The 144179-nt window shown below is 41.9% G+C and overlaps 3 protein-coding genes and 2 long non-coding RNA genes across 14 annotated transcripts; 2 read left to right on the top strand and 3 right to left on the bottom strand.

Moving 5' to 3' along the window:
* The first annotated feature begins 27376 nt into the window (after positions 1-27376).
* On the top strand, positions 27377-36574 carry LOC146760586 (uncharacterized). 4 transcript variants are annotated; one of them, XR_014947826.1, is made up of 4 exons: positions 27377-27640; positions 30182-30397; positions 31714-32733; positions 34305-36574. It is a non-coding gene; the product is annotated as an uncharacterized LOC146760586 (long non-coding RNA). The 4 variants fall into 4 exon arrangements; XR_014947827.1 differs by lacking the exon at positions 27377-27640 and having other exon boundaries at positions 27649-30397; positions 32600-32733; XR_014947825.1 differs by lacking the exon at positions 27377-27640 and having other exon boundaries at positions 27649-30397; positions 32106-32733.
* An 8941-nt stretch (positions 36575-45515) lies between these two features.
* Positions 45516-53378, bottom strand: LOC107319410 (uncharacterized). The gene is made up of 11 exons (XM_085551886.1): positions 53098-53378; positions 51924-52058; positions 51557-51681; positions 51197-51265; positions 50526-50639; positions 50155-50270; positions 49531-49586; positions 48067-48119; positions 47327-47454; positions 46975-47131; positions 45516-45978 (listed from the first exon to the last, which is right to left on the bottom strand). The coding sequence occupies exons 1-11, from the start codon at positions 53299-53301 to the stop codon at positions 45876-45878; spliced, it is 1260 nt and encodes a 419-aa protein (XP_085408012.1). The 5' UTR covers positions 53302-53378; the 3' UTR covers positions 45516-45875.
* A 3030-nt stretch (positions 53379-56408) lies between these two features.
* On the top strand, positions 56409-74100 carry ZDHHC7 (zDHHC palmitoyltransferase 7). 3 transcript variants are annotated; one of them, XM_015874150.2, is made up of 9 exons: positions 56409-56547; positions 59795-59845; positions 60996-61081; positions 62738-63060; positions 64188-64312; positions 68609-68705; positions 69137-69218; positions 69484-69614; positions 70616-71909. In XM_015874150.2, the coding sequence occupies exons 4-9, from the start codon at positions 62755-62757 to the stop codon at positions 70790-70792; spliced, it is 918 nt and encodes a 305-aa protein (XP_015729636.1). In that variant the 5' UTR covers positions 56409-56547; positions 59795-59845; positions 60996-61081; positions 62738-62754; the 3' UTR covers positions 70793-71909. The 3 variants fall into 3 exon arrangements, with proteins under 3 accessions (XP_015729636.1, XP_015729635.1, XP_085408011.1); XM_015874149.2 differs by lacking the exon at positions 59795-59845 and having other exon boundaries at positions 70616-74100; XM_085551885.1 differs by lacking the exon at positions 59795-59845 and having other exon boundaries at positions 62738-62884.
* A 526-nt stretch (positions 74101-74626) lies between these two features.
* On the bottom strand, positions 74627-119202 carry LOC107319395 (hepatocyte nuclear factor 4-beta-like). 5 transcript variants are annotated; one of them, XM_085551882.1, is made up of 23 exons: positions 119159-119202; positions 117320-117412; positions 116688-116725; positions 114630-114855; positions 111114-111230; positions 108350-108426; positions 106154-106197; positions 105729-105853; positions 104760-104875; positions 102760-102871; positions 96623-96847; positions 95688-95825; positions 95083-95243; positions 94588-94715; positions 88488-88692; positions 86586-86680; positions 81159-81265; positions 80254-80409; positions 79818-79905; positions 79107-79259; positions 77158-77394; positions 76796-76909; positions 74627-76180 (listed from the first exon to the last, which is right to left on the bottom strand). In XM_085551882.1, the coding sequence occupies exons 14-23, from the start codon at positions 94700-94702 to the stop codon at positions 76044-76046; spliced, it is 1407 nt and encodes a 468-aa protein (XP_085408008.1). In that variant the 5' UTR covers positions 94703-94715; positions 95083-95243; positions 95688-95825; positions 96623-96847; positions 102760-102871; positions 104760-104875; positions 105729-105853; positions 106154-106197; positions 108350-108426; positions 111114-111230; positions 114630-114855; positions 116688-116725; positions 117320-117412; positions 119159-119202; the 3' UTR covers positions 74627-76043. The 5 variants fall into 5 exon arrangements, with proteins under 5 accessions (XP_085408008.1, XP_085408010.1, XP_032302933.2 ...); XM_085551884.1 differs by lacking the exons at positions 104760-104875; positions 105729-105853; positions 106154-106197; ... (4 more) ...; positions 117320-117412; positions 119159-119202 and adding exons at positions 99336-99411; positions 99745-99973 and having other exon boundaries at positions 74627-75969; positions 96699-96847; positions 102760-102866; XM_032447042.2 differs by lacking the exons at positions 95083-95243; positions 96623-96847; positions 102760-102871; ... (7 more) ...; positions 117320-117412; positions 119159-119202 and having other exon boundaries at positions 95688-95706.
* A 709-nt stretch (positions 119203-119911) lies between these two features.
* LOC107319396 (uncharacterized) lies at positions 119912-126578 on the bottom strand. Its single transcript, XR_001557802.3, has 2 exons — positions 126063-126578; positions 119912-124015 (listed from the first exon to the last, which is right to left on the bottom strand). It is a non-coding gene; the product is annotated as an uncharacterized LOC107319396 (long non-coding RNA).
* Positions 126579-144179: the final 17601 nt, after the last annotated feature.

Below are 144179 nucleotides of genomic sequence, written 5' to 3'. Positions count from 1 at the left end.
TAACTTCTGTGCTCTCCCACCACAGGAAGCCACAACAGCTCTAATGTCAACAACCGCCTTTCTTTTTCTCCTTCCCAAGGTGCTTTCAACTTTTCTCAATGTCTTCAACATCTCGTTGCCATCAGAGGTGAAAAAGGTCTTTAACTGCTTCCTCTGCTGTAGTAACATGATTGAAGGATGCTCCATTCGAAGTGGCATTGCCAATCATGCCTCTTGGGGAGATGATTGACATCGGTATTGTCATCTCCCAGCTGGCCCCAGATGGACAAGCACCTGAATTCACCTGTGATTGAGGAACATTCATTACTGCTTGACAGCCTAAGGCCCATTAGCGGAGGAAGGGTCATTAAAGAAGCGAACTGCTGGTTTGTTCTTGCCATGACCATGTTCTATACGGTCCAACTAAAACAAATGTCCGAATAAACATTCCAAGCATAATAAAGAGGTTTCCATATCCGTTGCATTTTCATTGCACAACACCCTTCAATAGAAGTGTTCAGCTAATGGAAACCCAAAATCGCCCAGCACACACAAAAAAAAGGAAAAAAGGAAAAAAAAAAAAGGGAAAAAAATTGTCCCCTTTTTCAACATCCTCTTTGCTTTCAGATGAGAAAGGAAAGGGGGATGTTGAGAAGAATGCAAAGAGCAAACATCTTAAAATGCTAGCAAGAGCCTTTTGGAAGCTGATTAGAACCATTTGTGTGTGGTCAACAAAAAAATTGGAGCTTGCAGAAAATGGAAGGGAGACAACCTCTGCTCTGTTCTGAGCCACAGAACAGATGCCAGCATTTCTTCTGACTTTACAACTTTTTCTTGGCCTATCTGGGTGAAAGACTGATTAAAAATGGGGGCTGAGAATGCCTGTTGAAAAACCTCCCAGATTGTAACCCTAGTGCAAGGGCAAAGGCTGACTCACAGTAAATCATTTCTCACTGTCCGGACCACTTATCGAATACAGAGAGCAAAGACACCCAGCCACGGCCGTAGGAAATCACACGTCTGATGGTCTTCTCCTTTGCCTTATATTCTGTGTGGGAAGCAGAGGGCAGAAAACAGACTACCCAACATTAAAGCCAAAGGCCAAAAAAAAAAAAAAAAAGAGGGAGAGAAAGAAAGAACAAGATTTTCTGTAAAAAAGCCATAGACATGGATGGAAAGAGATTTATCTCCTCCAAAACCATTTTTTCCTTCAGTGGTGTCCTAGGTAAAACAAAATAAACCAAGAGGATTGAATTTCACTGGGAGAATGACTGTGAGGTCTGCTGCGCAAGCCAGATTTTCCAACCATACATTTAAAAGCGGTTACTCAAGTTTGGGTAAAAAAACACTTACCCAATTTCCGAGCAGTCTGTGAATTGTGAGGTTCAGTCTAAGATACAGAGAAACAGAATGCTTGTTTACCACATGCACAGAGATCTTTCCAAAGGACGATAGAGTCGGGGCTTTTTCACTGCCCTCCTGACTTTCTAGGGGGGTTGTGTCATGCTGTGCTTTATTTTTCACCATCAGGGGCTTTAGAGAACATAAAATTCCTTTCCCTATGAATGCTCCCAAGAAAAATGGGCAGCCAACATGAGCTGCCAAAGATCTGCTAGGTGCAACAGCCACGAGCGTCTTGAATTACCTGTGTGCCAGTTAATCAAAGGTGGCTCAAACTGGAAATATCATGCTCATGGTAAATTTAGCATCCATTATATCCACTAGCAAAACCAACAGCAGCTGAAAACACTGGAGAGGGAAACTTAAACCCAAGAAACTGAGGAATCCCTTTTAAGAAGCATGTTCTCTATCAAAAAAATAGGGCTGAAATACTGAAGGGGTAAAACCAAGAGCTCAAGGAGCAATGATTTATCAGTTGAGATCCACCAAGAAGTGGAGGAGGAAGAGGCTTTTCTTTTGGTTGATTTTTACAGGAGGCAATTCATTTGCTACCATTTCCACTAAAGAGAGAGAGAGAGAGTTTTCCATTAACAGTTGTTAGTATTTCAAGCACACTGCCTCTGTATTGAACCAAAATATAGCAGGTTTTGCTTTTTTTCTCCATTTTTTTGTTGTTTATTTTTGCAAAACACAACAGTTTTGCAATAGACGGTGGTTTCAATCTTTGAGGCCTTGTTAACCTCCATAAACTGGCTTCTACTATGATGTAGCATGCCAGTTTTCCTTCTAGCACCTGTGTCTCCATATGAACCAGACAACTGATTGCATTCATTTTTCTGGTCGAACGTTTCTCTTCCTTGTTTCTATATTTAACCTGACTTTCAACAGCATCATCGTAGATTTTGTTTTTGTACTGAACATTTATAACTTTTTTTGGCATATCATGTTCTCTTGGCATGCCCTAACGCTTCTAAATGCCGCTCATATAAATCACTGCTTAGCCTTTTTCATATGATGTGTTTTATGACTTGATCTGAAACAACACAGTTGCTCCAACTACCCAGAGGTGTTGTAATGGCACAAAGCAGAGAAAGAATCCAAAACTTGAGAAGACAAAACTCTTCTGCTCTTCTATTTCGCTTTGCAAATAATAGAGATGGATTCTGTAGCGGTGAGAAACCAGCAAAACCAGAATGCTCTGAAACAGAGAGCAAAGCGGGCCATGTTTCAGCTTTTACAGAAGGATGAAAGTAAAGGTGTTATCTTCCAGATTCCTGAGCTTGCAAACACCTCCATTGTTGGAGAGGTTTTACCAAAATATGGAATTAATTACATCAGGTACTCACCTACCTTGTAAGACCCATCATATGTCTAAACTCATCTGAAATTTTAGTTGGCAGTGGGTCTTGATTTTTCTTTGTAGGCCCCTTTCAAGTGAACCACCCTATTCTGCACTTCAGAACGATCATAAAATGTGAAGTTCACATGCTATGAGCAGGAATCCAACAATAGCAAGGTCTCAGCTTAGTAAAATCTACTCTAACATCTTGATGCTTATACCAAACACTAAAGCATTGGAGCACTGGATCTGCTCATTAGTCCTTCTCATTTCACAACTGTTTCACAGGTTTATTCAACCATTCTCCTATTTTTTTCCCCCCCACTGACTGCCATTGGAAGACAAGTACACACCAACAACTCTCAAACACAACTCTGTTTTTTAACCGGATGCATGGACATAGCCTTTTATTTATGCAAGGGCCCATTCGTTCCTGGCAATGCATTAAGTGGGAAGAAGGGAAGGGGAGGACTGCCCATCACCCCAGCACACCCCACCTGTAAGACCACACAGCTGCTCCAATGGCACACCCACACAAACCACAGATACCAATTTATTTCCCGTAAGAGCAAGAGCTTGGCATCAGTATGTATTACTGATAGAGCAGGTGGGGTAGGTTTGCAAATAATTGCTCCTTGCAGATAGCTGTGTTAAAGGGGAAGTGGAGGGGTTGCGGTCATTTTAGTTGGTGTTGCTCCAAGGTTGGTGTTAGGTATGCTCTCCAGGCTTTGTTGCGAACCAGCTTGCAGGAATCAGGTAGTATGCCTTATCTTTTTTTTTCCCCCTTCATTCCAATAGAAAAAAAATCACCTATTCTATTTCTGGTTTCTGAGCAAATAGCTTCACTTTTTACAAGCCTAATGGATAAAACTGAAGTGCTATGAATTCGATTTTTTTTTCAGGCTTTCTTTTTATGGGGATCTTCTTTCTGGTACTGCTAACTTTAAGGAAGCTGCTGTGACATCCTAACAAACAAATGCCTTGTTTAAAAAGATATGTGTTCTGTTTCAGAGAGGAACTAATTCATCTCTTTATCTTCACAGGACAGAAAGAAACAAGACAGTTCTATTGCAATCCCTATCACATTCTGAGTCTTAAACGTGTGCTATTGGAGGAAAATTTTGGTTCTCCTTTAACTAGAAGTTAAAGGAAAAGTATTCTGAGATCAAACTGGACATTCTCTGTTAGGAGCAAACCCAAGGGTGCAGCAGGGATCACCTCAAGCAAGTTTCTGCTCTACTTCTGTGCAGAGCAAAGAAAGTATTCTAGTTCCATGCTTTCTTCCTTCCCATTTAAAATGAATTTTGCTATCTTGCTTCCTAATTCACCAAGAGTGCAAAGTGCTGCCTCTCAGAAAATAAAACTAGTGAAAACACGAACTTCCTTGGAAATACTGCTGATGGGCTCACCTTTTGTGGTGAACCCTGGAGCAACATCCTGTTCTCTTATTTTTTTGTTAACATTTTTTACTACTTGGCTACAAAATTTGGCTTGTATCAAATGGAAGCGTAGGATGCTTACAGCAATATAAGAAAGGCTTTTTCTATTTTACCCCCTCTATCTTAATTTTACAAGTAAAAACCCTCTATGCTTAAATCTTAAATAGCCTTGATATTTAGAAGGCATGCATTAAGACTGTAGCATTTGTTTTGCTGGCTGGTTCAGAAATGCCCTAGTCTATAGCATGCACCACCAGACAGCAGAATGCACCCTATACACCAACAACTTGTTCTCCTGTGGATAAATATCTTTCTTACTGTCCTCTCTTGAAGAGAAAAAATATTTTGCTAGGAGGTGTTAAGCCAAGGCTCTGCTTTTTGCTCATTTGCTGAGAATGCAAGAATAAAACTGAGGGAGGAATCAGTGATACAGGCTGCAGAACTATGCAGGTTGAGTAGTGATGGATTGAGGTTTCCAAATGTGACTCCTGTTGAGGACTCTGCAGAATACTTCTCATTCTTCATATCAGGTATTTTGTAGGTAAGGTAAGCAAAGATGTGGAAGGAAAGGTAAAATCCTACTTAGAAATAAAATATGTTTGTGCCCAAAGAATGCTAGTGTTTCTATCTATGGGAGATAAATGTATTTCATGTAAGCTCTCCTTTTTTATTGAATCCTATACTATACTGTAGAGATGGAGAATTTTGGAATGTTGTAAAGGATGCTTTTTCAGTGATGAATTGTTGGTGCTCAGAACCTGATCCTACGCATCTCATCTGATGGTCTGGAGGCTATACCAACCAAAGTACCCATAGTAGTAATTGAGGATACTGGGGAAAAAGTTTTTCTCCCTAAGAGTGGTCAGCCACTGGTACTGCCCAAGGAGGTGTTATGAAAAGGATAGTTGTTGCATTGAGTGGTTGATCTTTGGACTAGATGATCATTAGTGGTCTTCCCAATCTTAATGACTCTGTGATTCAGAGGTGCGGAGGTCTATCCTCTGTGCCATGCCAGGATCCTGCTCTGTGACACAGTTATCTTGTGAGCAATGGAGCCATATTTTTCCCCCACCTCCATTGACTCCTCAGGTCTCAGCTTTCCATCTCTGCCAGCAACTGGTACTAACATCAGTTTTTTGCACTGAGAAATACTTGAGCTGCTACAAATGGTGATGCTTTGTCAATAAATTTGTCAGTAGAAGCACTTGCTATGCAGCAAAACCCACCTCTGCTATGTGAATGCAAATGAAGCTCTTAAAACTGAGTCAGCTTCCACCGTACTGCAGTTTCTCTAGCAGTGACAATGCTTTCCTAGGAGAAGTTCAGAAAATGAGGTCTGACTTCGGTGTTCGCTCAGTTTGTAATGGCAGTCAGGGGAGCATGCCAGCACTTCTGTGTTTATAAGCCACCTGATGTAATGGTAATAAGATGCTAACATGAGAGTCCACCTCTGATCTGCCAGCTGCTGGCTGCTCCAGCCCTTCTTGGTTCAGGAGTTTTAACAAGATGTTTCTGGTCTGTAATCAATGTAAACTTCCCATGCAAAACCTGATGGAACATCCTGAGTCCTGGATAAAACACTCAGTGCCTCACTTTGATTGTAATTTTGCCTTGCTTTAGCCAAGGCTCTGGAACTAAAAGCAGCTTCTAATCGTTTTGTCATCTAACACTTTAGAAAGGGATGAAGCTGGTAGATGGGATATCAAATGGAGACTAGCCAGTATGCTGAAATCATAATGCACTTCAGCCTTACAAACACTGGCAGCATCTCAGCCCATGTCTTATAGATATACAGCAGCTTTAAAAGTGTATTTTCTTTCTGTTTCATTCCATCCCAAGCATGCTAGCAATGTGATAAGTGCTATATTTAATGAAAAGTCCTTTTTTTGCTTGCAGGATTGTAAAGGTGAGACATGAGGAAGGCATCCTGGAAAACAAAGATCAGCATTTCAGTAGTGTCTTGGAAAGGAAACTAAGGATGTTGGGAATGCCAGGTTGACATGAAACACAAATCTATGTTTTACACTTGATTATTGTAGGCTTTGTTCTGAGGATGGGTTATAACAGCCAGAGAAGCTGGCTGCCCACACTGGCCTCTCCTGGTACTCTGTGTTGGTTACAAATCCTGCAAAACCTCCAAAAATGAGCAAGTTAATGTCATGCCCTGTGTTTTTGTTGTCTCATTGCAGTGGACAAAGTGATTTCCCCTCAGGCAGGTTCTGCTTTTGTTCCATCTCTTGCTTGGAGCTGTAACTTCTTCTAAGGATGGGGTATAAATAGAGACATCTGAGGGTCCCCACTCTGGGGATGCTGTCCCGGGATGTGCTATCACAAAACAGCTGTTTTTCCCTGAATCTCGAGCGAAGCAACTTGCCTTTGTGATATTGTCCCCTCTCTTGACTTGAACACAGGCCTCCCAGCTGCAAATTCAATACCAAGTGCCTGCTTTCTATTGAAAGCTGCTTAATTGGCTGCTATTCTTGCTCCTCCAGCTGAATTTGCATTAAAGAAAGACCTGCGATCTTTGGCATTCCCCATATGAAGCTCCGTATTTAGCGTATGGAGCTGGCAGTTCTCTTAACGCCCACATCTGTCTCTGCTTGCCACAGCTGATTTATGTCTAATATCTTGAAGGCATGTGGTGCCAGTCCCATGTTGAGCTCTGGATTGTGGTGGTCCGTCTGTATTTGTTGAAATTGGGCCCAAAGAAGCTGGCTTGGAGCAGAGACTGCGAGGAATGCGAGCCAGTGGCCGTCCAGACAGCTCTGTCAGCAAGCTCAGGAAACTGGCTGAAAAATACTGGGAAGAGGCCCAGATTTTAAACAACCTGTGGAGCTCTCATGAGAACACTGTTTTAAAACAGAAAGTTGAGTGATACTCTTAATTACAGATTTTAAAAAATGAAGGTTAATGATGTCCTTGCCCTTGCAGAATGCAAGGCATGTTCCTCAAATTGTGGTCATCCAACGAGCAGCTTCTTCTTCTTGCATGAAGAGCACGTTTTCGTGTGCTGTTTAATCCATTTTCTTCCCAGGCAGAGATAAAGATCAGGAGGCTCTTGGGGTCCCACAGCCAGGGGTTGACCTGTAACTCTGCAGCAACATTGGCCATATAAAGAAATCTTTGGTGTAAGGCTTTGACATTCATGTGCCTCAGCAGGCAATGGTGGGTTTTACATGTTAAAACTGTGATTCCACAAAATGAAAAGCTATCAGCACCAGGCTGGCTTCATCTCCAGAATTAAGGAGCTCTGGGGTCTTATATCAGGGATGGAATACCTTGAAGGCAGATAGGATTTGACAAGCCACTTGATTTAGGGCTTAATATTGGAGGGACAGGGAAATGCAAGAGCTTGGGTTCTTTGCCAGGTGGTCCAATGGTCCCATTTGGTCTTCGGTTTAATGCCTTTAGGCTGTGATGGAGTCTGTCATATTGTGTTGGTAAGAGTAGGGGAGAACGATCTACAAATTTCAATCACAAAGAGGCAGCTTGTATCCACTCTGCTCTCTTAAAGCTGTTATTAGATGCTTTTGTTCCTGAGAAATTTGCATTGGGTTCTTTATTTATTGGTCTTGTGATTGGATCTGTGTGTCTGAAGCTTGGGAACTGCACAGACTTAATATTGGGCTGCCATTCATTTTATCTGAGTGCTGGTCTTTCTATGCTGGGACAGCGTTTCAAGTCAGGAAGTGATTATCCAGTATCTTGATTTGAATGGGGCTTACAAATAAACCCATGTTCCTGAGAGACTGAGTTCCCTCAATTCTTTATATATATATATATATATATATATATAATATATATATTTTAATCTCAGTTAAGAAGTACATGAAGAGCAAATTTTAAAGGACTAAAATGGGCTGCTCACAAAACAGGAACTTGGAAAAACCAAGAGCAAACTTAGGAGCAAATCATTTTATTTAATTTGAAAGTATTTCATATGAATGGAAAGAGGTTCCATCCATTTAAAAACTGATCTTCCTATTATCCCACATGCCAATGCTCTACAAGCTTCTTTGGATGTTAGTGAAGACACTGGGAAGGAGTAAACTGAAAACACATTAAAAGTAAACTTTTGATAGTGACTTGGGGTTAAATGGGGTAAAGCTTTCCTCTCAATATTTGTTAGAGGCTGAAATTACGTGGCTCTTTAAAACTGACTATTGCTGTGTTTTACAAAGATTATCTGTTAAATACACGCTTCTTCTGGTCAGCAGCTTGGACTCAATGATTTATGCCAACTGGCTTAGAAACCGTGAACATTAATTTATGGCTCATTCCCAGTTCCTTGTTAATATGTCTGTTTGAAAAAGTAGGGCTGGGAGGGAAGGAGGAGACTTCAGCATTGAAGTGAAATGGAAAGCCAGAGTTACAGACTCCTTAATGGCTATATTTAGTACCTCCTGATCCCTGATGGCTGTTACATGGGCAAATATTAAATGCTGGCCTTGATTGAGAGCAATGGAAGAAAATCTGCACAATTTAATAAGCTCTGGACAAAGCCTCCAAATACTGGTCCAGAAATAAGGAACGGCAAAGAATTTCTGGGGTCCATTTCCTCTTTTAAATTACTTTACTCCACTATTTCTGCAGGAAGTTTGTTCCAGAGCCTCTCACTGCCAATGGAAGTGACTTGATCTCAAAAGACCACCGCATTCAAAGAACTAGGTGCTCTTTGATCGTTTTTGTTTATTCTCTACCCATGAATGCTGTCCTGGTCAGCAAGTGTCATGTATGTCAATGGTTTTGGTTATTACTTTTCCTACCAGGAATATTCTGCTTCCTTACCACTGTTTCCCTGGATGTAGTCTCAGGGAACAGTTGTCTTTGCTCCATCTCTGCCTTGCCAAGCTGAAGAAGATGAAATCGCATTTCATTATTCCTTCATATTGCATTCATTTAGATTCAGATCAAAGTATGCTGAACCTTAGGAGAGGACCAGCATCTCTTCTGTAGTGATGAGGTCTCCAGGCTTAAACTTGTTTGTGTCTAATTTTGTTTGGACTTTGATATTACAGCTGTTGGAACAACACATGAAATTAGTCTTTATGATTGGTCTTTTGGGAACTATCTGAAACTTCCCATCATTCAACTGTTTCAGATAGTGTGATCAGTTCACATTTAGCATATCTCTTACTGAGCTGCAATCAACTGGTGCCATCTCTTTGGCTAACAAAGGGCTTCCTCTGTTAGAGAATGGAAAAAGTATGAGGGAAAGATGCCATGTTAGAGCTGCTTCAGGTAAACTCACTTTTTTTTTTTCTTTTTCTCTTTAGTTTGATGTCTGTAATCACAAAATTTTCCTAAAGCTTTCCAGATTTCTGAGGACAGCCACAAGCATCTGTAATTACTCAGGTCATGCCAGTTGAATACATTTATTTCTATGCTGGCTACTGGATCATGCAAGCTTTTCCACTCTTCTGGGTGATATTTTTCCCTCTGTACACTGATTTCAGCATATTGAGTCCCCTGAGTTTTCTTCCCACCTCAGATGTGGTAATTTCCAGTTCTTCCTATGAGCCATGCAGCCTTTACCCCATATTCTATACGCTCTTCCTTACTGAAAGCACGTACAATGTATTCATTTAATTTTGGGAGTTATACTTGGTTTCTTTTAATCTCAGTGCCATGCTTACTGCACAGCAAACCGTGTCTTTTCTTGTTCTCCTTTGTTCTTCTGGTTAAAGAACTTTGTTTATTTAAATATCCTTTGCAAGGTCTAACTCAGCTTGACTTTTGGCAATTCTCATTTTACCCCTATGCTCGCTGACCTCTGAAATGCAGCTTCCTTTGCTGATATTTTTTTTCTCGCTCTCTATTCTTTTCCCCGACAAACACTCTGAAGTGATTCAGTCTGCTCAGGACCTTTCAAGTTTTTCTTCTACTACTTGCAATGCAAATTCCACATCAGATTTCTGCTTCTGATGCACAGGATTTCCAAATGTTCTGCAAATACAAGTCAGCAGAATCTCTGTTGGAGCTGATTGCCCTAATCAGAGCCTTTTTTAACATTCAAAGATCATGCTTGGAATTAAGTGTGCAAGCAGATCCAGTAACTACAGACTTGGTGATTTATTCCACCCTTGTCTCAGAGCAGCTTTTATTTGGAGTCTCTTCTGCTGGAAGATCATCTCTAAGAGCCAAGAAAGGTGAAAATGAATTTCACTGTTGCTGTTATCTGGTGAAGGTATCTGCTGGCAATGATATCCACAGCCTCCATGTCTTGCCCTCACTGGTAGTTTGTTGTTGTGTATCTGGCGGTTATAGGCTCACATGCTGAAACAATTCCTAGTGACAATATGTTTCCTAACATCTCAAACAATTTCTTTTGGTGTTATATTTCTAATAATGTTTTGGATCTTTGTTAAGATCCTGGAATGTGAATGTTTTTTCTGACAGAAGATATATCACTGGTCTGAGCTTGGCACACAATAGATAACATGGCAGACCTTACTCAGCAGACCAAGGTATTATAAAATATTTCTGGCTTGAGAGCTGAAAATTCTAACAATATCAGCACTGAACCTGGGAAGATTCTTCATATAATATAGTTGCTTATGCGCACCAGCAATTTGTGCTTGAGTTGCCTGAAAATATTCCTCCAGATGGTTACTTAACCAAAATTAAGGCTTTAATTCAGTGAGTTTCTCCAATATGTGCCTGTTTTGGTTGCCTTCATTTTTTAATTAAAACCTTGCTAACTTTCAGCGTTTATTTCCAATGAAAACTGAGCTATGTGGGTTTTCTTACTAATTTCTTTTTCAGTTTTTGTGTTTACAGTAGGATTTTGATTTTTTTTGTGGTTAAAAAACTTGTGAATGCATGAGTAATTTTCAGGAAAACAACCTTTTTCCCTTTACTTTTCATTCTTTTAATAAACATGTCCTTGGGATAACAATGTACCAATGCCCATACTCAGTACTGAAAAGAGCTTCACTTTTCCTTCCTGGTGAAGGTAGCTCAATGTTTCATGAGTCTTTGAGGACCACACAGCCCCTGTCCCACAGAAGTGCCAAATTGCAGAGGAAGCTGAATAGCTGTATCTCCCATTGAGATACATGGGAGCTGAACTTGCACAATCATGACTTACTCTTGGGTTATTTTATGCTTGCAACATCTGAATGAATATCCAAGAGACTGTATTTATTTAGCATCTCTGCCACAGTATCGTGGGGTCCAAAAGAATGCATTTGGGAAGGGATTAGACAAATTAATGGTGAGTTCCATGGTAGCTACTGAACACGAGAGTTTGGATGCAATGTTTGTTTGGCTTGGTTTGTTCCTAAACTGTTGGGAGCTGTAAGGATGATCATTTTGTTTTTGGCCTTGTTTTCAACCTTTTATTTTCTCCATTAATGAGTAATTCCTCTTAATGAGCAATTCTTTGCTGATAATAGAGCCAGGATATTGATTTCCCTCAAAAATCAGATTAAAATACTTACATGATTCTCAGATAGTTTGAGACACCCATTTCCTGGGTTGTATCCTTGTACAATAATCTCCCTTAGCACCTACTGTCCAGCTGCCTGAACTGCAACATGAATGCAAGACCAAATATCTGCAGAACACGTTCCTATCATGTAGATATCTCTATTTACCTTATGTTAAAACTAAATGAATTCTTCCGATAGGTGTGCCACTGATTATTACACTGGGGTCCTTCCAAAGATGTGAAGTTTCACTTGCAGCGTATAGGCACCACATCTCCGGTATGTGAATTTTTATCTTCTTAAATCCTGAGTATGTCTTGTCTTCTATTGTTATTCCAAAAGATCCATGTTTAATTTGTAACTAAAAAGAATGGTATCCTGCTGCATCTTCAGAGTTATCTGTGTTTTCTCATGTCTTCTGAAGCTCTCTAGTCTTCAGACCAAGAAATGTTTGACTTCTTCAGCCAAACATAGTTTTATCAGGGGAAAAAATTTCACCACAGCACACTAAGAATCTTAATAATCCAGTCTGACTTGAGAATATGTCCTTCTGTATCTACATTAGAATTAATTCACACTCATCCATACTCAAGTATGGATCTGTTTAGACAGCAGACCTTCCTGATTTTGATATTACCCAAACACTGGTAGGTATCCACTCATCTGGTGGTTTGACTCTTTAATCTGGATTAGTTAAAAGAAGAAATAAACAAAAACGGCTGTTTTCAGCCAATCCCCAAGATTCTGTATCTTACTGTACATAACCCACTTTCATACTCACTCCTAGAAGATATATAAATGTTTGCAGTTCTTTAACAGAGATTAGTACAACTGCTTTCAGAATGTGTAATGAGTACGTTGGTTTCTGGTTTACCAAATAAAAACAGAGAAGGGAAAAACTCCTCTTTTCTTAAACCTAGCCAGATAAAGCTGAATTGGAAGCCACAAAATACCATTATAATCAAATCTGATGTAAACAAAGATTTGCTAGACATCACTGGTAATTGTATGCCCACCACCAGATAAAAATTAACATTAAATACCTGAGACTTCTTGAAATGTGCTCTTGTGTTAGCTCGTGGAATATCTGTTTTCAAGTCCCTTGAATCTGTTCTCCTATTTTGTTCCATAGCAATCCATGTGGGTATTTTATTCCAATGGACCCTGAATGTGTTTAGAAATATGGAAATTAGAGCTTTATAGCTCACTTTGGACAGACCGCATAGTATTTTTTCACTGAAAAAGTATATGAAGGTTATTTGAACATGTAAATTTAAGGTTTGGCTCCTATAATAACTTGCCAATTGCTTTCCACAAATGTTTTCCTAACATATTTCAATTCTTATAGTCCCTTATTAAGCAAAGTGCCTACAGATTTATTTAGATGCAAAAGTGTTTTGATGAAAAAGAGAGGGAGGTAAGAACATGCATAAAGTTAAGTACATAAGTAAATACTTTGAATAAGGCCAAATGATTACAAAGTGGGATTTTTATTTTTTTTTATATTTTCCTTAAATTCAAATGAATACTCAGGGAAATATTTTGCATTAATTTCCCACACGGTATTTGGACAAGCAAGGAGGGAGGTAGCACAGACTCCCAAAGCCACAAGTAAATTCTGCCAAGGTTTCATGCTCTGGATCCATGCTTTGCATTTGTATATACTGCATGGGGGATAGGAAGTCCATGTTCTGGCAATAGGGAGCAGTAGTAGGCCCAAGGAAGCTAATTACGCAGCAATCAGTGGTAAATGAAAATTAGTATGATCTAAAAACTCACATCGCTAACTCTATTCAGGATGCAACTTGATGGCCATAGGCCAACCTAGAATCATTAAGATTAGAAAAGACCACTAACATCGTCCAACCAACAACCCATTGCCACCATGTTTGCTAGACCATGCCTCTGAGTAACATATCAAGATGATTCTTGACCGCTTCCAGCCTGTGCCAATATCCAGCCACTCTTTTGGAGAAGTTGTTTTTCCTGATATCCAGCCTGATATGCTAGTGAGCTTTCTGTTGGTGCCTATGAACCTTAGTAAAGTAACACTTAGGAATCTTAGGATAAGACCCAGGGCTGTTTCTTGAGCTCACAGCAAGTCCTTTTGGATGAATGTGTCATACATCCTAAACCCCATCATTTTGATTTGTAGCTCCTTGGTGGGTAGAGAACAGGAGGAAGGATTTCTTTCCAGAAAATGAAGTATTCCTCTAATCCTTTACAGTTTGTGCCTGAAGCTTGGCAGTTCTTGCTCCTACTGCTGGGCAATGGGCATTCACTGCTTTCCTTTATTAAACTGGAGACCTTGGTGGGCTCCTGGAAAAAAGCTTGGGAAGGGGGTGCTGGAGAGAGAGGTGAGTGTGAGAGAACCACATGTTAAAGCAGCCCTGTGCATGAACAGCAAGCTTTCTGGCTTAACATTTATTGAAAAAATAGATCTTACGCTGTATCCACCCAACACCTGTTGAGAAACACTGACCCCATTACAGAGGTTGGATTTACACTGGCTCTTTATAACACTCTATAAAGGAGGCCACTGGTGCAAAAGATTAAAGAATGCTGTTAAGTAAGTTGTTTTATTTCTTTTGAGACTGAAAGAAAGCTGCAAAGTGAGAGAAAGCTTTCCTCGGTTATTTACTCTTCATTACTGGGGATCTTGAAGGGCCTTGTATAAACTGCTCTAGTCGGGTCACGACAACACTTTATAAGGTGCAAATGTTGAGGTGGAGCCAGTGTTGTACTGTAGGGGAAGCAGATGGAACAGTCCCTCCCGACTAAATGGAAAGTTAGTGCTAATAAAAGCTCATGGCTTTGGCATGGCTTCCTGGGCACAAGGGGCCCATGAACACGGGTTTGCACCGGTCCTGCTGCTGTGCATAAAGCAAGTGCCCCTGGCTGGCATGCAGCTGAATGCAGTGAGCACTGCAGTTGGTGAAATTGCTCCATGTGAACTTTGTAAAGTCCACATTGGAGCTCAGAATAGTACATTTAAGGGCTGGGGGGGAAAAAAAAATCCCTTCTTTTTTACTAGCTGCTGTATAATGAATAGCCCATTTCAAGGAATGTGTGAGTTCCTATTAGGGCCGAGTGAAAGTTGCAAAACACTTTCAGGCAACGTGTGTCCCAGTTTTCAAACAAATGGCTTTCTGTGCACTCACTCCCTTCTGCTCCTGCCTTCCTGTCATCTGGAGGATCTGGTTCTACCTGGACATGAGCTGGTGGGGACAGCCTGCATCCTTCCACCAGCTGTGGGCTGGGGTTGTGCTCCTCACCTCATTTCTTTCAGTGAAATAATGCTCATGATGAAAACCTCTGGTGTTTGGGGGTTGAGTGGATTGCCTGGGAGGTGAAGCAAGCATTGAAAGGGGTAATGGACACAGAGCAACGTCCATGCAAGGCAGAGAGGGATTGAGCTTGACCCATCTGTAGGAAACCAGAGCTTAATTGTATTGCCCTGGGACATTCATATCTGAGACACCTGACAGATTTGATACAGAGCCTGTGGAAGTTCGTATCCTTTGTGAGTAACTGTTGGAGCCAGGGACCTCTGCAGACATCTCAAACAACATTAAGCGCCTGCTCGTGAGTTGCTAGCTGGAGCCCTTCTTCATCTGCTGGATGAAGGCTGGGAGCATGGAGGCTCAGAAAATGCTCAGCCAAGAAAGATAAAAGAGATGTGCCCACTGTTCAAACCAGGAAATCACAAAACTGGGAAATACTTTGGTGGGGTGAAGATCTCTGGTAGGAGACTGCTTCACTCAATGTTCAGCACAAACCTCCAGCTCTTCTGCATTGCCTTAGGATAAGCACCTTCCTTTGTAGAATTAATGGTGCAAAACCTGCATTCTTCCTTTTATTTATCCCATGTGTCCAAAAATAAAAAATAATAATAATAAAATAAAATGAGCACAGTTCCAACAAGCTCTGAAGTGGGCAAAGCAGCTCCAAGTCACAGGAGGTTCCCTGCTGACTTTGAGACATCTCATGTCCAAGCTGCAGCATGTTCCACCAAAAGGGCCATTTCAGGCAATGAGTTCCTGTCCCCCAAGGTGCTCCCATCATCATGTGCTCTCTGGCTGTGGCTGGAGGTGGACAGACTAGGCAGCAGATGTTAGGCTGTGAGAAAGTGCCTTTATTCAGCTGGCCTCTGAGGCAAGCTTCTGTCTCACCCCATCCTTTCCACTGCTCTGCTTGGATGCAAACACAATTTCTGTGTAGGAAGAATTCCTTCACATCCAGGAAATGTGCACTCTATGAGACTGTCTTTAAATAATATATATATATATATATACATACACACACACATGCATATATTTTCTTGTTCTACCTATTTTAGTCCCCCAGGACTGGAACTAGTCCCTTATTTTCCATATGGAGATGTAAGGGTGGCATGTGTACATTTGCAATGGTCAGAGCAGCTGTGTGAAGCTCCTGGAGTCAGGCTTCTTGTGTGTTAGAACCAAACCCTGCAGGTTCAATTCATAGACTCTGGAAATGAACCAACAGCTGACGATCCCCAGGCTTGTTTTAAATGGAGGAAGGTGGCTGTCAGGGAAGAATTTGACCTGCTAAGGTCTGGATACAGCTGGGACATGCAGAGAGGCTGAAAAGCTGTAAGTCTGGGACCTACACTGTGATGGCTGCAGAGCCAAAATGTCCCATTGCTGGGGTCATAAGCAAACAGGGACTGTCTGTGCGGGTGGATGGTAAAATCTATTTGCTTCCCAAGTCACAAGCCCTGGAATTTTCTTCTGATGTCTATAAGAAGAAAGATGAACAGAAAATAGATTTGCAAAGTGGGGAAAAAGGTGGGATTTATATATATATATTTAAAAAATCCAACAGTTTTCTTCAAACACGTAAGTGCCCATTAAGTTTAAAAAAAAACTTTCCATTACTAATTTCAGTTAATTACCGTCTTAAATAAATACAAATGTTGGTTACCACGATCAAAGGCTGGGCCTTCAAACTAAGGCAAATTCTCTTGAAGTCACAGATTTGGAAAAGGGCCTAAACACACAGCGTGGAGCTGGTGATGCAAAAGGGCTGGGAAGGTGAGCATCACAAGAGCTGACACAGGAGGCAGACCTGGCCCCACACCTACACCTGGAACGTGGGCACACTCCCATGTTGTTTCCACCATCCAGATCCAGAAGAAATCACAGGGCTACCTGCCGGCTTCTGTTCATTTGGGTGCCTATGTTCCCATCTGGACTGTTAATTCTCTTCGTTTTGGCTCCTGCAAAGCCCAAGGTCAGAGTTAAATGCATGTGGCTGCTGCTGATCGATGACTAATTGGGGGTGAAAAGTCCTGCATCATGAGTTTTCCACACAAGAACCTAAATTCTCCACTCTGGCTTTAATTCTCTTTGAAGAAAGCCATTCAAAAAAACAGATTTCAGGGAGAATTGGTTGAGCAAAGGGAAACTAGAAAGCTGGCTGAATATTTATTTGTTGTATCTGTAGCAAGCAGTAAAAGGAGGGTGGAGGAGAGGAGGGGGGAACAGGAACACTCTGGGATGACTGGGAAATGCACAAGCCTTTATTTATCGACTTTGTTTACTTTAAAATGCATCCAACTGGAAGGGTAGGTGCAGACATAAAAACTAAAATAGAAAACATCCTGGGCCAGGCTCTTGGAGGATGTAAATTGGCAAGGGAGTTCCCATGGCTTCCAGCAAAACCTGCCACATTTACACCACCTGCATTCAGTTTCTCCCAGTTTAAAAAGAAAAAAGAATAAGGAAAAAAGCCTGCTCTACCTCTGCAGTTCGTTTTGCAAGGAGATGGAGGAAGGGACAAAGAGAAGAGGTCTCTGAGGTACCTGTGAGGAAAACCATTCGGGGCACAGCGAGTCTGAATGAGAGCAGAAATGAAGGGGAAGTCAGTGCAGGTCAAGGAGCGCAGGTGGGATCCAGATACAAGCAGTGCTGTGAGGCACTGAGCTGTGCTCAGCTTGCTGCTGTTCCTGGGTGGTCCGAAGGTGTAGTCCCATTGAGGGCTGGTTGCTGTAAACCAAGCCTTTGCCTCATGGACCTGCCATGGAGTTGAGGGAAGCAAGTTCAAGTGGGGTCACCAGGAAGAATACGTCCATTGAGTGGTAACAATGCATAAAAATTAGCAACAGACCATGAAATTCAGCCTCAGTCTGCTTAAAATGCTGGAAATGTGGGGGAAAAAATAAAAGATAAAGAACAGTTTTACGTCAGGTACCCAAAATCTGATATTGATACTTTTTTGAATGCTATTTATTAATAGAGTTAAGCCCATTTTTCCTTAATTAACCCCATGCCTAAGCATCAGGATATCTGGATCAGACAGTGATAGAGTTCAGAGGGGCAGCCAAAATGCACCCAAATCCCTGGCAGCAAGATTGGAGTGACCACAAACGTTCAGCTCTGCAGTGGCAAATACATTTTCCCTCATCTCAAGTGGTCTCTGGGCAGACTGGAGGTGAAGAAAAGCTGTTTTCTGCTGGAGCCTGGATTGCAAATCATGGTTGGGTCCTATCTGAGCATTTCCATTGGTTATAAACACTTTGCTTTTCTCCTAGCTAGAATTTTTCAGTTGCTCGGGGTTTCTGCAGAGATTTGCATAGGGGACAAGTTGTTCTTTTTGGATTAAGCCATCTTCCATATATGTTACTGGCTGTGGAGTATTTTGATTTAGACACCCAAATAGCCCTTTCCCAAATGAAGCCTCTCTAGTTTATCAGTAGGGAAATCAAAGCTGAAACACTTCAAGCTGAACAGAAGATGCAAAGAATAGAATATTTATTTTGCAGAGAAAGCTCAGGCAGAATTAAGCTCAGTGCACATTTGATTAATTTTGCCTGCTTAATGCACCTTCATGAGCTGGAGATAAGAGCCAGCCGACAGCGCTTGCAATAATACAGTCACAGAAAAATACCCCAGTGAACTCTCTCTGAGATAACATCTTCAATAATCTTTCCGGTGTAAAATAAACAGCCAGAAAGGAAAACAGGAATGGATCCAAATATTCGTGTCTCCCTGGCAGTTGTGTTTCTGGGAGTGGAATGGTTCTGGATGGAGGATCCTACATATGGCTTAGTTAATGGGTCGTGATAGGAGTGAAAACCTTCCTAAAGAGGAATTTAAAAACGAGGGCTCAAAGAAGAGCCTTTCTTGTCATAATTTATGGGCTGAATGCTTGCTTAAGGAGTGCAAATAATCCTTAGCAGACACGACAGCCATTGACATCTATGAGAGCAGGCATTGCAACAAGAGCTGGGTTTGATCTGCCAAAAGATACTAGAGGAAGGTGGCTGCATGTGGTACTGCCTCTAAGGAAACTATTAGCTGAGAAAGCAAGTCACATTTCTCTAATTGTATTAGTATTGGCCAAATCTGGGAGTTCTCACCTAGACTTTATTTGGCCACATTTTTTCTTGAAGTCGGTTGGAATTTGCTTGAGGTAGGGGTTCTGTGATGGCTGAAAAGTGTCTTCAGGACCAAAACCCACTGTCCATTCTTTCATCAGAAGTCCTGATTAAGTGTCAAGAGGCCTCTGCCAGAGAATTTATGGACGTGTGTAGTACATGGGATTGTGAAGACACAGAACCAATGTAGCTGACAGTGAACAATATTTCCTCTTGTATCTGAGCACTATTAGATGAAGAAAAGAAAACAGAACCATACCTGGAAACCTGAAACAGAAGCAAAAATGATATGCAGGCATTTCTGAGTCTGTGATATTCTCAGCACCCTCAACAATTCCCTATAAACTGGACCTGAGATAAGACTATATTCATTCCTGGTGGAGTAAAATGGTTGAAGCAGTTTCAACTCCTTTGAGCCATGCTACTTACACCGTTTCTATGCTTGACCTAAACAGCTGCTTGATGTCTTATATTTAGTATTTATACATACTCTTCTTTCATCTTTTTTTTTTTCATTTTCCCACTGATTTTTATTATAAAGTCATGTATATTTACACATAAGCATATGTATTTTGATATAGAAAGCTAAAACGCTGTTTTAGATTCATTATTTTAAATGATTGAAGCTTGTTCAAGTAAACTGAGCTTTTCTTTTTTTGTCTATGGAAAACCATAAGAAATTAAGAAAATATCCTTACCTTTAAGTTTACGTACATTAAGATTTGAATGTTGGTTGTGTTGAGTCAGGGCCTGAACTTCTGATTGAACACCTCTTTTTTAGTGCCTCTTTACCATGCCGGTCTTTTTGTCATCACACCTTTGTTGCAAGGCCTTTTCTACTGTATGGATCTGCTCAATTGCTACAAGTGTGTAGGAACATATATACAATGCATGTGTGTTTGCGCATGTGTATGTGTGTGAGAATGAAGAATAGCCTTGAGCAGACTGGGAATTTCCCAGCAGTAGGAGAGATAGACCATTTTTCTTAAGATTTTTTTTATTGGGATCCTTTTTGGGGCTAAGGTGTGAAAATTGGCAGCTCGTTGTGTTTTCTGACAGACTGTTGAGGATTGGGTAATTAGAAATCAGCTCTGATTCCAAGTCAAACAAGCTGAGGCCATGAAGTCTTCATAGGATGTTTGTCTGAAACATTTCAGTGAGCACTAATATGTTCAGAAAGAACAATATTGTTAACCCGTGTTCACAGGTCCGATACAGCACTTGTTATAAAGCAAAACTGGTATAAAATTTGTTTTATGTGAGTGATCAGTCTTCACGATCCTTCCAGCCAGGAAATAGAGACCAAATCTTATGGTCTGTTTGTTATTTGTGTAAGTGCTCACACCGATTTAAGTGCAAGAGTTAGCTTTTTAGCTACCTTCTGATGGTTTATTCAGCTTCCCAGCTGGGGTGTTTAAGGTCAAAGGATTTCCCAAAGGTCACAGCATTCAGTGATGCATCAGTCCCCATAGAAGCCCCCCCACTCTCCATCTCTTGTCACTCAACTGGCTCCTCTGTTCTCTAACAAGCTCCACACCGGTGAGGCTGAGGACAGAATTTTGGACTCATTTTCCTCAGCCTTATTAATTTCAAAGCACTCTTCTGTTAAACACACACTTCAGGCTTCATGAGTCCACATTCTGGCTTGAGGGATGTGGTAGACCTGAAATAAGTTTCCCTAAAGACACAGTAGAAGCTTCATAACTCAAATTGTTCAGAATTGGGTCTGACAAAGCACCGACGAATATGTCGGTGTGAACAGAGTTCTTTTGGCAGAAGATGTCAGATCACAGGACTTAATGTGCAACATGCTCTCACGTATGTGTACTCAACATGCAAACCACTGCAAATGTCTGTGAGGCATCAGCACACGAGCTGTGATATGGTAGCAATTTCCTTGTTGTGTTTTTCTGTTGTTGTTGCCTTTTTTTCAAGCACATTTGGAAAATATAAGTGAGAAAATGCAAGCACAAAGTACTTAAATTTTACACTGATTTTTATCAGTGCAACACAAAGTGGTCCTTGGATTGTATGTTATGCAAAGGTCGGATTGATTGTGAGTGTAGGTTGAAAGATGCTGAAAAGCACTGTAGGAGAGGATGGAAATGAAAGCTAGGTTGAGAGAAGCCTTCTTCTCAGGTTCTGCACTGGGAGCAATGTCAAAATAATCAGTTGGTTGGGCTAGTGTCAGTTCTGGTTTGTGTCTTACTGAGATGCTGGGAATAATACTACATCTTTGGGATCCAAGAGCTGTGCTTTCTTCCCACCACAGTTGCTTTGACATCTTTGTCACTTACGTGGCTTCTTGTGTCTATGCCATTCTAAAACCAGGAACGTTAACATGGTTCTCATTGTTCTTCTGTTTTGAAGGCTGTCTAAGATGTGTAAGTTGTTGGCAAATGCTGTCCTGCTGGGAGGCCTCTTCCAATCATACTGCCTAAACAGCTGCTGCATCACAGTCCTTAGGTATTATGAAGGGTATTGGCTGTGAAGTTTGAAATGGAAGTCTGAATTTGGTGCATAATGTCTACTATGGAAAGTAGGATTACTGTGTAAAAGAGCATTGATAATTCTGTACCATTATGGAGCTTTTCTACAAAGGACAGAATAACAATATCATGGGTTGTGGGGTCTATTTGGATTCATAGTGGCAAGATAGAGGGGATTATTCTGAATTGTTTTAAGGATGAGACAAGAATTTGAGGGGGGAAAAAGCAAAGAGGGTAATTCTTTGTCTCTGAAATCAGTTGTTTTTATTCACTCCATGGGGAGATTTAACCGACAGAAAGAGAAATACCCATTTTTTCCAGTGTGAACAGTTCACCAGAATAATGCCAAAAGAGTGGGATCATCCCCCATCTTCTCACATAGAAGCGTTGGATTCCTTAGCCTTTGTACATTCTAATGATATTAAAGTGTCTGTGACTTCATGGCCACCACAGAGTCAAGCTGAGGTGGCCTTGGAGGTGCTCTGTGTTCCTGAGATGTGTGGTCCATACCACGCAGGCTTAAGAATGCTCTTCATGCTGCAAATGTTAGCCTTAAAGCCTGTTTTATTTATTCTGACTGTTTAAACCACTATCTGTTTTTGAACATGGCCATTTTTTATAGATTGTAGAGATCATTATTTGCACAGTTATCTGTTCTCTCGTTCATTTTCAACTGTTTTTGTTATATACATATGAAGTACTTTGGATCCAGCAGAGTTCATAGAGTACAAAGACTTGTGCTGGAAAAAAATATTTGCATTTCGCTAGCATTCAAGAGAAAGGTCAATAAAATAAAGCAAGATGAGAAATCATGGGGTGAAATGCTGGCCCCACCATAGTCAATGGGAGTTTTGCCATTGTCTTTGGTGGGGGCCAGACTTTCACTTGTGTTGCCTCAGATATAGAGAATGACTCCTTTTAGTCCACATATTGCAAGCCTTAGGAGGCAAATGGAATAGAAATAAATCAATATCCCATCAGAAATGCAGATTTCACCTTATCCTCTATGTTTCTGAATCCATAAAACATAAATTCCGGACAAACTTTGAACTCTGTGTTTGACTTAGATTTTTTTTGTTGTTGTTGTTATTCCTTTGGATATCCAGAGGGCTGACTGTTACAGAGGTTGCCAGGATGGGCTCTATAGGTGAAATAACCTGAACGACAGACATACAGAACATTCTTATTAGATGAAAGCGTTCCTCTTATAGATCCAGGACCGGACAGGCTGTCTGCTCCACGCAGTAACAAAGACTGAAACCATATTGGCATAGTGCCTGATACAACACTAAATGCTTCCCTGTGGCTTTATACTCCCAGGGAGAAAGAGCAAGGAAATCAGCAGGGAAACCAATGGAAGTCATGGTTTGACAACATCAAAGAACAGCTTGGACCCTATCCTTATAGAGAGAAAAAGGTTGCCAGGATCCCATGAGTTGGCTGACTAATAAGTGAAATGCTGCCAATGCTCCTATTCAGGACAGCTTGGGGTGACCCAGTGAGTGATGGCCATTGCTGGTGGAAGAAGTTAACAGAAAAAAAAGCAGGGAGATAAAGAAAAATAACCAAGCAAATACAGGAATTGGGAACTCATAGGAGCACAGAGGGAGTTGCCTCTTGAATCAGAAACGTCTGCATTAGTAGTAAGGTCAACAGTGACTTCTGAGAAGCATTTGCAACATTCGTTACCGCTTCTGTCCTCTGACATAGACACATCAGCGTGTGGTGTTATTTGTCTTGTCCACACCGATCAGAATAATGGACAACGTGGCAGGGAAAGGCAGAAAATACATCATTTAAGAAGCAGGACAGCCAGATGTATGTGAACACTGGGGTTTCACATAACGCATATGGGTCAGCCCCTTCCAGTTATTATGAACAGCCTTGTGCTCTTTTATGAAGACCAGATCCTCAGTGAGGTCTGAGTGACCTGATTTGCTCATCAGTGCAAGAGTGGTTAGAGCAAGCCGTGGTGCTGCAGGGCAAGGGACAATCAACTGCCCTTGGGTAAGAAGGGCTGATGGTAGGACTGGATGATCTTAGTGGTCTTTTCCAACCTTTATGATTCTAAGAAGGAGTTTTTCAACATATACTGGGTGAAGGACTGCTTAGGCTGTGCAGAAAATGCTTCCTAGTTCTCCTAAAGTGAAAAAATCCACTAAATCAGCCTAAATGAATTGGATGACAGCTACTACAGCCTTAAGATACGCTGAAATGGGATGTTAAAGTGAGCAGGGTTCTTAGTTTGCTGTAAGTCCTTCCTGAGTGCACCAATATGCTCTGTCCCTGCACCCCCTGGATTTCAGCTCACATTGAAGAGCACTGCAGGACCTGGATTCCCCTGGATGGGATACCAGTGCAGCACTAAAGCCAACAAAAGTGAGAAGAATGATACTACTGGAGAATCTCTGACCACAGATGTGCACACTGCTGGCTTGTGGGTCTTATTTTACCTAGATCATGGGATAACCAATGCTATAGGGCTGCAGATCTGTTCACACCTTTATTTTTTAGAAAAATCACTTCCCTGTATTTTCATATTTCTGTTTTTTGCCTTTTTCTGGTTAAATTCTCAGCTCCTCAGTGAAGTTTGCACAGCATCTATTGCAACAGAATTGCAATCTCTTCTGAGGCCTCTGAACACCATGGTAATATAAATAATAAGAAAGCATTTATCAAAGCATACAAAGGAAACTCTTTGTGCTTTGATTTAAAGCTTGTAAAATGAGTCTTAGAAAACATTCCTCCAGAGGAGTAGAGGATTAATTAACGCTTGCCCAGCCTGCTGTGATCACAAGCAGTGCTAGGAGCCCTGCACAACTGTGTTACCTGCAGGAGCATGGGCAGGCACAAGATCCTGCAGGACATCTCCTTGCTTTAACTGGCTTTGCTTTTAGCACCCAATGGAAACCGAAGGTGCACACATGAAACTATGTCCTACCTAAAGAAACTGGGAAGGAGTAGTTTAACACCATTGACTGTTCGCATACCTATTGCTAAGCTTCAATATGTTGCTGCCTATTTGATTACCAACCTCTCTCAAGAACTGCAACCCAGAAATTCCCTCCAAGATGACATAGGGGCACCTTACAGCTGCAGAGAGCCATGTTCCCATGTGCCATCTAGTCAAGGCTCATCAGTCTTCCTTGCTGAAAGACTTGAGAGTTAAAGTTTATCATCTCAGCTGGTTCGAATTGCAGAGCATTAGAAAGAGGAGTGGTTCTCCAGCTTTTAAGGCAGGATAATTTGTTTGCTTCTTTTCTTTTTTTAATTGCAAAATTGTTTTAAATCCATCAAGTCGCTCTTCGTAGTTTTAGAGGTGCAATAAATCCTAATTTGTTTGGATTCGATTTCCGATTAATTTTTTTTGCCAAGCACCATTGTAAAATGGATTAATTTAAAACTATGTGGAGGAAATATATATATAGAATTTTACAGCAGCCATTATTTTTAGCTCAATTAAAAAAAGAAAATGTTGCATGCATGTTTGAATCATTATAATAGCAATAAAAAGAGCAGGCAATTATATTGCCTGTAAAGAGTCATTAGGAATGGAAATTTATAAAACCCCGCAATTAGTGTTACTACATGAGTACATGCACAAATGTACTTGAAAAAAAAATATGAATACAGGGGATAAATATGGGATATGGAAAGAAAAGGAGGCTGTTCTAGAGTCATTGCAAGGAGCAATGTGGGATATCTTGGAGTGAAGGAAGAGTGTGTTACTGGAATGCAAGGAACATCCCACTCTTGGGTGGGAGCCCCCATGTCCCCAGGCTTTGAGAGCTGGACACAGGGGCTAAAACAAGGAGAGATCAGTCAAACTCATGCAACCTGCCTTCATTTCTCAACTGATCTTTGTATAAAACTGTGAATGCCAGGGCTCAACATTTGTTGTCTGCAGACCTGATCACTGTCTTGAATCAGGGACAGCAAATAAACAGTTGTGGCCTGAAAGACTTGGTTGTTTGTAGAGAGATGAGTGTTTCTACATGGGAATATTTATGAATGTGCCGTGATGAGGAGACAGTGATCAACACAAGGCTAGAAGGCAGAAAGACACATTTTTGGTGACCTGGGAGCTAACCCAGCCTGATGCAGGGTTTTTATCATGTGTGCTGACAAACAGAAAGCAGAACTGGTGTCATCTCTGCTCCACCTCTCCAGGGAAACATGATCAGGAAAAAACTGGATATATATTGCAAAAAGAGAAACTGTGGAGAGCAATGGGTTCCCATCACCTGAGAGCAAACAGGAGACCTCTGGCTTTTCCTGCATGTAGGTGGTCTGCACCAGTTTAAATGAATGCATTGGAAATGCAAAGAAAAAGGCCAGGGGAGAAAAGCATCCCTCTCTCACTCAGGCATCACAGCACAAGAGGATTATTCATGAACTTGTACTTTAAAAGCATTGTCAGACCTTGAGGCCAGTTGTTGTATTATAAAAGGAGAAGATCAAAAGCTGAATGTGTAGGTTCATTTAAATGCTCAATTTGAAGAGAATTTCTGCCCCTCAAAAAAGTCAAACTTCAAGAAAAATAATCTCAAGTAAGATATTGTTACCAAATTCATTCAAAGGACTTTTTTTGCCTCCTATCAGCCGCTCCTGCATCCAAGGACAACGTTATTTTCCCATTTTTGGAAGAGCTTTAGATGGGCGTTTGTTTATAATATCTTATTAGAATTTGCTAAAATATTTTCAGCATAAGACCCATGGCGTCAACTCATCTTTCTTCACCAAACCAATAAGCATGTATTAAGGCCCAACGCGTTGGGCTTCCTGTTTGCATCTGCAGATGGCAAATTAATGCTTGCTCACTCCTCTTCATTAATCTCTCCTTGTTCCAGATGGAAAGAATTAGCTCAAAATCTCTCATACCCCCTCTCTACTTCCCCCCCTCCCCACACACACACACAAATAAATGCTGGAAGAGCAGTTCTAGTAACACTGATTACACTGCAGAGTTGTTCTGTAATTCTCTGAGTCTTGATGTATATTGCTGCCTCCCAGTTTCCATATGGGATGTACTACTACGTTATAGATGATATATGTGTTACACATTATGGATTATGTATTATGGTTTGTATGCTACTTCTCTGCTTACAGGACATGGAATATTAAATAGAAAGCCTTGAAAATATGAAAAGCAAGCTGATAGAAACTAATAGGAACTAATCTGAAAGCTGCGAACCCAGAGAATAGGCTCCCAAGCAACAGACACGAGGTTGAACTTCTCAAAGTCCTTCAAAACTTGTCTCAGTGCAGGTTGTAGACACTTACATTGTTTATGTGTTTCTAACACTGGTCTCAGGTATAGAAATATGTTCTGTATTTAGTTTTCAAGGCAAAAACTTGTCATGAGATGTCTGTGGTTCCTTCTGCTGATTGCTTCTTGGAAAGCTTTGAATAACATGAGCATGTTCCTGAAGCAAGTGGGCTGGGAAGGGCCATGTCCAACACCCTTCCAGCCTTGCTCAAAGGAGATCAGTGCCAGCAGTGATTTCTTCTATCTAACTTTGATACTGAATCTTTTATGTCTGTGAGGATACTCTGTCATATTAACAGTATTCACTTTACCCAATTCAGAGTTCCTCTTGGTGCACTGTCCCACCTCTTGTTCCACTTAGTCCTCTTCAGCTCCAGAGATGTTCATGGATGGGAACATCACATAGCATTCATTTCTAGCTTTGATGGTTGGTTGGACTAGATGATCTCAGCAGTCTTTTCCAACCTCAACGGTTCTGTGATGGTGTTCTATTTTATGCAACTGCAATGATGTCATGGACAATTCCTGATCATTCTGAGTCAGTGCTTACCTAAAGGCATTCCAAACACAAATTCATCAAAGGGAATTAAAGAACTCACTCAGCCGCACGTTCGCCTCCTTCTAGTAAAAACAAAACCACAGATGAAGTATTTTAATCTGTAATTATTAAACCACTTTAAGGAGCGACACGATTCCAGCACGCGTGCTGCTGCCTGCCCTGAGCTGCCCATGAACCCAGTGAACACAGCAGCGCTGAGTGCTGGAGCTGGAATCCCACAAGGCAGAAATTGCTCTGCAGAGAGGACAGCTTTGAAACCAGGGGTTGAGCTGATGGGAATATGAGGCAAGAAGTCGCCTCCTTTGGGCCCTAGGCCACCATAAGCACCTTGAGGTAGGGCATCTTCCTGCATTGTTTATACAGGAGTTATGGCTGTAGTGAGAAATGACATTTTCTTTAACAGCTGATGAATAAAAGCTGAAAGATTGGAGTTGTCAGGAAAATTGCAACACTTGCAACAGCTTCTTAAAAAAAATGAGTGGTTTTTAAGGGTTCTTTGGATTTTTAGTTTTATTTCATGAGCATTGTAATAGTCAGAAGTGTTGCTGTGGAGTTTGAATGTGACATACAAAGAGCGAGGAAAATACTTGAATTGTGTTCACTGAGCATCAAAGCAGGATCCACTGGAAAGCTTTCATTATTTTTCATTAGTTTTCATCTGCAAACCTTGAAAAAGGAAAGGGGAAGGAAGAGAAAAAGGGGGAAGAGTAACAAGGCAAAAAGAAAAAGAGCTGTTCAACTGAAGGCTGAGTTGTTAATTGTTGAAGGAAACAGTTTCCTCCAAGGCTGATAAATACCATGGGGTATTTCAAACAACTGAGTAGTAAATCAAAGGGAAGTGCTGTTATATTATACAATGAAATCAAAGTGATTTGCAGAACCCTAAATGTTTCTTCGTTATCCTTAATCCTATACCATTAAAGTAATGAGGAGCTCTGATAAGGTTTTCAGCCAGTGACAAGGAAACAGGAAAATTATGGGCGTTTTTATTTAAAGCATTTCTCTCGGTGCTTTAGCTTTTAAATACAATGAAATATTGTAAATAGTTCTATGGGGTTCTAAGACAAGAGGCTGTTAATGAATGTTAAGCTGAAAGCTTTGTCAAAAGTCAGGTCCGGGATAGAGTTACGCTGCTATCCCTCTATCCTGGATTAAAAAATAATAGTAATATTTTGTATTATAGTAGGCTTTTTACATGGCAACAAATGAAGAATATTGTGGAAACTAAAAGTTATTTTTTCAGCAGCACAAAGTGGGTTATTCAAGAAAGAGGTGAGTGAAAATGATTGTTTTTTTGTAAGCAGTGTGTAATATTATGAGTTAGATTCCTCCAAATATAGATGCTGAGTGCTTCCAGTACAACGCATAATAGGCACATTACACTCTGCCACGCACTGATGTGCACATTGCAGCTTATAACAATACATTAGAGCTGACACATGCAGTGTGTGTGCTAGGATGGAGGTCACACCTTCTTTTGTACAATCTGGTTGTATGGTGAGGAATGTGCATTACGCTTTCTTTGTGCTGCAGCCACACCAATAGTGTCTACACTGATTTATTTTTCATCAATATGACCACATGTATTTGCAAAAAGATGTGGAAAGTGACTTATCTCTGCATTTTAGCATAAAAAGTTCCTTTTTTCCCCATTCATTGTTGCCTGTACAGCTCTATGTGCGTCCAGAGTGGTGGTGATTGCAGGGCACTTATTTCCAACCAAGCTCTCAGATGAGATGGTGCACAAATCCCAATCGCTGTTACCCAAACCTGAATCATTTAATCAACCCCATGCTCCCAAACCAAGAGAACACTGCTTTAATTCTTCTGAGCTGGATTAAAGGGAACACATGCCAATGGCCCTGCACGGCAGTGACAGAGCGGCCATAACTCACTGCTACCAGCGAGCTCCGACTATTTATTTATCAAGTTCAGCCAACAGACTTCTAAGTGATTTAGATGTTCCCCAAGATAAAAACAGTGGAGTAGTCAGGGGCTTTGCAAATCTAGCGTTGCATCAGCAGCTGAAAGGGAACAAGAAGGAGGGTGGGGAGAGGGAAGCAGCTTGTGTAAATGAGCACGTTTTAGTTTTCTTGCTGACTGGTATTAGCAAAGACAGTGAGCTGTGTTGTTCTTTAGGCACGTCCCTTATTTGTTTTCAGTACAGAGAAGGGGTCATGTATAGGGAGGATAGGATGGAGCAGCGCATGAGATGCCAAATCAAGAGACAAGTTAAAAATGGCAAGGATTAAAACAAGGGAGGCCTTGGGGAGAGGGGAAAAAAATTATCAGTTCCTAAAGGGAATAAAAACGTCACCTTCATAGGATGACAGGAATTCCTCGTGTAAGGGATTTAGCAGTGAGTGATAGATTTTCCCCCCCACCTCCCACCCCTTTTTTATTATTATTATTACTTAAAGGCAAAATATATGTTAAGCCTGACAGGCATTTTTGAACTTTGAACTCTCTGACCTTTGAAGCCTCTGAAATGAACCTGGGCTGACTCTGAAGGAATGGCAACAAATGGCAGAGTCTGTCCCTCTGTTGGCTTCACCTCTCCTTTACAATCCCTACAAGGAAGGATTTGTTTTGCCCCAGTTTACACCTTGCCTCCCTCTTTCCTCCTTATCCCCACTGCTGCCCGTGGCACGTGAGGCAAATCCTCTGTGATTTATGGATATTTTCTGAGTTTAGAGATATTGAATAATAAACATGTATATCTCATAGGAATGGGAGTTTATTGTCCTGTCCTGATAACAGTAAATGCCAGACTTCACCCTTAAACCTGTAAGTCTGCAACAAACACAGTGCAAGAAGAGTGAAGGGAGAATACATGGAGCAAAACCTCTCACCTTGTCTGCACCGGGATTGCAGGAACATTTCTGCGTTGAGAAAGAGGAGAAACGATGTTCGCATCCCCTCCCGAGCTTTGCTGCCTCCCTACCTGTTCTATGTCCACATTAAGCGTAAAATAGCACCATCTACTGACGCTCCATTTCAGAGCTCTCTCCAAAAGGCTCCAACAAGCTCCGGGCACTCAGTAAACCTCAAAAGCTGAATGTTGGTTGATGATGACACCGAAATCACAAGGTAAGAATGAGCTTAGCCCCAAAGGTAAAAATCTACCACCTTGCTCATAACTGCCATCACCCAAAACCAACCACAAGAGCAACCCAATTTTGCATGTGCTCACCCAATACCAGAGGGGGGTTGGGGGGGAGGTTGTTTTTAAATACATGCATAACTTGAGTTTTTAAAGTATATAAAGTGTATGGAAGCTGTGCATTCATCTCAGGACAGCCTCAATTTTGGAATGGCTTGCACCATCTATTGTGTTACTTCCCAGAAGGCATTTTCCCATTTCCCAGCAGATTTACCCCCCAAAGAATCCTTTGCTGTAACTCCTATATGGGTGTGAGGTACATGCAGCCCTCCCAGGCTGGCTCCTGCAATCTGCTCAGCTCTCCAATCCCTCCTCCATCCTCCCACCCATCACAGTGCAGCACGATTTGGCTCCTTGGCCAGAAGTCCTGACGTGACAAATGTATCTGTGTAACTTTCCATTTACCAGCCTCCTCAAAGAGGATATGCAAGCGTGTGATTACGGCCTGTTATCAGATACCAGCACTGGGATTTTTCCCTCTCCTGTTGTTTTTATGATGACGATGAGTTGTTACACTCTTTATTTTATAAGACAGCACTCATTGGCTGGGCCGTCGGAGCAGGGTCACTGATTGCTGTGACATCCCTGCAGGTATAAAGACCGGTGATTTATGGCAGGGGAAATTCATATTAACCATAAATATCTGAATAGCTAGCTGTGAGGGGGAGAGAGAGCAGGCTGTGCATCCAGCTCAGACTAATTGCTGTTTAATGGGCAGTGTCTAAAACTCTCTGAAACAATGCTCCTGGCAGAGGGTGTTGCTGAGGTTATAGAAAGGGCTTTTAATCTGTGAGAGGAAACAAGGCACTGCGGTGTGACTGCTGCCCTGGGCTCAGCCCTGCAAGCCTGTATCCCATGGGAGTTGGTTATCTCATGGCACACAGATGCTGTCTCCTGTCCTTGGTCAGTGACTGGATCCATAACACCCGTCTCCATGTGTCCTCCCAGCTACCGTGTGCCAAAAAGGTGCTTCAAATCTCCTATACATCAGTCTAGAAACTCAGGCTCTGGCTAATTTTGAAATGATTCAGTGCTTTTCATCCAGGAAGCCTCACAAGTAGCTTGAGACTGAGTTGGAAGAGAAAGGTGGATGCTGAGATGCTGTGGTTTGCCATGCTGGCTTCCATCACAGTAAGGTGGGAGGTCTGGAGAAAACTCTCCCCTTTATGACCACCCTATGGGTCCCTTGTCCAAAAAGAACTGCTCACCAGCTCACCCCATTGGTTTTGTGTTCTTATTGCAGAAAAGACAGCTCTCTGGAGCAGTGCCTTCCCCCCGATCTCTACCTCCTTGTGCTTCTCTTAGCTCAGACTTCAAAGGAACCCAACCCTTGTGGCACTTTCGCTGAAGGGGAGATAAATGAGTCTGAGGATTGTTCTCATTTTTTTTACTTAAATCCCATTGCTTTTGGTTGCCAGGATCTCTTTCAACCCATAGGGAGGTTTCATCTGTATCGTGTCTAAGCCAAAGGATCTCCTCAGGGTTTACCCCCCTTATTAAGGTATTAATGAAAATAAAAGGACTGTGATGTGACCCACGGTTCTGCCTAGATGTAGGATCATTTACGCTTTGCTTTGAGATCAGCTGGCAGGAAGCGCTGCTCGTATATTAAATGTCTCCTGCCTTTCTATCCAGGATCATGGCTGGAGTTCCACACAGAAGTGAGTGATGAGGACCTGCAGAAATAGTTCAAAGGTCTGCCTGTTCCCCTGGTCAGCCATGCTACATGATGGAGCACTGCTGAAAATGTTATTAATGTACCTGCTGTTTCAGCAAAGCTCTTCAAAGTTCCCTGCTCTAAGAGTAGAACTGCTTACCACCAATGTTAGAATCAAAGTTGTTTGAGTTGGAAGGGATCTTTAAAGCTCCTCTAGTCCAACCCCACTGCAACAGGGACGCCTACAGCTCCATCAGGATGTCCCTGTTCATTCCCATTTCTCACTTTGAATGAATTTAAATATGAGCTGTGAAATGAATGTTATCAGTTTATTTGGACTTTGAAAAGTTCTAGAATTACTCCACAAAAAGCATCACATGGATCAGAACAAGATGTCCCCAAAGAGCAGAGGGACAAACAAAACACTTGACAAAGGAGATAAACGCTCCATTATGTTGTATTTATTTCCTAGCCTGCATTTAGGCTGTGTGAACTGCTCACAGCTCTCATTAGGCCAGGCAGGCTCCCTCCCTCAAACAAGCCATAAATGTGGACTGCAGATGCCGGTTTATGGGACAATTGAACACACCCAACAGATCCTCCCTGGTAAGTACAGAAAGCATGGAGATGTTGCTCCTCCTTCTCTGTGTCTCTATTTTTTCTTGCTGCTTGTCGCTCTGTTTTCACTCATCACTTCCCATTTAAGCATCAGTATCTACACACCAGCATTCTGGCTGCAGATAACTGTAGTTGTTAAGGTGTTCCAATCACCTCGTAGTCTCCTCAGTATCACCCAGAAGAGTTTAACAAATCAGAACCTGATAGGTAAACTGCAGCCTTCATCACCACAGCTTGCAAGATCAACCTCTTCCCTAACCACCTGGAAATTACCTTTTTCTTTTTTACTTTTTTTTTTTACCAGCCAATTACCTGCATGAGTAATCTTCTTTTTAAGGTCATTTATTGGAAAGGAGCACATCACTTCCATGCCCTTATTTGAGTGATCAAAACAGACAGTTCCAGTGCAGAACGCTGAGATAACAAATGCATGATCACTCTGTAAAATGTGGAATAGAGGTGGAAGTAAAATCTGTGGAGGGAGGAAATGGGTTTTATAGGACTGACCGAGGAGAGGTGAGCTCCAGGCATGCAGACTCCATCTAGAGATGGACTAAGCTCTGCCACTGCTGAGCTTTCCCAGTTTGTTCCAGAAAAGCACTGACTTTTCTCATCTCCAATGTGGTTTTGTGGTGTGGGAGCTGATGCTTAATCCAGGCTATCAGAAAGCTGAGCCATCATTTTTGCCAATCAAGATGAAGATTGAAGAGTGGAGGTACACCAAACTGATGTCATTAGATACTCTCCTAGGTACAGAGGTCTGGAGGCTTCCCTTAAGCACAATGCCAGCACAGCCCAGTCATTTCTACCAGCTTTTCCTCTACTCTGTGATACCACAGTAACCCCACAAAGCATTGCCATGCCTACATGAGGTGTGATAACCTTCACTGGAAACCCATTCTGCATTGCAAGTGAGCAGCTCCACAGCCCACACCTTACTTTTGTTCTTGGTAATAAATCTGACTTGAAAAATTGCTCCGATAAATGAACGAGCAGATTCATGGCGTGGAGGGCAATCCTCAAGGGGAATGGAAAGAATACAGTTTGGCAGTAAAACGCTGGGTAGTTGGTACATAAATTTCTCACAAGCATGAAGACAACTGGCAGGCAATGTCAAAGGCATTAACACCTACCATTGAGTGTAATTATTTCAGTCTGTTACCAGTCTCAGGGTTAATATGCATTTCAAAAACTCTGCTAGAAATCAAAGTCTGGGAGGTCTGCGCAAGCCATTTCAGGAGGCTGTAAATTTCATTTTAAAAGGAAGAATTCAGGATTGCATAAACAGCGAACATTTTTCTACTGAAGAGAAGAGCGTTTTACAGCGTTGGCCTTAGCCAGCAATCAGGTTGACTTTTGCATTAAAAGTCTTTAAATTCAAAACTACATGCATGTTTCAGGGGGAAATAGCTCTGGTAAGACTAAAGGGCTCAGCAAAACGTCTCCTCCCACATACATGCTTTTCCCATTAAACACAGTGTGTGTATTGTGATAAGAGCCATTTATAGATGATTTACTCGTGCTGATTGCTCCTATTCTCCCCCAAATGTTATCCCCAGATACAGCCATCTCAGCTACCTATGACCACCACAGACCTCGAGAGAAGCCAGCTCGTGAAAATGTCTTCATCCAAACAACAGCAACTATAATACTTTAACAGCAGATGCAACAGGAAAAGCACAATTGATGGCTGCATGGAGGATTATCTACACTGGATATCCATCCTGCATGGAAAAGATATTTTGCTGTCAGTGTTTTATAATACTCTTCTGAAATGCGGGGTACATATTCTGGTGTTCAGATAGCAACTGATTCAAAACTGACACAGTTACTACAACATGGTCATATCCAAGGGACTTCGGCTACTCAAGAGGACTTGAGCTTCCACCTCTTGGAAGGCTGAAAAATGCCTCATGGAAATCCCATTCCCTACAGCAACTTTTTTCTCCTCACACTGGTTTTATTGTTGTCTTGATTGTTTTAATTACTTGGGAAAATTTTCTGCCAGATTATAAGTAATCCTGTACAAGCATTCTGCCATTGTAATGTATTGCTTTTCAAGAGATGGTGCCGTTTCATTTTAGCACTGAATGTTCAGTTGAAGATTTGGATGGGCTATTTATCAGGACTTTAAGCCACTTTGTCACAGTAGTGATTATGTGGCACTGCATGCTGAAAGCCTTTCCTGCCATGGCATAAGGAGCAAGAAGAAATTCATCTCCTTATAAGTTATTCATCATTCATTGTCAGCAGAGTCAGTGACTGGGCTAGCCTTCAGGTGCTGGTCACCTGTGAGATAGGTTCAATCTCTGAAGAGTGAGGCTGAGAAAGGTAACAAAGCACTCTGAAAATTATCTTCCACCACTGCCTACAGCTCTCACCACCATCTGTTTGTGCACAGGAGGATGTAATCCCTTGTTTTCCTGTGTACAGATTCACCAAGATTAAACACCATGAGCTAAATCCTCATCTGAAGGAAGCCAAATTCTATGGGATAATGTTGATTTACACCAGTTCAGCAGCTAATCCTTTGAATCCTTGAGTAAAATAAAACTAAACAGCAGCAATTCATTGGGAAAAAAATAAAAATAAAAAATACTATAAATAGATAAATTAAATGATGCCCAGAAGGAGAAAGAACTCCCCTACCCAATATCAAAGCTTGGAGCAATAGCCAAAAAGCAATGGTATCGTTCAGGGGCAGATGAAAGAACATGTAAGTTCAGCATGATGTCATGGCTGTTTGTGCAGTTAAATCGCTCTTTATCATACACCAGACACATAATGACTTTCTAAGGCTCCCACTGGACGGATGGTCCGTCTCTGTAATAAATGTTGACAAGTTTTATATAAAACTGTATATCATTTTCAATTCCCAGCGTAGCCATTTGAACCTGTGATTAATAACCTCACAAATCTTATCTGTTTGAAAATAAGAGGAGCTGGGTTTGTTTCCTTCAGATTAGGGTTCAGGGCTTAACAACAGGAAAATAGCCTGCTGAGATCACTCTGGTTTTCATGGCACATAAAAAAGTAAAAATTAAGAAAATAGAATTTGAAAATATGTTAAACACTCATATCACAAAGCAAATAAGATACTTCATGAGCGGCGATAACATTGATTCATGAAGTCTGTGACCAAATGATTGTTTTATATCTGGCAGAATAACTGTGAACGGAGAGATAGGCACTTGTACGTTTAAATTAAAACACTAATTGGCCGATAAGATGTACCACAAAAAAATAATCTCCAGACTCAAACATCTTGGTGGTTTGTCAAAGTGAAATGAGAAAGCTTTGGGCAAAGATAGAGGGCAAAATGGGAAAAGAATCTGGGATCACAGATCCAAGTCTGGCCTGGCTGTGGTTGGTATCCAGAAATGGGATGAAAGTGAGAATCTTTGTGGATCAGAGTCCCTGCGATGCTGCTGTATCAAAGACAACAGGCAGTGGTAAAGCTGGTAAAAGATGGGCAACTGCTTTGACCTCATCCAAGCAGGAGGACTTCCCATCCTCAACCACTGCTCCTGCTCAAACCAGTGCGGTTGTAAATGTGTTTTGTTTCAGGCTTAAAATTCAGTATTTAAAGCATTCCTACCATGCCGTCTGAAAAGAACTATCTCTGAACCTCAACAACTCTATCCTCTTTTTCCAAACTCCCCCACTACCATTTTGAACCAACAACCAAAGCCACCAGTCACCAATGGCTGATGAAAAATGCTGATGAGTCCATTTTCCTGCAGAAAACTAGCAGAAAAGGATGAAAAGGAATGCATCCAATCTGTGTTTTTCCCCTGGTGTGTATCAAAATATATTCATCTGAAATATATCTTCTATTTTGGTTTTACATAGCATTTTTTTTTCCTGAGAAATCAGGCACTCTGTGCCAAGTTTTTAATTTATTTGGAAATGCAGCTTTCCGCCCATAATTGTCAGCAGATTTTCTCTTAAAAGTGCTTAGAGTTATTGCAATATTAAAAAGAAAAATTACCTTGCCTTTGACTTCCACACAGTGAGCTGTTCACGGAGCCTGGAGATAAGCACTGAGAACTGAGTGAACTCCTTAATTGTATCTCCTTGATATAAAACTTATTGCCTGCCTTTGGTTTTATGGCACTTCCATGCAAAGTCAAGGCAGGGATGAAAAGAGCCATTTTTCCTCTTTATTTTGTTCAAGGAGAACTTTGAGCATCACCAACAATTCACATCAATGAGGGAAGCATGGAACCAACAGATAAATTAGGTGGTTTGTGGAAAATATGAAAAAGATTTGGAAAAAAAAATACAGCTTATTCCTGCATCATCAGATGGATGAAGACATAAAGATCTGGGGACAAGAGTTGTCCCTTCCAGGGCCCAGATCTGATCAGGTTAACACATTTTAGGGGTGGGAAATCACTGATTTGTCTATTTTTTGAGCGTTGTTTTTCAAGCATTGAACACCTCCTCCTGTCAGACTGACAAGTGTCCATCAGGCCCCAGGTTTCCATTAACCAGATGGAAATTTTCTGCTCTGTGACAATGAAAAGACAGTCTCACTGAAAAATGAGGGAAAAGACTCAACAGAATCAGTCCATATTGATAGGTTTTTAGGATGAGAATAGCACATTCCAAATAGTTTCTGTGCAATAATGAATGGAGTGGGAATACAACCTAGTCCTGCTGTTTTTCTCTATCCTCCTATAGCATCCATACTGTCTAAAAACAATAAAAAATATAAAGGAAAAAGTACACAGAAATTCTTAAACTCATTTTGGTCAAATGCAATAAGATGGCTACATAAGCCTGAATGATTTCATTGCTCACCAGCTTCAGAATATGAAGATAATTATGCAGAAACAGAAATATTGCAAAACATGGTAACACGAAAACCTGTGGAAGTTGTCATTTGATTGGTCAGCAACACAGAACCAGGACCAGCCTTCATGGATCACCACCAACAGAAAAGTGGTTGAAAGTCTTGGAAATTAGTGCATCCTCTCATTGATGTAGACACTCAGCAAGGAGGAAAAAAGTGCGTTTGTCCACGAGAGGTCTCCAGAGCCCTGTGTAATCACAGGGTACTCCCATGAATTCCTCTTCAGAGTTGAAATGAGAGGGGTGTTGGAGATGGGTGCAGCTCTGCCCACCAATGCACCTTTGGAGGGGGAAGAGCAAGAAGCATTAGAGATCTCCACAGCTCCCCACACGTGGTGATGGGTTAACCATGAATGAATCCTTCTCTCTTTATGTGTCCACAGTGTAGCACTGAGACAGGAATGTGCTGAAACCATCATGTTCAGATCCCCACAGTCTGATGCAGAGAGAGCAGTAAGATGAGGACCTCTGCCCACTGCTTTTCCAGGGGGCTCTGGATGCTCATCTCCCCTCATCAGCTCATGGGATATTTGCCAAAGATGCTGTCTTAGCTGATGAGTGGCAATTTGTCTGCTGAAATAGTGGGAGCTCCCTAAAAGCTGTTGACCTTTCAAGCTTGTCAACATTTTGAATTGTTTGCACAATTTTATCATTGGAGCATTCATATTGGCTTCCCTACAAACATTTGTCCTTCGTGCACCTTGCAGGATAGTCACACAAAATATATTATGATTCAGAACATCCAGAAATCAAATTAAGCTTTGTTTGTATAATTGACAATCACATCTGTTCTAATCAGTTACTGACCAGGAAGCCTCTTGCTCTTCCCCCTCCAAAGGTGGGTGATACCCCACAATCTACAACTCCATGCTGCAGAACATCATTCTTTCTACCAACCTTTCTAACATTCTGAGGACAAAGAGGAAAACAGAAGAAATGAAGTAAACAGCTCATTTGAAAGACAGCAGAAGATCGTTTTTCTGCATTCAATTTTCTCTCAGCTAGTCGCTATGATTGGAATTCACAGAGCTTGTGGAGGAGCACAGAAGCTCTAATGGGCTGAATTAGCAGTGCTTACACCAAGCACAGATGCTTTCTTAAAAGCCACGTAAGCATAGGAAGAGTATGGATAATGATAACCACTATGAGTTGGAGCTATGGTGTGAAACATGAACTGCCTGCAAAGCGTGGAAAGGGGCTCAGCTTTCTCTCACCACAGGCCATAGACCAAGACAAAGCACTCTGAAAGTTCCAGCAATCACTTACGCCCTTTTTAATTGTTAAGATTCATCAGACAATGCCGTGCGGACAGTAGAATTCAGCACTACAACTTCTAAAGAAGAACAAAATAAACCTTTACCTCCTCCAACACGTATTCCACCAAATCCCTGTTGGCTGTCATAAGTAGGGCATAAATCTCCATAGCTAATACCTTTGCATATTCTTCCTTGGAACTCTTTTCTCTTGCTTCCTTTACCAAAAATGGAAGCAAATCCCTCAAGACAAACACTGTGCGCTGAGAACAGGGGTTCAGCACACCCGCTCAGCACCAGCTTCCTCCCATCATGACCCCATACAGCCTTCACAAAGGCAGAGGCCCCCAGAAGATCTGGGCTTTGAACAATGAATGCCTTAAGTGTGGTTTTCAACTTTTCTTTTCCTTTTTTTTTTTTTTTTTTTCCTGATTTGTGGACCATTAAAAACGATCCAGCAGGGATACAGGATACCCTTTAAAATATGGAGATTTCTGCATAGCATATGTGAACTCTTCTTTCTTTCCACCCTTTCATGGAGCCCCAGGGAGCTGCTGAAAACGCCAGCCCTGGGAGATCAAACAAGACCAGGCTCTGTGAATCAGACGGGAAACAAATTCAAGAGAAAAGACCCCAGCGGAAACACCCTCCGGAGTGGTTCAAAAAGACAAATTGGAAGTGCAGGTCCCAGCAGACAGCAAAACCATCCCGAGCTCATGAAAGAAGAAGGCAGCAACCTGAGGTGATGCTTTTCTGTGGGACTGAATCGTTGATGGGAGCAGAGCTTCCCACCAGTCAGTGTCTGTGCTGTGGCAACATGAAAGGCAGTGAGCACATCTGGGTGCTCTCCTGCTCCTGCACAAATTCATCCATCCATGCACAAAAATTGTCAAAGACTTTTGCTCTTCAGTTGGTATGAGATCTGGGATGTACTAAGTTTATATTGCAAAGTCTTGTGTATTTATGAGAGCAAAATGAGTGTTGCAAGAATTCAACCCAGCCTGGTCCTTGTGAAGGACACTCAGCACAATGAAGAACCCAGTGTTTCAATCTGATGAAGTCTTTGACACTAATTAGCATCCACTTGCCCTGTCACAGCAGAAACACTTGCTGCTCTGGTTATGTCAGGGCTGGATTCTATAAGGTTTGAAAGAAGAGATGATAAATCTGAATGCAGATCTAAGGTCTGCCTCTGAACATCACCACAAGCCCTCTTGTAGAGCTGGACCTCTTCTTTACCCTTTGCCCCTATGTCCTGTTAGTGACAATGAATAAATGTCATAATGGTGTTACTGTCAAGTTGTAGTCCCTTGAAAAATACTTTAATAATTGTTGGTACTACTTTGTACACCACCTTTGTAGAGTAGCATACAGCATTCATTATCCTATTGGGGTATGAGATGAATATTTTCACTCTGAGACAAATGAAACAACATGGAAACAATGTATAAGGAACATCTTATCCACAGTTCATTAAGATGAGAGATAATTGATCTAATCATCACTTGTTTTATTGCTTCCTTATTCTTTCCAGAATACCAGATTTTCCAGGAACAAAATGCTGCACTAGATATCCAGATAATGCTAACTGCAACTTGAACTGATCCAACCACCACCACAAAACCCAAAGACAGCAGTGTTTTGAAAGAAAAACCTTGGTAATACCCCCATGGTGTATTCAAAACGTACATTCAGAACAGAGGACTCTTCATAGCCATTGGGCTCTCCACAGAGCAAGGGGACAGCTTCCCCACCCACGACATGCAACACAACCTCTGCAAAAATATTGGATCATGACACATGTCCCACCCTGAAATGTGTGAAGGCTGCTGTAGGTCTGTGAGTGCCCACAGGGAAGCTGAGACAAACGGGAAGTAAACTCCAGGGTTAACTTGTAAAGAATGCTGCTATAGAATTGGCTAGACGGCTCCTTCTCTAGAGTTTTCCCATGGGTAAAACACAGACCATAGCTCTTCCTTCCCATGAAAGGCACTTTGATCTCCCTTGATGAAATGCTTTATGTATTTTGGGAGTTAGCGTAATTGGTTGTGATGGCTCAAGGCTCTTCCTCATCCCCAAAACTCCTTTGTGTTGGTATTTGCTCTGAAAGCCTCACACAACACATGGCTGCTCTAAGTGTACTCCAGATCAAGAGGAGTGTATTTATGGCTTTGGGAAAGTCTCATTACAGATCATTTAAAATATTCCATCTTCATTATGAAACAGGCTTTGTGTGGCTGTTTTGTCTTCATGCGAGCCAAACCCCATGTAGTCACAAGGCTGCCTGACACATACAATTAGCCCACCTCTGCATGAATGCTGGAGTAATTTGTCATGCAAATGGATTTTGTCTGTAGTTATTAGGCAGTTTCCCCCTAAGGAGCACACCATCAGGAGAGCTGAACATTTCTCATCAGGACTGGGATGCACACATGTATCTCACATCTGCCTTTGTGCCAAGCAACTCTGATTTCCTTACCTCTCCCTGCGTTAACACCATCTATTCACAGCTGTTGTTTTGGTGTGGAGAGAGTGGTAAACAGGGCTGTATCTGAAAAGTCACTCCTTTTGTTAATCTAACAGAGGAAGGAAAACATTCCTGGCATTATGGTTTTATCAGCTTATAAACATGTGGTAGAAGCCTACATGCCTTAGAATAACAGCAGAAACAAGACTGGGAAAGGAAACATTGAGATCTGGATGCTTTGGTAAAGACAACCAGCAGCACAGTACATCACATAACCTCAGGGCTTTTCCTACCCCTCATCTCTGCAAAACAGGATTAAACATTCCTACAATTTCAGGGCCCCTAATTAGTTTTTATTTTAATTCCTTATCGACATATTATCCACTTGGAGGAATTTCTCATGCTTCATCCCAAAGGAAGGTTTAGAAAATTAATCAAAGCATGTCAAGTGTTTGTAATTGGGGCCATTTTGCAGAAGGAAAAGTTATGTTTCCCAAGGAAAACGTTTCACAGAACTAGCAGCAAAGGCCTAATGTCCAATTCTTTGAATGCAGTAGATCTTAAATGAAAAGAACTGTCAATGCACTTCACGACATCCGTGTTAAGCAAACAAAACCAACAAGGACAAACCCTAAGTATGTCAATATACACTGAGTGCAGAAAATAAAAATACATTATCTCCTTGCTTCAGCATTAGTAGAGTCCTATCTGGATGTGTTGTGTCTTCAAAGCGCAAGCAGGATGAGATCAAAGGCTTCCATCCTTCGTGCATAATTAAACATTATAATTTTGTTAATTTACTAACATTTCTTAGATTATGGCTTGGATGGCTGAGTTTACATCAGCCTTTTCATAAGAGACAGTGTGAAGACTTTGAATTTGAAAGACTCCAACTTTAAAGTCGAGTGGCACCGCCTCAAAATGAATTGAAATATACAATGTCAATGTTTTCTCCTCATGTGGGTGGTATTTCACCAGTGCTTTGACAGAGGCTGCCTAAGATCCTTTTTCAGGCATGTTTTGAGGAGACAGCTCTACAGGGATATGGGCAGAAATTTACTTGCAATTGAAAACTTCCAATTCACATTTAAAAGCCAGTTTTATGGATAGAGATCCCTACGTGCTACATAGAGTTCCTCCATAGTCATGAAACCACGAAGGCTATAAATTTACAACTTATTTAGAAAAAGAAAAGACAAACAGATGACAATAAAGGAAAAAGGGAAAAAGAAAAAAAAAAAAAGAAAAGAAAAGAAAATGAAGTTTTCAGGCCAAAGGGCTGAAGGGAAAAACTGAGGTCAGATCCCAAGCAGAAGGGAAAATGAGGACGTAGAGTTAGCCAAGGTGATGGAACGTGGAAATGCCAGATATGCCCCATAATGTAGAAAACTAAGTCACTCGGTCACATGCAGAAGAAGTCTGCACCTTGTTGGGGTCAGCACTGCTGTCTCACAGGCAATACAAGAGGACGTTCCAGATGAGAGTGGCACTCCCACTTTCCACTCTATATCTTTCCTGGAAAACATTATAAATATGTGAGGGAAGCTGCTGGGACATGTCAGATAAGCATCTCCACCCCTCGCTGCAGATTAAGGGAAAAAAAAAAAGGCCATTCACTGCTCAGCATATTTGGAAAGTCTGGTACACAGAGCAGACACCTCCAGACGTTTCCTTTGGTGACGTTATTTATAAGTGGACCAAACAGCTTGTTAGGCTAATTGCTCCTGGAGGGATTTAACTCTATTGAGGAGGTTTGAACAGGGCTGAACTGTTCCAGAGTATTAGCTGCCACTCCTCTCTTTGATTTACATCCCTCGTAAAATTTTATGACCAGATTAGAATGAACTTCACTTGCACTGTGTTTTTGGTGAGGTTTTTGTGCTGAATAAAAGCAAAAATCAATGCTGCAACTAATTACAACCTCAACCAGGAAAGGAAAACAGCTCCAAATGCTGGTGGAGACCCCAAAAGCCCCCAAGGAGGGACCTCTCAGAGGCCCTGCTTCAAACACCTGAGCTCTTAGTATAAGAATGTTAGGAGAGCAACAGCAATATAAAAGTCCACAGTTTAGGGAAGAGCAATTTTGGATGGAATAAGACTAATGTGGCTTTTTATGGTAAACTAGAGGGAGCAGGAGGCAGTTGGGTTCCAGTAAATAGGAGAAGGGAGTGGGTGGTTATCAGCCACTTCGTCTGGAATGTCTTTGAGTCACTTGGCTCATTTTCATGGAGGGAAAAGTCTACTTTTGAAATAATTGGTTGCTTTGCGTAGATAATGCAGCCATAGCGTGCATTTTTTTGGATAGATTGTGGAACTCCCTGGGCTTTAGTTAATCAGTCACTTTTGCTTCAATAACTGTAAAGCTAAGCCATAAATCCAAACAGAAAAAAAGGCTTTTTTTTTTTTTCCTTTTTTTTTTTCTTTCTTTTTGTCATTGAAATACAGTGTCACAGCAAATGGCCTTTATATATACGCATACATGAAAGACTTAAGAAAGGAAGGGGAATAAATAAGCCTACTAAAATATTTACTGTTGTAGACATCAGTAGCCAAGGCCAGATTGATGGGAAATACTTATTTTAGGGGCTGACAGCCTCTAAATGACCTCGTTACCAATGCCTGAATCTTGAAATTTAACATGCACGTGAGCTCCATTGGGACTCGCAAGCATTCTGTACAAGCATTTTGCCGTGTCAGGCACTGGCCCATTGACAGCAGCAGGAATTACAGGTGCTTGGTTCCTCCCAGATGTGCAAAGCAGGGATGCTGGAGAGCAACTCATCATGCCCAGGCTCCAGCTGCCCCAGTTTGTGCCGGACGAGAGCAGATTGTATGCTACATTTCACTTCTGGCCAGGATTTTCTTCCATTTACTGCTTTTTTTAACTCAAAATTAATGCTTTTGGGCTGCAGAAGCGTTTCCCAAGGTGGATTTTTCCACTGAGAAAGGAGTCGCAAGAGAAGGACCACTTCATATGGTCAAATCTCGGGGCTTGGTAGATTTATTTTAAATTAAATAAGCTCTTCCATGTGTCCTGGACACAAGCTTACTATAAACTAATTTAAAATCCATGGAGAAAACCCCCAAGAGTCATTTTTTCAGTCCTTCAAGCTGAAATACCTTACCAGTAGTTCATCACCTGGCAAATAAACCTGCCAACTCCAAACTTTATTAATCATTTTCTGTACCCTACTTGAACTTTTCTAAACTGAACTCAGGAGTACTCTAATTCTCCATCCACTGGAACCAAAAGAAACAAGTAAAACATGTGGAAGGAAAGGAAGGAAGGCTACATCAACCTTCTCTATCTCCTCACTGTAGGAACACAGAACTTCAAATATGATGTTTTGGGGGACATAGCTGCCATTTGCCCCACAGCATTCATAGGTATAGATGTAGCCCAGTTATGGGATGGATTTTTAGCTCTCAATTTGGTCAGGGAGGTTTTTTTTATGGAAATGTCTTCAATTATCAATCTGGAGTAACAATTAACAGTGTTTCTAATTGCCTACATTCTCTGGCTCGAGTGTGTGCCTCAGAGGTCTTTGCTTGCTTACATACCTGTATTTCTTCTTCTAAATTTTAATATTTAAATCTTGAAAAAAAAGGAAAGGAAAGAGAGAGGGTACAAAAACTCCACAGTAAGAAATAGCAGATATTCCTGAGATAATAGCAAAAACAATCCACATGGTAGGAACAGATTGTGATGTATAACACTGATGTTTTTTTTAACCTTCATAAAATTACTGATTTCTTATTTGTAAAAAGAGGCATAAAGCCTTTGCTTCTGTCAAAGCACCATTGTCTCGAATAACTTAGAAGCTCCCTGTTTCAGTGCATTGAGACTTTCAGAGCACAGGCAGATTTAAGACACCTTTAAGTTTGTGCAAGACTCTCGAGAATGTATTTCCTAATACCACTGTAACTAGAGATGTATTTATAATAGAAGAGCCAAGAGATATTCACATTATCACTAAAACTGAACTACCAGACTCTGGATTCCCTACACACAATCGAAAAATGTGTTTGTGTCACATATTTAATTACCCTCTGCTGTTCCTAGAGGACACCTCATTCAGATGTGTTTCTTCCTATTCCTTCCAGTTTGACTTCTGATCTGGTTAAAGACTATCAAGCAGTGTAGTTTCCCGTAGTAGTGTATGCCCACACTTTAATGACTACACCAACCAAAGTTCAGGCAGATAGAGCTTTTATTTCAAAAACAAAGCTGAATGGGCAGAGGAACTGCTAGTGTGTCAGAGATCCACGTAGACCTGTGCCCTGCTGTTCAAATTGGAGAGCAAATGACAGGTCAGGAAAAAATACCAAAAGCCTGAGCTTTTCAATCAGCCGTGCAGAGATTTCCTCTCAATTGCCTCCAGGCACCAAGGTTAGCAACACTAAAAATGTTCCTCATTTCTCTGCAAATCCTTTTATACCACTGACCTCCAGAACATCTTGTGACAACGTGTCTCACCCGCAGAATTTTGCTGGAAATAACATTTCTGGAAAGCTGCTGCCTGCTCACACCACTGGGACAAGCCTGCAGGTGCTCACAGAAGAGAGCCATTGCTCACAAGGTGCAGGGAGGAAAGGTCTGGGCCTTCAGTGTTGGGACCAAGCTGCAAATTGGGAACCCTCTGGGCGGCTTCATCCCTGTAAGAAAAGTAAGGATGCAGAGTGGTGAGGGGGAAGAACCAGATTGCTTCCTTTTAATTTCTGACATGGATTTCACTTGGAAGAGGATATGAAAGAGGTGTCTATGTGGATTTTGTCAGCGTTGCCATATGTAGACTACCTAAAAATCTCCCAGATGGTTCATGGATGGAGTGGAGCAGCTACTTGACAGCTTACAAGTTCAAGCAGTGTGCCTTTTGGGGGTGTAGTGCTCTATTTTATGTGTGTTAGAAGCGTCTGGTTATTAGGAGAAGCTGAACATTCAATTTTCTGAAAGTCATCTATGGCATCTCCTCTGACAGCCAAGAATCGGTGTTTATTTTAAAAAGCAATCTAAGTGAAAACAAGCAAACTTGTCTTTTATGAGAAAAAAAGATTCAAAAGGGAAAAGGCTGCAGTAAAAGACTGTGGTAATCATTCGGCAGTAGCAACAGCAATTCACTGAGAAACACAGATTTTGTTGATATAATCTTTTCCCCTATAAAAAGCATTGCTATATTGATTTTCTGAACATTTATCTGCTCTGTGCTCTATTCCAACAGATTTTTGTGTCAACAAATTTTGCCTTGTAAATGGTCAGCCTGCTCTTTGGGGTAGAGGTTTCATTCTATTTATGATGTGCCTGATTGCCTAAAGATGCTCTTCGTAATGCAACCAGGGACCTATAAACCTATATGGAGACCTATATAAAAACCTATGTAAAGCTATAAAGCAAGCAACTGAACAACTGTCTATGGTTTGTTTGCATGCTTGTACAGTTGTTCTTTTTCAAATAACACATAACTGTAAAATTAATAAACACATCAAGCATTAAACAAAGAACATTTCCTTATGCCAAACAAAAAACGTGTGTATATACATGTGTATAGTATATACACAACCATTATCTGTGGCTACATGGGTCAATATGGGAAAAGTTGAATTCTTTACCTCTTCCTGCTTGCAAAATAAAATAGAAATCTGTAATTATTTTACCTGTAATAAAATTCAGCCAAGCCCCAGCCTTGTGTTAACCCATTCAGTTGGAAATCTGCAATGCACTCATGGAAAACGCCTCTTCCAGTCAGGCCGTTGTACACCACAGGGCAAGCTTGCTTGTCCAGCCTTGCAGAAACATCAAAGTACTTGCCACCTTTCATAAATGCAAAAAGGGAAGAATGTTTCCAGACTTCAATTGTGTTTAATCTCAAAAATTCACAAGATCTACTATTTTTGCATATAGATTTTTTTCTTATGCTTTTCCAAAGAGATGTAGTCTTCCTCTTTGCTTTGTGAATTGAGAAAGAACTTTGATCAAGGTGTATTTTCAAATATATGTGTAGCTTACCAGCAGTAAAACTGACTCTGTATTCGTCCTTGATTACCCCATCATCAGCCATCTCAGCCAAGGATGCATTGGACCACTCAATCCCAGCTTTCTTTCCATCAGGGAAAAAGACATAACCTACAGTGAGGCTGAAGGGGAAAGAAATGGAGCAGAACAAAAGTTCAGCTAAAGCTCAAATGAATCAACATGTTGTCCTTCCAGGGGAGCTCAGCATTGAGTATGGCCTCCATTCCTGGCCAGCAGCATAAAAATGGTTATATTGTGGGATCTTGGAAATGTTGGACAGGGGAGGCCAAGAAGGAAAGAAGACGAGGAGTGCAGGAAGGAGAGGCAGATAATTTGGTCACACTTGGTCACAGAGCTGAAGGGGTCGGGAATGCAGGGACTTAAACTCCCCACCACTCAGGAGCATAACATTAGGCTCAAAAATAGATGCAAGTGCTCGATTTCTACCTCTAAGTCATCTAGTCAGTGAGAAAGACAGCCAAGATGCCACTATTTGGCATCAGCCAAATAGTAATTGAAAGGAAAGGAAGTAATTGGAGGTAAAAGCTGTCCTTACAACTAATTGCAGCTGGAAAATTGGGCAGAGGGAGTGGAGAGCATGAGAAAGAGGGTGTGGATGGAAATCTGGCTAGGTGGGTTCAAAGCAAGAATGTGCATACAGCTGTCTTGCTGAGCAACTTCTGTCACCTTAGAGATGTGTGTTTTCATCAGGGCAAACTTCCTGGGTTACTTACTTCGTTGTGGTAGCAGGCATGTTTATAACTGTTAAATGTGCTGCAGTCCCATCCTGAAAGACAAGGATAAAGGAAAAGCAGTCTGATTTGTATGGGTCATATTCTGACTTGACCAAGAAGACACTGGATTCAACTCAGATTATGCAGCATACTATTACTTTATACTTTTAAATCTTCCCACTAACTTTTCTGTGAAAGAGTGTCTGCAAATGAAAGTCCAGGAATATAATCTAGGTGCACTGGGGACAAATTAAGGACATTAAGGACAACTGAAAGTCCACAGAAAGCAGATACAAGAGAAGGAGAGAAACAATAACTGCAGAAACCTCAGCTAGCTGTGTTTAGAACTGCAAGACATCTTGGATAAGACATCTCTTCTAACTTATATTATTCCATGCTAGAAAGCAGCATACAGGAGAAATATTTAATAAGGAGGAAGTGGATTCTCATGTTTTTATTCATTTCTATTCCATTCTTGAGTCTGAATCTCCTCATGCTCCACTTGGGCTGCTTGGAGCCTATGTTGCAGTGTTTTAAATGTACAGACACCAAGATGTGAGGACTCTGAGTTTCAATCAGTGATTAACTTTAATTGTTTCTTAATAAACAGTTAGATAGCTTTTAATTAGGAGGGGAAAAGCATCAGTTCTTTTGAGTCCTGAATAACTATGAAGAAAAGGGAGAGGTTACCAACTGATTATGCACATTACAGTGCAAAACCACAATCTTATTAAAAGGTACACAGGCATGAGTTAGATCACAGCATCAACTGGATCTGCACGTATATGGGATTTTCCAAGGTGTGTTTTTCTGCTGGCCAACACGTGTCTGGGCAAGAATTTTTACTCTGCCTTCAGTCTCAACTCATGTAATGTTGAATATAACAGACATCTTTACGCCTGTGCTGGCAAAAGAAATGCCATTTCAGAAGCATCTGCTCAGGTTGCATGCCAGCCTGGAATGCCAGGGTTCAGAATTTCCCCAGGCTGTGCTCTCAGCAGCCACTCCTCCAGCACAACCACCATGGCAAAGCAGGGAATTAGAGCTGAGCACAGGCAGAAATATTTGCTGACTACTGTCACGAAGGCTTAAGATGCATTCAAATATCTCAGGCTGTGAATCAGCATTGCATCACCTCCTCTGAGCTCTGGGTATCTGCAGTAGGAAAAAAAACTGCCTAATTCTTTCTTAAAAAGCCAAAGCAAACAGTTTCAAGTTACCAAACTTTTTAGTTAAGCCAGTGTAGGGAAAAATAAATAAATAAATCAGTTTTTAAACACATGGCTCATCTTTTAGATCTGCACCCAGCACTGATATGTGGTAATTATGGCAGCATTTATCACTGCTGATTTCACACTGTGGATGCTCCCAATGTATTATGTCTGGGTATTTAAATATAACTGATCAATTCAGAAATATCAGTAGTGTCGTGGTTAAGAAGCATAGTGGCAAGCTAATGTCTACCTCAAAACGTGCCAAAATCATGACATAACGGTAGATCTCAGACCAGTTCCGGACACCTGTAAAACAGAATAAAATCATCCAATGTAAAGTACAACATGGCTGGAAAACATGAAGTAACAATTTCTGTCTTGACATTGACTTTAGATACAGTAGTACTGCAGTAACTGATACCGGCTGAGTATGTGCTAGTCTCCAAAACAGCCGTGGAGTATCAAAGAATCATCAAATGGCCTGGGTTGAAAAGGAATACAATGATCATCTAGCTCCAACCCCTTTGGTATGTGCAGGGTCAAGGCCATCGTAATCGAAAGGGAAGCAGAGTAACGTGTCAAGTCTGACTGAGAAAAGGTTTATTTTGTCCAAAGACAGGAAAAGGTCTCAAAAGATAAATTAAATTAACAGTTCCAACTGTGTCAGCCCAGGAGGCTGAATGGACCGCATCCTCTCCATCACAAGTCTCAAGAGTGAAATTACATCCCCTCCCTCCCTTAAAGAGGAATACTGCTGCCCAGAGGAGCACCAGGCTTCAAGGAGGTGAGGAGATGGGATTAGTGGTTCAGAGTGACTTAATCCCTACTGGGGTCTACTGGGAGTGAACAATGGGATAAAATCTGCTCTTGTTACCATAAGAGTGGCTCCGAACACCTTTGAGGGAAAGTTTGGTTTTCTCATGATTTTCTATTTCAATTTCTCCAACAGACTGACCCCACTGCTCATGTCGGAAATGTTGTTCTCTTTGTCTGGAAGAAAGAAAAGATTGAATCAACAGTGGCAAAATCAACATGGCTCCTATTAGGGAGACCACAGTGCCAATCTGATGGATGTGTACCCCAAAAATGAAAGTTTCAGAGCACCTAGATCACAGCTGTGCCAGATCCTACACTTTCAGATATCCCATCTATTACTGAATGTGTTTTAGAACACACAGGCATACCCTGCAGCAACCTGTAGAGTAATTATAGCTAACCCCAGAAGACATTACTCTTGCTTCTCACTTTTTGACCCTTTGGAAGAACTCGATGGTCCATGGTTCCTGGGCAAAAGCACGGACAAATGTGCTGGGATGACTGTCAACACTGAAGCTGAACACTTCTGTAGAGTTCTCCCAACTAGGAAAAGAAGGGAAAAAACAACAGCTGTTATCGGCTTGCAGGTCACATTACATCAAGTTGTGCACTTGCTACTCCAGTGCTGATCTTTGCATGTTATGGTGTTTGAAAATTTCTGATTTTTTTCCATTTTTAATATGAGCAGAGCTTTTATCCAAATACACGCTAGAATCATTCTATAACTGTTGTTTGGGTTTTATTTCTGCCACTAACAGGGGGAAAAAATGCAAGAATTGTATCATATTATAGAATCACAGAATGGCCTAGGTTGAAAAGGCCCACAATGCTCATCTAATTTCAGCCCCCTGCTGTGTGCAGCATCACCAGCCACCAGACCAGTCTGCCCAGGGCCACATCCAGCCTGTCCTTGAATGCTTCCAGGGATGGGGCCCATTCCCAGACATAGGAGTCTTTGGTGTGACAACCCCATAAATAACAAATACTGAAGTTCCCACTATGCAGTCAGTTTGGTTTCATTTCCTCAAGAATATAATGAAGAACCAAATCTTTAAACCCCAGCCCACAATATAAACCAAAGCAAACTGAAATGCTCTTACTGAAAAGAGAATTTAACTGGTACAAGTTCTCCCTCTTCTTCACTCCACTGCTGTCGGTAGGGTCCTTTTCTAGAAGAGAAAACATCATAATTTTGTATAACTCCTAAACAGGTGACATTTTTTTATGCATTTGAAAATGGAATCAACAGAAGGCACTGCAGAAGAATTGTGTCATTGTGTGCTAAGGAAGGACAGTAATGCTCCACTGCAGTGAAGAAGCAGAGAATAGAACTGGATGCAGATATTACCTGCTGTATTTTCATTGCAGAAAAAGCAATGCATGCTATTGGTTAGTTAGTTTTCCAGGTAGTGTTCAAGATGCCTTGGTCTCATGTGTATGAAACCACAATGCTGTAATACCTGAGGAATCCATCGAAGCTTATTTTCCAGCGTTCTTGGAGCTCTAAGTATTCAATAGTGAGCCCTCCTCCACTCCAAATCTCTTCAGATTCATCATTCACCATCATGTTTGGGTGCTGTGGGTGCTAAAGAGACATTTCAGTAAAACATTTATTTAATCAAGTTCTGAAGGTGCAACACAGGTGAATTCTCACTGTGACGGCCCTCTGCATGAGTAACATCTGATTGAAGATACATGCATGGTGTTATGAGTTGACAATTGAACTAGATGATCTTTATGATTGTTTCCAATCTTAATGATACTGTGATTAATTTTCACTTGCTTTCCTAACATAGCAATAGGAATTAAGCGCTGAATGTCCATCACTTCAAACTCTCCCACTCCATCCACCCTCAGGAAGAGCCACATCTCACAGATACCATTGGGACGCTTGGCAAGACGAGCAATCACAAAGCTCTTGTTGATCTCTGCAAAGCCGGTGAAGTAAACTGAATCAAGTGCCTAGGGAAAAGGAAACAGATCTCAGCTCAGGCTGGAGGGGGAGAAAGAGAGCCATGCTTTGTTTTCTGTGTTGTTTTTTTTCTCAGGAACTGGATTTTACTTTCACTTTCTGTATCTAATAACCACATTTATCATTAACTAAAAAGCATTATTCCTTTCTTCTTTGCCCATTTCCTTATGAGAAAGAAGAGATGGACCAGCATTAACAAGGGACCATAATTACTTTATGATAGCCATGTAAGGGGAACTCCTTGCCTTAGGAAACCCAGCACTTCACTGTTACAATTAAAGTAATGGCAGTGTTAACATCTCAAGTCTCAAGAACTACTAGGCATAGAAATCCACAACTCCATTTCTTCCTTAAAGGGACACCCAAGGTGACATGCCCACTTTGCCATCCTAGTGATTTGCTTAGGAGATAAAAAAAGGTGCAGGTCCCAAGGTTGGGTAGTGAGTGAAGCCCAGCATCTGGATGCAGGGAAAGGAGGCTCCTGACACAGGGCGATGCAAGGTGTTAGGATGAAGGGGATGAAGAGGGGTGTGTACATGTGAGGGATGTGAGTCCCACACACAAAAGTCCTGGGGAGTGTGCATACAGGAGGAATGGCTGTGCTAGGGGAATGAGCAACACAGGGGATGGAGGTCCTAGAGATGGAGTGCATTGGGACACAATGGGGATCCAAGGGGATAGCATTGCACTGGGATGCAGTGGGCATCCCAGGGGATGGGAATTCTGGTCGGGGGGGGGTATTGCATTGGGATGCAGTGGGCCTCCCAGGGGATGGGCATCCTGGGGATGGCATGCATTTGGGCAGAGTGCTGGGGACATGGGGTTCCAGTCATGAGTGGCATAGAGATGGGGTTCCACTCAAAAGAGTGCCATAGAGATGGGATGCCAAGGAGATGAGGATGCTAGAGAAGGGAGTGCCAGGGAAATAGGTGCCAGGCAAAGGAAATAGGTGACAAGAAAACGGGGCGCCAGAGAGATAGACAAGGTGCCAGGGAAGCGATTCGTGCTGGGGCACATCAGGCCACTCACGTGGGGGTCGGGACGGAACAGACGGGGCCTCCGGGGCTCTGCGGCCCCTCCGCAGGCAGCCCGCTGCCTCCAGGCTCCAAGGAGAAGCAATAACCCACCCAGGGCCCAGCGCTTCAGCGGGACCCAGGCACCGGGAGCAGCCGCTCGCCGTGCCCCGAGCAGCGCCAGCAGCGCGGCCGCCAGCAGCGCCAGCAGCGCCGACATCGGAGCGCAGAGCGGGGCTCGGAGCGGAGCTGCAGCCGCAACCAAAAGCGCTTCGCAGCGGATCCGCTCCGGTAGTCGCCAAACTCCGCCTCGAAGCTGCTTACGGGCTCGTCCGGAGCTCTGAGGTCACGCATAGAAGTTGCATTTATTTCTTGATGTATTTATGAATTGGTTACTGTTAGTATTACAGTTTACTGTTGCTATCCTAAGTTGCAATTGCTGTCAGTATCCTTGTCACTCTCGTTGTTTTCCTGAGTAACATGAGCTCAGCTCCTATTTTGCACAGCTGGACGGAACCAAAGAGAAGTTCAGACACTTGCCCTGGAATGGGCCAGCTGAGTTCTAGGAAATCCTCCTGGTTTACTGGTGTGGTGCAGGGGATGTGGCTTCTGTGGTTTCCTCCATCCCAGGGCAACATGTGGCTCTGAGCCTTAAACCCGAGGATGCTCCCAGCTCCTTGGTTGGGATCGCAGTTCCTGTTTCGATTTCTGGCCCTGTTTCATTCACCTTTCAGTTTCAGTGGGTCCTTCGCATCATCCCACTGCCAGCTGCAGCCAATGGGCAGGGAAACAACTCAGATGCACTCTTCACCCAAGCCATGAAATAGAATGTCAACAGGCATCCTTTCAGCCACCTTGGTAGGTGCCATTTCTGGAATCCTTACTATTGACACCTGTTGGCTCACCACACAATAGATCTTTTTATTCCTCTTACAGTTAGCCAGCATTTTGTCCCATTTCTTTACATCCAGTTCATCATGGCTAGGGTTAGGGTTGAGCTACAGCTGATTGGTTGAGGTGTAGCTGATCTTGCTTTGAAGAAAGCAAGATTCCATGCTTTTTACACTTAGTTTGGACTCCCTGTTAGCTCTACAGACTTCTCAGAGGGTGTATATAGACTTCTATGGTACTGTTGTGTGCATTTACTCTGCCTCAATGATGATCTGTCTGTCTGTCTTTCAAGACAGATGTTCTTTTTATCTTCTTTAAAATCTTCCTTATTTGTACAGTTTCCCTTTTCTGAGGCTGGAGACGGTTGTACTGTATTGCTTTATTGCTGTCAGTGGACAACAGAAGTAGACAGGAAGGAACTAAAAAGTAGAAGACACCAATGTGGTTTGAAAAAGTTATTTCTGTAAATCATCATTGCTTGAATTAATACTCAAGGAACAAGTGTTAAAGTTAACTGCCTATGGTAGACAGAGACACAAAAAGGTGATTTTCTTATTTCAGATCATGCCATAGAATGGCTAAAAACAGCCACAAGATAGATTTATGTCACAATGTTATCACCACACCTGCAGCAGAGCAGATAATGGTTCAGTACAAAGATAGGCTGCAATGGAATGTGTTATGAAGAACAGCTTTTATTTTTAGCTCAAATTTAAAGCAAACATTGACACAAAGCGAGCAAGAATCCACACAAATGACACATCTTTGGCACTTTACAAACATGCATAATTAAACCCTAAACAGTGCTTGTTGTCTTGAGATTTGCCTATGGGAAATGACATATTCTGCTGAATTGTTTTTGTCTAAAGCAATCTGTGAGCAGCTTTAAGGCGCTTTGCCAAACCATTGGAGTCCTTATACAATATCATCTGAATGTCAGTATTTGCATTTCTGAGGGCAGGAACAACAGGGCATGCATATTTCATGTGTTTCCCTGATATCTGAAGTATTCCAAAACTCTCCCAGTTTAAACAGTGCATCGATTAAGGTATTGCAGTCGTCTCTATGGAATCTGTAACAGAGATAAGCTCCATTCCTTCCTACGAGGTCAGGAAGCATGGAAACAATTTGCTTTGTGCAGCATTATTTTCCAGCATTTCTTAGGTAATGTGTTGGAGGACTTGAAGTTATCTCTGACAAACAATTTATCTTGGCAGTACTGTTTGCTGGGGAAGTGATTCCAAAACAGCGGGACTTGCAGAAGAACCGAAGTCCAGACATGTCTGGTAGTGTTTTTAGCATGGCAAAACAAAACAACAGCGTGCATATTAAAACAGGTCTGCCCAAGCCCTGCTCCACATGCTTAGCAATAAACGTGGGAAGTAAAACGTGCAACTGGCTTGTTTGGTTTTTGAATTCAGGAGGAACTAACCCTCAGAGAGCTGCAAATGAATCAGAACTACATCCACCAATACCAGCAATACCCACATGCATAGTGCAAGACCAATATATGCCTGAACTTTGAGAAGGCTCTGGTTTGGGAGAGAATCTCCTGTTTTCAGCCTTTATTTATGTCATGTGACACTGTATGTTGTTATTATTATTATTATTATTATTAGCTAAATAACTGCTTTGTCTATACCATTTCTCCCCCTGTTTTCCTGTGTGGAGAGATGCACACTGCTTACCAAGGTCAGTATGACTCCAACACGTTTTAAGATGCCCTCCAGCTGTAGAAACAAGTGATGCACCATCCGATGGACAAAAGCAGTTACATTACACTGTCAAATGACGAGACATCACTTGCACTGAAATGGGTTGTGGCATTTCCACTGCATTAGAATGGCACAGAGGGAGAATAGAGTGTTAGAGGCTTGTTTCTGTGCATAGATGGTTGTGTGCTGCCATTTGAATGGTGCAGTTTGGTGATAGTTCCACCTAGTCCCACATTTCAAGGTATGAAATTCATGTGTTGGGAAATAGAAGATGATATATCAAATTCTTCTGAAGCCCCCAACATTTGGGTGCAGAAGGAGAAGGAAATGGAAGGGAAGAAGCATAGAAACATGCAGAGACATGCAGACAGCTGTATTTTATGGCATATTTTATTGCATGTATCAGCACTTGCTGCCCGTGCCCCACTAGATGGTGTTCACGCTACAATAAGAGAGCAAAGTGAGTCTGAGCTGCCATAATGGGGGCAGAAAAACCCTTTTCTGGGGGCTTTTTCTTAATGTGTTTTAAATACTCCCAGGTCTCACACAGTGTTGGGTGAGATGGTTTGTACCTCATTACCCCCCCAACGCCCCCACGGGCCCCCCCCCCCCCCCACCCCTTAAGGCGCATGCGCGTAGTGCCGGCAGACAGCCCCACTCGCTGCTGCGCCTGCGCAGTGAGGGCAGGCCTACTTCCGCCTCCTGCGGCGCTACCCTGCCCACTTCCGGTTGTGCTGGGTTCCGCGGCAAGGTGGCGGCCGCCACAGCCCGGCGGGGGGGGCTCGGCCCCGGTTCGGCCCAACGACCCGCAAGGACGGAGCCAGATACGGTACTGAGAGCAGCGGGGCCGCCCCCCTGAGGTAAGTGATGCTCTGCTCTGCTCTTGTGAGGCCACATCTGGAGTACTGTGTCCAGGTGTGGAGCCCTCAGTACAAAATAAGACCAGGTTGGACGGAGCCATGGGCAACCTGATCTATGGGGTCTCTATGGGGATCTGTGGAGTCTATGGGGTCTCTATGGGGGTCTGTGGGGTCTATGTGGGGATCTATGGGGTTCGATGTGGGGTCTATGGAGTCTCTATGGGGATCTATGGGGTCTTTGGGGTCTCTAAGGGAGTCTATGGGGATCTATGGGGTCTCTATGGGGATCTATGGGGTCTCTGTGGGAATCTATGGGGATCTATGGGGGTCTATGGGGTCTCTATGGGGATCTATGGGGTCTCCTGGGCAACCTGATCTAGTAAAGGTGTATGTTTGGTGGCCCTGCTAGGCAGGGGGGTTGGAAGTACATGATCCTTGAGGTCCCTTCCAACCCGGGTCATTCTGTGATTCTGTGCTCTCCCCCTTCAGCTCTCTCCTTGGGGAGCCAGTTCGTTTCAGGATATGGAGCGGCGGTTCCATCAGGCCTGGGTGATAGACGAGATGGGAAGGTTAGAGGGGTCAGGCCCTGACAGTGTCTGGAGGGGGGGTCTGGTGCTGCGTTATATTGCAGAGACATAATTGGGTTGAAGTCTCTGTGACTGTTCACATTAACAGCCTTAAATTAGATCTTTCAATGCTTGATGCTCTTTGACTTGGGAGATCTGGGTTTGATCTTGGGAGCACTGGAGCTGTGCTGATTCATTAGGGGATGGAATGGAAATGGAGGGGTTTTAGGTTAGAATTCAGTGAGCTCCTCATGACTGAAAAAGCTGGTAATGATTTCTCATGCTTTTAGTCTAAATTCTCATGCTTTTGCTCTAAATCAGTACGTTTCGTGCTATATTTTCCTTGTGAATTTTCTATTTATGCCTTTGACAGAGGCATAGAGCTCTAGGGAAGCAAATGGTTTGGGAAGCAAGTGTTTTGCAGTGGTTGAAAGGCCAAAGAACAAAACAGTTTCTTGGTGGTCTTATCTGGTGTGAAAACAAAGGCTTTAACGCTCTTAATCCATACTGAAGAACTGTGAGTTCAGCTTTGATCTGTGATGTTACTTCTTGGATCCTTGAAGGAGAAATCACAGGTAGAAATGGTATAATAGCTAGTGGAAAACTGTACTTACTAGCAGTCAGTGATGGTCATATGGAAACTGTCTTTAAATGAATGTAAGGATATTGCATGATGTATTAAATGCAAAGGTTGCAATAAAAAATTGTACTCTCAGGTAGAACGTTGACATCCATTTGTCATTGACAAAAGAGTTTCCAGCTTCCACGCAACAATGCTGGTAGTTGTTTAAGCTTTCTAGTGTCTAATCTCAATGAGAGTCTGTGGCCCTGTTCCAAAGTAGGAATGCTATAAAGGCTGGCCGCTACTCATGTAAATATGCTTGTGTCCGTCCTTGGGTAAAGGACAGGGGTTGTTCTTGAGTCCAAAAGTGTTTTGTCCTTGTTCTTGTCGGCCTGTGAACTCGTGGTGAATTGGTTACTGTACTTCTTTGTTGAGCACTTAAGTCTTGTGAAATTTATTCCCTTTCCAGAGCTGAAAATTAACACTTTCACTGTTCTTTTGTGTCCTTCTACTTGCTGTATAGGGTTGGCATAAGGAGAATAAATAATACATTCGTGAGGCAAATATGGCATAGAGTATGTAAAAGAAGGAGTGAGCTTTGTCACTAAGGGGGTGGGATAGAATTGAGGTTGTAGTTGGTGGATGTTGGGCTGATTCAGAGTTGATAAGGAGTTGCTCAGGCTGAGGAGAGTGTTTTCCATACAGTTACAGCTTGATGGAGTTCCTGGAGCAGTTTTATTTGTGTGCTTTGAGGGTGTTTGCTGGTTCAGTCACTGAGAGAAGTCAAAACAAGCCATAGTTTACGTATTAAATGGCTTTTCAGTTTGGATCGCATGCACCTGCAATGAAAAGTTAGACACTCAGATTAGGCATGGGTATGTTTAGGCGTTATCTGGTGGATATCTATCAGCAACAAATGGTCCAAGTTGCCCATGATAATGCTTTAAAACTTTGCAGTTTTTGAAGTTAATGTTTAAACTACAATTCTTTAATTTTGATATTCCACCAATACTGTGTTTTCTATGCAGGATTTGAATCGATCGTATGTAAGCACTGCTTATATAAGTGTGTGATACCTGAGAGCATCCCCACAGCTTCTGACTTAGCAGTATTTAGTCAGCAGAGCTGAAGGAAAAGAGTTCTTTACTGCGTTGTCACTGAAATAGGAGGAATCTAAAGAGCTGTTCACTGTGTAGCTATAAAGTGACCCCAGGATATTTGGGTTTTGGCAGCTGATGATTTTAGACCTGTACATCAATTCTTATATGTATATCTGTGAAATATATATGTCTATCCACTGGTTTTGAGTTTTTAACATAACTTCAGTTCTTCTTCATATTTCCCCATGCTTTCTAAGCAGCCTGCTTGTCACTTCTTAATACCCTTGTTATTCCAATAAAGTGCCTGCTGTTTGTGCCTGCATTTAGTTAACAATGAGATGTAGGTCAGATAGGACATACTTAACCTGTGAATTTCAAGTAACACCTAACAGTGGAACTGCATTAGATTAGATTTAATATAATCACCTGTGCAAAGGGATTATGTTCTGCATGAAATGTTGAATGATTCAGTGTTATCTTCCAGTGCCAGATACTTGGAAAAGGCCAAATTAAAAACCATTGTTTGTAGATATTAGGTTCAAAGCACTGTGCTTTGTCCTGGATGTTTGTACTTCAGCTGTTTAACAAAGACACAGTGTAAATTTTGATGGGGACAAACAGTGCAGTGAGTAAATCAGGCACCTATAGGAAAGCTGCGAGTCTCTTGGTGAGGGTGCATGGTGCTTAATAAAGTGTCAGTACTTTTCTATGTTGATCCCTTTCCCTTTAAAGGAGACGGATGGGTAATGGGGTAGGCAGCTAGAGGGGGGTAGCAGAAGTGGCCAAGGAAGGAGGAGTCACATCAGAATGACTGTATCTGTTATTCTTGTGAAAGCTGAACTATGGTGGCACTTCCATGTAAAGCAAGAACGAGAGATGCTGCAAGTAGCACTGACATATCACACGCAACTACAGTGAGGATTAGGGAACTGACCAAACAAATCATGTCCCTGTCTTGTCATTGAGTTCTCTGTTAATAATTTCAAATGATTCCTCTGACTTCAATATTTTACCTGCAGAGGCTTAACATGTCATCTTCTATTGCTTGTCATCTTCACCTCAGGGAACAGGTGGGTGACGCTGGAAATTAACGTGATGTACTCAGCCTTTCTTTGCTTTATCTACTTCCTCAAAATGCCACGTCAGTGACAACTTAATGATCCTAGCTATCACAACATTGTGAAAGCTTGTTTAACAAGAGTATAAAAGGTTATTCACAAAGCAAAACAGAATTCGGTAGCATTGCTCAGTTATATGTGCATTAAGAACATTCATTACCTTTTAGGCTTCTATAGATGATACAATTTTGTTTAAATAAGATATGAGTCTTCTTGTTTCCAGGGGAAGCCTGTCTTGGTGTAACTTCCCTTGCTTCAAATAGTAGATGCTGATTTCCAGAATGGAACTGCTGACACTTCACAAGCTTTGAAATACCTGATTTTCTAAAGAAAACGTGTTCCTATTCATTATAAAAATGGTAAACTTCTAGGCTGTTTGAAAGAAGTGGTCTTGCTTCTCACAGTCTGGCTTCAGCTTGAGTGTCCTTTTCATCCTAGTGAAAAGGAAGGAGCGTGATTAAAGTTGGTGAAACATTTGTATTGTGAAATAAGACTTGTACCTGTAATAATATAACAATTAGTTGCCTGCATTTGAAATGTCAGCAAGGAGAACTTTCTAAGTGCTTATTTCCATTGGTGTAATTGTGGAACGTTTTCTTTTGTATACAGATTCTGGAAAGAGTGGCTTCTTTATTTTGAATTGTCCCTATTTGGATTAATAATTAGTTTTAAAGCATTTGCTCCTAGCTTATCATGTTAGAATTACAGAAATAATAGCAGGCACGTTTGCTACCCAAAACCTTGCTCTAAGGAATGAAGTCCATCAAGTCAAGTTGGTTTTTCATTTGGTTTTGCATACTTGATCTTCTATTCATAGAGGAACAGCAAACAGGAAAACCAAACTTTTTGGCTATTTTAGTTTGTGATCTTAAAGATCAAGATGGATACTGTGTTAATTGAAACACTGTTTAGAGTTTTTTAGAGTGATTTTTATGATAACTTTATGATAAACTCTAAAAGGCTTTTATCCCCTCTGGTCAGAAGCTTGCTTCTTGACATTAACATGCAGCATAGTCCTATTGTAGCACATTGTTTCTACTTAATGTTTTCCTGATAAAGTAAAAGTGTTTTACTAATCATTTTTTTTCTGATGTCTTTACAGATTCCATCGGATATGACTATGTGAATATCCTAGTGCAGCCCAAAGGAAGGACATGATGTCAGAATAACATACAAAACAATTGTGAGGTATGCTATTCTTTTTATTTCAATTTTTCATGCTATGTTAAAAATGTCTCGGGTATCTTTTAAACGATTAAAGTGAATACAGCTATCTCATGCTATTCTGTTTGCATACTGGAGTAGCTGTTTGCAAAATTAATCTAAAACTCATATTTGTCAGGGGGGGTGTGCAGATACTGATTTATATCTTTTCAGAATCTTGATGCCCTGATTTATGATGATAACTTGTTGGGTCTGAGCAGCTGAAAACTTGCCTTGATGACATTTCTACTGCTGAGATGGTAGATAGCTCTGAGAGGGTTTGGAAGGTTCTGAAAACATAGAACTTCATTTGAAAACCGTCTCCACTGAGAGGCTTTTCACTTGGTGCTGGTTGCTTTGACCCTTTTAGGCTATATTCAGAGTCTTGGGATGTAACCCACCAAAGTCTCATATAGACTACCATTATTACAGAGGAAAAACCCGAAACTTCTTCATAGCTATCACCAATCAATATAATGCTTTCACATCTCTCTTTAATATGGCCTTTAATAGCATGAATCAATATAAGTTTTGGAACACAGTATACTTCAAGGTAAGAGCCCAGTCTTAATGTTCAGGCTTTAATTTGTCTCTGGTTGTTGACAACACTTCAGTTTGTATCTTTTCTGGCTAGAGATATTTGAAAAATAACTGTTTTCATAAAGACTGATACAGTTTTGAATCTTGTTTTTGTTTCAGATTGGAACAACAGCAAAGCCTTAAAAGCATTTTGATGAAATTAATTAATGTGTTCTTTGAAAATCTGGTTCATGCAATCCGTTGCTGTGCTAATTTAACCACTGCCATTTGTTTCCCTTAGGTCTGGTCTGATCTGAGATGGTTTTTTTGCAGTGTTTGAGGCACGGACTCAGATGTGAACGATCCAAATCATTTATTACAAGTTCTCACATCCCTTCACAAGATTTTGTTTTCTAACTTTCCCATCTGCCCTTACAACTTTCCCAACCGCCTTTACATGTCAACAAAGCATTCTACAAACACTTTTCAACTGTCCATACAGGCACATTTCCAATCAGAGCTGTGAGTCCCTTCTTCTTCCAGAGGTGTCCTTGGTTCTCATGCTGTTTATCTTGCTTCACAGGTGCTGCTCTGAACAGCTTTTCTTGTATTCCCACACTTTCCAACTTGCTCTACTTTTTCTTAACAGTATTTTGGAGCGCTGGTATTTCTATTCTACTTTTTGCTGGAGTTCTGAAGCAGTACAAAAACTCTACAGGCTAATCTTGTAGTTTGCAGTTTTCTGAGAGACATCATCTGTAATCGGATGAAGAATTTGCCATTTGGAATAATTAGGGCTAAAAAAGGAGGTTACATTTTTAACAAAAAGAGATGAGTAGTTTACATGCATAGCAAGGTGGACTTAAGATTATTTTGAAATCAAGCATCAAGTTAACATGACAAAAATGAAGTTATGGAGCAAAATTGTTGCTGGAACTTTGTATATTAGTGTCTTAGAGAAATATTTCATCCTCATGCAGTCATAGAACTGTTAAGTTTTGATTATACAATCCTTTCCATTATTTTGAAGCTGAATATATTTTATTTTGCAGAAATGGGAAAGGAGTACACCCATATTTCTGCTTTCCTCGTGTGTAATAATGGTATCTTTGCTTCATGCAGGGCAAGTCCAGAGAACCATGCAGTCATCGGGGCACAGATTCCGTGATGTTGAGCACCACCCACTTCTTGCTGAAAATGACAGCTATGATTCCTCTTCCTCAGAGGCCGACATGGCAGAGAGGGTTTGGTTCATCCGAGATGGCTGTGGTATGGTCTGTGCTATAATGACATGGCTTCTGGTTGTCTATGCAGACTTCGTAGTGACTTTTGTCATGCTGCTGCCTTCCAAAGACTTTTGGTACTCTGTGATCAACGGTGTTCTCTTTAACTGCTTGGCAGTGCTAGCTTTGTCATCACATCTGAGAACCATGCTAACCGATCCAGTAAGTATGCAACTGCTCCTTGGTGTTGGAGTATTCTTTCATATCACTCGTCAGCAGCAGAGGAATTTGGTATTTGTTCCCTCTTACTAGGGAAAATAGTGTTAGAGAAGAACTCCTCAAGTTGGAGGGACTATACCTACACTTCACCTATTTTTATATGAATGAAACCATAAATTAGCTTTGAATTGAGAAGCAGGCAACATAAAACACATTATAAGGCAGAGGTGGGCTCAAGAGAAGTACAGTTCTTTTGTTAAATGGATCTATTACTTCCAGGAAGTAAATCTGTTGGAAGAATGATGAGGGGGGTAACACTATTTTCTCTAGAATTTTGAAAGAGTTTATGGAATAGTTGATTAGAATGTTATGACTTCTATAGGCTGACACCTAAGAAAGTTTAAGGGTAGGTTACTTCAGAATTTGTTGTGATGCAGAGTTCATCTGCGGCAGGACTTGAACCGTCTCTCAGGCAGGTTTGTTTTTCCTCTGACTTGGTTCTTTCAGCTGTCTGCCAAAAGATATTTCACAGTAGCAAAAGGAAATGCTGGGTGCAAAATGGAGAAGCTGGTGGTGGTTATACTGTTGGTTTGCAAGCTAAAAGCTTGGGGGTAAAGGGAAAAAAAGAATATGTGGTTCTGAAAGACTTGTTTTTGAGTGGCAAAAGCTTGGAATTGGAGAGCTGAAATAAAATCTTTCAAGTAGTTGTTGCTGAGTTAACTTTTGTGAATGGATTGGCCGAACAATAGAATGACACATTTATGTGAAGGCAAATCTAGTTGTGGTGAACTTGGAGTAACTTGTAAGCAAGTATTATACCTGTAGTGCCTATATCTGCATGTAATAGTGTGTCTTCCTCATCATTCTATTTAAGCAATGACAGATTTTGGCAGAAGTATGCTAATACTTGGCCGTAGATGTGTCTTGCTGAAATGAAATTGAACTGGAGGTCACGTATTGGTAGCTTGCTCATTTGAAGTGGTTCTGGCTTCTGGCAGATTAACATCATGTAAATGAACTTGTTTCAGTAATTATCCTGAGATTACTGGTATGGAGTCTATAAAAATGTATTATTCAACACTTTCATACCATTTAAGCAGCTTTTTCTCTTTTAATTGAAATGATTTCAGGGGGCTGTACCCAAAGGAAATGCCACTAAGGAGTACATGGATAATTTGCAACTAAAACCAGGAGAAGTGATCTACAAATGTCCAAAGTGCTGTAGTATCAAACCTGAACGTGCGCACCATTGCAGGTATGCCCTGGTTTGATTTTTTTTTTTTAAAGCAGTTATGCATAATGTGTCTTCCTGATTTATATGTCAGTTTTTCCCCGCAGATATCTTTTGATATCCAATAAAGTTTTCAGATATGTATACGTTGCAGAATGTCTTATGCTATAGCATGAATGTGGATGAGGGGAAGGAAGCAAGAGATGCTGTAACTTTTAAAATCTGTTTACCTTTGAATCATTCTAATTATTATGCCACGCTTTAGTAATGGGGGGAGAAGGCAAGAATCTCAAGATAGAAACTGATGAAGTGGCTCCTTCGATTTTAAATCAAGAAAATACTGATAGTATAATTCATAGTGATTCACTATAGATAATTCATAGTGCTTCACTTGAAATTATATCTGTATTGGTTCCTTGTTTTCTCAGAGTTTTATGAAAAATCAATTCGATGTATTTCTGTTTGTTGAGATTCATTTTAATTACGATCAAAGTGATGGTAATTTGAACTTAGTGGGCTATGCATGGGATAGTAAAATACACATGGTTTTGATCATTCTCAATCTTCTGAATTTTCAGACAGTATGAATGTGCATTTCTGTTATTTATTGTGTGAGGTAAAAATAGATATACATGCATCATTAGGGCTCACATAAATATGTAAATGTTTCTTGCATCTCTTTCTAGGTGTGAAGAGTATATTGTATTGAATTAAGTTGTATATTAAGTTTCTGAGCTAGTAACCTTCAAAAGAACAGAAGTCTTCTCAGGACACTTTACATGCTCTGTAAATGTGTGGTTTCTAAATTAAATGTCTCACTGTGTCACATATCTGTGTGAAAGTTATGGCTGAAAAGCTGTTTCCATTATAAATACTCTGCTTTGGCGCTGAAATCTTGCTCTCATCTCAGATGTGAGTGGGTTTTTGTATCTGGAATATGAGGAGAAAAGTGTCGTATATAAGTAGCCATGTATAGAATTATCTTTCGGTTGATTTCTCTGTATTTCAGATTAGCTGTGGCATGGATGCAGACACCAGGCATGGCTTCACGTGCAATGAGTTTGATTCTGGCTGGCAGTATTAGCTCCAGCAGAGCATTACATGAACACAGCTGTGCTGTTAGCTGGGCAGGCTTGGGGGTGGAAGCAGTGCAGCTGCTTTCTTGTGCTAGAATATAAACTGTTATCCTATGGGGAGCCAGAACAGCTTTGTGCCATCTGTTCAGATTGTGTTGTGTTCGTGGGATGCAGCAAAGGGATACCCAGAGGCACTACTGAGTGTAGGTTGGATCTTGTTAATTTGCTCATGGCCGATTTAGGCTGGCTCCTACAGACTTTACAGGTATCTCTGTGAAGTGTTTCCCACATCTTCAATCCCTACAGGATTTTCTGATTTGCAAAATGAAGACATTTTATGTTGAACTCTACATATGAGCAAAGAAGCTGGAGAATTGAAGAGCTCAGAGCCCATGCAGCTGTGTGATACTGCATAGGCACTGCTTGAATGGTAATCCTGGATGTAACAACTGTGGGGGTTTCAGATGAAACTGTAGAGCTGCTGGTTTACATCTGGGCCTCCTGCTGCAGACACAGCAATGTTGGGTGTTCCAGTAGCCTGGGATCCCAGATAAGGCAGTGCTGATGGAATAATTAGTATTCTTCATGGGCGTAGTAGAAGATGGCAGGAGCTGGAACTAGATGGCCTTCAGGATCCCTTCCAACCCAAATTATTCTGATTTTGTGGCCTTGTGATTATTATATTTTTACTTTTCTATGCTTTGTTAAGATACTTTGTGAAATGTTCTGCATTCTGAAAGGGAAAAGTTGGACCTGAAAGGGTTTTTATGAGCCTGCTGTCATGCTTTTCTCAGCAGTTGGGTATCCAGTTTAACCGTCTTTCTTTGTGTTAGCCATATCATGCTACTAGTAGCTTATTAACTTTTCATAAGTAAAAAACAAAGGTTGGTTTTATTCTGCAGTTTCCTGAATGTTGATTATGTGTCGTGTGGACAGGTAAACAGGCTGGAAAACATGTAACAAGAATCTGCTTATTTGCCATAGACTTAGCACTGCAAAAGTGTTCCAAATGGAGAAAAAAGAAGTTAGTTTGATTATTCTGCGAGCTTCTTATTGGCTTACAAACCCATTCTGAGTATATTGAGGAGATGGTATAGTTCCAAGTAATCAAAGTGGCACTTTGCTGATAAAAGAGAGTTGAAAATGCGAATTAAAGTCGTTCCCTATTGAGAAACAGTTGCACTCAAAGCCACAGTGCAGATTTGGAGTAGTAAATTATTAACAGAAGAGACTCTTATGATGTAGTTATGAAAATTGTTGTGCAATGCTGCAGAAGTTCTGTTGAGGAAGGAAAATAATTTCATAATACCATTCGTGATGGGAAAACAAACAAGAAACCTTTGTTTACAACTTGGGTATCTAGGCCCTATAAAACACTTGAAACCAAGATTTTACTGGGCAGTTAACACTTTCAGCATAAGGAGGAGGTTATGCAGAGTAAATGCTGTGTCATTTCTGCAGAGGCACAACTGTTGTTATTCCCACCCTATTCTGAATGCCTGTGTTTCTGTGTGGGGAACTAATATTCAGAGTCAAGTCACTGAGATGGTTGCTTCAGTTTTTCTGTGAGTTTCTGTTATCCAGGCCAATTTCTGTCAAGCCTGTAGCTGTGTCTTTCTGAATGTGATCCTTGGCATTCAAAGCTGTAATTGCATCTGCAACTGCCTGGGTGCATTCAGCAAACTGGAGAAGACCTTCCTTTGTCTGCAGCTTCTTGCTCTTATTGCCGTGCTGTTCCTTCCTCTCATGCAGGCATCAGGGCTCATGCAGCTGTGCAGTGAAATGACCCAGACTGCAGCGAATGGAGTGATTTCCCTGAACTCTTGCTGCTTGAATGTCAGTGCTGGAACCAGGGAGGAAACAGCATACGAATGGCTATGGTGGGAGGAAAGCTGTGCCACTGCTTTCAGCATCACTGCTAGTTTGATAGCTGGAAGCATTCGTTGAATGATGAAGTTAAATTAGAAATGAAGGCAGGGTTCCAGGCATCTGATGTCTTGGGAGAGCTGAGTAGGCTTGTGAGAAATACTGAATGAGCAAAAGTGATTCCTGCCCACTTCCCATCCTTTGAAATGATTGACTTGATTTGAATCTGGGCATGATTTTTCTCAGTCCTTCACCTTAATAGTCTTCTTAGAGTTGCAGTGTATTTTCTGTGTTCCATGAGAAGACCTGCATGGTCATGGTGACTAACATTAGTTCATCTTTCCCATACAGCTCAAGAATTAACAGGAGGCTGAACTTAAAGGCTCATGCTGTGGAAGGAGAATCTTTTGGAGAGCCTTCTGAACATCTTGTCATGAATCATACCTGTTGTAATACAAGAAGAATTTTACAGAGCAGCAGCAGCCATGGATCGAGATAGGGACTTAACAGAGCAGCAGCTGCAGAGCAGGATAAACAGCATGAGAACCAAGGACACCTCTAGGAAAAGAGTGAATGGCTTGTGGCTTTGTAAAATCCTTGTATTACAACAATAAGAGCCTAGACCTAGAGGTGTCCTTGGTTCTCATGCTGCTTATCCTGCTCTGCAGCTGCTGTTTTCATGGATAAAACAAGAAGCAGTGGGAATGTAGAGGTGGGTTGTCGTAGCCCAGAGCAAAGGGAACTTCAGAGGGGCTGTGTGAGATTTGGGATCCCTTCCTGTTGCCAGCATAGGTGTGTGTTCTTCTTCCTCAACTACTTTGTAGTAATCCATATACAGTGATTTAAAAATTCCTTTGTGCATGGGAACACTGCTTTTTTTCCAACTTTCTCCACTCTAATAGGAAACTGGCTTTATTTCATTGCTTGTTGCTGCAGCGTTCGTAGATGTTACACATAAATAAACACGTGTTTTGAATAACAGTGCCTGAATTTGGGAGGCCTATTGAGCTCTGTATTTGCTGAAACGAAAATGCATAACATTTTGAATGTTTTGCAGGAAAATATGAAATGCTCTGAGTCTCTGCCTGTCTTAAGCTATTGATATAAGGAAGAAGCTCAGTTCATTTTTGGCTATTCTATTTCTCCCATATAATGGTTGATATTTGTCTTCAGATGGGCCTGAGTATAAGAGAATTGAGCCCTTTGGTGCTGTATGGCCAGATATAAAGCGAACTTTTGAAACATTTGATTTTTCATTTTTCAGTTTATCAAGAAATTTCATTTCAGCACATCATCTTCCAGCCACTGAATACATTTATCTCTATTCTAAAATGCAAGCTCTGGTTTCTCAACTAAAGTCTTGTTTTCTTTCCTCTAGCATTTGCAAACGATGCATTCGAAAGATGGATCACCACTGCCCTTGGGTGAATAACTGCGTGGGGGAGAAAAATCAGAGGTTTTTTGTTTTGTTTACGGTAAGGGAAAATCAACAGCAGCATGATTTCAGCACGAATCTACCTTTGCTGTAACTATTTTGATGGCATTTGTAGAGAGTAATGGCTTATGGGCAAAATTCCTTTGTGATTTTTTTTGTTCTTTTTTTCACCTATCCAAGTTACTCTCCAGGTATTTCTGTCTGTATTCATTTTAACCTGTTTTTTAAAGTCATCTGAATTTTACTGCTTTATGTAGTAGTTGAAATTGTAGTGTGAGTTATGGAGCTAATCTTTTTAAACATTAATTGTTGTCCATGTTTTTAGATTCAGACTTAATTAGAATTTGTTTGTACATCATTGCATTGAACTAAAATTGGAATGTATATTTGCTGTGGCTGGCTGAATACAGTGTCTGGTTTACTATGTAGCTTCAGTCAAAAGTAATCACTCTCTCTCTCTCTCATTTCCAGATGTATATAGCCCTAATTTCAGCTCATGCTCTCATACTGTGTGGGTTTCAGTTTTTCTCCTGTGTCCGAGGGCAGTGGACTGGTAAGCAAACACTTAACTTTCATGAAGTTACTAAGGAAAAGTCATTACTTCCACTTACTTCAGTCCCATGCATGACATATTAAGAGCCTTTAGCCTTTTTCAGTAAGGTCTTAAAATGTCCTCATGCCTGTTAAGTTTCTTATAATTGTGGCATATTTCAAGTATCAAACAGTTTTTATTGCTCTTTATTGAAGAGGGGATAACTTAATATGAACAGGCTCTGTAGGTTTATTCTTTTGCATGACTAAATATGTTGTTTTCACAGAATGCAGTGACTTCTCCCCACCTGTAACTGTGATCCTGATGATCTTCTTGTGCCTTGAGGGTTTTCTGTTTCTCACTTTCACTGCAGTCATGTTTGGCACCCAAATCCACTCCATATGCAATGATGAAACGGTAAGGTCTGCTACTTTTATATACAGTAACAGTTCTTCTAGAAAGATGGGATTAGACATAGTTTGATTTACACGAGGGAAAACCTGATATCTGTAATGAACCACAATTTTTAGTCTTACTCATAAAATTGAGAGCCTACTTTGATTTAAGCTTTCTAGCAGTTGTTCTTGCATTGTTTTATTTTCTGACATAAATTTTATAGCTAGGTTTTCAACTATGCATGTTGCACAACTGCTGACTTCAGTTTAGACTTCTCAACCGTCAGAAACTCCTGAAATGTCAGGGGAAATGAATGCTTTCCACAGCTGTTTTAATTCTTCACATTTCTTCCCTACTTTGATATGTTTTGTTCAGATAGAACCATAGTTTGAACGTTTGATTCCCTTGCCCTGAGATCTGCAGTTTCAGGCCTTGAGAGGATATTTGGTGCCAGATAATTGATTTGAAATATAAGGAATTTGAGCATCCTGGCTATTTAGAATTTTCTCATCTGGGGCTGTTTATACTCCTGTATTAATGACCTTTGTACGTTACAAAATGAAAAACAAATCAGTAAATATCTGGCCTTCAGTAATGGGAAATTAAGAAAATAAAATGCATTTGGGAGAGTAAGCCTGGCTTCAATAATTACTATACAAGCATCTTCTTGGGAGCGTTATTACTTGATGCAATTAATGGAGTAAAGAGCATTTGGTGTAGGTGTATTGTGTACAGGTCTTCTAGCTTTAGCATCAGGTTTTTCTGCTCATTTTGTCTTTCAGTTTGGAGGGCTGGGAGAAAAGGTAGAAATAGGCCAGCCTGTCTTGTATACGCTGTATGTTCTAAGTCTTCCTCTGTCTACCTACAGGGCTGAATCAGCTTTTCTCATTTCATTTGTGCTAAATAAATATCAATAAGACACCAGTGAGCTCTCTATAAATTAAAAGAATGTGAAATCATTAGTTTTGGTAATTCCTTGTAGACTTGGGACAGTGTTTCACTGCACATCTGTTTGCATACAGGAGATTGAGAGACTGAAGAGTGAAAAGCCAACGTGGGAGCGGAGACTGCGGTGGGAAGGAATGAAATCTGTTTTTGGGGGTCAGCCTTCACTCCTGTGGATCAATCCTTTCGCAGGATTTAGAATCAGACAAATCCTACTGAGATCAAAGAAAGGAGGACCTGAATTTTCTGTTTGAGTCTACTTATGCTGGAACTTGCAAGAATACTATATAATATTTATTTGGGGCCAGATAAGGCTGTCTACGTATAATCTGTGACCAGGTGAGACTGATATCAGACATTTGCTTGTAGCAAGCAGAGTTTTATACGTTTATTGTCACAGACATCTCATTAACTTTCAGAGACACAAACTGGATCTGTAACGGTCTTAACAGCAAGATAACATAGAAAAAAGCACGTGGTCACACTAAAGAAGCCAAATGTTGTCATGCTACTGTAATTTATTTTTTGAGATTAATTATGCATTTTCTTTTTGTTAAACCCTTTTTATTTGATAAATGTTTGGGGAATTACCAGTGTGTTTTTTTCTAAGAAAACTATATACTTAAGTGCAGTTGTCAATCATAAGGAGAAGCATTCTGGTGAAAGGTGATCTCATGTGAGACCCAGCTTTCTAAATCCAGTTTTCAGGGAATAGGGGTTCGTTCAGTTTTGATTTGTATTTCAGCTTGTCCTAATAAACAGAGCTATACTTTTGTGTCCCACCTCAGACACACATTCCTTATATGCAAGTGATTCAAGGGACTTGTGCACACGACAGCGTAACATGTCAGAGGCACTGTTACACCCCTGCCAAATGTCTTCCCAGGCTCACAGAAGCATGTCTTGTGTTTGGCAGTATTAATCTCATGTGGCGTTTAGGTAAGTTCTCAGTCTTCAGTAAATGACACTTCTAACAGCTGAGGGCAGAATTCTGCCCTCTGATATGCATCTTCAGTTCTTGTGCATTGATTCTAGAGGAGCTTAAGTATGAAGATGTTCTGAAGTTTGTATCTTGTCCTCTGAGCGGGGATAACTGGGGCCAGTGACTGTTATACTGAAAAACACTGCAGATTGGCATCAATCTACTCAGAACACTTGTCTTTGTAAGGTCTTGTTCTGCTCTTTTTTATTGTACAGACTTTTCATGGAAGGAATACTGTTAACTCAATGGTCCCGTGAACAAAATGGTTCCATGAGCAGAGAACTCAGAAAAACAAGGGAAGTTCCTTTAGTGCTGACACAGCTTGCCTCTTTCTCAAGTACAACATGTCTTCAAAGTAGAAAAATCTGCAATAAAGGGAATTAATTTTAGTTTCATCTCCTTCCATCTGAAATGAAGCTGTCAGTCTCCAAGTGTTCAAGAATCGTTTGGATGTTGTGTTGAGGGATATAATTTAACTGGGAAGTATTGGTAATGGTTGGACTGGATGATCTTGTAGGTCTTTTCCAACCTTGATAATTTTGTGATTCTGTCTCTCTCCCAGATGCTGTTCTTATCCTCTGGAGCAGTTTCGGGACAGTTTCCTGAGGAACAAGAGCAGCATTCCCAGCTTCGTTGTGGGGTTGGACTCGATGATCTCTAGAGGTCCCTTCCAACTCCTACAATTCTGTGATTCATCCTTCCCACACAGCAGCCCTTGCTGACCCCAGCAACGAATCACTGGAGCATAGAATCAGAATGACTTGGGTGATGGGGACCTCAAGGAGGAGGGGACCTCAAAGATCACGAAGTTCCAACCCCCCTGCCTGGCAGGGCCACCAAACTTCCACAATTACTAGATCAGGCTGCCCAGGAGCATCCCTGTAACCTGCATAGAGGCGAGGGTTCACCCCAGCAAGAGGATGTACCTGCTGCTCTGAGCTGAGACTGCAAGGAGGTGGTTGTCTGACAATAGGCTTCGCACTGGGCCGTCTTATCAGCAAGGGGCAGGAGACAAGTAACTGTGTTCAGCCTGAACACCTCACCCTCGGACCTCACCCCCAGAGCAGCCAGCCTCACCTACCAAGCTCCCTTTTCACTTGCTGCAGCTCTTTCTTCAGTTGCTTCAGCAGCTCTTGGGACAGCTGGCAACCTGCAGGCTGACAAGGGCAGGGTGTCAGGGGATGCAGTGACCCACGCAGCAGCCCAGCCCCAGCACAGGTTGTCCTGACCGCAAAAAAGTTTACCTTTTTTACTAGGAGAGTGGTGAGGGAGGTCCTGGAACAGGCTGCCCAGGGAGGTTGTGGATGCCCCGTCCTTGGGAGGTGTTCAAGGCAGGGGGGTTGGAACTTCATGATCCTTGAGGTCCCTTCCAACCCAGGTCATGGCCTCAAGTTGCACCAGGGCAAGTTTAGGTTGGATATTAGAAAGAACTTCTTTACAGAAAGGATAGTTAAGTACTGGAATAGGCTCCCCAGGGAGGTGGTTGAATCGCCATCCCTGGGTGTGTTTAAGAGCCATTTGGATGTGGTGCTCAGGGATATGATTTAGCGGAGGGCCTTTAGAGTTAGGGTACTATGGTTAGGCTGTAGTTGGATGATCTTCAAGGTCTTTTCCAACCTGGGTAATTCTATGATTCTATGATTCTGTGAAATTGCTTTCAAGAGAAGAGACCTGTATAGATCTAGAGCTGCTTTATGTGGGCCTGACAAACAACGGTAGTGCTCAGAGACTGAGGTAGGTCTGCAGGTAATGAAATGCAAATTGCCAGTAATGGAATTCTGCTACAAGTGGATTCTTGAAAAATTTAAACTATTATTTTTTTCTTCTGGAAATTACTGACAATATAAAGGATAAAACAGGAGCCTTGATGCAGAGCTTGAAATGGTGCCTAGGAAGTAATTAGCTCCCTGTTCTGGGACTTGCCTTAAAATCGTCCTGCTTTTGCTTTGCAAGTTGCACTGATGATCTGTCCCACCTCGAGCAGTTCAATGTGCTCAAGAATCTTATGTTAGTTAAGTTTACTTACCACAGAAGATATACTTCCTTTCTTCAGTGACCTGCTTCTCCATTTCTTTGTAGCTGTCTGCGGCATCAGAATTCATCAGGTTTTATACCACTGTGTGAGTTGAACTTACCAAAGGGTCCCTTTGTTACCAATGACCCTGCGGACGGAGCTGTGCAATACTGTGTAGTAAGTTCACTTTGCTGGGGGGAGATGGTGTGTAAGGCTGGAGAGTTTCTGCCATTGAAATTGTAGCCAGTTGAACAAAGCTACATCTCACACAGCTGAAGGGGGGGGGAAGCAGAAGTTCCACAAGAATCTTTGCATATTCAGTTGCACATCTTCAATGCTGGGAGAAACAATGTGTCTGGCTTTGTCATGAGGCTCTCAATGTGTATAATGTTTAATAAAAATACCCTGATGAAAATCAGAGAATATCTCTTCAAACGGATGAACTCTGTGACTTAGCAAGTGTGTGCGTGTGTGAAATCAGGTTTACTTGGCTTTTCAAACCCTTGTTACGTTGTAATTTTTTTTAATGTCAAGAAAGAAATAAAGTAATTAATTGAAGTCTTAAAGCTGATTAACTTCTGTCCCATACGTAGCACTTCTTTTCAGGATAATGGTGCTGCATCCTTTGGTTTGTAAGCTGTGTCTATACTAAGAAATGGCTGACGCTGCTCCAAATTAAACATGCTCCTTCCAACAACCTGGGATTAATTTAGGGGTGGCTTTTGACATAGAGATGCCAGAAAGACTTTTGCTGTGACTCTGATCAGGCCCTAAATACAGGCCTGTCGTAAGACAACACATTATTGTTACTCTGAAGCCTTTACCAGACTAACCAGTACTGGAACCTGAATCTGTTACCTATTTGTGCCAGGTCAGCTTTATTTTCTTCTATTAATTAGTATCTTAAAGTTGCTAATTGTATTGATCTCAAGAGGATGCTGTGTTTTGCAGGCATAGATGATTCTTTTGCTTATGTTATGGGTGCATAATCCCTAAGGCATTTGCATCACAGAAATCAACAGAGAACGTTGAAGACTTGGAATTAAACTAGAAAGGCAAGCTGTCATTTAAAGAACCGTGAACCACATGGAGTTTATTTCCACTAGATTTATTTTCTTACCATTAATGAGTACAAATGTATGTTTAATTTGTAGAAAAGCAATGCAGTTTACGTGATGGAGGAACTGGAAGCAATGTTACACAAGAACGGATGCAGCAAGAATACTTGCAGTGGAATTTGTTCTCCAGCTGTAGCTATGTCAAATCAAAGTTATCAGCATGTAATATCAGGTCAGATTCATTGTAGGCATTAGAAAAGGAAAACATCGAGGTGCTGGGTGGAATCAACCCAGTCTTCAGTGGTTTTCAGACCTCTGTTGTACTGCAGAACGGTAGCTCTGAAATGGCTTCCCAAGCAGTGAGAAATAACCTGAGTACAAAGTAACACTCCCTTGGGGCAGGTTTGTCTGCTCTTCCTTTTTCGATGAGGTTGTATTTCTGCAGTGTACTCCATCTGAGGATCTCAGAGTGCTTCACGAGCCTCACAAAGCCTTTGCTGGGCACCGTCATCTCAGCATTGTGATGGGCAGGGGTCCGTGCTTGTTGGCTGACAGCTCAATGTGCTGTGCAAGAACAGGATTCCCCACTGCACACAGCATTTCAGTATGAGTCCATCTTAATGCCTCAGGAGCTGGCTGATGGATGTCCTTGGGATTTACAGAAAGGAACATAAGCTTTATAGAAATCAAGGAGCCTACTTTCTAGCAATGTTCAATTTAAACAAACACACACGGTACCAGTGACTGTGCTTCAGGAACGTTTGAGGCTGTACAGTCATCTACTGGTATTGTTTTAAGTAGTGCCATGGTTAGAGGTGGTTTCTTGAGCTTACTGCTCCTTGTTTTGCCAGACCAATAGTCAGATGCAGAGCTCCTCACTGCTGTCTCTTGAGTGGTTTTAGATGGATATTCCAGTAAGGTAGAGGATGAAAATGACTTGTGGATGGACTCCATTCTTCCTAAAGCTTAATTTGCGGCAGAAGAATTAGGAGTGTAATTACATTTTTAATGGGGATAGACCTTTCCATACTGATAATTCGATGCAGGCTGTACTCATTGCCAATTAACAGGAGCTGCATCAGGTGTTTGTTTTTATGATGACAGCGACCAGAGCCTTCAAAAGAGTTGTGATCACAGGGGGTTATGTGATACCAAACGCAATCAAGGCCTGCTCTGAGGAGCTTACAGTCTTGGTCCTACCGAGATGAGCATTAACCCCAATCACGTGTGAAATGAGGGTGAGATCAGTGGGATGAGCTGTGGGATGACCCGTGCTGAGGCTCCTGCTGCAGCTTGGTGCCCTCTGCTTTACTCACTGACAGGGAAGAGCGTGACCCCCAGGTCCAGTGGCAGGCAGGGGATTGCTGTGCTTTGCCTCTGCAAAAAGAAAGGACCCGGTTCACATTCTGCATGGCTCCCACATTGCTCCCAGCTTCTCCTTCTACCTCTCCCTATAAAATCTCTTGCTTGGGTATCATTGTCTGAGGTAAGAGCTGTGCTACGGCGCTGGGCCCTGCACTAGAGCCTAGTTTATAGTCTTCGCTGCCTGTGCTTGTAGAAGGAGATGGAAGGGATGGTTCAGGAGATGCTGTGGGAGAGAAAAGAGACAGAATTAAAATGGACTTGGATGTAGTTCAGTGAAGCAGTGCCCAAATAAAATCGGCAGACCGTGCTATGAACCAAAGAGCAGAAGCCTGGGGGGGGTTGTGGGGGGGACACGTAGTGGGGCATAGGGGAGCAATCCCAAGTTCATGCACATCCTTTTTTCCTGGGTTGCAATGAGGCGCAGAGGGACTGACAGGCACATATCACCTCTTTGCACTATTCTGCCCTTAGTAAATGCTTGCCCCTAATTGCTTTTTAATCCTTCTACTCTTAGAAGATAGCTCAACCTGCTGGCAGCTGGACTTCTTTTACAGAACATAATGTTTCTCCATCAGCATCTCTCTAATTTCCCATGTGCAAGATGACCTTAAAAAAGAAAAAAGCTAGAAAACATGGCGTATAATTATATGGCTGAGAAACAGCAAAATGTGCTGTCTCCAGACTTCATAGTAAAAGAAGTTGACAAGGGGTGGTGTGGAATCAGATTCAGTGTGATGCCTAAATAGATCAATAAACCTAATTCTGCCTTCTTAATCCTTTCTCCCTCCCACTCCCTTCATTACGCTGACACTCATAGCAAACAAAAATGGGCACATACGGTCTGGGACAGCGTGAATCACAGAGCTCATGTTGCCTGGGAGGACGTGTCCTGGCAGCGGGTCCAGGTTGAGACTGGGAGGTCCTGACTGGTACTGGACATCAATAGTGTTTCCTGCGATGTAATCGGGAAAAGAAAGACATTATTCTTCACATCATTACTGAGAAGCCAGATGGTCAGGCACAAGGCTCTTTTTTCAGGGAATATAGGAGACCTCTGTGGGTGGGAGTTAATGTCTTGGCTTCTCTTTGCTTCCTTCCTGCCCCTGCTCTCTACTTTTAGCCTTTTTGCTCCCAAATGGTTGGGGTTTCAGCTAATAACCAACCACACTGTTCATCTGTGTGCATATTTCACTCTCCTACCTCCCAGCAGCATCTCCTGCAGCAAGCTGTCGATCCTTGCCACACCAAAGAGCTTGATGAACTGGACCTGCTCAATCATCTGCCAGGTGATGCTCTGCAAAGGGGGCAGCAGCAGGAGGATGTCGCTGAACCTGCCCCGGGAATCATATTGACGGTCATTGATGTAGTCTTCCAAGTTGACCTGGACCTGGAAACGCATGTTCTTCACCTTCCCAGGCTCACTCAGACCTTTGCAATCTAGGGAGGAGTAGAAGAAATGAAGTTAATTGATGACCCTTGTAGCCAAGAAGTGTTACTCTGGCAACTAGGCTCCAGGGATGGAAAAGGCTGACACAGAATTTACTCTCTGACAATTATCTCTGTGTGCAGGTTTATCTGACAGTTGTTCACTGTCACTGCTTCATATATCAGACAGAAAAGGCTATTTCAGTGCAAATAGGAAGAGCTTAATTCAGATGGATGTATCTGGGTGTATAAATGAACAGGGAGGATTTAGAAACTGATTTGTATTTGTCCTGCAAACTGCTGAGACTTTCACCCATACATTTTGAGTTTCAACTCTTGTCACTAAATCTGTGTGGGTTTAGAGCTTATCTGTTTAAATACATGAGCTCTAGCACCAGGTTCTTCTCTTGATTTCCTGTCTCTGTCCCACAGCCACTCTGTTTTCCATGGACTGCTGGTCTAGTTTTGTTTAATCAAGTAAATGTTCAAGGTATGTTGAGGTGCACAATGCACAGTTTTCCGTTCTTGATTTTCCTTGCAACCTAAAGTAGAAATTTCTGGCTACTGGACCATTTCCTTCAGTCTACAAACAATGGCCAAGCACTACATCCTAGGGATCATCATGCCAAGAGATTAAATAAAGTGGTTAGCAAGTTATTGTTTGTCAATATGAAACGCCATGGATAAGCCTACTTTGAATTTTGCTTCCGTAGAACTTGGCACTTTTTTCTTTCAGATGAAATCACAGTTCCTCATTATTGCAATGATCTAAAGCTCAATTGAGATACCAATCAGCTAAGGAGGTAATTTGTCTAACAACACGATAACACCGTCCCTATACATCAAGGTTTGCATCAGGCACTTTGGCAAGCCAAAGTTCATGATGTTTGTAGAACTCCTGTATCTTGATTTCAAATCAGAGACCATAGCAAGAAATGATTGATGGAAGATGGTAATCTAATTTTCCATGCTAATGGCTGCCAAACACAAATGGGCGTCACTCTCTGTTTGGAATTGTTCCTCCTCCTCTCCTCCAAGCTACAGGGCAATACACCTAAAGCTGAATGTTCTACTGAGGGGACAGTGTGCTTGCTGTAGGCATTTGTTTGGGGGGAACCTGAGTGGGATGGTTGTAGAATGACAATATAGGGATGATGCAAAGCAGGTTTTTCTTTGCTTCGCGTTTCCCTGCTCTATTCTCCACCCTGGGCTGCCCTCACTGGTGCTGGCTGCCAGCAAGATCCATTAACAGACATCCTTGATGTTTCTGGGTACTCAGTGCCCTGAACAGTCCACAGCTCTCTGTGGTTTTTAATTCTCATCTCAGAACTCTGACGGGCGCTTCAAACTGACGCTCAGCCGACTAATTCAGCTAATGCATAATTCAATATGAGCATATATGTCCTCGATAGGCATCTCTTTCATTTCAGATTAATGGGCTTTCCTGACGCCACCTACAGAAGGAGCAAAACTCCTCTGAATTCTGCTGAGACTTGCACATCTGGCTGGAGTTACCACATGCTAAATAGCAAAGTGTTCAGGAATAGGGTGAAATGCAGAGCTGTTGCCAAGGGGTTTTCAGCCTGGCTATCAGAGTTGCTCTTAGGAATGCAAAGGCAGAAGGAAGAGCTGTTTTTCCACATCCACTGCCTATTTCCCATATCCTCTTATAACACATCTCCTCGAGCTCTGTGCTTGCCCCTGTAAGCAGGAAAGTCACATACCTGGATCAAAGAAGATGATGGCTTTAAGGCATGCGTACTCATTGTCATCTATCTGGATGTCCCTCAAAGGCTTCACCAGCTCATCTAAGATCCTGGTGGCCACACGAGCGATTTCTAGCTCTGGACAGTGCATTGGGATGATGAAGTCATTCCCTGGGGACAAGAAAGAAATTCAACGTTGAATGCACTGCAGAAATGGTCTCACTCATCAGTTACCCAGACCTGGGCTGCCAGATAGTCCTGCTGCCATGCAGAGCAGAGTTGCAGCACAGATCTTCACACCCAGATTCACAATGGAGAAGCAAGGTGTGGACCTGACTCTTTGGTCCTTAGTTTTGCACATATCAGTGCATTAATACCATACTCAGTTTCGTTCCATATTCTGCCCTGGTTTACAGTTTTCAGCACCAATGCCCAAATACCTCACTGGCAACCTGTTACAAAACCAAGACACAAGTGTTTGAGATCCCACTTAATACTGAGGTTTTCCAAACCACAGTTTCAAAGCATAAGGGTGCAGGTGTAGAAGATGATCATAGTGGTCTTTTCCAACCTTAATGACTCTAAAAAAGGTCACAGTGTATTTGCCTCTCCCTTTCTACTCTTCTCCAGAGGCCTCCTTGAGCACTTAATCCTGAGCCAGATGTGCAGTGACCTATCCAGGTTCTGTGTGTGTAGATAATAAAAGCAGGAGTGCCTTCAGTACTTTACCTAATAATAGAAAGTCGGTGTAGGGTATGGACCGTTTGGCTACCCCAAGGAGAAGGTGTTCCCCTGCATGGGCTCTGAGCAAGGCGACCTGCAGACAGCACAGAAGAGAGAGGTCTTAATAGAACTTCAACTCAAAGAGCAAAAAACAGGGATGGTTTGAGTTCTTAGGAAAGAAATGGCATTTATACTCATCTAACATGTTTCAGTAAAGGGGAAAACTGGCTCCCTGTGTGATCACACCAGAGTCATCAGTTTCGTATTTTGGGGGCTTTTAGGCTACTGAACTTGTTGTCTTTGTCCTTTATTATTCTGTATCTCTTGCCAGTTTATTGCTCTGCATATTAATATATTGATGCCAGATTTCCCCATTGCAAAGTATGGCCGAGAATGAGCACAGAAAGCAGCAGTACTGCAGGGAAAGGTGTTTGCCCATCACCTGGTCATCCAATGGCAGCTCGCAGAACGCAGGGATGTACTTGGCCCACTCCACCAGCACCAGCAGCTGCTGCTTCATGGACTCACACACATCGTTGATGGTCGCCACTTTCTTCATTGCTATATCTGCGCTGTGCACGGGGCTCAGTGGCAAATACTAGAAGAGAAGCAAGGCACACTCAGATCAGCACAATATCACTCAAAGTAGTTATCCCCACTCCCTTGCTTTTTATCTTTCCCCCGTTGCAATGGCTGCACATTTGTTCCCCAGGCAAAGCACCACGAGGTGGTGCTCGGTCCCAGCACCACGTCCCATCCCTGCCTCCTTCACTGCCTGTTTTGTGTCCCCGTTCTTACAGCCCTGAGGCTCACAGCAAACCAGCAGGATGCACAAAATGACCCCCCCGAGGTGGGTGTCTGGGACGAAATCCACCCAGTCTGATCTCTAAAGAGCTGCATGGTGGGGAGACAGTTAAAATGGAATGATTTTTGCGAAGGAAATGGATGCATTGTTGCATGTAATCTGCAACATCTGGACCGTATGCCTCTGTGGTGAGAGGCGATTTGCATAATAATTTAAAGGACACTCAGGGAGGAATCCATTGTGAAACCAGAAAGCAATCAGTGCCTGCTTAAGACAGCAATTTTTTCTCCCTGGTAATAAAACAAAAGGAGTAACAAATAAAAGATGTAACTGACCAAAATGGGAACATTTCATTCTGGCCAGGACGACACTTTGTGCAGCAATGAGGGCTGAACTTCTAATTGAACTTCGGGGAGCTTTTGGGGTGCAGCAATAATTGAGGTGGGGGCAGAGGGGACCTGGGGCATCCCTCAGACGTGCAGCTCTGAATCTCACATCCCAAAGGCTGTGTTTTGTAGCGGGGCTGTCCCTGAGCCTCCTACCTGCTGTGCCATTGCTTCAGCCTGGGTGAGCACACTGATGGACAGTGAGCCATTGTCTTCATAGCTGCTCCTGCGGATGCTGATCCTGTCGCGCTCATTCTGCACCGCTGCAATGAGAGCCAGAGAACAGGAGAAGTCTCCTCATTAAAGAAGCTCAGAAGATAAGAAACTTCTTCAATTCAACCTACTGCTCCCCATTAAAGCCTCCTCTCGGCCCTGCTCACCCCATTGCTTCCATCTGAGGTTCCCTTCAGGTTGGACATTAGGAAAGATTTCTTCTCTTGAAAGAGCAGTGATGGACCTGTACAGGCTGCCCAGGGAGGTTGAGGGATTTCCATCCCTGGAGATGTCCCAGAACCATGGAGATGTGGCACTGAGGGACACAGTTATGGGTGTGCTGGGGCTGGCTGGGGGATCTTGGAGGTCTTTTCCAGCCTTAATGTGATTCTTTGTTCAGGACACATTTCTTCAGGTGAAGGATCTGTGGGCACCATTTCCCACATGGGATGGGAAGCTGCCTGGTTTATGGGCTTCTTTTGTCAGCTCAGCTCAAACCTCTTATCTGTGTTCCTAACCGGTCCCTGATGAGAGGCCAACAAAGTGAAAGGGCAGAAAACAGGCAGCAGCAGCAAAATCAATATTTCCCATGATGGGCCGAAGCCTGATGTTTGTTTTCCAGGATCTGGCACTCAGCTTTGCTGGTAGTTGAACAGGGGGGGCTGGACACGGGGCTGCCAGGGCTGAGACATCAGAGCCATTTGGGGGTTTTACACCTCAAAGCCACCTTTGGTGGAGTCCATTTGGAAGAGGTACTCTGCACACACATGTAGCAGTGGAGCCTCTTCAGTCTGAGGCAGTTAAAAGGTGATTTAAAGAAAGACGAGTGGTTACTGGAAATACATCTATAAGCCATAATTAACCTTCAGAACAGATTAACCCTTCACAGCTTTTTTTCAATACACCAGACAGCATCCAGCTTCGAACAGAAAGAAGCCAACCCAAAGACAACCCTTTCCTATCTCTCACAACTGGCTCCATAGCAGGTGCTCTCCTTGGAATGAATAGGATCTTTTTACCCACTCCCAAGACAAGACAATTCTCCCTTATTAATCGATCAACACAATGACATTGGTCCCACAAACCTCTCCTTCTCCCCTATGACAGACTCCTTTAAGAGCCTCCAGCTTGTTATTCTTCTGGTGCCTTTTATGGCACATATTTCAGTGCTTTCCTCATGCCCTGATAAGCTCAATCTCAAGTGTAAGTGGATGTTCTGGCTGAGTTTCTCAAGGTGATTTGGGCGTTGTCACTGAAAGTACCCAAGATGCTGTGGAATTAGATACAAAAGGGAGTTAATGTTTTACCTGCCACAAAAATAATTTATTGCTATGTGGTAATTATATTGCCATAATTATTGTGCTTGTAAAAGGGAAGGGGTAGGTCACGGTGGTGAGGCATCACTGTGCAGAAGGTGCTCTGGCTTGGATGTGATCTTGGCTTTGCTGACAGTAAGAAAGGACTAAAACTCCACTATTTCCAGTATATATGAGCAAGCCTCACTCCCCATCCTTTTTCTCTCATGCTGTCCTCAATTCACTGCTCTGGTTTCCAAAGCCAATGAATGGAAAGACCTAAATCAAGCTGATGGCTGAAGGACCAACACATAGCTCACAGAATTATAGAATCATTCAGGTTTCAGAAGACCACCAAGATCCCCAACCCAACCCCACCATGGTTCTGGAACACCTCCAGGGATGGTGACTCTGCCACCTCCCTGGGCAGCCTGTGCCAGTGCCTAATCTCTCATCCAGAGTATTTTTTCCTAATATCCAACCACGATGCACAAGACGTACATGGCTCCGCTCCATGACCCCAAACAGCTCAGGATCCCTACAGGCAGACGGGTGCCAGGGATGAGAAGAACCCCTGCAACCCCACACAAGGAGACGTCACTGGGAAAATGTCCCTGTGATGCTGTTGGCTGAGGATAGCGTGTCTCTGACCTCCACTTCTCCCCAGGGAACTTGGAGGGAGGGCAGAACGATGCCCGCATCTCCCTCCAAGGAATTCACCACATGTTCCAGCCTGTGGGAAGCAGAAGAGAAAACAAACATCTCCTCCATCTGACGTTTCCATACTCAGAGCAAACCCAGGCCTTTCTGCCATGAGCACACTGAGGATGCTGGCGTGCGGAGCACTCGCTGCGGCTCTTGGGCAAACAGTGGTGTGTTTGTGGGATTGCAACAATCCCACGTTTCCCAAACATTTTGTCCTTGCTGCCTTGCCACATCGGTACAGAGCACGTGACAAGGAACCTCTGGAGAATCCAATACATATGGGCACAGGCATTGATATGAAGGGAACAGCAGCAAACCAGTAACTTTCCATAGGAACTGCAGATATTAAAGCTCTCCTTTGCCACCTGCCTACATGGGAGATGCCATAACCACCCTGCTAAACTATCTTTATTTAATGCCAATTGGGTTGGAATTGTGCTAATAAATGAGCAGCATACAAGGGGACAGCAGGAGGAGGAGCTCTGAGTGCCCCATTGGAGCTCAGAGTGTGCTCATCTCTGCTGACAGATTCACTCCTTGCTGCTGGATTAATTTCTGTGCACAAAACATTTATTTTCCCCATACTATCTCGGATTTTGTAGGGGTGGTGTATTTTATTTGCACATAAAAGCCAATGGTACATGAACATTTAATCCTTTCACATGCTGAGGGATGGTTTATGGCCATCACAGTGCTGGGGAGGTCCTTTACCTTTTCCATCTCCCTTTGCAATGTGCTGCAGTCCTAGAATTCTACAGGTTGGTAGAAAAGACATGCAAACACAAAAAGGTATGAAGTGCAAACAAAACCATCCTATAAACCTGTCTGATCTAACAAGAATAAATAAATAACAGCTTCAGATCCTCCCACTGCGCAGTGGTAGCAATCATTCTTTTTACTTCTGCATAAAACCAGAGGAGCTCATGTACATTCATAAATTTCTTTAAAGGGGACAAGAGGTTAAATATTAACCTCTTTCTTCACCAGCAAACTGCATCCTGACAGTGCGGTGTTGGACATTTCAAAAGGCACCAAGGTTATTAGCTCAGCTCCACGTGAGCGGGGTGGCTGGGCTCATTTGAGAAATCATAGCCTACTAATTTGCTCAAGGTTGAGCATGGTGACAAATAGCTGCTAAAAATAGTTTTGGGGGGGTGTTTAATATCAGGTGCACACCTTGTTCATAGATGGTTTACTGGTCAAAAACCTGTCTGGTAGTATTGTGTGAAACAATAGAGATCGAACCTTTTTCTGTGCAAAGAGAAGGAAGTAGAGAGAGCAGCCAGAAAAGACACAAAAGGGATGGAGATGTCAGAGCACACATCGACTGCCCCATGGCACTGCCTTGACCTTCACCACACAGCAAGAGAAAGGGAGCAGATCTACAACTATCTGAGATCTGGAGAGCATTCGAGCAAGTCTTTCCCTCACAGTTTGTCCCAACTTCAATGAGTGTTTACTTTTTAAAGTGAGTTATTGATACGAAAAAAAAATGTGATAGGGGTAGGAGTGTTCCTAAGTGAGATAATTTCTAGGAAATCTAGAGGCTATTTTCCACCAGACTCATGTGTTGGCCCTTCTTTACTCTCGCTGGTGACGGCGAGACCTGGATCCCTTCTCATGGCACAAGCAGTGGCTGGATATTTTGGGTGTTCCTTTGCCAAAATTTCTCACTAGAGGTATCAGGATCAAGTGTGGGACATCTTTTCAAGAAGCAGATTCAAATACAGAGTGCTCAGACAGCCGTGCACCTGCCCCTATAGAGAGGTCAAGCTTTAGCGTCATACAGCTTCTCCTTTGGGCAGAAATTGCCATTCCACCACTAATATCCAATCTCTTATCCAATAGAGTTGTTTCCAACATGGAAACAAGGAGAAAAAAATTCAAAAGTGTCACATCATGTCTTACAGCACAAAAAGATTAGAAAAGAAGAAAAATCACACTGGATCCAAAGTTCCAGCTTATCCATTAGTTCTGCCAGGCTGAGGACATGTAGAGAACAGCAAGTTTTCCAGTGCTACACACCACGCCATGGAGCAGCAGCTCAGCATAGAACCAGCCACAGGAGCAGGCAAAGTGACATAACCCCACTGCCACACCCCAGGTGTATTGTCACACCCAGGCTGGGAAAAGGATCGTTTCCATCTTTTTTCCCCCTCTATGGTGAATAAATAGTGCTGTTACCACACCCTGGAAAGTCTGATTGCTGTTACGTGAGCTGGTTGAAAAATGATGTGCCAGAGAACAAGTGTCAAAGTGCTGCGAGCCAGCGCTGGGACAACTTGACACACTGAGTGTGGGTGTCGTGGATCTGGCACAAATTGGTGCATACCACTGGAACAATTCTATAAACACTTTTATCATCCCGATGCTGCTCTATCCCAAGACACAGCTTCTCTTCTTCCCTTACGCTTCACGGTACTGTTTAATATTAATCCAGAACCAACCTAAAGCAAACAACGGCGTTCTTTTTGTACACACAATTGTGCAAGAAAACTTCTTTCAAAGTTCTGCACACGTGTTTTGGATACAGCTTTGGTCAGCTTGGCTAATTCCTACTAAGCAGTTGCTCAAGGTGCTTTAAAACCTTTTGTACCAAACACACGAGCAGTTTGTAAGCACGCACTGACCATGCACTCATAAAATAAGTTTCAAGGAATGTGGCGATGTGGAACTTGGAATGAGTCATCACGCATCGAGCTGCAATCAATAACGAAGGAATGAGCCAAGGTTTTATAACTTTTACCATAAAACCAATAAAAATCAAGCTTCAAATGAAAGAGCTGATAACCAGATTTCAGCCTTCCCAAACTATGGAGTTTGCTGCACTGGTGATTGGCTCATTCCTCATCTAGAACTGAGATCAGCTTTGGTTAGTTAATATTACTTTGAGGACTCCATTTTTTTCCCAGCTGTGTATTCACTCCATTTCTCCTAAACTAAACCAGCAGGCATTTTAGCTACATCCATGACCTGTCCCAAATTGCAAGACACCCCGTTCTCCAGGAAAACAGATGGTCAGGGATTTAGAAAGAGGTTCTTGTCATCACTGGTGAAACCTTATGAATTACCAGAAACGAGTGAAACATTTCCCATTGGTTTCTGTGGAATTGTGATTTCACCCTTTAGGTAAGGGGCAAATTTGGTGGCAATTCCTTTCCCAGTATTGAATCACCTAAAGAGAGAAGCCTCCCGGGATGTGTGGATATTGGCACAAGACTATAGCTGAAATTCCCATCTGAAGAGATGGAAAATGAGGTTTTCAGATGCAACAAGAACCCTCTCACTGAGGAACACAGCATCAGCTCAGATGGGAGCTGCTGCTTCCTCCCACCACCTCCCACAGATGGAGCAGCCTCCTCACACCTACCTTCCTTCTTCATGCCGGCTCTGAAGCATTTCTTCAGCCTGCAGTACCTGCACTGGTTCCTCTTGTCTTTGTCTATCACACACTGTCGGCTGAACCTGGAAGGAGATGGGAAAGATGGAACAACGTGGCTTGTGCCCTGCTCACCCTGAGCAGCCCCAATCCCAGGACTCACTGAGGAGCCAAAGGCCTTGCAGGGAATGGCTGGAACCAGCACTGGCTTGGTCCCGCTCCCCATCTTCCCACTGCCAGCTTGGAAAGCAGCAATTTCAGACCACCTATCCCATAAGGACTGTGATAGTTTTGGCTGTTGAAGTGTGTTGGTGACAGAAGTTGGGCTGGTGGTTGGCCGAATGGGGGTCTCCATCTCCCATTTTCAGATGGTTATCAGGTGTCCAGCTTGGACCAGCTCGTTAACGTTGTTTTACTTTGCAGAGAATAAATACACCATGGCCCACAAACCCTTTTGTGTCTATAGTCTGCTTTTGAGGTAAGTGGCCTCCATGTTCCTCTTCATCTCAACAGGAGATGATAGAGAAACATCCCAGCGATGGCCAGGCCACTATGGGTGAAGGGATGGAAGAGGAATCTGTTGCGCAGGAAGGAGGCACTGTGGGTTGTTCCGGGGCCATCATTAGGTTGTAAAAGCTGAGGCACATTCCCAGGCTGGTAAAAAGCCAAAGGTACAAAAGCCCGAAGACTTTCCAAGGAATTCAAGTTTGTGATAAACAACAGAGCTTTGAGCTGGGCTAAATACAGCACGGCTCACCAAATAAGGATTCACAGACAGGCGAGCATTTACCATTTGCTTGGCTTATACACTGCAACTCCCCAGGCTGCCAAATGTCACAGTGATTCATCGATTCCTGGGGAGGGACAACAATTATACTCCCAGGAGAGAAAGAGCCAAATTTCAAAGAAATCAGTAGTAGCTATTCAATCCTCCTGACAGGATCCCACAGTGCATGGGAATGGGCCCTGTGCAGGTGGAGGCTGAAATCAGATTGAGTGTCTTTTGTGGCTGCTGTGACCTGGACTGATAAGTATCCCAAAAGCATTCTGACAACAAGAGCAACTTGCATTACAAAAAATACGGAACTCCTTTAAAGAAGAAAGAACTCTGGAACAGAAAGAAAACTTCCAGGTTTTAATTACAGATTAAAAGGTTGAGGGTGGGTTCGAATTATTTTCTCTTCCTCCTGTGCTAAAATAAACATCATTTTTTTCCAAGGCCAACCTAGATAGCTGCTTTATAATTTATAGCATCCTCCTGGAAAAAAAATCTCTCCAATATATACCTATGTGCCAAAGTGGTGGTGAATCATCACTGGTCCATGCTACATTCTCAGAATAATTGTAAAATTATCAGAGATATGTCAGCATACAGAGTTTAGCGGGTCTGAAAACAAAGATGGAGAAGCTGTGGTGAGTCTGGAAGTGACAGGTTCTTGGATGCTTGTTGCTTTTCTATTGTTACCAGGAAAAACAAGACTTTGAAAAGAAATCTCTGAAGCTTTGGTGCTTTTTACCCCTCGGCTTTCCCTTGCTGGTTTGTGGTGAGGTTGTGGTGTCACCCCACATAGAGAGGCCATACGCTTACACAAGCCTCACGACCCTAAGTCTCCCCTGATTCACACCATGATGGCATGAACTCAGAAAACAGACTGCACAGTGTCATAAAAGGTGCCAGCATCCAAGATAAGATAGGACATCATAGCTTACTCCTTAGCTCCATATCTTCTGACCACAAGCTAAACTGCAACATTATTGTCAGCATTCACATCACAGTAATTCAACACAGGGCATTGGGGGGGGGGGGGGGGGCTCAATGTACAACTTGATCACCACCCCACTTACTTACAGTATCAATAAATGGCATTTAAATCTCATAGAGTGAGCAGATACCTGCAGGAATACACGTGGTTCTTGCGGACACTCCTCCTGAAGAAGCCTTTGCAGCCATCACAGCTGGATGCCCCGTAGTGTTTGCCTGTTGCCCGGTCCCCACAGATGGAGCAAAGGGAGCCAATGCCGTTGTTGAGCAGGTTGGTGTTGGCTGATTCAGCTGTGATGGTCTCTGCGGGCATTGAACAGCGCCCATTAGCCTCCTCTGTGATGGAAACCAGAATCAACAGACAGCAGGTTGATTTCTGACAGATGAATCATGCACTGAGCCTGCCCCATACCTGCAAGTGCACACACTGTACGTGTTGATGATGAAACCTACAGATGGAAGCCATGCTGTTCTCAGCCCCATCTGGCATTAGCTCAGTTGGCTTTGTGTCTGGATACTGGTATTTCTCTTAGCCTCAGTGAGTAGGGAGACTTCAAGGCTTATAACACAGTGTGCTCATGAGAACTGAACAATTACTGCTACTTTTCTTGACAAATCATAGAATCACTTGAGTTGGAAGAGATCTTTAAAGGCCATCTGGTCCAACTCCCTTGCAATGAACAGGGACACCTACAGCTCCATCAGGTGCCCAGAGCTCCATTCAACCTGACCTTGGGTGTCCTCAGGGATGGGGCACCCACCACATCTTTGGGCAGATTCTTCTAGTGCTTCACCACTTGTACTGTAGAAAACTTTTTCCCTGTATCCTATCTAAAACTCCCCTGTTTTAGTCTGAAACATTTCCCCTCGTCCGATCACAACAGACCCTGCTAAAGAGTTTGTCTCCTCCTTTCTTACAGCTCCTTAAGATACTGAAAAGCCACCCTCAGGTCTTCCTGAAGCCTTCTTTCTCCAGGTTGAAGAGAAGGCTCTGGGGAGACCAGATGCAGAGAAACCTTATCTGGATTTGAGATATATGCTAACATATATATGATAATTGGAGAGCCATCTCCCCAATTAGACACCTGAAGAACATGGTCAAAAGCCTGCGCCACAAAAAGCAATGGAAGAAAAACATTGTTAGCTTGAATAAATAGAAAGCAGAGAAGAGACAGAAGAAACAGGAAAGCTGAACTACTTCATGCACACAATAGAGGTGAAAGAAAGACACTTTGGGGTCACCTCTGCAGCTGGGAGAGAGAGAGACAGAAGCTCAGACAAGAGTCACTTTGGTTACCCTAAACGTGGTTCTTCCTCTGCTTTGCCCACTGAAGGGGAACATTACATTCCACTGGTTACAGAGGAGCTCAGGAGGATTGACCTTCTAAATCTGACACCTAAAATTATGTCATATGAATGCCCACTGTTTGCACCCACTCATTTGGGGCAGGAATAGCTCTGCTGGGGCTGTGTGTATACACTGCTGAAAGTTCCCCTTTAAACTTCTCCCTTGGCCTTAACCACCAGACTCACTGCCCTCTGAATCCTCCTAATTCAAGGCAGAGTTTGGGTGAAAAAGAGACCTGAGAAGATGCAGATGACAGTGTTTACATCTCGCTGAGAGAAGGAATGTTTATGGAGTCTGTCCTGACCTAAGCACTCACTGCAGGAGGGTTCTGTGAATTTATCACTCCTCTGGGAGTGCATTCTTTGCTCCAGAGGAGCCAATCTTGTGCTACAGTGACCTAAGGAAGGCTCTGGGACAAGAGAGCTGGGCAGAAAGGAGAACAGCTCGGCTGATGTTGTAATGAACAATGAGAAAAATGAGAAAATTACTTGAAGGGCAGGAATTGGTACTTGATGTGGGCAGTCTAGAGAATGTTTTCTAATGCAAAATGCATAAAAACATCTTTGGGTTATCCTCGTGCAACTTATATATAAATACACAGCAAGAGAATGCTATTTTTGTATGTAAATACACATCAAAAATTTATAGCAAAAATATTTACAATGCAATGAGGATTGTAATAAAAAGCCCCTTCGAAAAGCCAATAAGGCTTGATTATTATTATTATTATTACTATTAATGGGAGTTTTGTTAGCTAAGGCTGAAATGGAGACATTTTTAGCCAAGACTTCACAAATGCAAAAGTCGTATTTCTTTTTGCATCCTCAGAAAGAACTTTTCATCTCTATTTCACCTTCTAACACACAGGTGAGCAAGCGAGTAGGTTGGAGTGAGATGGGAGCAGCACAAGACTTAAAAATGACAACACCAATTACAACACCAATTACAAATGGTAATTCAAATCAATGTTTCTGACTTTTTAAAATTGATTCTATATTTAACATTGATTTGATAACTTGGTCTTAAGTAAGCTGTACTGGAATACTTCAAAGGTAGCTGTACTGCTAAACATTTGTGCATCTGTTGCTTCATCTGTTATTGTTTTGAAGGAATATATGACCAAAAACAAAGACACTGAATGTGCTGGATTCCAATAACAAAAAATTGCATAACAGGAATAAAGATAAGAAAGCCAATTTTCTCCTCGCTCCACCCATGCTTTCTCTACTGGCTTCAGAGGAATCGAGCCAAAGTCATACAATTTGGTTCTCAAATAGACTATTCTTCAGTTGGGTCCAGATTGCAAAATGATGCTGGAAAAGCATTTGCTCACGAGAAAAGGGTGTTGTTTTGTACCCTGTATGGGAGTAAGACATGTGAGGAACTGTGTTAAGTAAGAAAATCATATTCTGGCCTTAAACTGGGTATTACTGGGGGCATAGCCAGCAGATCTGAGTAGGTAAGGGCCTATGGAGCCAAATTTTGTCCTCCTTTATACCTATGAAACCACAAACAAGGCCATAGGCTACAATTCTGTTGGGTGGCTGTATGTTCAGGCAGATGCATAGCTATCTGCATAGTTCATTCCCTATTAGGTGTCCACATGTCCTGTCCAGCTGAGTCGGATGAGAATAGAAATTTTAAAAGATAAAAGAAAGCCACAAGTTGGCATGCACATGTTATTTATAATGACTAATTTTAATTACAAAATCCAGTTAATCATCAGTTCCTAACAAGAAGTAGCTCAGAAAACCAGAAAGGACACAAACAATATTGCTTGCATCCGGTAACTTTTGTTGGGGTTTTCAAACCTACTCAGTATTTGGGGAATGTCTGGCTTTTTCCATAACTAATCACTACTAAGAAAGGTTGAGGAAAGCCAGGACCAATGCTATCACTGCTGCTTTCCTGTGAAATCAGCTGAAAACTGTAGGTTGTATCCTTGAGCTCTAATTGACACAAGCCAAGGAGCTGTTCAACACATCATGGAATATATTGTACCTCTCCAGAGGTGTTGCTGCCTGGCATTCAGCACTGAGATGAGCAAACATAGCTGGTCATCTGAACCAAGCTTGTGATTATCCTCACCATCCAGAGGAGAGATGCTCTGACATGAATCATATATAGATTTTAATTGCTGTGATACAACAGAATGACTCCTAGCCCATGCTAACACAGTACCTCTGAAATTTCTACTGGCAAGGTGTGGATGAGGATGTTCTCCAAGCAAAGGCCATAACTCATCTTGCCACTGGTTGTGCCCTGAGCTGAGCTGAAGAACTGTGATTGTGGCCAGACTCCGCATTAAGATTGTCTCTGAAGTTTCAGCTGCATGTCTTTTGTGAGCTATGGATTGTGGGAAGCTGTGTTTCCCTTCTATGCACCCAGAAATCCAAGCCAGTCTTGGTTCGTGGTTCTGATACACATCATTTGCATTTCCTAATGGGCAAATGTTCTTAGTTGGTTTTTTTATGCTTTGAGTTGGGTCAGGGAGAGGTGGGGTCCAGAACAGGGTTTTACCAGCAAGGTTCAGTGTGGTGTTTGAGTGCTGAGAAAGGAACATGAGCACTGCAGTGGGAGAAAATGTTCACCAACATTTGACTAAAGAATTAGTGCAATATTTTAATATTGCTTCACGTTTTATGCAAGATGACAACTATGACAAGAGCATAAGGAAATGGGTATTAGCAGCACATAAAAAACAAGTGAGAATATGGCTTGCAGTAACAGCCAAGGTAAAGGGAACAAGTTTGTACCAAATGGGAAAATTTCTGCAGTTACAACACCTATTTTATATTTATTGACTTCCTTTTGCTTTTCTTTCTATTTAAAACAGATAGTTTTTTAAACTTCCCCTCTATTCCCATCATGGATTCTACACTTCATTTTGAACTACTGTTCGGCAAATTATGACATGCCTAGGGCTGGAAAAACCAAACTGTATCTAGGCACATCTCAGAACTGTAACTTCCTGAATCAGAAAGCTTAGCTGACAAATCACTCCACATCATCAATCAACACCAATTTTTGATGAAATAACATTCCAAAGAAGAAAAGAGTTGTTTTTAAGAACAAATTGCCTTATTTGAAAACAATCTATTTTTCACTTTCACATCACTCAGAATGTAAGCAGTGGTTCTGATACCATTAAGGTTCCCGTGGCACCCTATCCTGTTCAAGTTTATATGCACAATAAAATTGCAGTTCAGTTTAGTAAATGAAATACAGAATAATTTCACTCAGTGAGGTAGATTTGGTTTAAAACAAACCCATTCCATTTTTTAAACTATGCAAAAGGAGATTATTTCTTGATTCTAACAATTCTAAAATGTTTCTGAATCTCTACGAACTTTAGTTTTGAGTTATGTACTGGAGATGACTTGGTTGGTTAGCAGTATATTTCCAAGCATGGACTTTTTTCAAGTTATTTTCACAAACTGTAGAAGAGGACACTTACCCAAGACAAACAAGCTAATTTCAAAACAGCTAGTTCCTGAGAGAACCAGTTACTCATTAACAGCTAAACAAATAACCCAACACTGATCTAGATAAACTTCAGAAAGACTCAGCCTGTCAGTTCTACTGAATGAAAAAACATAAAGATCCCCTAGCAGGTTTTGGTAGTTAACTTGCAAAAATATATTAAATTTTGAGGAAATTTATACCACTCATAAAAGTAAAAAGTATCTTGCTGTTCAGATAAAGTGAAATATCTGCGTTAAATGTCATTTTTGAAGTAGGGCAGTGTCTCAAAACCTTTCTACAAAAGTAAGAAATAAGATCTCTATCTGGCAAAAAATAAAGGAGAGAGAGAAAAAATGCTAAGAAGAATGATCCTATTTGGGGACAGAAAGAACTTTTCTTGAAGTTAATTGTCAATTCAAAATTCTTCAGGCCTTTTAACTTCATTTTTCTCCTGTCATATTCCATGTCCCACTATAATAATTCCAAACATTTTATGTTGTAGATGATAGCCCTTTAGAAATGTTAATTATTTTTTTATGAGGAGTCAACTAATAAGAAAATGTGAGACCATAAAAATACCATCTCCATTTCACTAAGCTTCTTAACAAGTTAAATGAAATATGGCCAAAAATCTCCAAAGGCATCGCTAACATTAGAATCTCAGTTACATGTTTGATTTTATGCTGCATGACTTAAATGTCCTTTGCTTTTCAGGCAGTGAACAATTAATGTCATAGAATAGTGTTTTCTTTAATTTAGACTGCCTTTGACTGTTCAAATCCCAAATATCACACAATATGCTCTAATTCTGTGAACAAAGTGAAAGTTCTTCTATATAAAACTTAATGAATCCCAATCATATTCTTCATGTGCCCTAAAAGCTTTTAGCCAATCTTGATACCAAGCTAAAAAACAAGTCAAGTGATCCTTTGAATACTGCTTTTCCATCTATGTACCTATGAACGAGTTATATCAGACACACAGTGTATTGTGTGAATAGCCATGCAGATGGTATCTTTTTTTCCCAATAGTTAAATATGAACCCAAGCCATATATAAGAGTGAAACATAAATTTTAAGGCAGAAATATTGATAATAACTTTTTGTATTAGTCACCTAGGGAGACAAATGCACGGTATGCCATCAAGAGCTCCACTGGCTTTTGCAATATCTTGTGGGCTCTTCAGGACATGATGCTTCACACACCAAGGACAGGAGTAACCCCAAAAGGACTAGGAAGTGAAGCCGTCCCATTTCAGACCAAATATAAATGCCGATGCAACCGAAGTTGGAAGGTCAGCTGCTTAAATATTGCCTCTTCACCCTTTGCCCCACACCTCCTACCTGCCTGCCCTAGGCTTTCAGCTTTTTAACAAAGGCGGTAGGGGTTATTACAGAGGAAGCGAACAGAAATCTCACCCGTGTTGTTTGGAAGAACCCGAAGGTTTTCAAATTCTAGCATGGTATATGAGGAGTCCAAGGAGTCGACGTAATCTGGCATATCCATGTCCATGATGGACTGACACAGCTTCATTATTACTTGTCAACTGCAAGGGAAGTGGCAAAAACAGCCCCACTGTCAATCACGGCCAAGTTTTCTCTCTGCAAAAGAGAGACACCCCAGCCCTTGCCGTGACAAATCATTACCCAGCTCTGCCCACAGTCCCCTCCCCATGCCAGCAGAGAAGGGACGAAACCTTTCCTTCTTGCTCACAGTCCCCTCCCTTCCCGGGGTGCATCTGCGCTCTCAGTCCTGATAATATGACATAGATAAGGCCTAGACTCAAACGACTTGGATTGCATCTTTGGGTCAATACAGCCCAGTTTATGGCTGTTCCTGAGCAAACATTTTGAAAAGGGCTGCAGAGAGGCGTTCACATATGCACTGCTTTTCCTGTGCCACTGCAATGTCACCTTGCTTGGCTACCGGCCCTTGGGAAAAGATGAAGTGATGTCACTTGAAGCTGCTGAATCCATGAGTCAGTGCCACCACTGGCTGACGACCGTTAAAATAGATCAGTGTTCAGAGCTTGGAGGCATTGCCAAGAGAACGTGGACCACATCCCAAGGTACGACTGGAAGGGGAAAATGAGGGATCATTACAGCCAGATGAATGCTTTCACCCTGCCCCACAGAGGAGAGGTAATTTCTCCCACCAGTCCTGTTTCTCCATCCTCCTGGCTCCGGGCAGCCCAATTTCTCAGAACTCCCACTGAGCTGCAGTTGCAAGTTGCTGGGGCAGAAGATTTCATGTGATGGCAAATGATGGAAATAGAAAAGGATGGAAAGAACCAGGCAGACTCCCTCACAGATGTGTGGTGCTTCATTTCACGTTGACTTATGTTTTCCTATCCTTGGGAAAGGCCCGCATTACGGAAGTACAAGTCCAGCTTTTCCCCAGGGATTGTGCTGTTGGGTTTTTAACTTAACAAATCATGCATAAAAGTTTATTTCACTGTGAGATGTAGCACAAAGGACTGAAAATAAAACATGGCCATGAATTTCCCCCAGAACTGTACCTTGAAGTGGTTGGTTTACTTCTGGTTTCATCCTCCAGATGCCTTCCTAGACCTTACAGTTCCCTCTCTGGTGACGTTGTTGTGTGTCAGAGAGCCCTTCCTTTCCATGAGCTGTTCTGTGAGATACAGTTCAACATCCTGTTGAATTTAGAGAAAAGAAGTCTTGAGAAACAGGGAAGTGCGTTGCCAGAAAAAAGAGGTTGCCAGACGGCCTGAACTCTCACTGAACCACAGCTCAGGGCGGCCCCGTGTATCCTAGCAAACTCCAAATAGCAAGAAATATGCCAAAACTGAGTTTTAAAATGTATTAGATACACACAATTTGATTTTACCTACACAGTCTTCATTTTACATGTGGGCAGTCAAGGTTTGTCCACATCCTGGGGACCTACAGTAGACTTTGCAATGGGTTAACTCTAGATGGGCTTTTCCCCTATAAAGATTGGGTTCAGGAACACTTACCTTTCCTTTCTTATCATTTCTGGGGCATAAAATAATTTCATGTGCCATAGATATATTTTTTTTCCTTCTTTCCTTTTTTAAGTACATGTTGTAACCAGTGGTGCACAAATGACTCCTTGGTTAGATAAGACATTATGTTTTTATCCTTGGACTATGTCCCCAGGCTTTCAGTAATGCCAGCATCAGCTAAGTTAGCATCTGATTAGTCGTTCTTGCTTCTTATTCAATCACAGAATCACAGAATGACCCAGGTTGGAAGGGACCTCAAGGATCATGCAGCTCCAACCCCCCTGCCTAGCAGGGCCACCAAACATACACATGTCATTCTTGATTATGCCTACTAATTTGCCACATCTTTTTGAACTGATCTATGGGCACAATCCTGCCTGATTCTCAGCACTCTGCTACTGTTACAGCCAAGAAAGGAGACTCAGATTCCTGCAGGTCTGGTGGGCTTTGAATGGGTTATTCACCACTGAAATAGTTATATATGCATTCACCACGCTTTCGGGCATCCAAGACGCAGAGAGAGGATGTTGGGGTTCCTACCTTGATATCAACAGTTGGTAGGATTAGAAATGCCTCAATGTTCTCAGTTTCTCAGTACGAAGATACAGAGTTACGGCTCTTTTCCAAAGAAAGCTTGGCAGTTGAGGATGTGTTTAAGCACTTTCTGTTCTGGGAGCAAGAAAAGGGCACTGGGAAAGAGAAAAGGTTATAGATCAAAATTCACAGTTTGGAACCAGACCCTCAATGTCACAGCCATGCTGGTAATCAGGACTGACTTTGTTATGGAGGGTGGTGTTGGAGTGATTCAATGCCACTTTTCTATCCACTATGAACAGATGTCAGCACCCTGTTCCAAACCACACCACCATCCCTGAAGAATACTGAAAGTTTGCTGAGGGGTGAGAAGTTTCTTCTTTTTTCCTCTCCTCATTTTCTTGCTTCACTTTCTGAGTTACAGCTGCTATCAATACAAGGCCAGGACTGAGTTTAATTGTATGATATGCACGGCAGCGAGGACAGAGGGCAAGCTCTAGCAAACACATGGTCGCCACGAGACAACACACTTATTCCTAGGCATAAAATCAGATGCCTTTGGGAGAGCTTACAAGATGAAGTACAGAAAAAAATAAGAAATCCTTGACTAATGAGGTAAGAATACAAACTAACAAGAACACTCTGTCAGAAGCAGCATTTCTTTGGCAATATAAGCATTGGGAGATGTGTGTAGGCTTTTGGCTTAAAAGTTTGAGAGTTTTCTGCCTTTGTTCTTAGAAACACATTGAAAACCCCTATCACCAATTTCTCCACTTGAAAAGTGTCAATAATTATATTCTCTCCTTCCCTTTCAAGGGTTTGTGAGTATGAATTCACCAACACTTGGGTGGTTCTTCAGTACCAGAAGTGATGGTAGGTGTAATGTTACATATCTGGAGACAGGGTGGCTGGGCACAAACAACAACTGAAAGACTGAAGCCAGTAAGGCCTTTTCTCTGACTAAAGTATAATTAGAAACAGCATGCTGCTGGGATTGTAAACAGTGTGAAATCATATCATTAGCATATGATTACAAGTTCACACATGACAAATTCATCCAGACCAGATGTCTGCTAGATCAGTTCCCTCCTTTCTTTATGGTATATGACAGCACATCTTACTTGTGGTACAGTTAACACAAGATATAGTAGAATTTCTCTTGACTTGTATCCTTGCACTTATATAATAAGTATTTCTTATTATGATGAACAGTTTCATGGCACTGAGTTTTTGACTCTATAGTGAGGGGCTGCTTTTCCAAAAATCATCCAGGTAATTTAATCACTGTGTGTTTAAAAATCTGGACAGCAGATACACTGGGGCTGTCAGTGTCACCACAGCCTAAACTGAAGGTTGCAGGGATGAACAGACCATAGAGGATGCTCACGAGGTTTAAAGTTGACAGTTATTGGGATGAAGTTGCTGTTTTCTTATTCTTTCAACACATTTGGAGGAGGATGTGCAGAGGAGTCTCCCCAAGGTTTCCCTCCTTCACAGTGCAAATTTTCAATCCTCATTTGGGGATGATGGGCTCCACGCAGTCCAATGGGCAGGTCACTCAGTTCTTAAGACAATCTCTGAATGCTGTAGCCCCCAGTTAATACCGTTTGCTTTGAAGTTAATGGTAATCAGCCAAGAAACCTACACATTCACCCAGAAAAAGTTTGCCAGAACCCTCAATAAATTTTGGGCTTGGCTTGGTGGCCATTTTGTATTAACATTCATTTCATCCCCTGCCAGAAACCCATGGACATGATAGAGATCCTTTGATGTTCAAACCCAATAAATTTGGGGTTGTTTAGACACAGACCACATTTCTAGAGTAGGGCCAATGGTCAGCCAATGAGTCACATCCTGTGGTAGTGAACAAAGCCTGAGATAGGGCATATACTTTTCTTCAAAACGACTTGATAGCATCTACAGGAAGGATGGCATTCACCAACCAGCCCTATTAAAGTCCCCATGATGGACCTAGATGTGATGAACAACACTGTGATGGACATAGGATAATATCACACATCGTGTAGGAGGATGCCTTCTGCGAAGAAGGAACAGTGACATGGAAGGCATCAATTGTGGGGTAAAACTGAAAGGTAAGCAAACTTTGATCACTACATTAAACAATTCCTTTAGGATCTTTTTTTTGACAGCATACATCACAAACACTCCACTGTCAGACAAGTCAGTGGATTCATGGAATTCCCAGTTACTTCTATGACGTACTAACTGTCCAACACAGATGAAAACTGAGCTGGATTTGGGAAATAAATCTGAGATGTTTCATATTCTTTCAGCAAGCAAAGGTTAACTTGGTAGTTTGTTCTTTCCAAGTTCATATCACTTTCATTCTTGGCTATGGTTCATTTGGCCAACTCCAGAACTTCAGAAGTGCTAAGTACTCATTTAGATATCTAAATGAAACAATCTGACCTTCAGATCTGTTGAGAAACTCCCACTGGGAATAAAGACTGGATTTGCAGATGTCTTCACATAGCCACAGGCCATTCATATCTTGGAAATAAATCTCCTGTTTTGGACACTTGAGTAAAATCAGATTTCACAGTCTACACAGTATCCTGGACTGTACCTGCCTTTGCAAACCTGTTTCTCTCTGGCGAACACATCACAGAAAACATTTGATACCTCCATGCAGCAGATTGAATTTCTGTTCTTCTGCTATTTCCTTCAGAAGATAAAGTCACAAAAGATGAATTCGCTCCTGACAATAGAGAACACAGAATCATTAAGGCTGGAAAAGGTCACAAAGACCATCTAGTCCGACCATCAATCCATTGTCACCCTGCTCACTATCCATGTCATTCAGTGCTATGTCTGTCTTTTCCTTAGAGATCTCCAGGGATGGTGACCCCACCACCTCCCTGGGCAGGCTGTTCCAATACCTCACCACAGCCATACAGTGCATATAGCCATCATGAACTAGGCTAGATTTCTTGGCCGTGGGTGATGTTGGCCTCTACCTAAAGCAAATACACAAGCCTGAATCAGGGTTGACGGCAGAAGAGAGGAGCCAGCCATAGGGAAGCAACATTACCTAATCTGCTGCTGCTCAGAGTAGGCATGGGACTCATCTGGAGTGTGCTGCTGCCTGTGGACAAGGTTTTGGCTTTACTTGCTGAAAACGGCATGCCATTAGTCAGGAGTAACCAGCCCTGAAAAGTGTATTTGCTATGACTCCCATCTCCCCTGCGAACGACATTCCTGCTGCTTCGAGCTTTTTCAGTTGCAGTGTTGACACTTCTTCAGATCTGTCATTAGCTCAGCTGAAGGGAAAACAGAAATGCTATTCAGGCCCCAGACCCAATGTGGGAGGTTAGGAGTGCAAATTCTCACTTCACACTGAAAGCACGATGAGTGTTTTATGTTACTGTTGCTCTTTCTATTTTAGGGGATGCTTTTATTATTCTATGAGACCTTTCCTGTCATGTAAAGTAATTTTCAATGTAATCCAACAAATTAATGTTATTAAAATTAAACTTTTCATATTTCCAAGAATTAGTCTTGAAGTTCTTAGATATTTTTCCTGCATCTTATAGATATCTACCTCTGTTTTTGAAGGTGTTTAACTATTTTGATGGTTTTCTTCTGTATCTTAAGACTTATATGATTAAATCTAGAGCCAACTCTACCACCACAAGGATTCAAATCTCCCCCTAGATGCACTTTTTGTGGCTGTAAGTTGCTGATTCCATCTACATATTGCATTTTCATTACATTGGACAACAATCAATACAATTTTGCTGAGTTCAAGAGAAGAGTCAAGAACATGAGCTGACCTGTGGCTGTGTTCATGTGAATCATCATCTGTGTTCCAGTAAATACAGGAGCTGAAAGTCACCTACCTGAGAAATCATGCAGCATTTCAGCAGAGTAGTTTTGGTTTCTGTTCGTGGCCTCTAGATTTTCTAGCTTTGTCATTTTGCAGACAAATTAATAGTTCAGAACAAACATGGAATTCCTCCAAATTACTCCTTTCCATGCTCTTTCATAAGAAAACACTCAGCAACATCATTTTTCCTGTTTGTGATTCTTGTTTCCCCCTTCCCTTTACATTTTTTACTACCTCACCCATCTAAGAGCAACATTACGTTTTTTGGGGGAGTAAGGGGGAATATGGGAGTGCTACTATATTGGGAGTCTACTCTATTGAACCAACAAACCTACCACCCATGAGGACTTTTCCTTATTTCATAGAATTACAGAATCATTTGAGTTGGAAGGGACATTTAAGGGTCATCTAGTCCAACTAATAGAATCTTTGAAGTAAATTTCTATTTCTGTTTGAGCAAATTTCTATTTAGAATAATCAAGGTTAGAAACGACCTCCAAGATCACCTAGTCCAACCATACACCTACACACTGTATTTCCCACCCAAACCAAGTCCATAAATACTCCATCCTCAAGATTCTAAGAAAGATATTCTAGTAGGAATATCATTAAAAAAAATACTGGAGCGACTGTGAAGAAATCTGATATAAAATATTGATCCAACAACAGCCATAAATCAAGAAGCCGTAGCTCCTCAAAAGTAAGGAGTTAGTACTCATGCATCTTGCTCAACTTTTGACATTTCAGGATTACAGCATTTCTCTATAGGTTATTATGCTCTGCCTTCCTCAACCAAAGTGAGAAGCTATTTTAAAAGTATTTGGGACAAATTCAGACAGATTTTCTTACTAAAAGATTCTTCCACAAGAAAAAAAAAAAGTGTTAAGTAAACATATTGACGTGTTGGAAAGACGCTTTTTATGACTTGAAGCTTGGGAAATTATTATAAACATTAAGCTATATTTTCCCCATAATATAATATTTTTGAATACTTCATTCTCTTCTGGACTGCCTTACTCATAATTGCTGCTCTCTTAGACTGGTGGGCATAGTAAAAGGAAGTGTTTACTGAGTGACAAATACGTTCATATACAAGACTCCTGGTTTTGCAGATGTTTTCAGGAAGCTATAACCCCTGATAAATCTTTGCAGACCACTGAGATGAATAATATTTGTGGATGCATTTTTGAGGCTACCAAACTGGAGAGGTATTTGTGGCTGTGGGCTTTACCACTCACACAGAAAATTATGTTCTCCTTACATCCGTCATATAGGTTATATTTTGCCATGTGTCCTTAATTAGGCCAATTTCATGTTATGAAGGGTATGTGAAATCAAATGAATTATTTAGAAAATGGAGTTAACCATTAAAATGCAGCGTCAAAATACACTCATAGCAAAGTTTTTAACAAATGCTCTGAATCCAAGAGCAAACTAAATGTTGCATGGATTCAGAAATTGTTGAATCTAGCCTAAATCGAATCTAAAAGAACATGCTTATCACGAGGAAAGTTGCATAGAAGCCTTCACTTCATCAGAATGACCTCATGAACCCAAAGTGAGTCTCTCTATCTTCTACCTCTAACAAGCAAAATTCTTCCTAATTTGGAGATCTGAGCTCACACTCACCAAAGAGAATTTGTTGGCCATGATTTCACAGTGCAGTAAAAAGTGAGCTAAAGTGAGCATTCCTATCAATATAAATTGGATCTGGTGTGGCTATAGCCACAATCCAACTGGCTCTAGCCAGTTTTGGAAGCCTGCAAAGTAGGAATCTCATCTCCATTCTTCATGGTTGTGCTGGGGAAGGGATTTCTTTTTGTTATGACGACTGTGACCGCAATGATTTAAGTCAAACCAAACACAGAACATCCCACAGCACCTTCCAGCCAGTTTGCTGACTCAAAAGCAGCCATCTGCAAGCTTCCAGATGCTGAAGTTATTCTCAGACTGAGTTATTTCGTGACCATTTACCTCCTCATAAGAGCAAGACTGGAAGGAAAAATTATGATTCTGATACACACCAGATTTCAATTTCTGAGCACCAGTAATGATTCAGAAAATGATTCTATCAATCCTGCATCTGTGCTGCTAATCTGTGAATAGCAGGACACACAAAAAGAAAGCCATTTGTCTGCTTTCTACTTTCCCACTGCTAGATTTGCTTGTGCATTTGTTCACTCTAACAAACAGTTCCTAGAAAGCCCAGTGCTTGCTCACCTTGACAGTCAGAGCAGTTATCCTTTAGCTGTTGGTAACTGTGTTTGTGCATCAGTAATCCCAGGGTGAAACTTCCATCAGACTCCTGGATTCGGTGCCACTGGGTTCTCCACTGTAAAGCAGAAATGCATTCCAAATTAAAATCAAACAAACAAACAACAACAAAACAGCAGTGGCATTTACAATATTTTTTGAAAGAGAAAAGAGAGCACATATATAACATTGAAGTATTGGGATATTGCAATACTAGTAGTAGGACACTAGATTATATATAGGGACATATATTTTTGCACATTAAAAATACGTATGTAAGCATGCATATATACATCTACTTATAACATAGATGCTTTTGTGCTCAGGTTACTGTAGGAAACCTGCATTAAGTGGTGGGGTTGGACTCAGTGATCTCTGGAGTTCCCCTTCCAGTGCTTGGCAGCCCAGACCACAACAGCAGTTGGAAATAAATAATCTTTGAGGTCCCTTCCAAGCCAAGCCATTCTTTGATTCTACAATTCCAGCTCCTACAAGTCTATGGTTCTATTATTCTGTATGTGAGTGCATGCAAGTACACGTGTGGGATGTGAAGTCAACTCTTCCACCCCTGCTTTGCTTCCTAGCTTATGTCATGGCTCAGAGCAGGAGGTAAAAGGAAGCCCTCTGTCCTCCCTTGCCCTGCAATGAGATAATCCTGTGGCTCCCCTGCAGATGCTGGTGATACAAACCCAGTAATGAGTTGGCCATATCTGTCCTTTTATTTATTGCCTAACATGCATTGATTCTGCTTCCTTAAATTACTTTTTGAAAGAGAGAAGGAAAAAATAATGGAGGAAAAAGAAGTAATAGTAAATGGAAGCTTTTCATCAGCTCCAATAATAATTCCTTTTAGGAGCCTATGTGTAAGGGGAAGAAGAGGTAGGATTTGTGTTAATGGGATGATCTAAATGGACACAGCTAAAGTGCAATGCCAAATAATGCGCTCAGATTCCTGATACTACAATTATTTTTCCTCTACTATGTGGAAGAAGCTGACCTGTCATTTATTTTTGAGGTATCTGCAGTGGTGGTGGGGAACTATCTTAAATCCTAAAGGAGCCTTCAAACCCAAGTTTCATTCCTCATTTCAGTTATGTTTAGTGCACAATATGGGTTTGTTATTCTCTGTCCCTTGCTGAAATAGGTCAATGTGGCCTCCCTAGCAATTACACTTTGCTCCAGGCCAAAATTCTGCATTAAAAACACAGATGGAATATTAGCACAGAGAAAAGGTTCTTGTTGATATTCCAGCAGCACTTAGGGGCTAGATTCTTCTAGACCAGGTGCTGTTCAGAAATGTGTTAAGAAACAGTCCCTCCTTTGTAGCAAAGAAAGCAGAAAGAAAGTAGGAGGGAAAAGTGAAAGTGAAGCAAGTTGTCAAGGATGAAAGCAGAGGGCAGATCTGCTCAGCTGCAGATAGTGTGTTCCCCACAGAATCACACCACTGCATTATGACATACTCCTGAATTCGTATCTCACAGCGTGGGAGAAAGTATAATCATGCATGTAATCATTTTAACTTAAAGAGGCACTGGGGAGTTGATCGGCAGCACTGATTCGTTTATGCAAAAGCAGAAAGACCATGGCAAGCATGGAAAAAAATTTAGCACTGTGTCACCAGCCAAGAAGCTGTCCACAAGTTGAGACAGAGTGAAACAACATCATCATGGACTGAAATCCATCCAGTTTGGCCAAAAATTCATTGACGCACATAAAAGGTAAAGATAAAAGAATATATCACTACTGTTTTCATGATTTTATAAAATATGTCATCCTGCTATATCTACTCTGTTCCATGTTGGGTATTAGGTAAAATTTCTTCTCAGAAGGGGTGGTCAGGCATTGGCACAGGATGCCCAGGGAGGTGGTGGGGTCACTGTCCCTGGAGGTGTTCAAGAAATGTGGAGATGTGGCAATGTGGGTCAATGGACATTGTGGGGGTGAGTTGAGGTTGGGCTGGGTTGTACCTTTGAGATCTTTTCCAGCCTTGGTGACTCTATGATTCTGTGATTCTACCTTACCCCAGGAAATCTCCAGCATCTCTGCTTGCTTCTGGTTAGGCCTTTGTACCACAAGTTTGCTCCTGCGAAAAAACATTCCAACAGAAGAAGGCAATTTACACCACCTAGTTGCACTATGTCCAAGTACTAGTGAGGCTGGCCAGATTTTCTTCTCAGGATAATAAGCAACACTTATTAAATTCTATTCTATTCTTTTCTAGGAGAGTTGACTGAATCACAACCAAAAGGCATATTTCCCTAGGCAATAGTCCATTTAAATGAACTCTTATTGCACTGGAAATATTTGCATTTTAATCTGTCTAAAAGAGAAACTGGGGAAACAGAGTTCTCACGTTGCTTGAACGCTTCCTATCAGACAACAATTTCATTGTACTTCAAATGCTTATGTAAATCTTCACCAGCACTACAGAATCAATCCATTTAAGCAGGGTTATTTCTAATGTAATATAATATTGAACAGAACTCAGTCCAGTTAAATGCATCAAGAGCACAAAGAAATCATGCTAGCAATGATATATGATGCAAAGTGCAGCATTTACGTTTCATTTGTTCTTTGCTTTTACTCATCACCAGCCACAGATACCCTGAAGCACTACAGAACATGGAAACCTCTCCTGGCTCAAACAGAGGCTTCACAATGCATTGCACATCAGATACCACTTTGCTCTGGCTAATTTAACAAATCCACTCTGAGCAGCTCTGACGGGAAAATGTTGACCCGGTGCTCAGACTTTCCTCTTACTCAAGATGGCAGCAGAGATACTATGAGTCACTCAGCAGAGCTGGCTCCAGGATGTATTTTCTGCACTTCTACTCTCGAGTCACTGGAAACAGATCTATCTTGTGTTGGAACAAGGGAGAATCTAATAGAAAATAAAACAAGAGAGTCAAGAGATGTTTCCGGATGTTACTTACTGTGTACTGTTGCTCCTGGCCTTCTCCACTTCTTTCCATGGAGGAACACATGATGTTTGCATGGCCTCGTTAGAGAAATGACTTGTCTCCAGGTTGCGATGTCAGAGACAAACCAGAGGAGTGTCCTGGAAGAGAAGAAATAGATGATGTGAAACAGATGTTTTCCTTTAATTGCTTATTGCAGATGCAGCCCAGTAACTAATCCACCTGCTATCCTCCCATAGGGATAATTCCCCCTCTCCATGATCCTGGCCAACTGAATTTATGTTTTCCATGCCACATTAAACCCATCTCCACTTTGCCCAATACTATGCGCCAAGACCTTTTTCAGTGCCCAATCATTAAATAAGTAAAATAAAATAAAATAAAAGACTCTAATCATAAATGAAATATCAATAAAATGCACATATTTTTAATGTACTTACTTATATACATAGATTCATTGAGAAACTAAGGTTTTCCAGAGTACCTATGGAGGTTAATTCAAATTATCAGTGAAATCAAGGTATGTCACAGCCATAAATACAGCACAATACATATCTAAAACCCCTGTTTCTTTGAAGAGTAGGTTTGTCATAAGAACTGACCAGAAAGACACAAGGCAGGTTTTTGAATATCCAGGTTAAAGGTGATTTTAACTTTTTTCATATTTTGCTATTTTTAAATGCATTTAGCATAGAGCAATGGCCAGTATTTATCTATCATTTTCCCCATCCATTTCAAGAATTATACTCAGTGATGTTCACCAGTGAGGATAGGAATGAGTATGAATTTGCACCAGGGAAGGTTTGTATTGGACATTAGGAAATGATTCTTCAAAGAAAGGGCTTTTAAGTACTGGGAGACTGCCAAGGGAAGTGGAGAAATTCCGATCCCTGAAGGGCACTAAGGGCCATGGCTTAATGATAAGACTCATTAGGTCATGTTGATGGTTGGACTTGTTGATCTTGAAGGTCTTTTCCAACCTAGATGATTCTATGATTCTAATCACTTTGTAGCAACTTCTGTTTGTGCTTAACTTGCGACTAAGAGTTAAAAACAGCTAATTTAATCAAGAACAAGACAAAGCACAAGGAAACTCAGCATGTTGCCTACACCAGGCCACCCCTTGAAACAAGGTCGGCTCACATATCTGGTGCTGCTTGGTGGCAGTGGCTCTTCTCATTGTCAAGGAAATTGGGTTTCAGTTGAGAAGCCAGTAGGTAAGCAACAGGATCTGAGAGATGATCACTGATTGAACTGGATAGGACTGGAAAAAGAATGTGACCTGAGCTGCAAGCCTTGTTATGGTCCTTGTTAATACAGCCTTCATCTTTTCTTCTTTTTAAGGGAGCTACTTATTTCTCTGCCTCAGGCAAGAGCAAAAGCCAGATGGAGATGATTTAGCCCTACTTCACTAATGTTGACATCTCTGGATTTAATATTGGCTTTTTTGGAACCCTACTATGAATCTTTGGCTTGGCGAGGTGGCTCAGGTAGTTATCCTGAGCATAATATTTTGTTAACCAACCGGCTGCAGATCTATTTCAAATATGAAACAGGATTCTGGTCAGCCAGGACTAACAAAACCTCCTCAAGCTCTTTCTTCATGATGCTCAGCAGCCACCAGCTCTGGGGAATGTCTTCAAAAGGCTTTCAGTGGGCAGCTTAACTAATGCCTGCTGTAGAAATACACAAAGCAAAACCAAATCTTCAGACAGAAAGGCCAGTGGCTAGAGATGTGGGTGGATGATGCTGGGTATAACAGAGAGGGAGTTGCAGAGAGCAGGCATGTGCACTGAGTCCCACCAAGGGAGTTCACCATGGACAAGGCTCAGCAGAAAGGGCAGCCAGACTCAGACAGCCCAAATCCCACTGCTGTCCATGTGCCTTGTGTTTTCCAGCGTCTCTGGAGGCCCATGAATACCTGATTGAAAGGGACTAAGCAATGGCCAAAGGAGAAACTGGAAAAGAGCCCAGAAACAGTAAGTCTAAAGAACAGACCGTAAAAACCAAGGCGCGTCATGACAGTCTTCATTCACTTTGCCATCCTTGGGGCAATGGCATGTGATAGACAAAAAACTAAGTATCAAAATCCCTGCCAAACCAGAAAGATGGAGCTGAATTGAAAAATATACCATGTGCAAGACTGCTCAGGCAGTATTTTACCTGCCCTATCCAGGGATGATCTTAGCTTTGTATTTATTGTGTGCTGTTCTTCACGTTCAGAATTGTTTGGAACAGAGAAATATCAAGAGATTAAAGGTTTTCCCTCATCAGTGTTACACAGACCTTCAGTGGTACAAGAGAACCAGGGAAAAGGAGAATGGTGATTCAGATCCTGTGAAAATCACGTCTCTGTATGTTTACAATGATTTTAACTTCAACTAACAGCATCTGGACTTCCCTCAGAGTGAACCTCAGAGGTTTTCAGCCATACGGTGGATTTGAAATACCATTTTGATTTGAATAGTTCATGTCTGACTTGGTGTCCAATGGACACACCATTCTGGTAAGAGAAGTTGCTGCACTACATATAACAAATTGAGGCAAATTTCAGTGGGGAAACTCATAATCTCACCTGCAATATCAGTATCAGTTATTATGCCCAGTTACAGACACGAACAGTTCCCATTACTCACCATTGGTGTGCAAAAGCCCAGGATGTAACCAAGCAGTTTCAATGTCTGCTTTCACAAAGCAATATTAGCCAGAATATCTGAGGTGACAGAAGTAAGACCAAGATGAAAGCATATCTAAACAAATTAAATTAAAGTAACCTTTCAGAATAAACTTATCTTGTGCTCTGCAAATAACCTTATCTCCGTGTTTAATAACAATTTGATGGAAATCTAAATTATCCCAAATTTTATCAGAATAAATCATCTAAACAAAAATCACTTCTGAAAAGGACAGATATTATTACTTGCCATCTGGAATGCATTACTCCTTTCCAAGCAGCATTGTTGATATTGAAAGTGTTGTAACAATATCCTTTACTAATGTGGTTCCACAGTGGCTCCATCCCTAATAAAAGTAGTCAGGGCCAGAGAACCCACTTAGCATGACAAGATCCCCAAAACTTGGATTATTTGGATAAAACTCTAATTGGACATTCTGTGTTTCATGATCTTTATGTATTACATTTCTTATAATAATTTTAAAGGAGACCAAGGAATGAGCATCGTCTAATCTGGGGAAATGATTTTTGCTGAACCATACATCCTCTACATTCTTGTAAATCCTAACCCCACACTAAGCAGAGATGGAAACTGAAAGGGGGGAAAATGTCCCATTTCCTGTCTTTCAAAGTCTAAAATAACCACACTTTCAGACTTTCTAGACTATTCAATCAGATCTGCAGTATGGCTACATTCCAGATTCAGGTATATACTGCAGAGAAGGAGGAATACACAACATTCTCATGCATGAATACCACTCAAGGTACAATGTCTCAATGGCTTTACACTCATAATTTTTTAGATCAAGTCCATCAAAGAGTGTCAGCCCAGTCTGGTATTTCTACATTAATGTTGTTGAATGCTGGGGTTTCATTTTTCCTAAAACAACATTTCAACTTCTGCCACCATGCTGGTTTTTATTTGTTGCTGTATTGCGTATCCCAGCACTATTCCCTCTTTAAACTTAAGGAAATGATCAGATACAGGCAGATGGATATCATAAGATTAATTTCCCTATGAAATTAGACCAAAAAGGATAGAAGTTCCCTGGACTTTGCAGCCAAGTATCTACCCCATTATTTTACACTCCTTTGTCAACATGCTGGTGCGCTACGTGATCCTGACTTAACCTATATGAACTCAGTTTTTCTAGCTGTATATTTTTGTGATGATGCAAAAATAGTTCTCCATTGTAAAAACCTTTTCAGAGCTTTATGGGCAAAAACAAGAAGTGATTGCAAAATAAATAAATAAATAGATAAATTAATTCATCACAACAGAGATGCTGGAGATGACCAGTTCCAGCTGTCCTATCAGCCAAACGCTTTCAAGCAATTTAGCCCATAGCAGCAAATCTCAATGAAAAACTACTCAGGACCAGAAGAATCAGAGCCACTTGAGAACATCTTTGAAGTCTTGGTGTTCACCATCAGTTTGCTCTTCCCTGAGGTCCCTTTACTGTGCTTTAGCCTAAATACCATCCCTTCTCAGAGAACTAAAGAGCCTTGGGTGCAACTTCACATTGTTCTTTGCCCACACTGAGAAATGAAGCCCATGATTTGCAAGAAGCCACAATACCAGCAACAAAACATTGTCCATGTGGTTGTTGGCAATTGCTGGGACAAAACATGGCTTGAAGTCATGACAGGACCTCGGGTCCCTCCCTCCATCTCCACCACCCTCTCTGAGATCCAGCTGTGAGTCTTTCTTCTTGCTTTCTTTATTCTCTGTGCTGCCTGATAGTAGAGGTTCTGCCAGTCTACAATGAGAAACAAGAGAGCCATGTCTTTGTCCTCTGGCTGCCCAGGGATAGGGCAGTAATTCATTTTGCCGACATGCCAAGGACTTGCCAATGATTTCAAAAGCAATTTTGTTATAAATGATTCTTCATGGTGAATTTCCTTCACTCACCAAAGGAGGAAAGCAAAGCAAAATGACAAAGAGCCTCATTCCTTTTCTTTGGAAACTGAGATTTATTGTAGGCGAACTGAGGATTCCAAAACATTACTCCTATAAGGGAAGGTAACTCAATCTCCAATAAAAATAAACAGCCATGTTTAAATAAACCTTCTGCAATTTGTTACTGCTTTTTTTCTTCCCCAGAGGCTGGGGGAACATTTCTTTCGTCTAAGATTGAGCTACTGCACAAGATGCTGTTAAGTGCCTGCTCTGAAAAGCCAGGAAGAGTCTCTGTTTTGTGTGGCCTGTTAAGCCATAAGAAGGATAAAAGGCAGAGAACAAAGGGAAAAGTTAAAGTATGATGAGCTGCATTTGAAGTGACTGACAGATGCTGGTTTGCTGCTCATGGGAATGCCTTCTACATAAGAGTAGAGGTTTGCTCATCCTTCTGCCCTGATTAATGTGTATATGTAGATAAGAGAATATATGCAAAGTCTTCCCCTGATACAGTCTCCTACAAGCCATTGGTCAGTGGTTTAGGGACTTCCCACAACTTATCCGTGAGTAGTGAAGTCAATAAATCACAAACCAGTGAAACAAAAATGGCAATACAAGTGTCTTATTTCACCAATACAGATCGTTTGAACCCACTTTCAAAGCACATGTTGTAGAGTTAACAGCAAGGTGCTGACATCAAGGGGATAAAGTGCTCAACACAACGAGCAGTAAATTGATTGAGCAGAGTTTGGAAATAAAAGTGGACGCTCAAGAAAAAAGAGGTCATGGGCATCCAGCCCAGTGAAGTTAACATAGAAATGACATCTACCTGTGACTCTTCTGTTCCCACCGTGTTCTTTGCTCTGCATACTTCTGTTCTGAACTTTTTCTTCCTTAGCATGAGCTGTTAGGAAAACACATTGGAGAACTGTGAATCCCAATTGCCCTGTTGAGATAAGAGATAATTAACAGCACGGGGCAAATTAGTCATGGAGTCACTGGGGACTGCTGTTCTCAGATGATGCAAACCCTTCTCCTTGATGTGGCAGATTTTGCCTTGTGAAGCCTGTTGTGCTATAGGAAGGCTGTTCCTTCTCAGTTTATCAGCAAGAGAAAGGTAATTACAACACTTAAAAGCCATTAGGACAAAGAAGGGCAGAGAAGAACAGTGATTTACCTATTTGGGGATTTCTGAGATGGCTAGAAGACTCACTGATAGTTAATGGTGAGCTGAGCTTCTCTGCTAAAGACCAGAGATGCCCAGCTGGGGTAATGCAGTGGCTCTGGCAGAGCAGAGAGATAAGTCTAATTCACTCCCTGTGAGTGAATTCACTCCTTTCATACATAACTTCAGGCAAATCAAACAGCATTAAATCCCCTGATGAGCCAAGTAGCCAGAACATCCTACGGTGTGAAGCAGGTTGCTGTTGCCAAGGCTCATTTTCCAGTCTGTGGAGACAGCAAGACACCTGTGGACTGGGATCCTGAACAGCTGGCACGGGAGGCAGAGGGATGCTGGCCAAGGGAAAATGCCTACAGAAGAATGCCGACAGAAAAAGTATGCCTTCAAGCCACTGCCCTCAGGGGGGAATTAGGTGCTCCAGCTGCTGCCTCCCATTCTTCCCATAGCAATCTCCATGTCTGTATAAAAGGTCTAATGGAGACTCCTCACCTGAATCTCAAGAGCCAGCCCTCACTGTGCATTCACTGAGCTGTGTTGTGAGGTGGCACGAGAAGCACGAGACATGTCTCTCATCTCTGTGCCAATAATTATGTCAATATCTTATGCTGTGGGCCGGATTGTGAGTGACAGCCCTTTTCTCCATTTAGGCTGGGCAGTGTAGTCATGCCAAGTTCCAGAAGGGGACATCGCTAAGGAAATGAAGATGTCAATGGATTATTAGGGGCTTTCTGAATCAGTAACAGCCAAACAAAGGAGCATTAAGGATCTGTACTTCGAACCCTCACATGCTGAGCTAAGCTACTACCAGGCAGCTACTTCCTTTCATGGCTTCAGTCCCAGGTGCCTAAATTGTCTGTTTATGGGATTCATTGTCCCAAGCCCTGATGAGGCACAGAGGTAGCACCTGAAACCCTCTGCAGTGCTCCTAAACCACACAGGCTGGATAAATAACCCTGCAGGAAAGCTCAATTTCAAAATATTTTGCAGTGAAAGTAAAACAACTCGGCATAAAAGTACAACTTGTTCTTCGAAGTACGTTCTTGTAAGTACAAGTTGTTGTGAACTTTTCCTATAATTTTCCAGATTGATTATGAATGTATTTTTTTAATATTTTTTTTCTTCTTTTTTTTTTTTTACAAATAAAGATCTGCAGAGTGGGTAGAAAAACTCCTCCCATGTTGTGCCCCCCTGCTTCTGTCTATGACGGCCTTTGATGGTTTCTAAGAGCTGCATGAATTGTCTCATACTATCTAATGGAGCTCCAAAAAAACCACTTGAAAGAACTCAGAAACCATCACCATAAAGTGATGGAGTATTTTAAGAACCCATCTCAAGTATCTTTCCGACACAGATATTTCACTCAGCTACAGGGCTTTTTATCTTCTTCACAGAATAGGTAGTTTTCTTCCCAAGAAAATAGAATACTAATGCTTTGGATCCTAGTTCTCCTTGGCAGTCTTTCAAGTTTCCATCATTTTGCAACCTAGCAAGGATTAAGAGACTTCCTGATGTCCTGCTCTTCTCTGAAAAGGAACACATGGATGACGTACTCCTTTTAGCTGTAATACTCAGGCACACAATCAATGGGGATGTCTTGCCTGCTTTCCATTTGTTATTACCTCTTCTGCTGCCCCTGCTGCAATGGTCTGCTGAAATACAGTGCCAATGCAAGAGATTTGGACAAGGGTGGACTTTAGCTTGGCAGTCTATTTGTGGCACTCATACATCCTTAACCTTGGCATATTTTATAATCTTATCTGCAGATTTTCCCAGAACCTGAATAATCAGGGTGCTCTCTATAAGGGCAGAAAGCCCATGTCCAGCACCATTTTAACTGAAGCTGTTTGCACCTCCCACCAGCCAGGCCATGCATATTTGTGCCATTATGATAAGAGCACCCACTGCTGTAAACTCAGAAATGTGAGTTCCAATAAATGCTTCATACAAAGTATCTGACCCATAAGGACTCAGTTGGGTCCTTCTTTGGTGCGAAGAAAGATAAACTCCCTCACTGACCTCACTGAGCCTGTTCATGTGCAATCTCCACATTATGAACAAGAATATCAGAGTCTCTCAGGAAACTACAGACTTGTCTGCCCTTGAAGATGACTTTTCCCACTTGACTGTCCTTAAATCTCGGACTATAGCTGCAGTTTCAACACAATGATTACGTGGCAACTGATTAAAGTACAGACCTAGTCTTAAACCTAGACCACCGTGCAAGTTTTCATTACATACATTAATTCACACTCACTCTCTAGAGGAAGCCTCTGAACTTGAAATAGAACAAAAGGGAGAGTCAGTGTGAAGAGAAAGTGCAAGCTAAATGTGTTCTATTTTTACTTTTAGTTGCTGTATTATGGGCAATAATCCAAGAAAAAAATATTTAATAATAGCCAAGCAATGCTATGTTTGTAGTGCCTCGCTGCAATAATTTTCAGATGGATAGATATAAAATAATCCCACATCAAAGATAAGTGACGTGCTGGTTTTATCCCTTTCTGATGTGTCTGCCATCAGATATGGTCCAGGAGAGGCAGAAATGTAGGAAGTGGTAGAAGGGTGGATAAGTCATCAAGCCAAAACCCATTCCTGGTTCACCAGGTTCATCTGAAAATTATTAGCACCTGCACCTTGCCACTCAGTGATATTTGTCAAGATATTCTTCAAGCAATATTCCTGACAAGTTGCTACTTGATATAAGTACCCTGTTGTAAAGCCTGTCATCAGACTGCTACACAGCATCTGGGTTTCCTAACAAGACTAGAGCTGGGATAGGCAGGGAGATGCTGTGACTACCAGTAAGAATTACTGTCAATCAGAAGCATACAGAAGAAAGTAGCACTTAGATTCAACCAGCAGAGAATGGCAGAACCACAGGGGATATATCAATGGAAGAACAAAATCTTTGTCCCTCTTGTTTACGAGAAGCAAAAACTCAATTCTACCTATTCTAGAACATCCACCATAGCACACCTAGGAAACAAGTTACCAATAAAGCTAAACAAGACACTCAATCACGTACTTCCATCCTTAAAAAAAAATAAATAACAACAATAAGGAGAAGGAATTTCTTGCTTTGCATATCCTGAATTCTGGATTTCAGCTACCAGGCCCTCCTAGCTGAACCACAACCCAACAACGACTTACCACACACAGTACCTTTGGCTGCAGTGGGCAGGAAGAAGTGAGGCTGTGATTTCTCTCCTGTCCCCAGGGAGGTGCCCACTTCTGACATGCTGTTGCCAGCCACGGGTTACACCATAATTCATGTTCTCTACCGCAGTCCTTTGAGGAGTGAAGGAAGAAGACGACATTTCTCAAAGCCTTCTGTATTTCAGGAATGAAAACATGAGAGCAGGCTTATTCAGGAGTTCCTTCCAGGACTCTGAAAAAAGAAGTAGGAGATTGGAAAGGAGAGAGCATTCCCAGTAGGTGAGGTCCCTTCTGAAAGGTCCAGTGTATTATCCTAGTAAAGTAGCTTAGACTGAATATTTACTTTTACTAATGAAATTCAAGGCTCATATCTGAGCTCTATAGAATAATAGAATCATTAAGGTTGGAAAAGACCTCCAAAAATCATCTGGTCCAATCATCCACCTACCTCTAATACTGCCCACTAAACCATGTCCCTTGGTGCCACATCTCCACTGTTCCTGAACACCTCCAGGGATGGTGATTCTACCACCTCCCTGGGCAGCCTGTGTGAGTGCCCGACCACTCTTTCTAAGGGCTGTTCTTCTCTGGTTGATGCTGAGCACAGCAGTTTCATGCCTTGCATGCTGTCCTCTGCCTGGGGTGTCTACTGTGTGAGCAGGGCTGGAGTTACTGTTGGAGGCATCTTCCAGGAACAACCACTTAGAAGGTATTATTCTTTGGGCTTAGGAGATTTTTGGAACAAAGACTGCTTCTTCTTACTGTAGTGTGGATAAAATGAGTCTGAGGTCTCAGCAATCTTCTGGCCATGCAACACAGTCCATCCTCTGTGTTATTCAATCTCCTCTATGGAATGGCAAGAGAAGGGGAATGGGAGGACCACAGTGGGTGTGCAGGAAGATTGAAGTGATCTACAGCTCTTCTAATATGAGTGTTTATTACATTCCCAATACGATAAAGCTGAGATCAGTCCCTTTCATGCCAGTACTACTAAACTGTTATTGTTTCCTGCATGTGGAGGTGGAAATGTTGTATTTTAGCTCCGATTTACTTTTTTTCTTATTTTGTGGTTTCCGTGTACTAAAACTGACTAAAAGGAGTAATGTGTCCTCTGTAATGGTCAGAAACAGCTGCCTTCATGTGATCTCACAGCCCATTAAGCAATGCCAGGCCTGAAGGTGTTATTGGAGGAAGCATTTTTATTGCCAGTATTCCTTGTGTCTCTAGGGTTCAGGCACCAAAGCAGACTGCTACCACTGCTCAGAGAAACAGCAAAAACCTCTATGCAGCTACTTAGACCAAAACTGGCTGAGTTTCCTGCTAAGATGGATTTGTGCACATTTATGATTTGCATGAGATTTTATCACAGCATGCAAGTCTTGGTTTTCTGCCTCAACGCAGGGATTTCAAACCCAAACACACATATCTCTCTGTCTGCTTTTTCTTTCTGGAAGCAACGCTGGCAGAAACAATTCTCTTCCAGTATTTTCCCTACCAAACCAACAACCAACAGTCTTTGGTTTTCATTACAGTAAGGGTTGATTAATCTGGCACTGATTGCTCCTCACTTTATAAGGGCACAAGGCCAGCGCTGACATACAGTAATTATGAGAGTCACTAAGATGAGTGCAGAAACCAACTGCAAGAGACATAATGTCAAACCTCAGCACCTAAATTATTCTCCTGTAACACACGTGTGTAATCTGATGAATCTGAGTAATACGAGGTCAGGGAGAGCTAGCAGACAGTGTCCCCGACCCTTGAGAAAAATTAAGCAGCTCTGACATTATAATGGCAGAAGTAGCTACCATCGTTACATCATTAGGTTTATTAAGGAGATAATTTCTACCTGTCGTTGTGACAGATGCCAAAGATAGAGTCTATTTTTTCTACTCTCAGTTACAAACACCTCTAAAATGGCAAGATCCTGAGGGATGCAGTAGATACTTTATTTGCCCATATAATTTGCCTAGCTAATAGTCAACATCTGTGCATTTACATAAGCAATTACACATGACTCAATACCCAACCAGTCAAATACCAGCTAGCCTGCTATGGACACACCTTTCTTCTTGGTGGGTTTCCTCTGGATCCAAAAGTGCCTGGAAAAGAATGAATCGATCCAAATGACTTCACTCTTTGTTGAGTGAGTTTATGTATAACAAAAGAATTATCACAGAGATTTTTGATTTTCCCAAAGCTGTATTAATTCTCCAAACTACTGGGTTTAGAAATCAGATAAAACAAGATTAATCTGACATTGTGGTCAGTATGATTTATTTAAGACATCAATGAAGCTTACACTTGGGACTGGTATTCATAGCAACAGGAAAAGTCCCAGACACTCTTCCTTGCAAACTTGGTGCTTACATAGGGAAACTCCAGAGTGATGGGACGATCCCTCTTGACAGAAAACCTCGGAACTAGTAAAATACCAGATTTTCAAAGTAATATAATTTCAAACATCTGTTGAGACACTGAGTAGGGTGAAATCTTCCATAAGAAATAGATCAGGAGCTTCTTTCTATTCCCCACTTCTAGAACTCTGCAAGAAAAGCCACTTTCCTCTAATACTTAACTTTAAAAACACGATGTCTTTCTTGAAAAGCCAGAGAATTTATTCTACATTCACCTTTTTCCCTAAATCTTTAAAATATTGTTTTGTTTTGCTTCTTTAAAGCAAGAATTTCATATACCTCATTCCCTGTTTCTTGAGTTCCTGTGCTCTTCCTGGGATGATACTGCAGAGAAGACCACATGTCCTTCAGCATCTTCTAGGAACACATCTTCTAGGAAATAAATAAATAATCTGTCTTTTGGGTTGTGGGTTATTCTTTTAAACAAAGCCAGAATTAATTGCACTTTGCCCTCTATTTTTGCCAAAGAACCTCAGAAACTTGCTGTAAACCAATGCAAGGTTCTAACAGCAGAAATAAATAGATGTGCATTTATTACACAGTAAACAAAAATAAAACAGAAACTCAGTGGTTGCCAAAGTGTCATCATCAATGGGTAAATCTCATGATAGCAAGCAGCATCCGTCAGAGGATGCATAGCACAAGGGCCAGCATGGCTCTGCGTGGTATATCCTTGAGCTGAGGCATGCATATTTTGAAGGAGACCCAGACAGCCTTTATGAGAGGCTCCCGAAGGTCTCGGTGCCATTTGTGCATCCCTCCATCTCTCCTCAAACTGGGCCTTGTTCCAGCACATAGCTGAAGTCTAACCATTGAAACCACAAGGAATTTCTCTTGGTCCAGCCAGGAGAATTCAGATGTTCCCCTTTTTAATATATTTTTGGTCTGGAATTTCTCAAGAAAAAAAAAAAAAGAAAGAAAAAAACCTCTGCAGTGACAGAATGTCTATGGGAAAAAAGTCACATCTGCCCCTGCCAGGACCAAAGGAGACCCAAGCAGCTGTGTAAGTTTCTGCTTGTTCTCCGCTCTCCTATATGGAGATGCCACTCTATAGGAGCCAACCATCAGCGATACAAAACCTAAGATCAGTTGTATTAAAAGGAGTTCATAGGACTGTAGAAACATTAATGTTGGAGAAGACCTTTGGGACTGCTGAACCCAGCACAACCCATCCCACCATGCCTACTGACCACATTCCTCAGTGCCAAGTCTCTTCCTCTGACACCTTGAGGAACTGTGACTCCTGCACCTTGCTGGGCAGCCTGTGCCACCATATCACCACTTTATCTTAAAAGAAAGTTTTCCTAATATCCAATCTGAACCTGAGTTCTAGAGGAAATTCTCATTTCCACTATTAGTTGATCTAACATCTCAGAAGGAAGAGGAGAAGGTATCTCCAGGGTCCCTCTGGAGAACCAGGATAGACAGTATAGCTGTGTGCTGAGGCACAGCCTCTCCCCAGCCTCTGCAGTTTCCCTGATATAACTCCTACTAAGCAATAATTCATGGTTCCTGACTAAGCTATAGCAAGTCTTATGGGAATCAAGGAGATAAATCGTCTTTGGTTTTCCATAAATAGAAGTGATGGAAACAGAGCACTTCTGCTGCCATAGATACTGCCAGAAGGGTTTGCAGCTTCTCTGCTCTGTAAAATTATTTTTCTCCGTGCCTAAAAACATATTTACACTGGGAACAACAGGCTGTGTGGAAATGGCATCTTTTTATCCTGACAAATCACTGGAAAATTAAGCCGCAATCCTTGATAGACTTCTAGACCACACTGAAAAATAGGACTGAGGAAAACATGAAGAAGCTTGAATTGACTTCAGTAATGGCAAAAAGCTCTGGCTTTGCACTTTCTAAAGCAGCTCCAGTCATTCACGTGCATCATCCCATAGCCCATCACTTCGGTCCCCTCTGCTTCCCCCATGGACATCTAATGTTAGCAGGACAGATCTGACCCACTTTTCTCTTGGTATTTTGTCTTCCTGTATAAAACTTCAGCACTCCCAGCTAGATAAGCTGTTGAAGCATGGTTAGATCTATTAAATACAAATGCACCTTTAGTTGCATTTAGAAATGCGAGCTGGCAGCAAGGAACCTTTGGTGTCATCTTACCTAGATTCTTTTGCAGCAACCACAGTTCTACAAATGGTCTAAGCGGTAACAAATTGAGTCCTTCCAATCCAGAGTCCATAATGGAGAGCTGCAGTCTGTTGATTCTAAGCACAGATTAGTGTAGGAAACCACTTTCTTCAGCCTGGATGTTCATCAAATCCTCCCTTGAAAAAGTCATATTATTCATTGTTTCCAGAAAATTAGACTTTACAACAGACACCACAGTGCGCATCTTTCCTTCCGCAGTTACTCATTACTTTCAGTTTTCATCAACTGATTTGAATAACATTAAATTAATTATATCTGTCATTAATCACCCTGACCCTGGACAAAATTCCCATATACAGAGAAAAAACTACAGAATCTGTTCTGGAACTGCTCCTTTATAGGGTCATACTGTTTCCCCAAGAGGAAAAAGGTTCATCTTCCTCAATGATGGGAAAAAAAAAAATTGGCCAAGGGGCAGGAAACACATGGGGTTTTCTTTTAATGCCTCTCTCAAAACATTCCCACTCTTCCAAGGGCAGGGCTGTTGGTATTTTCTTTCCCATCCTTCACCAGGACTCTTCCTCCTGACACTGCTAACATTTATTTGTCATGGCTGGGGAAAAGAGGTGAACCGAATCACACATATATCCATTTCTAAGAAAGGCTTTTAAAACCCTCCAAGATGCTTTTGTCTGAGTGTTCAACTGTATTGTCTGAGCAGCTGCCAGACCACCGGCCATGAGGCTCTATCAAGTTCAACAATTCTTTGTTATTTTATATATTTCTCCAGTTGGAAATAATCAAATATTTCTCACTTTGAGTGGAAAATCAGTCTTGAAAAATTAGTGACGTTTTAAGACAGAAATAGGACTTTCATCACATAATAATAGGCGTGACCATCTTTAGATCTCATTTTTTGGGTGTGTTTTTTTGCCACTGTTCCTAGAATACCACTGAAAGGAGTTGCATTCAAATTTAGAATCATAGAATCATTAAGGTTGGAAAGGTTACCAAGATCATCTAGTCCAACTATCAACCCTTGCCTATTGACTTGAGAAACGATTATTCTGCAAGTGCAGTGACTGGAATAGATTCAAGAATAAGAACTAAACACTTCACAAACTCATGGCATCTTGGATCATGTTAGCCCAGGATTTTGATAGAAACTCATAGAATTCATATCAACACAACAGATTCCATCTCTGCAAGGACGTAGCCATGGCATGAACTTATAAATACCAGCCCATTTCTGTTGTTCCAGGCTTGTTTTCTTCCACATATCTCAGAGGCTGCAAACATAACTCTTATTCTTGCACTTCTCCTTTCACAGATAGCAATCTGTGATAGCCTCACCGAAACTGACTGAAAAACAGACAAATCCCTTATGAAGATATCTTTGTCTACCTGGCCAGTCATTGAGGAAAACTAAACCAGCACAGGATGCTACCAACCCAACACAGTATTTGCATTTTCAGCTCACTTAGGTGCTCTGGAATGACTTCTTATATCAGGCTCAAACTATGAGAGTCTCAAGTAGGTTCAGGCACCCGAGTGGGGAGATGACCATTATTTCTTACATAGGAATGGAAGGGAAGGATTCGACCAGGATGGATAGCTGCAGAACAGGGGCTTGAAGAACACCACGTTCTTCTGTCTTGAAGCCATTATCTCCTTTAAAATGCAGAAAGCCACAGTTTCTCTCAATGTGAACTTGCACTGAGCAGAAAGTACCACCTGCTGCTTTCATTCTTGGCAATCTAAGGCATGTTAAGTCAATATTATCAAACAAAGGCTGCCAAAATGTAGCCCTCTTCTTCACCCTGAAGAATTTACAGCTTAAGCTAGATTAGGTAAAAATATATATATATAAAAAATACAAGAAAGTGGGCAAGACAGATAAGATATGCAACACTTCCAGGTGCGAACACGAGAAATAGGATTACTAGATATGTTACTTAGAGAGATTCATAGGAAAAAGAGAGCCTGCAAGTATTTAGGGAAGTGAACTGAAAACACCACTTACTGCTGGTGAAAAGATTGGATCTTTGTTGAAAAACACAGAACAGAAAACAAAGAACCTTTTGTTTTCAAGCTGTGTCAGAAGCACTTTCAATGGTTTTGACAACCTTTCAAGGGAAAGTTTCTGACAAATCCCATACTCAGCCTTACAAAAAAAGAGAAGGGGCAGGATGCTGCAAAAGAGAATGGAGGTGCAAAGACATTGATAGGAAACAACAGCGATGGAAAATGGAGGGAAAACACCAGGAAAAGTTAGCTATGAGGTCAATGATGTGTATGATGCAAAAACACAACGTGTCACAAGAGAACAAGCAGAAATGGGATGATCAGTGCTTCTTTCCTTGCTGCATGGAGGCACAAAGGCCTAAAAGTCTCTGACAACCCTTCACCAAAGCACCTTGGCTGCTCTAAAATAAACACTTTGCAAAGACCAAGATTTAAGAAATAATAAACAAACAAAAAAAAAGGACAACATAAGATCGTCTGTTTCTAGAGATAGGGGCTGGGAGTGAAATAAATCCGTGCTGCCAAAAGAAAATCTGTACACTGCACTGTGTGCTGCCTTTCAGGTCGTAAAAAGAAATATGCTGCACATGAGGAATTTGTTCTTAGCTCTGCTTCGTGAACTGGCAGGCAACAGCCTTTAAAAAAGTCACTGTCGTTTTTATAGAAGGAATTTTAACAAGATGTTCTGTCCTTGAACGGGGGCTATTCCCTATGTCCCTGGGCAAATGATCCCCATAGCCAAAGCAAAGCATGTGGGACTGGAAAGCAAGCAAACGCACAGCCTCTGTGCAAAGAGCCAGATGCAAACAGGAGCTGCTGAAATGGACTTTCTTCTTGTCAAACACAACGTAAATCTCTGCTTCTGAAGCAGCTCTCTGAAAACCAGCTTCTCCTGGGCTCTGCAGCAAGGTGGATTAGTGAATAGATTTGTGGGACCACGGCTGCTGCTGGCATTTGATGCATTTGCCAACCCATCTGCAATGTCCTTCTGCTGCTGCTACCTCCAAGCACGCTTCAGGTTTGGTAAGCAAGGACAACTCCAGGATAAACTAACATAAACTTCTCCACACCATTTTCTTAATGTCTGATGAATCTTCCAGGTATGTTATCCCAGCAGATCTCAGCACTATGCCTGTCTCTCCCCTTGCATGGAGAATAGGAGATGGATTATTCCCCCTCTAGGCAGCAACACATCCCCAGTGGATGGCCTGCTCAGAAGACCAAGGCATCATCATTTCCTTACTCTGGTTCAGCCACTCATTTCACCATGCTGTGGATGCAGCTACCATCCTTACAACACCACATGGGAAATGCTTATTCCTCTGTAGGGATTAGTAGACTGGATTTCCACACTATGAGTTCAAGGAAAGCCTTCCAAAAAGCCACATCCTGTGTGAGTCAGGTACAACAGTGCATGTAAAACACATGCTAGCTTTGTAGTTGCAGCAAGCAGTGATGTGATATCCTGGGCAGCTGCCTCCTGTGCCTGCATGTCCCGTGTTCATGAATAATCCAAAGGGTAACTGGGTTATAAAAGATTTAGTCAGTCCTCAGAAGATTTTAAGGGTTTTGGACATGAGTATAAACACGTTTATGTTTATTCGCAAGTAAATACAAATAACACGGTGTTTTTCTTACTCTGCCTGGCTTTGATACATGTCAGACATTTGGGTGGTAAGACATGATGCAATGATGGTGATGGGACCTTCCTACAGGGCCCAGCAAAGGCAAAGCATCAGCCAGAATATCTGGGCAAAATCTGTACTTGTTTCCAAGCCACAGCATTTATTCAAAGCCTACTGTAAAGATATTTTTCTTTCCAACTGCTCATGATTTGTGCTAGGTTATTGTTGGCTACTCTGTCATGTGTAGATGGTTTCACATCTGTTAGCCCGCAAAGAGCCGCATTGTTCTCTCCTCTCTCTGTTTCTCTTTCTGGGATTGTTTTGGAAAGGACACTTGTAGGCTACATAGGCTTCACCTTGCACTTAAATCATTTCAAAACTCGGGTGGTCAATTTAATGTGTATACAAAAGAAAGACCTGTTTTTGGTGTTGAAAGTCATGGAGATATCAGCTTTCATTTACTGCTTATCATCTGCAGAGTCATAACCCTCAACCATTTTCATCAAATTCTCAAAGATGACCAAGAACAGTTCAAACATTATAAGGGTAAATGTACTTTGAATGCAATATGGCTTAATTTTAACCAGCAGAAATTTCAGAGAAGAAAATAGAACTTGTTGACATGAAGTATGTGGACTAACTCATCTAGTATTCTGTAAGGGCTATAAATCTGCCTGGAAATGAGTCATAAAATGCATTGTAGAAATGTGCAATCAAAACTATCAGCTTCAGATTTATGATAGGTAACTTAGAGAGTGTTGCATATGTGAACTTCAAACCAAATGCTGTTCAGCTGTATATTTCTGCAAGCATTTGAAGAAAAATCCTTTCTCCTCTTTCCCTTCACTTGAGACGAGTCTAACATTTAAAAAAAAGAACATATTTTCTATAAATTTAGTGTTTATGGGAACAGCAGTGAAAAATAAGTAATCTGAAAGACAACAGAAACCTGTCATAGAAACTGAGATACAGGACAACACATCACTGATTTAAAAACTCATTAATTTTAAAGAGAATTCTTTCTCTACTGCTAAGATTTGATTCACTCCGTTTTACTTATATATATATATATATATATATACTTATATGTACTTACACATATCTCTCTGTTTTACTTATTACCTTATAAGATTTATCTGACCTCTGTACTTCCACTGTAATTATCCTGTTGGTGTTAGCTTCTCTTTTTTTCCTCTCCTTAAAGACAGTCACGGTATTTCTGTGAACAAATGAGATGGTGAGAACAGGGAAAGGACACTGAGAAGGGATGTGGTCTACTGGTCATGGAGGTGGCGGGTTGATGGTTGGACTAGATAATCTTAGAGGTCTTTCCCAACCTTAGCAATTTCAAATTACATGAGATCAGAACTCTATCTCATCCAAATTTCTCTGCACCATAAAGCAGTCAACAAATTGCCCATCACTCATGTACAGCTCTGTTAGTCTGCAATGATTACTCAAGAAAAGGTTACAGCAAGCTTTACAGTAATGATTCACTTACCCATAGACGGAACATTACCTATGACTGATATCTAAAATAATCAAAAACTTATTTTTTCTGCTGATATCAGCTAGTCTTCCTGATATGTTCACAGTCATTTTTGTAAATGTGTAAAAATGAATCTCTGTCCTTGCATCCAGTACATGGAGACACTCATGGCAGGTATACATAGGTATGGAACAGTTTCATCTAAACCTTAGTTGTAATGTATCTGGGATGCTCTTTGCTTTCCACTGTTGCTCGGCTCACAGGGAGACTGTTGTGCAATCTTTCATACGCAGTTATAATCTGTTGCATTTCTGCCAGCTATAGTGGAAAAAAAAAATCAGCATGGAGTTCCTTGGCTGGACACTAAACACAGTCTTAAAAACAATTCCAGGGTTTTGCTAAGGCTCAGTGTCCAGTATTAGAGACAGCTGATGTGTTCAAGGTCCCAAAGCTTGGACACCTCACTTCACTCTTACTGCCTGGGTCTGTCTCACTATGTATTTCTTTGCTTTGGGGTTACTCTCTGTTTGCTCCTTCTCCCAAAAGACTGCAAGCAAAGTTTGATTTTGCTTGAGTATGAGTACTTCTGTACATTTTGCCAGCTAATTTGTAGTTTGTGGCCCAATGTTATCCCAGCAATCATTTTACGGTCCCATTACCATTGTATGATCGCATCTTCCAAGCAAACAGAAACCCCTTTTGTCATCAAATCATCGTGTCAAAAGCAGGTTTGCAAGCAAAAGTGCAATACAGAAGCCTCCAACAGACATCATAAAAACTCTGAGCAAGCTAATTCTGTGGCCAAAAGTAAATATCCATATTTGAGTAAGACAACCAAAAAGCTGCCAAAGCCTGACCTGTTATGAACATGTGACATAGGAAATTAATTCTGCTGAAGTAGCTCCAGAATAAACCGGACAGTGTTGCCACGGGGCAGAGCAGACCAGTGAGTAGTCCAATAAATAGAGGAAAAATTCAGAATTTATAGCTAGGCAGTAAGTTCTCTTCAGCTCCTGAGTAAGGGGAGGTTCAGATTGGACATTAGGAATAACTTATCCAAAAGAGTGGCTGGGTACTGGCACAGGCTGGCCAGGGAGGTGGTGATGTTACTGTTCCTGGAGGCATTCGAGATGTGGCACTGCAGGGACGTGATTAGTGGGCAATATTGGGAGGTGAATGGTTGGATCATGATCTTAAAGGTCCTTTCTAACCTTAATAATTCTGTGATTCTAAGTTGTAATATGTGGCTGTGTTATCCCAAAACTCACAGCTGGTACCCATGGTCTCTCCTGGACAAGAAGAAGGGGACCAGATGCCTTCATCCTTCCATCCCTTCTTCAGACACCTCCATCCGAATACAGAGGCAAAGACTTTCTGGTCTTCATCTATACACAAGGCAGTTTGCCTGTGCTTCTTCTATCCATGGCAATGGAAAAGTCTGGGTAGATGTGAGACAAATCCCTTGCTTGGTACAAAATATTACTCCCAGCCAAGCCTATCTATAAACTATCAAGAAACTGTCACTATCAGTCAGGAGAATAACAAGTTTTGTTCTTCTTTACAGCTCAGGATATATTAGAAGAAAGTGAGAGTGAAACACAGAGGGGAACTGGCAGGCAAAGCACAGAAGCACACAAAAAAATGCAGATTCAGGGGTGGGAAAAACCATTCACCAAATAGCTTATTATTTTAAGCGATAGTATATGGTCTATATATCTTCCTTCATAGACTCACGACATTATCCACTGTTATCAACATGTCACACAGTATCACTCACCACATATCTACGTGATGGATTTTCTCCCCACTGGTGACACAGTGCTTCGGCATGTGGCAGGACAAGAAATATTGATCTCTCTGAGCCACTCCTGACTCCAGCACACAATGTCCTGTGCTGCAGTCCAAGGCTTCAGCTGCCTTTTCTGCTCCACTTTATCACTGATGTCTTGGCTGCGTCTTCTGCTTATTCTCTGCTGTGTTTTTTTTTCTTCATAGATCTCTACTGAAGCGGTGAACACAGAGCTGAGATTTATAAGAGCTGAACGCTCTGACAGTTGTTTGGGATGGAAACTATTAGCCTCCAGAGCCTGACAGCTGATTTTAAGCAAACCTCTCCATCTATTTATACAAATCCTCTCTCTGTAGCACCTTTACATGTAAACCTTGTCAACATATTCACCAGAAGCACTAGAGGAGCTGCAGGAACCAACAGCTAAAGCAGTGAATTTGGGCTCATGCCTTTTGCTCTGCTGTCAACCCTGCACATTCCTCCCAACGTCTTAGTCTCCTCCCCCCCCCCAGGTCCCTGAACACACTCAGCTCTAGGCTCTGAAGAACCTCCAGCCTGTTAGTGTAGACCCTGTTTCTGGAAACCCTGATTATTGCTGCTTTGATTATTATCTTTTTTTTTCTTTTGCAAAGGATCTTTGCTTAAAAAAGAAAAACATGGAAAAGGTGAAGATGATACTTCCCCAAGGGAGAGACACCATCCGATAAGAATCTCAGTGCTGGCACAGCTGTTGTTAAACTTGAAGCTGGAAATGACTGTCTCAGAACATTCATAATAGAGACTAATGAATTCAGTATCTCAGAAAGGGGTTGCATAGCCAGGTTACCTTTTTCCTCCTTTCTCAACCCAAAGTGCTTGAGGTCACTTCAAGCCTGAGTGGGATGGGATGGGAGGATGCTTGCAGGGGAAAAGCAGGGAGAGAAAAGTTTAAGTAAACAGAAGTTACTGCTTTGCTGGGATGTGGCCGTGGGCTCTGCTGTTTCCTTGAAGCAGAGTTGGGCATCCACCCACCATTTCAATGAGCTGGGACATGTGCCAGAAGATGGGGCCATTCTGGGGAACAAGAACTCCTTGTAATGGCATATCCCAAGGGCCAGAGGAGCTGTCGCTTGGCTGTCCCTACTGTGTAGCCTATACTGTTCCTTGCTGAAGGACACCAAAAGACAGAAGGCATCCTTGTTTCGGATGGGAGATGCCATGGGATTTCTCATTGCAGGGATTTGAAGGAAAGCTTCATGTTTGTGATTCCCTTTGCATGAAATAAAAGGCACCAAGACTGACTCTGGCCTGAGCCTGGCTCTTTGCCTGTGGAAAACATAACAGTATGCAATGTTCTTCATGCCAGTGGATAGACCAATAACTATTTAATTACTGTTTATGGTAACTGAATCTCAATAGAGAATTCAATAGCACATTTTTAGGTTCTTAACTCACCATCAATACATTCTTTCCACATATTCTAGGTATGATAGTGCATTCAGGAATATATTGGTTCAGAAACACAATAATTATGTCTATGGGTAGTCATATTGTCTCAGTCTGTGGCAAATTCAACCCAAGATTCTCCCAGATGGTTTTGGCTGGTTTGAAGAGCTGATGTGAAGCCCTATTGGGGCTGATGTAAAGGAGCTGCAATGCAGAACCGAGAGCTCTGTCTTATTGTAGATGACAACCACAGCCTGCACAAGCATAACCATGACTGACAGGCTGCTGCTGACATGCTGCCAACAGAGAACTCGACATTAACAACCCCTTTTCAAACCCTCATCCTTCTCACTGGACTCACCCCTTCTGGTTTTAATGTTGTCAGTCCTCATTTTAATTAATAACAGCCAGCTACAGTGCAAAACGTCCACCTGTCCCCCCTCAGACCGAAGTAAAAACTCATTAAAAGCCCAAGACACGTGTAAGCTTTCAAGCAATGAAACAAAAGCCTAGGAAATACCTTGATACCATTGTCCCAGGGAACACGGACTTTCATTTCTTTTCATTTCTTTAGCATCTGGTATGAGTTGCTGGGGAATGATGAGCCGTTCAGCCTTGGAATCCTTCCACCCTGCGGATGCAGTAACAGAGTCAAGACACCTGTACCTAAAGCAAAACCATCCAAGTCTGATCGGATATGCTACCTCATAGACATTATTCTTTTCAGATGAGAGGTACTTTTTAGGCCCTGACTATACTGGAAAGACAACACTGTAATCTGTGCAGAAGATCTTAATTTCTGGCACAATAATCCAGAGTCAGGACATTTTTGCGCTCCTAAAATTCCTCACCTTGAGTTTACAGTCAGTAGCATTAATCTTTATTCCCTCACCAAAAAACACAAGCTAACTTTCTGTTGCCTTGCCAGCATCGTCTGGCCATAAAGCCCCAGCCCTGCTACAATGATGAAGGAATGTGCTGCAATGCTATGTCTTGCCAAGCCTGAGGTAGGATTATTCTGGATTCACCATGCCTTTAAAACTGCTGTATTTTGCTGCCTATCTGCTTTCCTGATGGAAGAAGATCTGTGGTGGGCAGGAGACCACAAGACCCCTTCAGCCAGATTGCCAAGAAGGGGATATGTGCTGTGTCTCAGCTGCTGAGTTGATGGCACTGATCTCTATAGAAGGCAGGTTGGCATTGATGGACCAGTCTGCATTGGCACAGCTATAGCAATATGTGTATTTTTGCAATCACTGCTCTTGGAGTGACCCCAGGCTGTCTGCTCACTAGCTCCATTTTAGGCTGTTGCCCAAAAGTCGTCATTGCTGCATGAATAATGGAGACTAACAGAAACATCCTCTGTGCTATTGGCTCCCAAAAAAATAAACTCCAGTGCAGGGGTGACCGTTTAGCAGATTATAACACAGGTTTCATAAACTCAGATGGTATCTCAAGTTTAATCCTACTACTGGGAGTTTTGAAGCTCATGGTGTTGGTTGAAGGCAGTGGCTACTTTGCTGCAATGTCAAGAGTAAAGAAGTGGCATAACAGAGCAGTGACAGGTCAGGTCACAGAGCATTCATGATGGAGGAGCTTTGGCCACAGCCCTAGACAGGTGGGATCATGAGCTGACACTGCCAGGGTGGTATATTTTACTGATGCAATATTATCACAGCGTAAATAATGGTGGGAAGTGAAAACAGCTCCATTTATAACAGTCAGAAGTGACGCTCTAAGTCTCAACTTGTCTCCAAATAAATAATCCTCTTGATGCCATTGCTAAGATATATGCTCTCCAACACAGGCCTCATCTAATGAGCAAGAGGCAGCCTGGAGGGCAAACTCAAATAAATACCATTTGTGCCAAGCTCACAAAGCATGTCTTTGCAGTCTGGGGATTGGACCACTTGGGTCAAGAGGCAAAAACCATCTCAGGTAGATGTGAACACCTACATGCATGAGCAAACAGCTTTGCAAGAGCCAAGTGCAGTAGGCAAAGCTATTTATCATAGGCAGGGTCCAGAAACAAATGAAGTGACCTGTAAAACCAAATACTTTTATGACTCTTATTGAAAGCGCACAGGATATTCATGTTCCAGGATTCAACACAATGGCTGTGTCTAGCCGGACATACTTTTAAGTGAACTCAAGCTCTGTCTGGGCTCGGCATCAAGCTCCACAAATCTCTATCCAATCCTCACACCTGATGGCACATTGAATCAGCTCAGACAATATTCTGGAGTTTACATTCCACTTCTTCAGCCCCTCAATCCCCACAGCATGCTTCCAGCCAGCCTGCCTTCCTGCAGGGAGCGCAGGGAGATAAATGCATATGGAATGCTTCAAAAAGCAATGGAGCCCCATGAGAAAACAGACTTTCTGCATTGGTGTGGAACTTGGACTGTGGAGCTATGAAGCGGAGTTGCCAGCAAACACCTCCAAGCACCAGATACAAGAAATACAGCTATGTCAGTTAGGAAGGGGTTCTGGTCAGACCAAATCCCCACAGAAAAAGAGTGCTAACTTCTAAACTCTAACAGGTTGCTGAGGCCTCATCTGGCCAAGTTTTGAAAATCTCCAAAGATGGGGATTTCACAGCCTCTTTGAGACCATACTCACTGAGCTGCCATCTCTTGTTGCTGTTTCTTAAGGACATGGTACAACCAGATCCTGCTGGTTTCGTTCCCATTGACTTTTCACTGGCTGCTCTTCCTAGAGAAGCAGAATGAGACAAAAAACTTCAAGTGAAGCATTTAATATTGGACTCAAAGCATTCAGATTTCAAAGAAAACTCAAACAAACAAAAAATGTTTTCTCTGTTCATAGTATTTCAGGAGTTTCTCCTTCCAAGTTTATTGAAGAGTCAGGATTGTTGTCTTGATAGTAATACATAAAGTCTGCAATTCAGTTGAACCATCACCACAATTACCACGAACATTGGACTCTAGTGGCTCTAACATTTTTCTGTATGAGTTCCCCAGCTCTTATATCTATTGGCTTGGCCATATTGATTCTGAAGGAGCCACGATAATTTACAGTCTCTGAGGAGCTGGTTCCACAATGTTATGTCATGTCCGTATACTCATGCTGTCAACCTACCAAAGCCACTCACTTTCTTTACTTAATTTATTGTGCTGACCTCTGAAACTGAAATTCCTCTGGATTCCTTCTAAAGCCTTCAGATAAACAACATTTAACAGGGGAGGGGGGTGGGAGGAGGAGGAAGAAGAAGAAGAGACTGTAATCCTATAACACAGAATCATTTAGGTTGGAAAGAGTCACCAAGCCCAACCCCAACCCATCCCACCATGCCCACAAACCACATCTCTCAGTGCCACATCTCTGCGGTTCTTGAACAACTCCACGGATGGTGACTCCATCACTTCCCTGTCAGTCTGTGCCAATATATGGGATTTAGACAGAGAAGAAAAGGAGAGGAGATGGATTGCAGCCCAAAGGTCTTGTTTCTCAGCCCTTTGAAAGCTGTCAGAAGGATTGATTAGGCAAAGGCTGCCCTGAAGACAATCATTTCCTATAACGATGACGAAGAACTGGAGATAACACTGGCAACAGAAAAAAAAAAAGTCTCTTCATTGGGACAAAAGCCAGAACACTGATTTATTGCATGAGGAGGAAAGGACTTTTTTTTAACCAAGTCAATCTGAATCATCGTAGAGGCAATAACTTAAAAATAAAACCGGATCTTACGTCCTTTCAAAGTTTTGCTGGAGTCACTTGAACAGAATTTTGTTTGAACGAAGGTGCCTGATGTTACAGCTATTTTGAAAAGAAAAAATGTTTTTACTTCAGTTTGGTCAACCCCAATGAGCTAACTCAGGTTAAAATAGAGGTGAGAAGACAACAAGAACACAGGAACATATGGATTGGGTCAGATCAAAGGGCTGGTGATGTTCAGGAGTCATAAGTGCATGGGAGGTAGTGATTAATTCCCATGCTATTTTCAGCCTTAAGAAACCCACATCTTTAGAAATGTCTGAAGTCAAAGGTCCCAACCAACATGTTTAATGGGTCTATGCTTCAAAAGATAGCTCAGCCTTCACAATATCCCACAGAAATAAACTCCTCAGACGGGTAGTTGATTTGGGGACAAATTATTGCTGCTCTGCTAACTGAAACCCTCTGTGTGGGCACCCCAGTTTCTTCAGTTGTAACAGCCCAGAGATAATTTGGGTTATAGGCTGGGCTTGAACTTAAAAACTCTAAACAGAATTAGAGCCCACGTTATCTTTTCTACTTTTTCTTCATCCTTACTTTCCTTAACATTAATTAATATGAATTCAAATGTGCATAAATACAGTTAAAGCTGAATCAGGATGTGGAAATGAGACAAGCCTAGGACCCAAGCACATTCCAGGCTTCAGTCTCCAGTTTTGACTTAAAATAAAGGGAAAAAAAGGCAGAAATTTTTCAAATGGATGAGAATTGTTTATTACTCTACAGTGCACTGAGGCTAATCTGGTAGCTGGGACTCCCAGGTTTCAAGAAGGATATGGAACAGATTTCTTCCAGGGCTGCATACATCCCTTCATTTTTTTCTTTCTTTTTCTTTTTAAAAATACTCCTGACAATTTCTTTCTTTGGCTTTTTGGGCCATATTTTGCATATGAAGGCTACGGACATGCTTGGCTACATGGAGGGGTCACCATCCAGGATACAGATTAGGAAATAGTACAGTTTGTCAACATTTGGCCCAGACAAATTTCCAAAATATAAATACAGATGGTTTTATTTAAAAGAGAAAAAAGTCCACATTCTCTTAAAGGTTGAAGGTTGTTTTCTCTCCAATCTTGTTTCTTTTCCCTGAATGTTCGGTACATTGGGTTCCATTGTTATCAAACTTAATCACATTTATATAATAAAATGCAATTAGGAAATGGAAATAGAAATGGAAAGTCCATTGGTTTTGTGGTTTATTCAAGAAATTCCTAGTTCCAAACTGAGTAGATTTCACTCATGTCAGGTGTTTCTGGGAGTATATTCCCCTGTTAGGAGGAAATAGAAAACCAACTAGGATGCATTATAGAAGATAAATCAAATACTGCCTCTGAGGACCAGACAATTAATCCACTTCCCTTAGAGCTTGACCTGTGAAATGATCAACAAACATCTTCACATGGCTGGACTGCTGTGGCTGAACCACAGTTTGCTGTGAGCCCTGATCCTGTGTCAATTGCACAATACCTTGATGAGAGCTCACATATCAGCAGTTCTTGCTAAGAACTAAGGAGAGTTCTTCTGACCCAGAAAAAATAAGCTGAAGCCCCTACAGTTCCACCTCTGCAACATATCTCTTTGCATCACAGTTCCCAGACATGCAGTGGGATCTCAAATTACCAAAGCAAATTGCACAATAAATCTTACATAACAAGAACACACTCACCACCAAATGCCTGTAGCCCAGGCCAACATAAATCAGGCTAATAATCTAACAAACGACTTTCAATGAATGGAATGATCCAGCACTTGAACTGCAAGACATCAGTCTAACGTGCATCTCTGGTCTGACACTTTCAGTGACCTTTGGATGCTACCACCTTAATAATATCATACAATGAAAACTTCGTGCCCCTGGGCTAATAACCCAATAAACTCACATCTTGTCATTGCTTCCTGTTCTGCAAAGGATTTTCATATGTCTCTCCTGTAATAAAAGCAAAGAGGTTCATTTGCTATGTGAAGCATGGAGTAGACAATAGCCCTGGCTTGAATAAAGGAAAACCAGTGCTATTGCTCTAACAAAGGACACATTGAGAAGTACAGAGTCAACACTGCAAGGAAAAGGTTTGGGGTAAAACCTCTGTTTTATCAAGAGAGGAGAATTCCACAGCTAGAAAAGCTGCATCAGGAGATAGGAAATGTGTATTTGCAGGTAAGAACACAAATGCTGTTATCAAGAAAACAGGAATCAGGAGCTCTCCACATCCCCGTGAGGGGCACACAAAGAAACTGTCTTTTCAATGAACAAAACTGAGGTTGAATATGAGGAAATATAGCTAATCCCAAGGATGGGTGAGGTCAGGCAGTGCTCCAGCACACATTTTCTTTAAGGCAGAACAGATACCAGATATCTGCCCAACACAACCCAGCTGTACCTGATGGGGAGATGTCACAGACCTGGGCAAGGATCCAGGAGCAAATGGCATTTCTGGATTCCTTTTCTGGAGTTTCTCCAGTTGATAGCGCTGAGCACATCGTCAGGCTTAAAGAGTGTATGCAACTGAAGCACTGTTAGGATTATTTCCCTCCTTTACATCAAACACCCTGAATGAAGCAGTAAATATAGATATTAACACATTCAGTCATCCGCCCTGGAGAAAGGCTACAAGAATTTAATCTTGGCATAGATACAAAGGCAAACCAACCACAAGTAGAGCGCAGTCTGTTTTCTCATGAGGACACTGTTTGCTTTCAGTGACGTTTTTGTTGTGAGCCCATAATAACTCGGATACCTGTCTCATGGGAGCAGTAGCAATTGACCTGAATGAGCTACGAGTTACATTTTGAGGTTTCTGCCATTGCAAGAAGGCTGGATTGTGCGTTGTGGGAACGTGTAAACTGAGCACATCAAGTAGCATGACGCCTGAGAGATACTCTGTGGTCAGATTGCAATTAAAAAGTGGTTTTGATCCTCTGTAGGACTTAGAGATTCTTTCTTAAAAGAAAATTAAATGTAGATTATAAAAAGGAGGAGACGTCGCTACTCACTCAGAACTTGGAGCTGAAATGCCAGAAGTAAAAACTTGCTCTTGGGTGTCTTGCTAACACACACAGACGTTTCGAGGCTTTCAGCTGTTTCAGCTGTCATTGTGCAATCCAATCTGGAAAGAGTTATATATAATTAATAAAAATAAAGCAAAACTAAACACACTAGTAGCTGTGCTGCAGCAAACACTAAGAGCCAGCATTACAGCATACAGTGGGAATGGCTGGAAGAGGCAAGTTCCCTACCTGGAGAGCAGTGGGTTTTTATGCAGTGTCCTGCTATTGCACTTGAGAAGCATGGTGGCATCAGGGTCACATTTGCACCCTTATTAACTGAACAGCAGCAAACTATGCCACCAAGGGAATAGTCTACATTCCCCTGAAGTCTCAGCCTGCAAAACTTCCTCTGCTCCGCTGCAAATTTCACCCCCCAAAAAAGTGCTGATTTTGCCCCCTGCTGTGCCTTGTTCTTTGCAGGAGCAAAATTCTTGCAACACCTGTGCTTCTGTGATGCCAGGCAAACCTCAGGGGACATACTGAACTCCCAGCACGCCAACAGCTCCTCTTACTTAAAGAGGATGCAAATAACCAAGGATTGATTACATGACATATAACCGTGCTGGGCAACATTCCCTGAAGCAACCTATCCCCCATACCCAGATGGGAGATGCTACAGACAGAGGTTGCAGCAAGCAAGTTATAGCAGAGATCTGGGAGACTGCAGAAAATATTCCTAAAGCTTTCAGCTCCACGCGCAGCTGTAGCACAGAAGGCAAACAGGATGTTGGTTGCACTGTTAGAGGAATGTAATATAAGTGAAATGATTTGGTTATTATTGTCCCAGCGTTAATAATTCTATGATTCTAAGATAGGAGATACATTCACAACAATGGTCTTATTTCTAACAGCCTCTGGTAGATGGACAAGCAGCAACATTCAAGAGAATGATGCTTTGTGTCTGCTTGCCTAGTCTGGATGCCAAACACTTTCAAGCAAGCCCCTGGAAAGTTTCCTGCCTGTCACAGTCACACACCAGCATCACCAGCACTGAAGACTGCTCTGCTGTTTGGCCCTGCAAAGCATCTCTACTTGGAGAAGGTCTAATTGCAATGCTACCAGAAATAGTCCCAAGGTGAACCTCGAAAGACAAACAAAAGGAAGAAGCTACCTCTTAGCATAAGGTAATGCTCAGGGTCACCTCTGGTGATGTGACCTCAGGTAACTTTCTTTCTATTTGCAGATGTCACTCAAAGGACAACATTCCCAAAGCCTCCAAAGCAACAAACTGCAGCCAGTTTGAGCTTCACCCTGAGATGCATTTCATGCTTTGCAACACATAGCCCAAATATTTTGCAAACATGACTTCAGCAATTCGCCAATGAAAGAGAGAAAAACAAAACAGAACTGTTACTAAATCAAGTCCTAATGGTTGATAAAAGAGATGACAACTACACTGTGAGGTCAAGAATAGAATAGGCTTGTTGATACACCTCCAAAAGTGGATAGCAAAAATAAACGTCAGCAAAAAACAGAGGTACTCACATTCATGATTATATGGATTTGGACAGATGTCAAATTTCTGGGTGAGCAATACACAGTGATTTGTCAACTGAGACTCAGGGATCCATGTCACAAACACCAAGCCATAGCAAGCCCAGTTACAACACCATCCTGTGGTCCTCGGTGATAAATGTTTCTGCTATCAAGTTTGTTTCAGTGTGGAAAATAAGTCACCAAATGGTGCTCTCCCTGCTGTTAAGCATTGAAATCACTAGAAATTGAGCAACTGTCTAAAACTTTGTGCCTACTGAAACATGAATGGGTGATGGGTGTTGCATTTTAGATACCATTTATATTTTGTGAGGGAATACCTGATGATAATATATAAAAAGCCGGTGGAAATGGGCATGGTAGAGGCTAGTTCAAGTGACTCATGGTGTTCTGGTCAAGCTTAAGAACAAGTTTCATCCTTTTCCATTTGACATAACCACAACACATCTTTCCTCCATATTTCAGTATCTGATTATGACAAGGAAGGGGAAATCTATCAAATTCATACCTCTCTATTCAATTCTTAACAAAGATCAGCTAATTGCATCATTTCTTCTCCCTGCCAAAGGGAGACTATCATTTTATTTGGCCCACTCCAACTTGTTTTCTGTAAGTCGTGATATTTCTGGACGTTTCTGTCTCATTTGAGAAAATAAACTTTGAAAAAAACAGCATAAAATTTCCACAAACAGAAGCTCATTTGAACCTTTAAAATGCTGTGTTCAGACGAGGACATTTCTCTTCTCAATTATTACTCAGTGTTTACCAGTAGCATAAGAAAACAGATTCAAATTCAGCCTAAATCACCTCAGATTCTATTAAAAATGGACTTCAGTGTAGCATTTCAAATCCTCAGTGAAGAAACTGAGCAAAGCAAATGAAAATGTTTGCTGATTCAGGATGTTTTACTTTGCAGTTGATGCTATCACTGTCATATGTTAGAACAGAACATCCGAACACTTCTCAAACTATACAGTGTTTAGTTCCTCTACATAAAGTACACAGGAAATATTTCGTGTTATCACTACTACTTTTATGCTTCCAACTAGAATAAAGTTGTTTTCTTTTATGCATCTCAAGTTTTTTGGAGCAATCAGGATTTCTCTAGAAGATCATTTGGTTTCAGAGGTTGTGTTTGCCCTGTATACAGCCATATAGAAATATTCTACCTTCCTTGGATCCCTTCTTGCAGCTTTTTGGAGGCTGCAGTGTGGATATACACTGGTTGCTTCATGGGTAATAACACAGCTAATGCAATATAATTATTTCTCACCAGACTTTCAAGTCTCAGTGCACATTTGTATTTGATGAGTATTTATTCTGGGAGGCTTTCCCACGTCTGAAGCCTTCTGCAGCTTCTATGTGGAAAGGCAAGACACAAAATGGTGGCTGTACCTCCCCTGCAAGGCGCCAAGCTTCTTTATTCAATTACACACAACTACTTTGAATACTGTGGTCTTGCTTTTTCCTTCGGGAAAGTCTGCTCTGCCCATATCCAAACAGGAACTCTTTGATGCTCATGGGCTGCAATGACATTGAGGCTGCCAAAGCCAACTGTCAAAGTGCAAACAAGAATAGACTCATTTGTCCCACCACAGTACACTGTTTGCAGACACTGCCCTCAAAGACATTTTCCTTGGGTTCTTCTCTTCCATCAAGTTACACAGCCTGGAAGAGAAGCTGGGTTACTCACACTGTGGCTAGGTGGCAGAGGATGGCATCCTCTCCCTCTGCTACTATAGAGCCAGCAGCAGACCAACACAAGTCCCTTTGTAATAACATGGGCAGCTGCTGAGATAATGGTAGCAGGCCATACATACATCAGCAAATATTTCTGATAGTTGCTCCTACCATCTCTCACAAGTACTCTCCTCAGCAACAACCATTTGCCATCATGAAAAACAATTGCTGTACAGTCACAGCTTGAACTTTGCATGGCTTGCTTAGAAGAAATAATAATACAGCTTGCCCAAACTTTCATGTTTTCTGGAAAGATCTTGATTTTCAAACTGGTTGAGTATCTTCAAACAAACAAACAAAAATGCTTGACAAAGAAGAGCTGCTTTTTGAAAGCACCACTGTTTCGTATTTCAAAGAGAGAACAGAGAACACTTTTGAAGGGTGTAGCTATTTACTAGGCAAGAGTGTTCTTATAAACAAAATAATATAAAACATATCCTCTTTGCTGGTTTGTTGGTGCTTTTTTTTAATATCTTCCAGTGTATGACCATACAGGGAGCAGAACAGAAGAGAAAATAGAGTTCCAAGAACTCTACTCCAAGAAGCATGCCATTAGATAAAGAAGCATTGGATAAAGGAAAACTGTGCGACAGACGTGTATCTTAATTTTATACTCATGACACTAGTCATTGGTTTCAGTATCAGTCTCAAGACTTCCATGTGCAATCCAGCTGGGCATGCCAAAAGAAACATGAAGGCCAAGAAAAGAGTTGAGTCCATTCAATGGACGAATGCACACAAGAAATCAACTCCAAGGAGTCTGTACCAATTTACACCACTGCTCATACAGATAAAGAGGGTTTACTGCGCCTTGAAAAACTGAGTGCCCTATTCAAACACTAAACAAGTCATTTACATTTTTCAGTCTCACAGCTTATGGGCAAGAACACAGCGCTGAAAAACCCAAAGCAGAATACCAGTTTTCTTTCATGAAGTTTTTGAGTTTTTTTCAACTGAAACTGTCCTTTAAGATTCTCAGTAATTTGTCAAAGAAGTTGAACCAATATTCCAACTGTATTTCTGAGACACCAAAGCTCCCTGATGACTAGTACTTCTCTGCCTAATGTACTACATGCTTTCCTATCCATTGACCAAAAATCCAGCCTTCTGTCCCAGCCAAAGTGGAGCAAAATACTGACTAAAGACCTAAGTGAGTGCAGCCAACTGTCATAGCCACCGCACTCATATCCTGTCCTGTGTAGGCCTCGATTGCATATTTGGATTATTAAATGCATTTCCAAACCCTATACCTCTTATTCCTGCCATAAAACACTAGAAGCCCATGCTTTGTGATGGGGTTGCAGCATAAGGCATGACAACACCCCATTACCCTCTGACTCACTTGCATGAGGGTTGGCATCTAAGCCACTGCACTGTCAGCTAAAAGGAGTGACTGCATTCAGGAGGAGGTACTTCCATGCCCTGAGGGTACCATCTGTTCAAGACACTCCATCCAGAGACCAAATGACTCAGTGCCCCAACCTTGCTCCACAGCAGCCCACCAACACTCTGCAGTTATATTAACAATAAGTCTAAAGCAGAAAGCAATAAAATAAATGAGGAAATGATTACCAAGACAGTTTCAGTTTACTAAGAGGATGTTGTAAAATTGTGCATCATGTCTACGTGAATCAGGGGCTGTGCAATTTGCAGACCAGTACTTCCTATGGCACCTGATGATCTTTCTCTTTACATGCAATATCCCATAACAAATTATGAGGACCACTCACGAACCTTTAATTAGGGAACCTCACGATGAGCCCATGGAACAGACCCCTCTCCACAGCTCTGCAGATACCCATAGGAGACACTGCTCATACCTTTTGCTCAATGCCGTCTTTAACTGCACAACCACCATATGCATGAGATTTGATGTCATTTTCCGTCCTGCTTTGTCTATTGTAGGCAGTATTTGTCCTGTAAAGAGATCCTCACCAGGGCGACACCGCTCCAGGAATTCTGCATTTTCCTAGAAAGAAAAAAAATCAAGGCTTGACTTACAGGGCTGCTAATTCAGATCATGAATGCAAGACTGAATGCAAGGTTGCATGCAAGACTGCAATTTGCTCAGCCTTGTTGCATTTACTTTTTTGGCTGCAGAAAGAAATAATAATAATAATAACATTTTGTGCCTGTGTTTCCCCACAACCACTTATCACCACTGGGTTCACATGCCAGAGATGAGCAACTAAACCTGGGCAGAAACGTAATAACTTGCCCAGACTCTGACTTAATTGTCTCATAAATGATATCCTGACAGTATTTTGTGAGTCCTTCTTTTCTTTGTACTCTGTACAGTGCTGGCTTCCTTTCCCAATCAAAATAGGTGTGGAAATCTGCATTAATTTTCAGTAGACTCATTAAAAGGAAATTGGTGATTCATTTTTACTTCCCGTTCTTGCAGTTTTCCTCCCACCTTGCTCTCCACAAATATATTTCCCCAGCTGTTAACATGGTGCACCCCCAGAGCACAGCTTGTGCCTGAAAACTGGTAAACCTGATCTGCCTGCCCCTCTCTGCCACCCTGGGGAGCCAAAAAGAGGGAGGACTGCCAAATGAAGGAGCATATGCAAGTCCCAAGGGTATGCAGTAGGGGCAGAGGAACGTTTGCTCATCAGCAATCAAGAATAAAACTAAGGAAACTGCCACTGAAATAACAGCAGAAACTGGGTTATTGTCCAGACCTGTAATCCATGGCAGTTTTCCAGGTTGTTCATGTCTCGGTGCTATTTGATCAGCTGAGCTGTTCCACTTCATTTTCTCTGAGGAAGGCCCAGCGGGAAGCCCTCAGTATGAAGCAGTAGAAACAATGACCATGTTGACTGCCCACCCGTCGAGCTGGAAAGCTGTGCATTAATTTCCAGAAGCCTAAATGATCCCTCAGGAAGAGCTGGACTGCTCATGGTTCTTTTTACCTCACGAGATATTCTCCTCACTTTGCATTTGGTTGAAGCAGAATATTGCTGTCTGGTACCTCACAGAAGATGGCAGAACAAATGCTGACACTCTTCCACATGAAGCATAGAATCAAGGAATCATTCAGGTTGGAAAAGACCACCAAGCCCAACCCCAACTCATCCCCACTAACCATGTCACTCAGTGTGACATCTACTCTTCTTGAATATCCCCATGGATGATGGACCCCACCAACTCCCTGGGCAGCCTGTGCCAGTGCATCACCACTCTTTCAGATAAGAATTTTTTCCTAACATCCAATCTGAACCTCCCTTGGTGCAACTTGAGGCCATTTCTCCTCATTCTATTGCCAGTTAACTGGGAGAAAATGCTTTCATGGGAAGGATGAAATGTATTATTTTGCTTACAGTTTCAGCACCAGAAACTCACCTGTGAGATTTATCAGTATTAACTGGCTGGAGCAGGTGTGGAAGACACAGATTTATTTCCTAATCCCCTGGCAGCCCCAGGCTAAAAGGGAAGATAAAACTGTCTCAACGGGTCTTTACTGGCTTCTCAGTGCCAATGCTGCTCTTAGCTCAGTAATGAATAGCTACCATTGAGCAACAATGTGCCCTTTCTCTTCACACTGGAACAAACATAGGCTCAAAAGCAAAATCTGAGGAGGAACCTCCATTCTCCATCCCAGAAATGGACCTCCACCTGCACTGCCACGTGGGACCAGGAAGCTCTAGCCAAGAGCTGCAGATGGAAGAGCTTATAATGTGTGCACCAACTGCTCAGAGCAAGAAGTTCCCACAGTGAGTCCTCACAAAGCTGGAGGCTGGTTGAAAGAAGCTAAAGAGCAAGAAATAAGATGGGACTGGGGACCACCTAAGCAGCGGCAGGCTCCCTACCGCCATGCTAGGCCAGCATTGCTACACCCAGACAATGACTGAGCCTTTCATAACCAGCAGAATAAAATACTTTGCTTCTGGGAGGAAGAGGAAAATGTGTTTGTGGTGGTTCAAAGCAGTGGGATCACCTCACATCCTGATTTCTGCTCACCTCTCTGGTTTTTGGGGACTGGCTTGCATTCAATGTCTGTCACCAAACTGCCCTCAGCTTTGACAAAAATGAGGTCTTTTAGACTCCAGTCTAAGCCTACGTCACAGCCCTCCCACTCTGCTCCTCCAAATTTCTTTCTCCTTGACAGCTCTGCTCTGGGATTGCTCAATTTTGACAGAAAAATTGCTCCCTCTACACCCAGACAACACCTCAGACTCCACCATGAGCCAGCAAATGCCAACTACGTACCATGGCTAATTAAAAAAAGAAACATATGAAATTTTCCATCAGTGCTTTTCTGTGCCAATGAGCCCTTAAGGATCCACACTTTCAAACATAGGAAAGAAAAAACAAAGTCTGAAAGGACTGTCATCTATCTGCAATTTGCAAGTATGGAGCCTCACGGTGCTCAGCCATCAAACTGCTTTGCTGACCCAAGGACTCCGGAACCGCTCCAAGGCTGAATCTCAGATGTGAAAGGTTGGCTCACGCAAAGCAATAAATAAATAAGCAAAATAAATAAACAAAAATAAAGAAAAAGAGGAACATTTACCCGGTTCTATAATACCGCATGTAAAAAAGGCCTGTGTCACAGATACCTGCTAATATTTCTATCCCCAGTGTATGAATTATTAATATTTAGTACCTGTGACTCACTAACATTTACTTTAAGGAGTATTTTTGTCAAGTTTGGCCAGTTTTCTCGATATAGGAGCTAATGGAGACTCCTGTTGTTAACAGCCAGGGAGCCCTCCCTGAACAAACTTTGCTGGTTGCTGTTCAAACTGGGCTGCGGGGCTCTTTTACAGCCCTAAACCTCTGACACTGAGTACTGAGGCTGCCAGCATCTCCACCAATGGCTCTGCTGAGATGCAGCTAATTTTAAATCTGAATTTTCAAGGCAAAGGCAAAACCTCTCTTTTACTGGCAAAACAGTCAGTCGAATGCTGTGTTGAGATTACGGGAACACGCTGGAAGAAAGCACACACAATCCCTTTTTTGGGTACTTGGCATTCATTTTATCTGAAGTCACGGATTATATAAGAGGAGAGCAGAGACCTCACACAAGCTCCTTCTCCATCAGCATCAGGGGGAAGCAGGGTTCCCCTTGTGCAGAGGACTCATAGTCAGGCCACACTGTGCAATTGCAACCCCCATCTGTAAAAGGGAATAGAGCATGATCTGGTCTAGCAGTTATCCTGAAGAAAAAGGAGCATATGAGTTTTCTGGAGCTGTATCCTGAGCTGTCCACACTATTAACTAGAGTTGACTTTTAAACGCCTTGTCTTCGTCTAGACCATTGGTTTGACCTTATAAAAATTCAAGTGCTTTCGTAATTTTATTGCTCTTGCTAAAATGGTTGGCACCCAAACCAAACCAAACCTTGGTTGAGGGTTTGGGATCTCAGAAAAAATCATCTTTTTCTGATAAAGAAGCTGTTCCCCAGAAAACCTCTCGACTAGCAGCAGGCTCCTCAGCTCCGCGTGTCTGCTTTGCTGTAATGATTTAAGGCAGCTTGATTTCATTCGTGTCTTTGGAAAGGCAAACACAGCCTGCTGAGCTGGCCAGCTGCCCTCAGACGCTTGGGATTGTTTCATGACTCTGAAGATGGGAAAATATCCATGTTCTTCATCTTCCCATCAAATCTTGTCCTCAGATGGTGCTACATGTCTGGGACAGGATAGGATCCCTCCACCATTTTAGCAGTTCATCTTCTTCAACAAACAACATGCGGTTGTATTTGTCCTGTCAGTGACATGCCAGTGACATGCCATAACCCAACGCTTGCCAGCATTTCAAATAGCCTTTCTAGGTTTTTCAACTGCACTTCACTTATGAATTAGCAGGAGGAGGCCCCGCAGTCCATCAGGGTATCCATCTCAGGATCCCATCACTCACTTGTCTACCAAAAGATCAATAGGGAAAAAAAACCAAACCTAAATAACAGCAACAACTGCTTTTTGTCATCTCAGTACTTGCTGGCAAGATGCTGTGTCCACCTATCCAGGGCACTTCAGGAAGGTCTCTATCTGTATCCATGACTGTACACCACACTGGTTCAAATATCCCTTTTCATACATTGCCATGACTTGAAATGGTAGAAATCACAAGTGAGAGGGCCATCAAGACATCGTCTGGTCCATATGCTGCTCAAAACAGATTCAGCAGTAGCTATCTCGGTTTTAGGAGTTGTTGCCCACACTCTCAGTCCTTCTCAGCACCATGCTATCCAGCCCAGTAGAAATTTAATAACCAATCATCTCTATTATACTACAAAGATCATCAATGAAAACACTGTTCAAAATCAGGCTGAAATCACACCCACAGAGGATCTCTCTCAATAGTCATGAACAGATTAAATGAAAAAGATTTAAACTCTGAGCCACAAAGAATTACTCTTCAGACATACCATTAGTGATGCACTTTTGGATCTCCCTTGCATTCGTCAGGACCGTATTTTGATTACAAACATGTCAGGTGAGATGGTTTCCTTCGCCCAGTTGATCTGTGTTAGACATTATCCCTACTGTCCTACTTGCAAGGCTGCTAAGCTGGTTGAAAAGGAAATTAGGCTGCTTTTATGATTTGTTTCTGGCAACAGGCACATCAAACACCTGCCCACAGCTCTGCCATCTGCCCGGCACTCTAGGTTTTTCCCTTTTATAGGCTCATCTCTCATTTCTCAGCCTGAGTGCATCA

The sequence above is a fragment of the Coturnix japonica genome, chromosome 6, assembly GCF_054131305.1.
Source record: "Coturnix japonica strain WE chromosome 6, WE-NBRP24, whole genome shotgun sequence".
NCBI classification, from domain to species: domain Eukaryota; kingdom Metazoa; phylum Chordata; class Aves; order Galliformes; family Phasianidae; genus Coturnix; species Coturnix japonica.
This window is presented reverse-complemented; position numbering and strand designations above follow the sequence as displayed.

What these genes read in the sequence shown, in the direction of transcription:
- LOC107319410 (XM_085551886.1), bottom strand. Translation starts at nt 53,301, where the DNA reads ATGTCGGCGCTGCTGGCGCTGCTGGCGGCCGCGCTGCTGGCGCTGCTC. An exon ending in TGTTCCGTCCCGACCCCCAC is followed by an intron (nt 52,059 to 53,097) that starts GTGAGTGGCCTG and finishes CCTTTTCCCTAG; the next exon opens with GCACTTGATTCAGTTTACTT. An exon ending in TGATTTTGGCACGTTTTGAG is followed by an intron (nt 48,120 to 49,530) that starts GTAGACATTAGC and finishes CTTGTCTTTCAG; the next exon opens with GATGGGACTGCAGCACATTT.
- ZDHHC7 (XM_015874149.2), top strand. Translation starts at nt 62,755, where the DNA reads ATGCAGTCATCGGGGCACAGATTCCGTGATGTTGAGCACCACCCACTT. An exon ending in GAACCATGCTAACCGATCCA is followed by an intron (nt 63,061 to 64,187) that starts GTAAGTATGCAA and finishes AAATGATTTCAG; the next exon opens with GGGGCTGTACCCAAAGGAAA. An exon ending in TGTCCGAGGGCAGTGGACTG is followed by an intron (nt 69,219 to 69,483) that starts GTAAGCAAACAC and finishes TTGTTTTCACAG; the next exon opens with AATGCAGTGACTTCTCCCCA.
- LOC107319395 (XM_085551882.1), bottom strand. Translation starts at nt 94,702, where the DNA reads ATGAAGCTGTGTCAGTCCATCATGGACATGGATATGCCAGATTACGTC. An exon ending in GGTTCTTCCAAACAACACGG is followed by an intron (nt 88,693 to 94,587) that starts GTGAGATTTCTG and finishes TTTCCATCACAG; the next exon opens with AGGAGGCTAATGGGCGCTGT. An exon ending in GATTCACGCTGTCCCAGACC is followed by an intron (nt 76,181 to 76,795) that starts GTATGTGCCCAT and finishes TCTCTCCCACAG; the next exon opens with CATCTCCTGAACCATCCCTT.